At 37.9% G+C, this 144,179-nt stretch overlaps 1 protein-coding gene across 7 annotated transcripts; it reads left to right on the top strand.

Annotated features, from left to right (window-relative positions):
• Positions 1-33,606: 33,606 nt before the first annotated feature.
• SLC38A4 (solute carrier family 38 member 4) lies at positions 33,607-103,821 on the top strand. Of its 7 annotated transcripts, XM_082349422.1 has the most exons (17): positions 60,861-62,494; positions 62,702-62,749; positions 73,280-73,509; positions 77,656-77,746; positions 78,254-78,369; positions 81,199-81,272; positions 81,737-81,829; positions 86,181-86,262; positions 86,349-86,431; positions 86,532-86,590; positions 87,476-87,751; positions 87,883-87,962; positions 89,152-89,252; positions 91,011-91,135; positions 98,913-99,057; positions 99,958-100,055; positions 101,544-103,821. In XM_082349422.1, exons 3-17 carry the CDS (start codon positions 73,391-73,393, stop codon positions 101,643-101,645), a joined length of 1,644 nt encoding a protein of 547 aa, XP_082205548.1. In that variant the 5' UTR covers positions 60,861-62,494; positions 62,702-62,749; positions 73,280-73,390; the 3' UTR covers positions 101,646-103,821. The 7 variants fall into 7 exon arrangements, with proteins under 7 accessions (XP_082205547.1, XP_082205549.1, XP_082205551.1 ...); XM_082349421.1 differs by lacking the exons at positions 60,861-62,494; positions 62,702-62,749 and adding an exon at positions 33,607-33,816; XM_082349423.1 differs by lacking the exons at positions 60,861-62,494; positions 62,702-62,749 and adding an exon at positions 37,820-39,919.
• The last annotated feature ends 40,358 nt before the right edge of the window (positions 103,822-144,179 follow it).

The raw sequence follows: 144,179 nt of genomic DNA, 5'->3' as shown, positions 1-144,179 counted from the left end.
TTCAAATGGCATTTTTAATGAGGCACAATTTGATAGCTCTGTAAATTGTACTTACTGGCATCAAGATAATATAGCATTGCAACATCTTAGAAGTCATTATTAACCTGACATTAACAGGTTTATTTTTTTACTTTTAATTTTTTTAATTAACTTATTTATTTATTTTATTTTTGGGTGTGTTGGATCTTCATTTCTGTGCGAGGGCTTTCTCTAGTTGCGGCAAGCGGGGGCCACTCTTCATCACGGTTCGCGGGCCTCTCACCATCGTGGTGGCCTCTCTTGTTGCGGAGCACAGGCTCCAGATGCACAGGCTCAGTAGTTGTGGCTCACGGGCCCAGTTGCTCCGCGGCATGTGGGATCTTCCCAGACCAGGGCTCGAACCCGTGTCCCCTGCATTAGTAGGCAGATTCTCAACCACTGCGTCACCGGGGAAGCCCTAACAGGTTTATTGAACATTCTTCATTATATATTTACCTCTACACCAAAGGACTATAGCAAATGGATACAAATAAAGGTGGAATTTGTGTAGTACATACTTACAACACAGCACAGTTCCTTTTGAATTTAGCATACCTATATGAAAAGAAGACAAGGAGAGGAAAGTAAAATTACAAGGATTATAAAGAAAGAAACAAAACTGAAATCACTTGCAAATGATATGATCTTTTACATAAAGACTCCAAAAGACGTTTCAGAAAATTAGTAGAAATAACAAGAGAGTTTAGCAAAGTTGCTGGAAATAAAAATCAAATAAATGTTGATTTGCATTTCACATACCAGCAGCAGTTTAAAAATAAAATTAAAGAAATATGATTTGGGCTTCCCTGGTGGCGCAGTGGTTGGGAATCTGCCTGCCAATGCAGGGGACGCGGGTTCGAGCCCTGGTCTGGGAGGATCCCACATGCCGCGGAGCAACTAGGCCCGTGAGCCACAACTACTGAGCCTGCGCATCTGGAGCCTGTGCTCGGCAACGAGAGGCCGCGATAGTGAGAGGCCCGCGCACTGCGATGAAGAGTGGCACCCGCTTGCCACAACTAGAGAAAGCCCTCGCACAGAAACGAAGACCCAACACAGCCATACATACATACATACATACATAAATAAAAAAAAGAATGTAAGCAGACAAGAATAGCATTAAAAAAAAAAAAAAAAAAGATATGATTTAAAATAACATTAAAGAGGTACCTAATAATGAATATAACAGGAGATAGGCAAAACTTTTCTGGATAAATGTATAAAACTTTTCTGAATGATGTTTAAGGAGGCTTAAATAAGTGGAAAGATAGACCATGTTCATTGATTAGAAAATGCAATATTTTAAAAAGTTTGTCTCTCTAAATAAATTTAATAAAATATAATATATACCTAAAATGTTTCTTTGAAAACTGATAAACTAATTGAAAATTTTATATATGGAAAGGGCCAAGAATAATTAAGACATGTTTGAAGAAAAAAACAGGTGGGGATCACACCCAAGTAGACATCCTTTCCATAGGGTATTATCAAGCTAAAGTAATTAATACTATAAGGTATTGATGCAGGCATAGGGAAATAGACAAATAGAAAAAAATTAGAGACTCCCCAAATAAACCCATTAACATGTGGGCTGTTGAAATAAGACAGGGGTAGAACTGCAGATCAATAAGGAAACAATTTTTTTTCACTAAACCATTCTGTGCCTTACTTAGCTATACTTTCAGGAAAAAATAAAGTTGGATGCATTTCTCACACTGTAAATAAAAACAATCACAGATAGATTAAAAACTAAATGAGAAAACCAAAATTATTAAACATTAAAAATAGAAAATAGAACACTTTATGACTTCAGCGTATGGGAGAATGTTGTAAATATGATATAAAAGCATAAGGTATGAAAAGTTGATGAGTTTAATTACATTTAAGAACCCATGTTCATCAAAAGACACCACAAAGAGAGTGAAATGACAATCCACAAACTGAGAGTGGGTATTGAAACACATGTATAAAATTCGTAAATCTAGAGTTTCTTCTTAAGAGAAGAAGGACCTACATAAAAGGGAAGGCAAAGGACAGGGATGGGATAATTAAAAGATGGAGGTCTTTGGGAAGGCAGGAAAAGATCAGAACACTCAAGGAGACACTTGCTTTTGATAACTGTGGGAACACTTATCTCTTAGCAGAAAGGATGAAAAGAAGAAAGGAACAGATACAGGAATAGTTTTAGACTTGCTGGAGCAAAAGTGGGTGCTCATGAGTGATTCTTTATAATTTATGAGGTAGTCATAACATAGTCATGTAAGTTTAGGGAAGTCAGATGCAATGTTGAAGATGAGGGAAAAGCATATGAAACACTTGTAGAAGGAAGGATGAATTTACTTCTAGCAGTATTGAGGGCCAATTTGAGTTTGATGATCAAGAGTATCTACAGCTGTTATTTTTCACAATTACATTTAAAAAATTTCTGGTAATGTTCAGTCTTTGAACACATATTCTGAGAATGCCAGTGAACAGATTTATCCAGAGTGGGGTTTTTCCAGGAAGACATGACAGAATAACATTTAGTACTATTTAAGTTTCAGGTGAACTTCCAACTGTTTCACATACACTAAGATTTAATTCTCCTAACAACCCTATAAGTTGTAATAATACTACTAATATTATTCTCATTTTAAAGATGAAGCAACAGGATTTGAATTCTGACCAAGGGAATGAAGATTACCAAGGGAGAGAAGTTGTAGTGATGGACCAGGACATCAAGGCTAGATAAGGAGTTAATGAAGGTAGAAGGGGGGTTATGAGAGAAATGGGCATGGTCAATGAGTTAGAAGTCTTAATGAGGTTAAAACACTATTTCAGTGAGAGTTCTTGAGCAAAGAACCAGAAAGATACCGGGTTGTGATAGAAGAAGAATGTTAGAATCAGTGATTTCAGGGAAGGAGTGTTTCTGGTGATGACATGGCACAGGGAAAAAGCAAGGGGGTGTCTGAGGTGAAGAAGAGGAGGTCACTGGAGGTCAAGGAGCAAGAGACTGGGATGTTGGGTAGGACATCTTTGTGGGCATGGATGCCCAATAACCCTCTGGACTGGGGAGGAGAAAACTGTCAACAAGGAGCTGTCTCAGTCAATGAACAAGAGGGCTTAGGAAGTTGTGAGATGCAGGTGATTAGAAGGAAAAAGGTGTTGTACCAGGAGAGCATGAGCCTCAATGGCAAGAGTTTTACAAGAAGGAAGGGAACCATTAATCTCGATGCAGGCCTGGAAATTATGGAGAGCAACCCACGTGACTCTGGAGAGCACAAAAGGAAATAACCCCCATGTGCGAAGGCTGCAGGGGAAATAGTGCCATCTGGGGGTTATTTCAGTGAAGTCAAGGAGGTGGAACACATGTCCAGGAAAGAAGTTGCAGATCTAGGGAAGATTGGTGATTGCAGTGCCGGAAGTATAGAGGTCAGAGGTATGGGTGTGAGAGTGAGGAGAGGATCTGGGGTTCTGTGAACAGATAGGACACAGAAGGCAGCCTGGGGATGAGGACTCCACGGATGGTAGATGACCAGAGATGCCTGCATGCATTTTATGTGACCCACATAAACTCAATTAGAAGGTGCAATGGAGGAGGTGAGCGTCTGGATTTAGTGGAATTTGGCTGTGTCCTTGAAGTAAGTCCAGTGGCTATAGTGGGGACCTGGTGTGGCTTTCAGGATTGGTTTGTATAGTTGGAGAACATGTGCAGTAAATGTGAGCCTGTAGTCTCCCAGTGAGGAGGGAGTGGGGTCTCCAGGTGGCCCACTTTACTCCTCCCAGGAATGGGTTGGTGTTTTGCGTACTTTAAGGGGTTCTCCAAGTACAAGCTGATAATGATTGTCCTTTCCTCCTTTCCCAAGGCAGGATAAGCTCAGCTTTTAATGTATCTCATTTAAATACTAGAAGTTGAAACATTTAAGCCTGAGTATGAACACTTAAAAGTATACGTAAGCTAATTATTTACTCCGAGTTAGTAGATCAAGGCTAAACATTTGCTAGTTGTGTTATTTAGGGGGGGGTATAATAGTCTTGTGGAAATGCCAGATAATATGACCGTATTTTTAAAAATTCTTTTCCATTATAAGTTATCACAAGATATTGAATATAGTTCCCTGTGCTATACAGTAAAAACTTATTGCTTATCTATTTTATATATGGTAGTGTGCATCTGTTAATCCCATACTGCCAATTTATCCCTTACCCGCCTTCTCCTTTGGTAACCATAAGTTTGTTTTCTATGTCTGTGAGTCTGTTTCTGTTTTGTAAATAAGTTCATTTGTACTATTTTTTAGATTCCACATATAAGTGATATCATATATTTGTCTTTCTCTGTCTGACTTACTTACCTCACTTAGTATGATAATCTCTAGGTCCATCTACGTTGCTGCAAATGGCATTATTTCATTCTTTTTATGGCTGAGTAATATTCCATTATATATACATACCACACCTTCTTTATCCATTTATCTGTTGATGGACACTTAGGTTGATTCCATGTCTTGGCTATTGTAAATAGTGCTGCTGTGAACACAGGGGTGCATGTTATCTTTTTGAAACTAGGGTTTTCGTCTTTTCTGGATATATGCCCAGGAGTGGGATTGCTGGATCATATGGTAGCTCTAGTTTTAGTTTTTAAAGGAACCTCCATAATGTTCTCCATAGTGGCTGCACTAATTTACATTCCCACCAACAGTGTAGGAGGGTTCCCTTTTCTCCACACCCTCTTCAGCATTTATTATTTGTAGACTTTTGATGATAGACATTCTGTCCAGTGTGAGGTGATACCTCATTGTGGTTTTGATTTGCATTTCTCTAATAATTAGCGATGTTGAGCATCTTTTCATGTGCCTATTGGCCATCTGTATATCTTCTTTGGAGAAATGTCTATTTAGGAATATGACCTATGTTAAAAGGGGCATAACACTATGAAGAGGCTATGGATACAACTGGACAGTGTGGTAGTCTTATTATATTAGCAAGAGTTTTTAGCTGTAAGCAACAAGGCAAACTGGTTTAGATAGAAAAGAAATGAAAAGGAGCATGGATACCTCAGGGACCCATGGAATGGAGAGGCAAAGCCACAATATGCCGGCAGAGCCGTGCGCCTGCCAGGAGGGGCGCCTTTTTCTTCTTCACACAAAGGCCTCAGCTGGCTCCCAGAGGCCTTGGGTGAAGAATCTGATACAGGGTGACAGATTCAGACAATGCTACCACTCCAGAGGGCTGGTCTAGGGACACCATCACTGGCACCTCCCTGAGCACTGCAGCCTGTAGGGTGACAGAGCAAGCAGGGGCTCAGCTCACACTACTGGCACTCCTTTTGCTACTGGCAGAGACAGTGGTGCCAAGGTGTGGCGACTCCTGAGTTGCTTTTGGCCCTTGCTTCAAAGAAGGTGGGGAAAGCAAGTCCCTGACATATTCTGCTGTGATAACAGCAGTGTATGAGCCATCCACCAAGAGCCAGGAGGTGAGAAATTTCCCAAACATAGGAAGAGACTCCGCTGGGCAGCTGAGAATGCCAGCAGTAACTTCTTGCTGTTTCCTGTCCTTGTTTGTTTCTTTTACCCTGTATTTTGACTTTACCTGGCATTCTAAAGCACAGACAAATGAGATGGTGCCTACATGCAATGGAAGGTTACAGGAAGTCAGCACAAAGTTGAAATGGGGATCAGCCCATGGATAGCGAGAACTTTAACTTAAAGGAGAAAAGAGTTTTCTGCTAACTGTAGGGTCCTTTGGGCTACTGATATGCATTCCAACACAATGGATCACTGCGTGGTGTGAGGAGATGCGGAAACTGAGCTGTTGGTTTAAAATGAAAGCACTAGATATGATTAAGTTTAACTCCATTTCTTAGTGATTAAAGTTTGACCCTGTATTATTATCGCTACACACACACAAAGATGGAGATTGCTATCTGTATAAGCCTGTGTGTGTGTGTGTATATATATATGTAACAGTATATATAAAGTATATATGTAGCAATAATCATCATTGTAATCATTTTCTCTTCACTTTGTTTCTGTTTTCTCACTTTGCTTTGTATTTTGCCTCCTTCCTTTACCCTTTTTCCTCCAGTACTATTGATTCAACTTGATCCCACAGCAACATATATTTCAACCATCAGCTGCATGTCCTTGATCCTGGCTCAGTTTCATTCAAGTCAATAAATATTTATTATTTGCTTATTATTGGCAACTTATACAGATGTTATTAAAAATTCAGCAACACATCTTTTTTATCTTTGTCTCCCTCTCCACAGCTCACAGCAGACCAAGCTGCCGCAGATAGATATCCTGTAAAAACAGATGAGATGAATGGAAGGATATAGGCAAGATACACACAGAACAAATGAATCTATTACCCATAAAATATCAGTAAAATACTTCTCTTTGTTGAGAAGTATTCTTTTTTTGTCGTTATTCTTTAATATCTGAAACACCCTGATTTTAGTACACCACTCAACAGCAAAATTTAAATGCATTTAGAAATTCACTACATAGAAGATAAAACCTGTGGATAAATTAAATAAAGCACCCTTCATACAAGAGAAAAATGTTAGAGATGCCTGTTTTATTTTTGATTCTCTTTCCCAATATTCAGCAAATATATTATCATCAAATAGTGAAAGATATTAAGGAATGTGCATTTAAGATTTAAAAAAAAGTTCTAATGCACTTATAATTTACAAGAATTTAAGATGTTATTATTTCAGTATGCTAGATACAACTGGAATTATTAGTGATACGCTTTGAAGCTTAACCAGGATTATGATGCCTATGCCCTAGGAAAGTGGTGTTCCAAGCTTGCTAAAGCCCAGGGGAAGAGAGCTGGCCCACCAACCAAGACTCAAGAGGTTTGGAATTACAGGTGACTCTTCCGGGTATTGTGTTAAACTCTAGTTAAGAACTGAATAAGGACACGGTTGTGTTGCTTTTAATCTTACAATCTATCTTGTCACTTAACAGTCCTGAAGACATGGATGAGCTATTTATTACCAGTACAATTACTGTGAATTGAAGATATTCTTCAAAAAGAGATTGTTGTTGGCAGTGTTGTTAAAAAGAGAGCAATGACTAACAGATTCTGAAAGAAAAGGGATTTGCTTTTTTTGAGGCAAATATGTGGCACACGTGGGCAGTTGAAAATCAAGTTCCGGGACTTGAATTTGGAGACATTCAAGTAAAAAGTATGCATAGCTCTGCATTTGTTTACATATTCCTGGTCTGTCTGTTCCCCCTTTCCCTACAACTCCTCTTCCTAATTTTCATCATTTCTTTCAAGACCTCTGCTCAATTCCATCTCCTTTGTGAGCAAATGACCTTGCTTCTTACCTTTCAGCAAAAACAGAAGCTTTCAGAGTCGAACTCTCCCAGAGTCCCAACTTTTGTTCTGATATAAATAGGTGTCTTGTTATGGGCGTCTGTCCTGCTAGATAGAAAACTCTGTTAGATCAGGGACGGAGTGTGTTCACCAGTGTCCCCAGCACCCAGCACATGGTCTGGTGGGGGCTCAATAGGACGCTGTTGCCTAAATGAATGAACACAGTTCCTTCCTCTCATTTATAACTTTTTGTTTTAAAAACAAAGGTTTTGTTTTTAACATATATTACCATGGTTAAAAAAAAAAACAGAATAGTACAGAATCATATTAGAGGAAATGTTAAAATTACCCTCTCCAGTAAATTCCACTAGCTCTCTTCCTCACCTCCTCTCCAGCCTTAGGAGCTAACCTTCCCCCTCTGCCCCAGATTCCATCCTCTTGTTGTGATCTCCTCTAGGAAGCACTTCTCCTCCACATGGACAAGTCAGGGAGGGGGGCTTGGCGGGGCACTTACTCATAGTGGCCAGGAGTTGCAACAGCTGAGGGTGATGGCAATAGTGTAGTCAAGGAGAGCAGTGGCCAGGTGCCAGAGAAGCTAAATCAGTCATCAAATCTTAAGGCTGAATCCAGGCGACAGAAAATAAGAGGCAAAGTAAAAGGTCAGGGGGATGCAGCAGGAAGTCAAGAATGTAAATGCAAAGCAAGATGAAGTGAGAGGTCCAGGGCCACATAGATGAATGGAGAAGGGATACTGAGAATGCGTTTTTAAATTAATTTGGGGGAAGTTTGTTAAGCAGTAAACAAGTAGGTTAATGAGGGCTGAGCTGGCACCCTGACACCTCTTCAGAACTTCAACTCTATTGACTATCCTCTCTCTCCTGGACATTGGACATCTCCCTTTCCTCTAATTTTCTTTCTCAGATTATAAATATGCTAAGCTTCTTTCACCTAAAAATGAAACAAAACAAAACCAAAAGACCTTTCTCTCAACCCTGTCTCCCCCTCAGACTACTCTGCCCAATCTCTCTTCTGCTAATTCTAGACAAATTTCTTGAAAGAAATATAAGGTCACTGTCTATATTCATCACCCCACACCCCCAACTGCCTTACTCAATGGAGTTTGCCTTCTTCCCCACCGCTTTGCTGAAAACCGTCTTGTCAAATCATCAATTGCTATCATTAGCTATAAATGACATGCTTTCAAGTCTAGCTGAATTGACTCCTTGAGGTCTGCCGCTGTTGACTGCTGTCTCTTCATTTGGCATCTCTGACACTCCCCTCCTCTGATTCTGCTCTTCTATCTCTGGCTCATTTTTAAAATTTTCTTTGTGAGACCCTATTTCTCCACTCACTTCTATCTCTAGCTGCCTATGGACATCAGGTAACATTGTGTGGTAGGCACCTGGCTATATGTGTCTTCCCATTCTGGGGCAGCTAACAGAGCCAGCCCGCTTGGGCACCACGCCTTGAAACAAAACCTCCTCTGGGTGATTGTCCGGCTCTGTTCCCCATTTACTTTCAGTCTTCTCTTCCTACATCAGCTCAGTCTTCCTTTCTCTTACAGGAAAGTATTCTTACCTGTCACTTATCATATTTTTGTGGTTATGACTCATGGAGGACTTGTTATTTGCCAGAAACTTCACTGCGTGCTTACTTTTATTTATTTATTCATTAAGTTATTTCTTTAGTCAGCAAGTATTTACTGACTCTTACTATGGTGCAGGCACTATGGATATATAATTTCTAGTTATTAAAATTAACTTAGAAGATAGCATGTTGTAATTTTACAGATGATGAAACTGAGGCTGGGGGTTGTCCTTGGCTAAAGCTCTTGAGGCAGACCAGGCATTTGAATTCACAGCTCTTTCCATGTCACTAAAATATCTAAAAAATATTCTATCTTTCATTGCATATCTTATGTCAGGAGCTTTTCCCTCCTTTGTCTTACTATACCAGTAGTATCATTAGCCTATGGCCTGATGTTATTTTTGAAACATAGGAGGGAGAGATTCATACCAATGAAAATCCAGAATTCCATGACTGTTATCAGCACCATCTCACTTGTTTCCACATGATCCAGACAAGGCTACCTATAATCAGGTAGCTTGAGAGTCACTTATTTATTCATGTTCTCGCAGAGCTTACAATATATTAGAAGAGGACAGGGAGGTGGGGAGACAGAGCTTAATCAATTAAGTGAATAAGAGAATATATTATATCTGAGAAAAGTCCCAGGAAGGAAAAGGGTACAGTTAAATATAAGCTAATAACAAAGAAACTTGACCCAGATTGGGATGGGTGGGGGGATCAAAAAAGCTTTCCTAAAGAAGTGATATGTGAGTTGAGAGATGAATAGAAGTTAAGCCCATAGATGGGTGAAGAAGAGCACTTCAGGATGAGGGAACAGCATATGCAAAGTTTCTGGGGAGAGGAGGAGGTACAATGCTTTCAAAACCTAGAAGGCTGGGGTGTAGAGTGAGAGTAACAGAAAGAGGCCAAGAGGGGTAGCCTGTGTCAAACTATGCTGACCAGGCCATTCTTTTTAATCTTAAGAATCACAGTCTAACCTGATGGAATCTTATCATCAAATTTGTGTTCTAGAAGTTCACTCTGGCTACAGTGTAGAGAACCTTGCTGGAAGGGTCCATGGAGGATGCATGGACAATAGTTAGGAAGCTACTGCTGTCGTGTCAGCATAGATGATGATGGCTTGGACTAGTGTGGTGGTCATGAAGGAAGAGAGAAGTGAGGCAATTTGATACATATTTGAAGAGGTAGAATCAGTAGGACTTGCTGACAGATTAAGTAAGAATTGGGAATAAGGTGTCAATGTTACACCCTAGGCATCTGAGATGCCTAATTGTATGAATGATGGTGCCATCTGCTGAGACAGGGAAAGGAAGAAGTCCAGGTTTGGAGGAAGTCATGGGTTTGGTGGGTTATGTTAAGATTGAAGGGTTCATGGCATAATAAGATGGTTGCTGGATGTATGAGTCTGGAACTCCAAGGAGAGATCTGGGTTGAAGATATAAACTTAGGAGTCATCAGCAGAGTAGTAATCAAGCCACAGGCATGAATGAGGTCAAGGAGGGAAGAACTATAGAGTGAGAAGAGAAGAGGCCTAGGACTGAAGCAGCCAGGATGCTTTCATGTAAAGGATTCACTTTCCAGTCATTTAAAAGAAAAACATTCTCTGAAGAAATGTATGAACTTCTTAAAATAAATTTCTCTTAACCATATTTAAAAATATTAACATCAACAAGAAGTGTGGAAAAAACCCTGCATCTCTGTGGCCCCAAATGAATCTGTAAATTTTTACTTATTAAAAAAATTCCGAAGTATGTAAGATATCGGCACTTGTTTAAGTCTAGAGGTGTATACATGAGTGTTTGTTATATGTCTCTGTACTTTTTGAATGAATGACATATTTCATAATTAAACAACAAAAAGTAACAGCAAAAAGTTCCAGGAAATAAAGTCTAAGGCAATAAAAACTCAGGCCAGAAAATTAAACACCAGAAGCAGTTCAGGGAAAAATAAAGGATCATAGGTATTGCCAAGGAGCCTCTTGACCCCAAATGGAAAGGTTTTAGTCCCAACCTAATAAGATGTACCGTGAAAGATTCTGCTGGTATTTTTGTAGGAATTTCCAATATTATAGAAACCATAACAAATAAAATCTTGGCTCTATTTATATTTCTGAATAATGGGAAACAGGAAATTGGCCAACATTATTTGCTTTTGCTGCACATAAAAGTCACTAGTCTGGCTTAATGAATGGATGTTACTCCTGTGAGACTATATAAGCAGGAATATTATTTAAAATTTGGAAGCAAAGTATGTCTGAAATAAGAGTAGTGATCCACAGGTGATCTGTAATCACAAGTGGCTTTGTTAGTATAATGGAATAATGAAACCCCTGACTCCCTCCTCAGTACCATTTACTACTATAACCACCAACATCCCTTCCTATCCACTACCCCCAAGAGAGGGTAAGAGGTGATTTTAGAAAGGTGCTTTCTCTAAGAAATTACTCTGCCCCTATATTAAGGGATATATGGCTCAGTAATGGACCTGCTAAAACAATCTTGAGAAAGGAGAACAAAGCTGAGGTATCACACTCCATGATTTCAAACTATATACAAAGCTATAGTAATCAAAACAGCATGGTAGTGACACAAAAATAGGCACATAGATTAACAGAACAGAATAGCTCAGAAATAAATCCACACTCTATGACACAGGAGCAGAGAACATACGATGGATAAAGAACAGTCTTTTCAATAAATGGTGTTGGGAAAACTGGACAGTCACATGCAAAAGAATGAAACTAAACCACTATCTTGCAAAAATCAATTCTCATAAAAATTAACTCAAAATGGATTAAAGACTTGAATGTAAGACCCAAAACCATAAAATTCCTAGAAGAAGACAGGCAGTAACTTCATGGACATTAGTCTTAGCGATGTTTTTATGGCTATGACGCCAAAGGCAAGGGAAACAAAAGCAAAAATAAACAAATGGGACTACATCAAACTAAAAAGCTTCTGCATAGCAATGGCAACTATCATGAAAATGAAAAGGCAACATACTGAATGGGAGAAGACATTTGCAAATCATATATCCAATAAGGGTTTAATATGAAAAATATATAAAGAACTCATACACCTCAACAACAACAAAATAGACAACCTGATTAAATAATGGGCAGAGGACCTGAATAGACACTTTTTCAAAGAAGACACACGCATGGCCAACCGGCACATGAAAAGATGTTCATCACTAATTATTATGGAAATGTAAATCAAAACTGCAAAGAGATATCATCTCACACCTGTTAGAATGGCTATAATCAAAGAGACAAGAAATAACAAGTATTGAAGAAGATGTGGCAAAAAGGGGAAATTCGTACACTGTTGGTGGGAATGGAAATTGGTGCAACCACTATGGAAAACAGTATGGAGATTCTTCAAAAAAATTATGAATAGAACTACTATATGACACAGCTATTCCACTTCTCAGTATCTATCTGAAGAACATGAAAACACTAATTTGGAAAGATATATGCACCCCTATGTTCATTGCAGAATTATTTACAATAGCCTAGATATGGAAACAACCTAAGTGTTCATGGATGGATGAATGGATAAAGATGTGGTGTATATACACAATGAAATATTACTCATCCATAAAAAAGGATGGAATCCTACCATGTGGATTCATCCATCAATGGACAATTAAGTTGTTTCCATATCTTGACTACTGTAAATAATGCTGGTATAAACATGGGGGTGCATATGTCTTTTTGAATTAGTGTTTTTGAATATATTCCCAGAAATGGAATTGTTGAATTATATGTTAGTTCTATTTTTAATTTTTTGAGCATCCTCCACACTGTTTTCTATAGTAGCTGTACCAGTTTACAATCCCACTGACAGTGCACAAGTTTTCCCTTTTGTCCACATCTGCTCCAGGATTTGTTATCTCTTCTTTTTCTTGATGGCCATTCTAACAGGTGTGAGGTAATATCTCACTGAGGTTTTTATTTGCGCTCAATCAAATTTAGAACATTTTCATTACCCCCCAAAAGAAATTCCATACCCATTAACAGTCATTCATCATTTCCTCTCAATCTTAAGCCTCCATCCCCATCCATAGCCCTGGGCAACCACTGATCTATTTTCTCTCCACCAATTTGTCTATTTTTTGACATTTCATATAAATAGAAATGCAGTATATGTGTTTTTGTAGCTAGCTTCTTTTACTTAGTATAATGTTTTCAATGTTCATCCATGTTGTAGCATATATCAATACTTCCTTTTTTTGAGAAATAATATTCCATTGTATGGACAGACCACAGTTTATTTATCCGTTTGTCAATTAATGAACATTTGGGTGGTTTCCACTTTTGGGCTACTATGAATAATGCTGCTATGGACATCAGTGTACAAGTTTTGGGTGAATGTATATTTTCATAGGAGAGGAATTGCTAGGTCATATGGTAACATTTGTATAGCTTTTTGAGGAACTGATAGACTGTTTTCTGAAATGAAAAAGGTTTTATTTCTCTTGAAAAGTCTTTATTTCACCTTAAGTTTTGAAAATTGGTGTTGCTGAATATAAAATTCTTATTTGACATTTTTATTTTTTGAGCACTTTGAGTATGTCATCCCACTGCCTTCTGGGCCCCATTGTTTCTGAACAATGAAGTTGGCTGTTAATCTTTTTAGTTTTCTCATATATAATGAATAGTTTTTTTCTTGCTTTTTCAAAAGTTTCTCTTTGTCTTTTGCTTTCAGGAATTTTACTGATATGTCTGGGTGTAGATCTCTTTGTGTTTATCTTATTGGAGTTTCTTGAACTTCTTAGATGTGCAGATTAATTTTTTTTTAATCAAATTGGTAAGTGTTTAGCCATTAATTCTGTTTTTCTAAATTATTTATTTATTTATTATTTATTTTTGGGTCTGTTGGGTCTTCGTTGCTGCGCTCGGTCTTTCTCTAGTTGCGGCAAGCGAGGGCTACTCTTCATTGCGGTGTGCAGGCTTCTCATTGTGGTGGCTTCTTTTATTGCAGAGCATGGGCTCTAGGCACACAGGCTTCAGTAGTTGCAGCATGCAGGCCCAGTAGTTGTGGCTTGAGGGCTCTAGAGTGCAGGCTCAGTAGCTGTGGCACATCGGCTTAGTTGCTTCGCGGCATGTGGGATCTTCCCAGACCAGGGCTTGAACCCGTGTCCCCTGCACTGGCAGGCAGATTCTTAACCACTGCACCACCAGGGAAGTCCACAGCCATTATTTCTTTGAGTGTTTTCTTTTCTTTTCTTTCTCTGCTCCTTTCTCTCTCTCCTCTCCTCTCCCTCTGATTCTTCCACTACATATAAGTTGGTGCACTTTAGTAGTATCCCACATTTCTCTGCAGCTCTGTTCATTTTCTTCATTCTCTTTTTCTCTTTGTTATTCACATTTCATAATCTCTATGGATCTGTCTTCAAGTTCACTCATTCCTTCTGCCAGTGGAAATAAACTGAACACTTCTATTGAATTCTTCCTTTCAGGTCTTTTACCTTTTGCTGCCAGAATTTCTATTTGGTTCTTTTGAATAATTTATATCTCTTTATTAATATTCTCTATTTTATGAGACATTATCATCATAACTTTTTTTTCTTTAAACATGATTTTCTTTAGTTTTGTGAATACATTTATAATAGCTGCAGTGGAGTCTTTGTCTGTTAAATCCAACATCTGAACAGAAGTCACAAGTACCTTCTGTTGCCTACTTCTTTTCCTGTGTACGGGTCATACTTTCCTTCATCTTTTATGTCTCATTTTTTATATGTTAAAAGCTGGACATTTTAAGTAAAATTTGTAGTAATTTTGGATACTGTTCTCCCCTTTCCCTAGGGTTTATTTTTCTTATTGTTTGCTTTTTCATTTATTTAGTGACTTCACTGGAATATTTTAAGTGAAGTCTATTTCCCATGCAATGTAAAGTCTCTGATGTTATTCCTCAAAGGGTTCAGTCTTGGGCAAGTACATATTCACCCTGGGAGTATAGTGCTTTTAACAGGGTTCTCTTTGACTGTCTTTCCCTGATTTTACTATTAAGTTGCCTGCCTCTGCTGGTATCACATCCAGATATTAGGCTCCAATAATTGCTGGCTGGTTACTCTATTGTTTTGATGATGCCCTGGAGTATACATTGTCCCACAGTATGATCCAATTAAATTCAGGCTCCTTTGCAAGGGTAGTCTTTGAAGCCAGTCTCTGAGGTTTTCTGACTCCAGAAGAGATCTTCTCAGTTGCCTCTTTTCCTGGTTCTTTCATTAAACTAGCTAACCTACGGTTTAGCTTGTTACTTCATAAAGCTATTAGCCTCTACTTAATTGCTTACCACCAAAACCTCCATTATTTTTAAGAGTGTTTAGGCTTGAACTTCCCCAAAGTCTGTTTCAAATAAAATCAGTTCCTCTAGGAAGAGCTTTGAGCTGTTTTTATTGACTGCCTCTCTCTCTAGGCAAAATCTCTGAGTTCCTGCTCTAGAGCTACAGATGTCTACTTCTCTCTGATTGGCACCATTTCTTTATGATCAGGGTGCCGGGTGAAGGTGATAACCTCTCATGTCAGCTTGCCTCTTTCAGTGTGGAACTTCTGCTCTCAGTTCCCAGTATTCTTGGTGTAACTATCTCTCTTATAAATTCAAGCTAGATGAAGGAAGGAATCCCTCATTTCTTGACTGCACTCACCAGGAATTTAGCCTCTGCAACCAGGAGCTAAGAGTGATGAGAAATGCTGGCAACCTGCCCTACTGGTGAGAAATTATATCCCTTAACTGAGATCTGAGGAGAGCTCCGTTTTCTTAGCCACAGCCCCCAGAGTGGAGCTTCCATTACACTGAGCTGGGGAGTAGGGGAGAAGGTCATGGATCAAGAGCCACAGACTCTTGCTATTCTTACTTAAATTTAGTTGATTTTCTTGAGTAAGTAAGGTTTTCTTTACTTGCTGTATGCTTTTAGGACATTTTCCAGAGACTTTAAATTGTTGTTTTTTCCAGCATGTAATTGACATAAAGACAGACACATAGATCAATGGCAGAAAATATATAGCCCAGAAATAAATAGACCCACGCACCTATGATCAATTAATCTACAACAAAGGAGTCAAGAATATACAATGGAGAAAAGGCAGTCTCTTCAAGAAGTGATGTTGGGAAAACTGGACAGCTACATGTAAAAGAATGAAATTAGAACATTTCCTCACATCTATACAAAAATAAACTCAAGATGGGTTAAAGACCTAAATGAAGACATGACACCATAAAACTCCTAGAAGAGAACATACGTGAAGCATTCTTTTTTTAAAAATTTTATTGAAGTAGAGTTGACTTATGATGTTGTGTTGAAACATTCTTTGACATAAAGAGTAACAGTACTTTCTTAGGTCAGTTTCCCAAGGCAAAAGAAATAAAAGCAAAAATAAACAAATGAGACCTAATTAAACTAAAAACCTTTTGCACAGCAAAGGAAACCATCAACAAAACAGGAAGACAACCTACAGAATGGAGGGAAATATTTGCAAATGATGTGACTGATGAGGGGTTAAATGCCAAAAATATACAAACAGGTCATACAGCTCAATATCAAAAAAACCAAACAATCCAATAAAAAAAATGGGTAGAAGACTTGACTAGACATTTTTCCAGAGAAGACATACAGATGGCTAATAGACACATGAAAATATGTTCATAACTAATTATTAGGTAAATTCAAATCAAAAGAACAAAGAGATATCACCTCACACCTGTCAGAATTGCTATCATCAAAAAGTCTACAAATAACAAATGTTAGAGAGGATGTGGAGGAAAGGGGGACATTTATACACTGTTGGTGGGGATGTAAATTGGTTCAGCCTCTATGGAAAACAGTATAGAGAGTCCTTTAAAAACTAAAAATAGTACTTCCATATGATTCAGCAATTCCTTTCCTGGATATATATCCAGAAAAAACAAAAACACTAATTTGAAAAGATACATGCACCCCAATGTTCATAGCAGCACTATTTACAAGAGCCAAAACATGAAAGCTGAGTGCTTATCAACAGATGAATGGATAAAGAAGATGTGGTGTATACATGCAATGGAATATTAGCCATAAATTAAAGAATGAAATATTGCCATTTGCAGTAACGTGGATGGACCTAGGCAATATTATGCTTAGTGAAATAAGAAAGATGAATACTATATGGTGTCATTTATATGTGAAATCTAAAAAATAATACAAGTGAATCTACATACAAAACAGAAACAGACTCACAGACATAGAAAACAAATTTATGGTTACCAAAAGGAGAGAAATTAGAGGAGGGATAAGTTAGGAGCATGGGATTAACAGATACAAACTATTATACATAAATTAACCAATAAGGATTTACTGTATAGCACAGGGACTTATACCCAATATCTTGTAATAACCTATAATGGAATACAATCTGCAAAAAAACTAAATCACTTCTTTTTAGATTCCGTATATAAGCGATATCATACAATATTTCTCTTTCTCTGTCTGACTTACTTCACTCAGTATGACAATTTTTAGGTCGATCCATGTTGCTGCAAATAGCATTATTTCATTCTTTTTAATGGTGGAGTAATATTCCTTTGTATATATGTACCACATCTTCTTTATCCATTCCTCTGTCGATGGACATTTAGGTTGCTTCCATGTCTTGGCTATCGTAAACAGTGCTGCAATGAACATTGGTGTGCATGTATCCTTTCAGACTAAAAGAAACGATACAAATGAACTTATTTACAAAACAGTAAAATCAGTTCGGGGCCTAAGTCATTCCCTGACATTAAGTTAGGTTCTGGGAAAGGGTGAGAGCTGGCCTTCCAGATAGGCATTCTCTGAGCTGATATAATTTCAGGTTTTCAAGAGGTAGCACTGTGGTTTTTAAACACATTAGGATGACCTAGGGTATGTCATTAAAATATAGATTCAAGGGCCACAGTTCAATGTTACCAAATCAACTTCTCCAGAATGGAGTTTGGGAGTTTCTATATACCCCATGCTCCAGATGAATCTGGTACAAATCTGTGTGTGGACCTGTCAGTGATTAGAAGCTATAAGCATATAGCACATTTCTTCCTGCTGCCTGAAATCCCACAATTAGAGATTCATTCCTTTGGCCTAAAGGTTGTTCTGTTATTCTGTTAATAGCAAACATTCCTGGGAAAGAGGGTCCCTTCAAGTGCAGAATAGGAATAATTAATGTTAAGCACTACCACGTTGCTTTGGGGAGGGTATTGAGATATTTTCCAGCGATGTCTCAGATGTAACCATGAGGCTGGTTAGCTCTACATTCCTTCATACTTGCTTCTCAACACTGTCCTCCACCCACCCCAACAATTATTCTCATTTAGAATAATTATTTTAACCTGTATACCCCCCTCCATTAGACTGCAAATTCTTAAGAACAGAGAATGTCTAATTAGTCTCTGTATCTTAGACATTATCCAGCATGTTAATAAACAGAAGATAGTACCTTAAATACTCACACCTTAATGTCAGTGGGTTACAGGCCTTTTCCTCTGAGCAGGTTTTGACATGGAGAAGGATGAGAATGTGAGGACAAAGGGACCCCCAGACCAACACATGGGGCAAGAGAAAGCTGAAGACACATCAGACAGATGTCAAACAGTCATATTTTGTGCTGAGGTCAGTTCTAAAAGGGTGATACCTCCTCCACATCAGGATGCCTCTTAAGCTGCCATAAAATAGCTATTTTCTGGGCTTTCTCACAGAGTGGGTGATTCTGAGGATTTTGGTTTATTTGATGCCTAAAGGTCTGCTTGCCCTAAAGAAGAACAAGCTTCTGATAAAATGAGAGCAAGGTCATTAAGTTTTGATGGGGTGTCCAGAGATTGGGATACTACCTCAGGGAGTAAAATAGGGATTTTGACTTCCTAAATGGATAGAATGCTCTTTCTTGTTCTGCAAAAAATAAGAAATAGGACAGTGGACAGGCAGGGACCAGAAGACACTCAACGGGGGTAAGTAAGACAATGTGCCAGTCACATTCTATCCCATTTACTCCTCTGCCTAAGGCCAACCTAAAGAATGGGGACCCTGTGTGGTGAGCTGATTTTAGAGTGAGAGAAAAGGTAACAAAATACTAGTTTCATGAGCAGAAGACTCAATTTTATGAGGATACTTGAAATTTACATTTGGAAACTAACTGTAATGATCTCCTTGACACACTTGTGTACTAGCTCATACCTTTGAAGAAGGACAGCCAAGTTTTCTGGTGGGATTTTCCCTTTAAGTTATAAGTGAAACTGCTAACATGAAAACTGGCTACATTAAAAAAACCCAGAACCCAGAACCTGGGCTTGAGGTGTGACTTTGTCCTTTACACATTAAATATTGCAACAGGTCTTTCCTAACATACTACATGCTGCAATATGTCAACATAAGTTTAAGAAAAAACGCAGGCACTGACTGTAAATCTCAGTTTCAAATTGATTTCCCCACTTGGTTGTTTGTTTGTTTGTTTAAGGTTTAAAGGAAACTCTCTCTGTTTCACGTACCACACCCTCCTCAAAATGATGGTACTCAGTGTCCCCAAGTTTGAGGCTCATTCAATACTATCTCACTCAGATGCTCTCTCCAGTTTACAGTCTGGCTTATTATATATAAGAGCCAGAACCCTTTTTTACCTTGAACTCTACATGGTAGATTGAACTAGGTTCCTCCCTCCCCTACTAGAGGGTCAGCAGAGGATCTGGTATGAAAAAGATTCCATCAAGCTGGATCATTTCTTCCAGAAAGCGAAGGGAGTGGCCTCTGATAACTACTATGACATTTAATGTGATGTGCTTGGCTTAAAGCAGGACATAAAAAGAGCCAAAAGCACTGTGTTAGGGGTGGGATGGAATTCTCTACGATTCCTAAAGGATCAAGCAAAAAGAGGGGTAACTCTGGCTATCTCTAGTTGAGTAAATCATGTCTCTGAGAAGTGTGTGAATTTGCAGGGGACCTAGTAACACAGACTGGCCAGCCCGTGCCTCTCACTGGTGGGGAGACAGAACTAGAATCAGGTTCTTGCATTTATCCCATTTTGCAGAGAGGAGTTTTTCCGCCCCTGGAGAGACTGAGTGAAGAAAACTGAGCAGGGAAGGTGTCCCTCTTGCTACCGAAGGCGATCACTTCACATGAGATGGATCCACCCATCCTACCATCTCAGGAGCACAAGATCTGCCCTCTCTCCACCACAGGCATGGGCTTCTCACAAGCAATGGAATATGCTAAAGTCACTCACTTTCATCTTCATGACTCATTTCCTCAGGGAAATCTGTCCCTATGATCATTGTATCCATCCTTCACTGCAGTCTTTGTCATTTTATGTTTATTAGTGTCACACTTTGATTAAAATATTTTCTCCTACCAAATTAGAAACTCCACAAGGACAGGGAATGTGTCTGTTTTGACTCACCATTCAGTTCCTTGCACCTAGAACTTAGGAGGTACCCAATAAATGTCTGTTAAATCAGAGGATGAACAAATGCAGATAGGACTGGATTTTCTGAGGGAGGATATGGGGTCACCAGCTTTAAATAGGGGGCTACCTGTGGGCAGGCAAAGTCCAGAGGGGAGAGATGTCTCAAGTGAAGGCAACATTTATGAGGCTTCGTGTCAGAGCCTTCCTTTGTTCAGTCAAATTAGTCAGAATTTCAACCTTGAATCATCTACCTTGGAATGTCCTTTGGAGATGGACCTCACTCTTCAGAACGTGGCATGTTTACATAGTCCTGCATTAGTGGGCTATTGAAGGCTGTCCAAGAAGGATGACATGAAAGAGAAGGGCCTGGACCTTCCACTTTGCTGAGAGCCTCATCAGAGAAAGGGCTGGAAAAGCATTGTCCCCTTAGGTGGAATAGAAGGCAGGAAAAGCATTGGCTGCCTAGGTGGAATAGAGGCAGAATATCTCTTGGTCTGTGGCAGCTGCATGGATTGGCACAGAAAACCCCAGGAAGACTCAGCTCCTCCAATGTCCCACATAGGTTAGGAAGACCCCCCTTCCAGACTGAAGTAAGATAAGACCTCCAATAAAGCCAGGTTATAATTTTAAAAACAATGAGTTCGATCCCTGGGGGCAGAATAGAGATGACGAAGGCTGCATTGGGTAACAGTGAGCCTTGATGTCAGCAGTTACATGCAGGAATGGGCCAGCGTGTGAGAGTGAACAAATGTCTGAAGCAATAACATCAAGGGAGTTGTTGACAAGAAAATACTAATAAAAAGAAGTGATAACATCAGGAAACATAAGTCCACTTTCTATTACTTCAGCTGTGTGGCTGACAGGGTCTTTGTGCTCTGGCCAGGTATTAGGCTTGAGCCTCTGAGGTGAGAGAGCTGAGTTCAGGACATTGGTCCACCAGAGACCTCCTGGTCCCACATAATATTAATCGGCGAGAGCTCTCCCAGTGACCTCCATCTCAATGTTAAGACTCAGCTCCTCTCAATGGCCAGCAAGCTCCAGTGCTGGATATCCCATGCCAAACAACAAGCAAGACAGGAACACAACCCCACCCATTAGCAGAGAGGCTGCCTAAAATCATAATGAGTTCACAGACACCCAAAAAAACACCACTGGACATGGTACTGCCCACCAAAAAGACAAGATCCAGCCTTATCCACCCAGAACACAGGCACCAGTCCCCTCCACCAGGAAGCCTACACAACCCACAGAATAAAGCATAGCCACTGGGGGCAGACACCAAAAACAATGGGAACTACGAACCTGCAGACTGTGACACGGAGACCCCAAACACAGTAAGTTAAGCAAAATGAGAAGACAGAGAAACACACAGCAGATGAAGGAGCAAGGTAAAAACCCACCAGACCAAACAAACGAAGAGGAAATAGGCACTCCACCTGAAAAAGAATTCAGAGTAATGATAGTAAAGATGATCCAAAATCATGGAAAGAGAATGGAGAAAATACAAGAAACGTTTAACAAGGGCCTAGAAGAACAAAAGAACAAACAAACAATGATGAACAATACAAGAAATGAAATTAAAAATTCTCTAGAAAGAATCAATAGCAGAATAACTGAGGCAGAAGAACGGATAAGTGACCTGAAAAATAAAATAGTGGAAATGACTACCATAGAGTAGAATAAAGAAAAAGAATGAAAAGAATGGAGGACAATCTCAGAGACCTCTTGGACAACATTAAATGCACCAACATTTGAATTATAGGGGTCCCAGAAGAAGAAGAGACAAAGAAAGGGATTGAGAAAATATTTGAAGAGATTAAAGTTGAAAAATTCCCTAATATGGGAAAGGAAATAGTTAATCAAGTCCTGGAAGCACAGAGAGTCCATACAGGATAAACCCAAGGAGAAACACGCCAAGACACATATTAATCAAACAATCAAAAATTAAATACAAGAAAAAATATTAAAAGCAGCAATGGAAAAGCAACAAATAACATACAAGGGAATCCCCATAAGTTTAACAGCTGATCTTTCAGCAGAAACTTTGCACCCAGAAGGGGAGTGGCAGGACATATTTAAAGTGATGAAAGGGAAAAAGCTACAACCAAGATTACTCTGCCCAGCAAGGATCTCATTCAGATTTGATGGAGAAATTAAAACCTTCACAGACAAGCAAAAGCTAAGAGAATTCAGCACCACCAAACCAGCTCTACAACAAATACTAAAGGAACTTCTCTAGGCAGGAAACACAAGAGGAGGAAAAGACCTACAAAAGCAAACCCAAAACAATTAAGAAAACGGTAATAGGAACACACATATCGATAATTACCTTAAATGTAAATAGATTAAATGCACCAACCAAAAGACATAGACTGGCTAAATGGACACAAAAACAAGACCCATATATATGCTGTCTACAAGAGACCCACTTCAGACCTAGGGACACATACAGATTGAAAGTGAAGGGATGGAAAAAGATATTCCATGCAAATGATATCAAAAGAAAGCTGGAGTAACAATGCTCATATCAGAAAAAATGGACTTTAAAATAAAGACTATTACAAGAGACAAAGAAGGACACTACATAATGATCAAGGGATCAGTCCAAGAAGAATATATAACAATTGTAAATATTTATGCACCCAACCTAGGAGCACCTCAGCACATAAGGCAAATGCTAACAGCCATAAAAGGGGAAATCGAGAGTAACACAATAATAATAGGGAACTTTAACACCCCATTTTCTCCAATAGACTGATCATCCAAAATGAAAATAAATAAGGAAAACACAAGCTTTAAATGATACATTAAACAAGATGGACTTAATTGATATTTATAGGACATTCCATCCAAAAACAACAGAATACACTTTCTTCTCAAGTGTTCATGGAACATTCTCCAGGATAGATCATATCTTGGGTCACAAATCAAGCACTGGTAAATTTAAGAAAATTGAAATCATATCAAGTATCTTTTCTGACCACAATGCTATGAGACTAGATATCAATTACAGGAAAAAAAATCTGTACAAAATACAAACACATGGAGGCTAGACAATACACTACCAAATGACCAAGCGATCACTGAAGTAATCAAAGAGGAAATCAAAAAATACCTAGAAACAAATGACAATGAAAACACTATGAGCCAAAACCTATAGGATGCAGCAAAAGCAGTTCTAAGAGGGAAGTTTATAGCAATACTATCCTACCTCAAAAAACAAGAAACATCTCAATAAATAACCTAACTTTATGCCTAAAGCAATTAGAGAAGGAAAAACAAAAAAACCCCAAAGTGAGCAGAAGGAAAGATATCATAAACATCAGATCAGAAATAAATGAAAAAGAAATGAAGGAAACGATAGCAAAGATCAATAAAACTAAAAGGTGGTTCTTTGAGAAGATAAACAAAATTGATAAACCATTAGCCAGACTCATCAAGAAAAAAAGGGAGAAGACTCAATCAACAGAATTAGAAATGAAAAAGAAGTAACAACTGACACTGAAGAAATACAAAGGATCATGAGAGATTACTACAAGCAACTGTATGCTAATAAAATGGACAACCTAGAAGAAATGGACAAATTCTTAGAAAAGCACAACCTTCTGAGACTGAACCAGGAAGAAATAGAAAATATAAACAGAACAATCACAAGCACTAAAATTGAAAGTGTGATTAAAAATCTTTCAACAAAAAAAAGCCCATGACCAGATGGCTTCACAGACAAATTCTATCAAACATTTAGAGAAGAGCAAACAGCTATCCTTCTCAAACTCTTCCAAAATATAGCAGAGGATGAACACTCCAAAACTCATTCTATGAGACCACCATCACCCTGAAACCAAAAGCAGACAAAGATGTTACAAAAAAAAAAAACTACAGGCCAATGTCACTGATGAACATAGATGCAAAAATCCTCAACCAAATACTAGCAAACAGAATCCAACAGCACATTAAAAGGATCATACACCATGATGAAGTGAGGTTTATCCCAGGAATGCAAGGATATTTCAATATATGCAAATCAATCAACGTGCTACACCATATTAACAAATTGAAGGATAAAAACCATACGGTAATCTCAATAGATGCAGAAAAAGCTTTCAACAAAATTCAACACCCATTTACGAAAAAACTCTCCAGGAAGTAGGCATAGAGAAAACTTACCTCAACATCATAAAGACCATATATGACAAACCCACAGCCAACATCATTCTCAATGGTGAAAAACTGAAACCATTTCCAAGAAGATCAGGAACAAGACAAGGTTGCCCACTCTCACCACTATTATTCAACATGGTTTTGGAAGTTTTAGCCACAGGAATCAGAGAAGAAAAAGTAATAAAAGGAAGCCAAATCGGAAAAGAAGAAGTAAAACTGTCATTGTTTGCAGATGACATAATACTATACAAAGAGAATCCTAAAAATGCTACCAGAAAACTACTAGAGTAAATCAATGAATTTGGTAAAGTAGCAGGATACAAAATTAATGCACAGAAATCTCTTGCATTCCTATACACTAATGATGAAAAATCTGAAAGAGACATTACAGAAACACTCCCATTGACCATTGCAAAAAAAGAATAAAATACCTAGGAATAAACCTACCTAAGGAGACAAAAGAACTGTATGAATAAAACTATAAGACACTGATGGAAGAAATTAAAGATGATACAAACAGATGGAGAGATATACCCATGTTTTTGGATTGGAAGAATCAACATTGTGAAAACGACTACACTACTCAAAGCAATCCACAGATTCAATGCAATCCCTATCAAACTACCAATAGCATTTTTCACAGAACTAGAAGAAAAAATTTCACAATTTGTATGGAAACACAAAAGAACCCGAATAGCCAAAGCAATCTTGAGAAAGAAAAACAGAGCTGGAGGAATCAGGCTACTGGACTTCAGACTATACTACAAAGCTACAGTAATCAAGACAGTATGGTACTGGCACAAAAACAGAAATATAGATCAATGGAACAGGATAGACAGCCTAGAGATAAACCCTCGCACATATGGCCACGTTATCTTTGATAAAGGAGGCAAGAATATACAATGGTGAAAAGACAGTGTCTTCAATAAGTAGTGCTGGGAAAACTGGACAGCTACCTGTAAAAGAATGAAATTGGAACACTCCCTAACACCATCCACAAAAATAAACTCAAAATGGATTAAAGACCTAAATGTAAGGTCAGACACTATCAAACTCTTAGAGGAAAACATAGGCAGAACACTCTATGACATAAATCACAGCAAGATCCTTTTTGACCCACCTCCTAGAGAAATGGAAATAAAAACAAAAATGAACAAATGTGACCTAATGAAACTTAAAAGCTTTTGCACAGCAAAGGAAACCATAAACAAGGTGAAAAGACAACCCTCAGAATGTGAGAAAATATTTGCAAATGTAGTAACTGACAAAGGATTAATCTCCAAAATTTACAAGCAGCTCATGCAGCTCAAAATCAAGAAAACAAACAACCCAATCCAAAAATGGGCAGAAGACCTAAACAGACATTTCTCCAAAGAAGATATACAGATTGCCATAAACCCATGTAAGGATGCTCAACATCACTAATCATTAGAGAAATGCAAATCAAAACTACAGTGAGATATAATCTCACACCGGTCAGAATGGCCATCATCAAAAAATCTAGAAACAATAAATGCTGGAGAGGGTGTGGAGAAAAGGGAACCCTCTTGCACTGTTGGTGGGAAATTGATATAGCCACTATGGAGAACAGTATGGAGGGTCCTTAAAAAACTAAAAGTAGAACTACCATAAAACCCAGCAATCCCACTACTGGGCATATACCCTAAGAAAACCATAATTGAAAAAGAGTCATGTACCACAATGTTCATTACAGCACTATTTACAATAGCCAGGACATGGAAGGAACCTGAGTGTCCATCGACAGATGAATGGATAAAGAAGATGTGGCACATATATACAATGGAATATTAGTCATAAAGAGAAACGAAATTGAGTTATTTGTATTGAGGTGGATGGACCTAGAGTCTGTCATACAGAGTGAAGTAAGTGAGAAAGAGAAAAACAAATACTGTATGCTAACACATATATATGGAATATAGAAAAAAATGGTTATGAAGAATCTAGGGGCAGGACAGGAATAAAGACGTAAACATAGAGAATGGACTTGAGGACATGGAGAGGGGGAAGGATAAGCTGAGACGAAGTGAGAGAGTGGCATGTATATATATATAGTACCAAATGTAAAATAGATAGCTAGTGGGAAGCAGCCGCATAGCACAGGGAGATCATCTCGGTGCTTTGTGACCACCTAGAGGGGTGGGATACGGAGGGGGAGGGAGACGCAAGAAGGAGAGCATATGGGGTTATATATATGTATAGCTGATTCACTTTGTTATATAGCAGCAACTAATCCAACAATGTAGAGCAATTATACTCCAATAAAGTTGTTAAAAATAAATAAATGAATAAAAATGTAAAACCAGTGAGTTTGAAAATCATCTTCACAGTGGTATTTGAATCTGAAATGTTTTTTTTTGATAACATTCCATCCTTATCTTTAAGAAAATTATTACTCAGTTTTTCAACTCCTGAAAAACAGAGAAGCATCAATTGTTTGACCCATCCATCCATTTATTTATTTATTCAGAAAATATGTTTTGATATCACATCTACAGAACTTACAGTCTCAAGGGGAAACATGCAAACAAACTATTATATAATGAGAAAGAATGAAACCTACTGCAGCGTTGGAACAGGGCAATGGAGACATAAGCACACAATTCTGACCTCTTTCACACCATCTAGCTCTTATATTTGAAGACTAGAATTTAAATGTTTTCATCGTTTCAAAGTTAAAGTGCAAGTTTTGTTTAATTTTAGATTTAGTCTTGTGAAAATTAAGTAATAGGTTAATAATTTCCTGTTCTCCATCTCTTCAGAAAGTGAATTTTAGGAAACTGGGGTTTTGTTGTGGGAACAAGGGAATAAAAGTAATTCCCCGGAAGCTGTGCAATTGTAGAATGTTAAGATCGCACAGGTCACAAGGATCAAATAATCTGCCCTCTTGTACTAAGAATGAGGAAACAGGCCCACAAGAATAGAATAAAGTTTTAGGGTAATTATAAGAACTTTTCAGTAACAGATGATATAACTATAATCAGTATTTTCCATTTGAAAAATGATGGTTTAACTGCATCAAGAAATTTACTTAAATTTTAAAACAACTCTAGAATGGGTACAACTGTTATCCTCAAATTACAGATAAGGAAACTGCAGCATAGACAGGTTAACAATTTACCTAATTATTATATAACTAATAACTAGTTTTCAGCTAGTAAATCTCAGAGTTGGAACTCGAACCCAGGGAGTCTGATTCCAGAAATCAGAAACCAAGTGTTTAACTTTACATGTTCTATCTCTTATTTATTTGGAAAACATATATATATATATAATATTTATTTTAAATGTGGTCATTCTCATTAAACATGTCTAGTTTTTGGTGATAAGGTGTTTCATTTTATTTTTCCAAATAAAGGAAATATGAAGTTAAGTTTGACATGAATGAGTTTCTAGCTCTCAGAGGAATGTCACAAAGGGGAAAATTTGCTTTTAGAGTAATTTGATATTTTCTGAAAGCTGCCAGGCTATTGCGTTACCTGCCAATGTCAAATCAACGTCAGTCTCTGTTCAAACACCAGTTGTGCAAACCATGTCAGCGTAGCTGGTAGCCTGGCAGACTCAATCAGTGATTGTTTCTCTGGACACCAAAATTATAATTGGCCTCCTAATTATGGTACCTCTTAACTTCAGAGGAAAAATAGAGAGAAGATGGAAAACATCATTAGGGATAAATCACAAATAACTTTATTTAACAACTAGCTCAGGCATAGATAGTGTTTGTTACAATATGTAAATCATAGGGGTATTCTTCATTTGTTCATTCACTCATTCAATAAACAACTATGGAGTTATGCTATGGGAAATACCAGGAACACTGATGGAATGACACAGAGACTGGCTGCTCAGGAGTTTGAAGTCTAGTGGGGGCCAGACTAGTGTGTTATGATGTGCTTCTGGAGCCCAAATGAGGACAAGTGTAATGATGGGACAGAATGGCGAGAGCTTTGGAATCATGTACAGCTGAGTCCTACTTCTGATTCTACCTTTGGCAAGCCCCTCAACTCATTCACTCTCTGTTTTCTCATCTGAAAAGCGAAGGTAAAAACACTGACCTCACAGGATGGTTGTAAATACTAAATTCCATGTCCAAAACATGCTAGTTCTTTTCTTCCAACCCTCTTCAAACTTCCCCACTACTCCATGTCCCCAGCCTACCAAGAAAAAAAAAAAAAATAGCTGGATGAGTTGGACGGAGTTTCATTCACTTGAGATGACATGTGAGCTGGGGCTTGAAAGACTAGTAAAAAGTGAAATTGACAGGCAGAGCTGGTAGCAAGGGCTTCCAGGAAGAGGGGACAGTGTGTTCAAAAGCTCTAAGGCATGGAAGACTTCCGCATCGGGAGATGGGAGGCAGTGAGTGATTTAGAATATGGGTTGTACGGAGGGATGTAATTGACTGTCAGTGAGATGTCGTGAGCATCAGGCTGGAAAAGGAAGGTGGATCTGACTGGCCAGCTCTCTGTAAGCAGTGCTGTTTCCAGAACAGAGACAAAAGCTGACCTCCCTGGGGCTGGTATTGAATATTGACCACAGAATGCCCACTCTCCTCTCTGAGCTATTTCCCAATGGGACATGGGTTCTGCTCCCCTTTTCACCTCCCGGATGGGACTTCAGAGTCTGGAACCTGACATCCCAATCTTGGACGCTAGAGTTGGATCTTCTAAGATCCCAGATCTAGTTTGATAATACTTTTTGTTTTGAGATCCAGTATCTAGTTGTTTCATCATGTGTGAAACTGAGACAGTGAGTGATCAAGTGTCTTTTTCCTAGTGCCAGTAAGAGATAGTAGTCCTTTTAGAGAATATAATACTAAAGAAACTCAATCATAAGCATAATTCATGGTATGACTTGGTTTCTCACATAAATCAAATTCAAATTCATAGAAAAGAAAACCATGATACTGACATTAGAAGTTTGTAGAGGCTCTTGTAATTATAATAAAAAGATAATTACTTTTATAGTATTATAATTATTTTAAAAATCATTATTTTATGGCTAAGCATGCCATTCACGGCTGGTGACCTTGTAGGAAGAAAAACAGTAATCAGTTTCAGTAAAGAAAATGCTTAGAAAAAAGGGAAGTGAGCTGTGGAAGGTCAAACATTGAATTTGAAGCCAGAAAACCTGGTTCATGCTGCAGTCTGTCATTTATTGGCTCTGTGTCTTTGGAGAAGTCACTTAACAATCTCATTTTCCTCTCCCATGAAATGGAGAAAATAATATCTACACAGTGGGTTTATTTTAGTACCAAGTGGCATAATATATGTTAAGGTGTTTTGTAACCTCAAGTCATTTTACTAATTGCAATAATTATTCATTGAAAAAATAATCCATGTTAAAAATCTACTATCAAAGAAAGAATTTAAACAAAAGTGTCTTAAAGTCACTGCAACAAACTTCACAATAAATCAATAAATCCAGGAACTTCATACGTATGATGTCAGGATAATAATTGTGTTTTATTTCCTTCCTAAGACATTTATTTATACTAAAATTTAGTAATGACTGTTCTCTGGATGATTAAACCTTAGAAATGTTTCTCCAAAAAGGGTTCATGGTGATAGAGAGATACTACATGCTCCATCCACTTTCAAGAGATTGATTCAAACCCCAGAGGAATCCCACAATAATTTTTAGCACAATGTTTTCCAAACTTATAGCAGCATGGAACTCTGTTTTCAAGTATTAGCTTTAGTGCAAAGGAATATATTTTGGGAATATTTTTAATAGAGACTTAAAGCAGAAGCATCCAGAACAAAACCAATAATCATTCCTAGGACCAGTGTGTTAGTATAATTTTAGAGTGGAAAGCTTCAATCAATTCAGCTTTGTCAAAATGGTAGAAATTCTAACTCTTCTGTCACCCTTTTTTCTCAGTTGCAAACATTTTATTTTCCTCCAGCATTACTTGAGTTTGTAGTACTGTCTGAAAATAAGTAAGGAAAACAATGTATTAAGGAATGTTCTACATTTTTCTCATGGAGAAACTGAGTCACTTAGAACTTAAGCGCATTGGCAAAGGCCACACAGTTGGTATGTGGTAGCTCTGAAATCAGGACTCAAGTTGTCTGCTCCAGAGCCAGCAAATGATCTGATGGTAAATCAAAATGTGTTTCACAGTGTGGTTTTGCAGGGATATTCATGTTGCTGGTTTGGGTTGCTTCACATTCTTTCAAACACAAGTTTTAAAGAAACCCTTGAGGATTGTTGGGTAGATCCAGCGTAGTCATCAAAGGCTCAAGTTTTTGATTGTATCACGGAAGACAATGGCTTGCCAGTTATCTCATACCACCTGGACATTGCTTGGAGCTCTCCTAAAACTCTAAGGATATACAATAGCTACAAAAGATGACAAATTTGAATTTTGCTCAGCACTTTGTTGCTTTATAGATGAATGCAACTCATTTTGTTTCAATCCACACATGATTAAAGTAAGTAGCACATATGTAGATGAACAACTTATAGTTCTCTAGTAAATTAGGCAATGAACCACTGCTTCTGAGCTTTTCTGTACTAGCTAAGATATGGACACCAAGAACTGACTAAATAAATAAGCAATTCATTAAAAAGTTGAGTAGCTGCACAGTGAACTAGTATCTACTTTAGGATTGCATTGATCCCATCTTTATTTGTATTTTCTCTGGAATGGCTTTTGGTTTTAGAATCTTGGATTTTGCTTTTACTAAATCTCAGTTTAAGTAGAGAGAAATATATATCTATCGTGATCTCCCATTAATCCCCTCCCAATCTTACCAATTTTGACAATTTAGTAGTTTTATAAAAGATGCTTATATTTATTAAATAAGAATCAATGGAAAAGTGTGATAAAGATAATCTAGTTTCAACAAGTTTGAAGGGACCTCTAAATTATTCTGATGTATTCTAATTTCATAAAATGGAAACCTCTTATGACAAACTAAAGAGGTTTACCATATTTGGTTAGGCAGGGGATAATCAGCTTTAATAAAAAAATATTTGTTCAATACTCTGTTTAAATAATTAGTGTATTTGTTTTTAGGTTTCAAAATGATAACTCCAGGGAAGATATTCATCATAACATCCTTCTACTGGATTTGCATTGTTGGATGATTTTAGTACTATTTGATATGTGTGCACGTGTGTTAATGGAGTTTTTAATATTCCTGACTAATATACAACTGCATTATCCAGATGGATTTTTGTTCTTGTTGTTCTTGTCCTGTTTCTTAAGTGCTAAGGTTCTGCTGATGTATTAGTTAATGGGAACTGTAAAATGAGATGGTTCTAGATATTCATGGTCTGAACAGTGAGCCTTACCATTCTGAATAAAGTTAAATTGCATATGTGAGAATTTAGAAAGTAATTTGCACTGCCTGATGAGTTTGTTAAACTGTGGGGATTGGGTCTCCATAGGAGAACGTTTTTTCCCTTAAAGAATGACAAATGAGTAGTAGATAAACGGGATGGTGAATGTATTTGTTACATGGGCTTTTTGGAAACAAAAATTTTGGTTAATGTCAGAAAAAATGTTTTAACATCTTTATTGAAGTATAATTGCTTTACAATGGTGTGTTAGTTTCTGCTTTATAACAAAGTGAGTCAGCTATACATATACGTATATCCCCATATCTCCTCCCTCTTGCATCTCCCTCCCACCTTCCCTATCTCATCCCTCTAGGTGGTCACAAAGCACCGAGCTAATCTCCCTGTGCTATGCAGCTGCTTCCGACTAGCTATCTATTTGACATTTGGTAGTGTATATATGTCAGTGCTACTCTCTCACTTTATCCCAGCTTACCCTTCCCCCTCCCCGTGTCCTCAAGTCCATTCTCTACATCTGTGTCATTATTCCTGTCCTGCCCCTAGGTTCTTCATAACCTTTTTTTTTTTCTTAGCTTCCATATATATGTGTTAGCATATGGTATTTGTTTTTCTCTTTCTGACTTCTTCACTCTGTATGACAGACTCTAGGTCCATCCACCTCACTACAAATAACTCAATTTCATTTCTTTTTATGACTGAGTAATATTCCATTGTATATATGTGCCACATCTTCTTTATCCATTCATCTGTCGATGGACGACACTTAACGTTGCTTCCACGTCCTGGCTATTATAAATAGAGCTGCGATGAACATTGTGGTACATGTCTTTTTTTTAACTATGTTTTTCTCAGGGTATATGCCCAGTAGTGGGATTGCTGGGTCATATGGTAGTTCTATTTTTAGTTTTTTAAGGAACCTCCATACTGTTCTCCATAGTGGCTGTATCAATTTACATTCCCACCAACAGTGCAAGAGGGTTCCCTTTTCTCCACACCCTCTCCAGCATTTATTGTTTGTAGATTTTTTGATGATGGCCATTCTGACTGGTGTGAGGTGATACCTCATTGTAGTTTTGATTTGCATTTCTCTAATGATTAGTGATGTTGAGCATTCTTTCATGTGTTTGTTGGCAATCTGGAGAAATGTCTATTTAGGTCTTCTGCCCATTTTTGGATTGGGTTGTTTGTTTTTTTGATATTGAGCTGCTTGTAAATTTTTAAAATATTAACAGTTTTCCTTAAAATGGTAAGTGGTGCCTTAATAAGCAGAACTGAAATCATAGTGCTATTTATTATATCCTAATTCTTTCTTCATATATACTGAGGCTTATGCTTACAGTGGAATCCCAGGAAAAAAATGACCACAAAAGACCCCTAGCCATGGTTAAGTGCTAGCAAGCTATCCTCTGCTCTGCTCTTGCATTAAGTGATTTTTACTGTGAATGACAGGTTTTTCGATTGTACCCCTTCCCCAAATGTTTTTTTTTTTTTCCTTTATGTCAAGTTCAGGCTTGACATCCCCAAACCTGGAGGAAGTTTAGAGCCACCTATTGAAAGAAAGACTCTTCTACAGACTTCAAAGTGAGCACTGACAGGTATTTCTGCGTATAGGACAGATCCAATAAATGCAACCTTGACTAACGAAGAAACTTAATCGTTAAAAAAAAAAAAAAAGCCCACAGAAAAGCTCAACTCACACCAAGACCTTCTCTGTTATCGTGAACCCAAGAAAGCTGGAGCAGGGGCTGGCAGGTCCCAGGCTTCACTCTTGAGGGACAGCTGGACAGCTCAGCCCCACCTGGGAGGATGCTTCTGTTGACATCTCAGGTTGCCGCCTGACGATTGGTGGCTGCGCTGGAAGGGAGGGTCCACAGGAAACGCGACACTGGGGATGCTGCCCCCTATCACATGATGGAAATTTCCACTCTTTAGAAAGGCGAAAAGAAAAGAAAGAAGGGTCTCTCAATCCACCCTTTTCCCCTGGATCCCAGTCGGGAGAGGGAAGAAAAAGTGGGGTGAGTGAAGCTGTTTATATTTTCCGTTAGACTTAAAAGACTTGTCAGTGTGCAAACTTGTGGCTGGTATCCCAGCCGGAATGCGTGTGTGTGTGTGTGTGTGTGTGTGTGTGTGCGCGCGCGCGCCTGTGCGCATGGGGACACGCACACGTGTGCAGCTCGGTCTCTCAACCGTCTGGGGCTCTGGTCCGGCGCTGTGGCTCCTCATATCTTGTTGATGGCCCCAAATCCTTATCATTTTTCCAAAGGATCCCCTTTGGGTGCATTACTGCAGGCTAATGACCGGATTGACTAGAAATTAAGTAAGCCGGGGCAAGCAGAGGGAAAGGATAGAGGCTGGGAGAGCTCCTGTGACTCCCTTTTCCAGGACAGGTGACTACCAAGGCTGCCTGGTCCTGGGGGGCGGGCAAGGGGTGCCTGGCGCTGGGGCGCCCACGCCCCCGGGCCCGGGATTCCCTGGGCGCTTGAATCGCGAGCTGCTTGTACTGAGACCGCCATCCACCACCGTGGCCCGGCCGGCCTGGCCAGGGGCCCCGAGACCCCGCTGCGGGAGCTGGCTCTGCGTCAGCTCGGGATCGCGCTGGCAAGGTGTTACCCGAGTCGCGGGACCCGTGCCCGCGTCCTCAGGGCGGGGACACTGGGTGCAGAACCTAAAATAGACCCATCGTCGCTGACAGCTGGGCCGCCCAGGAGGCCAGCACGGTTCCCTAGGTCGGGGGCTCCGGCCCGGGGACCCCCGGGGAGGCTCCTTCAGGGGAGGAGGAAGGCGAGAGCAGCGCTGGGTCTGGGGGCCTTGGCTGCGGGCAGTGAGCGGGTCCCAAGACTGAGCCCGCGGTTCCGAGGGAGGCATCGCGCGCCGTCGGACTGAGAAGCCTGGGGGGGCGCTGGAAAGAAGGAAGGGGGCGCGGCAGAAAGTGCGGGCAGGAAAGACGAGTGGAGCGGAGGGAACGCAGAGAGGACGTCGGGGAGGAGCGGAGAAGGAGAGAACGATAAGGGTCCAGACCCTGAGAGGGGTAGGAGTAGGAGGGAAAATGGAGAAAAGAGGAGAGAATGAATGAAAGGAAGAGAAGATGGAGACGGGAGCGGGGACGCAGGGAGCCCCCTGGGAGGGTGAGCTGGGAGCACCTCCGAGTCCGGGAGAGGAGAGAGGTGAGCGCGGGGATCAGCCCCGGCTCAGGGCGCGGTGCAGGTAGGGGCTCTTCGCACAGGTGGGCGTGCGCCCTGGTGGGCGCGGGCTGGGGGTGGAGGTGCGGAGGGGGGGAACTCGCGCGCCCCCCAGCTCCCCTGAGTGATCCAGCAGGGAGAGGTGGAGAGTGTCCCCTTTCATGTGCCCCGGGACCAGCCCAGGAGGTGCGCACCGCGGTTGACTTGGTTAGAGGAACGGGGTGAACTAAGCCGGGGAACCAGAGCCAGGGAGACTGGGTCCCTGGTGTGCCGGGGCATGTACGGCGGAGTGAGGGGGCAAGATCTGGGGGCCTTGAGATACTTGGCGATGACCTGGAGATCCCCACCTGCAGTCCTCCGCAGAGCCTTTAAATACCTGGGTCTGGTTTCACCGGAGGAGGACGGGTTGGCTCTTGATGTGTATCTCTCAATGCAAAAGGTGTATCTCTACCTGTCTAAGAGGGATCTGAGACCCCGAGCAGAGAAGCGAAGCGAAGGGGTAGCCTCTGCCTTGGAGGTGTAAGCAGACCTGGCCAGGCACTTACCTCAGCGGCCTCCTGGTCAGGTGCCCCATCCCCCAAGCTGCTGGATCTGCTTACTTTGTTATCCGCTGAGTAGTGGTGCACCTTGTCACCCTTAAGGAAAGGAGGGAGTGACCAGCCTTTCACCAGGAATGGTCTGTTTCCCAGTTTCCTGGCTTCCTATATTCATCTTTATCTGCTTCCCGGCAGTGCAGACATAATCATTATGACTAAATTGTCTTATGTTGTAAAGAGAGCATCCTTCATCCAGATCACAATTTCCAGGGCCTGGTAGCTTGGGTTTGTTTCAACTTTGGTTATAACTTTTTGTAGACCTTATCTTTTGGGGGGAGGAGGTGTAAATTAGCCCAGGGGTATTTTTTTTTGTCCCCACTGCAAATAAGTCTCTAAGGATTGGGTGAGATTGGTGGACTCTCTCATATGGAACACAAGAAATCTGTGTGTGTGGGTGTGCGTGTGTGTGTGTGTGCGTGTGTGTGTGTGTGTGCGTGTGCGTGTGTGTGGTATAGTCTCTAAGATTCTAACAAATGAATCTACAGAAAATCTGTGTTCTGGGTAAAAAGTTGTAAGAACAGAGACAATGAAGAGAATATCTGATCTCCCAAAATTACAGATTACCATATGTGTTCAGAGACAGAAAGCTTCTATTGGTCTGATTTTATCACAAAACTTCAAAAAGCAGGAAGACTGGGGTAAAGGGATAAAAAACTTTCAAGCCTGCGGCGGGGATAGGAGGCGAGCTCTTCTGCCAGAGTATGCAGTACTAGGTGCTCCAAGAAGGATAGTCTCTACTAGATTCATGATAATAATGGCTCACACATAGCTATCAAGTATTATATTCTTTATATGTTACTAAGTGCTTCTTTTATGTTAACATTTGACCCTCATAACAGCCTTATGAGATAGATTCTATTATTCTACCCAGTTTATAGTTCAAGAAATGGAGATACACGGTGTGGGGAAGGAACATAGAACATCTTTGGAAGTTCTATTTGGACATTATTCTTAAGTGTAAAGAACAATTTTCTTTCACTTTGCACTTTATCATGGTCAGAACTGGACAGGTGACATCTAGGGGCCCAAAACTGACTTCTTAGTATATTAGAGACTAATCCTATCCTAAGAAAGCCAAAAGCATGACCATGTACCTTAAGAATTAATCTTTGCCAGCCCCAGGATTGGATTGTTTTATAAGTGACATTTGAGAAATGCATAATATAACTATGGTTACCTTGTGAACTTTTGAGCTAAAAGCTCCTGCTTCCAATAAAGGCAGAAGTAAGATAAAGACTACTAGGAGAGCAAAAGCTTAAAGCAACGAGAAGCTCAGAGAGGTGGTACACAACAGAGCAGACTGTGAGAGGTGGGAGAATGCAAAAACCAAATCACTTTCACGTGCCTGCTAATTTTCTGGTCTTCCTTCCACTCTGTTTGTAATGACCTAATCTATTCATTCATTCCACAAACAACCATTGAGTATCATTATCCCCCAGGAAGTATATTAGGAAGTTTCTTTTATCCTTGTCTCCCTAACACCTAGCACAGTCCCGGGCAAATACTAGGTGCTCAAGAAATGTTTGTTGAATAAAGGAATTAGTCTAGTGGGGGAAAGAATAAATAAACAAACAGTTGTGTTAACAGCATGTGAAGGGCCAGGGGAAAAAATCAGATTTGAGCACTCTGCCACCGAACCTGGCTTAGGAAAGGGGTCAGAGAACATTTCTAGACTGGATGATGCCTGAGCTGGGTTTTGAAGCAGAAATGAAAGTCAGCCAGGCAAACAAGTGAAGGAAATAGAGGAGGATTCTCAACAGAAAGACTGGCGTAAACAGAGAAAGAAGGAGCCATTGGGGAATTTAAGAATTCAGTGGAGATTGCTGGGAGGAGGCGAGGGGGGTGGGGGGGGGGGAGGTGTGGTCTGGAGGTCCTTGAATGGTTTCTCTGCAAATGTCCCATAGCTCTGCCCACCCCCCTTGAATGTCGGAAGTGAACCGTGCTAAGAGGTAACAAAATAACTGAATACAGGAGTCAGCAATACATTTTATTATTTTATCGTTTTATTATGGCCCTATATTAGAGAACTATAGTTTAACTTTTTATAATGTTAGTGTTTTAAAACCTAAGCTCAAATGCAAAGACCAGACTTTGTTGTCCTCTGTATGGGAAAACCAAATTATTTTTCTTATATTCAAGGGGATGTTTTATTTTAGCATAGGTACAATCTACGCAATCATGAAAATGACTTCCAAACAAATGCTTTTCTATGTTTTTCTTAGGAGGTCGCTTGGGTGGGGGGGGGGGGGTTTCTCTCCTTATTTTAGTTTTTAATGGTTTTATTTTTTATTTTAGTGTGCTAGAGAAGAATCAGGAAGTAAAAATGTATTTTTAAAAAATGAGGTGAGGAGACGGTAATGAATTTCACCCTCTTATCTGCAAAGTAGACGTTTATGCTAGTTCAGATTCTGGCTTTTGATAACAGACTTTGAAAAACTTAACTCCCAATGTCTCTTCTTTCTTTAGGGGTCTTTTATGCCAATTTTTCGTTGCAGGCTCAGAGGTCTGCATGCCACTTCACCATTTCCACACTTGGAAAGTACTCTCACTCCTACTGTCATTAGGAAGGGAATTCAAAGAGTAAATGAAACCTATAAATAATCCAAAACCTAACTTCAGTTAACAGATTAAAGCCTCCACTTTTTAGCATTATGTCCTTGGGCAAGTTCCTTAATCTTTCTGAGCTTCAATCTCTTCATCTATAAAATCAGGATCATAATAGTATCGGCCTCATGAGATTGTTATGAGGATTAAATGTGTTAACACATGTAAAATTCTTAGACTAATGCCTAGTATATAATAAACGTTCAACATGTGAAAGCTCTTATTTTTAATGTTACTCCTCCTGCCACCCAAAGCACTATTTGAAATGTTAACAAATGTCTATACTAAGTGTTCTTTGATAATGTGTTTTCCTCTAACTGCCGTAACTAAAATGAAGGAAACAGAAGGGAGGAAATGAAAAAAGGGCTAAATAATACTCATGCAGGGACAGTCCAGCCCAGATAATATCATTCCCTGTATAATAAGATTGAAATGTTCCCTTGTTTCCTGTTGGCGATTTGCACCTATTGCTCCTGATAAATCTAGCGTGTATCCATCATTAAAATGAACATCATTTCCGGTTCCCTTGTTTTCTCTCATATCTGTCTCTTTCGGTCACAGCTGTCACCCTGGTACCTCACATAAGTGCCTGGGGTAAACAGACACTCATGCATGTTTGTTGAATGAAGGAAGGAGGAAAACCTGTCCTCCCCCCCACCTTTTTTTTAAACAATATTTATTGTTCAACTAAACACTATTTCATCGCCATGTTAAAGGTCTTTACAAAGTAAATCTGCATTGTTAATAGTCAATATAAATATTTTAAAACTAAATTATTTATTCAGTGTGCGTTGTTGCACATAATTAAGCATGCAGGCTTGGGAGTCAGGGCGTGTGGATATGAATCCCAGTGCCATCATGGAGTGGGGCTTCCTGGATTCAGATCTTGGCTCCATCCTTCCGACTTTTTCCTGGGTTCAAATTCTGGCTTGCTCACTTTCTATCTGAACCACCTTGAGCAAGTCACTTAACCTGACTGCTTCATTCTCTTCATCTGTAAATTGAGTGAAACCATTCTTATTTCAGAAGGATTTTATGAGAACTAAATGAGTTAATATGTATAAAGCATTCAGAAGCATATTTGGCCCTTTGTAAGCATTAGAGGTGTTTGTTAAATTAAACAGTTAAAAGAAACCCTGGTTTTCCAGCTAGATATAATCACGAGTACTTACTTTATAGAATTAATTTGATGATACCGCATGGCACATAATAACCCCCCCAAAATGTTACCGTTACTATTGCTATTATTGCAAATCTTTTTTTCTGTTTTGTGCTGCAAAGGAGTTGGAGCCCTGCCTCAGCCTTTCCATTCTTGGTCCATTGGAAGTTTTATTGATTCTACCTTACGTTTTCCTCCCCACCCAGTGTTTGTCCTGTCATTTTGCCTTGCGTCATTCGCGCTTTTTACACCGCATGCTCCTCAGGACAAGGACTTCGCTCTTTGTTTTGGCATGATTTTATAACACTGGGTACACTCACACACTCACGGTACTATAAAAATGTTAAAGGGGAAAAGGAAAAAAGATGCAATTCACCAGGAGGCAACTTTGGCCGACAGCTGATCAGGCTGTTTGCTGTGCTGGCACTGCGTGCCGAGTGCCCAGCCGCGTCCCCGGGGCTGGCTGGTGGCTCGCGGGTGACGCGCGCGTCCTGCGGGGGCGTGGGGAGCACCAGCTGGGTCGCGGCGCGCAGGGAGGACCGCGGGAGGCCGCCGCCTGGGGCCGCTGCACCGCTCACAGGTTTGCCCGCCTACGCTACGGACGGCTTCGCTAGAAAGGCCAGGCTAGCGAGTGAGACGGACTCGGAGGGGGAAGTGGGAGGCATTCGTTAAAGAGAGAGGCTAAGGTGACTTTCTGTTTTGAGAAACGTTTCCTGCGTGCTACGTGGGGCTACACGCTATGGTCTTATCTTCCGGAATTTTTCCAAATGGGAGAGAGGAATGTGGTACCTGGATGCAGAATGTTCCTGTAAACTAAAAGACCAAACTGCCCTTGATTGTTAGTGAGATCGAACTACAGGGGTTCTTGTTTCCAGTCTCGCTTTGTGGATGCCTGAAAAGCAGTCAGATGGTTGAGGGCACTGCAGAAACGGATGCCTCTGTGATGGCCCCGAGAAAACATTTCAGCACGATTTTATTCCTTCTTGCCTTTGAAGCAATTCTTTAGTGACAGCACATCTTTAAAAAAAGATCTGACACTTTGGGGGCATTGTTTTGCTATACTGTATTTATACGTGCTGTATAGAGGAGTCCACACTTTTGCTTGACTTGTATATATTTAAACTTATTTTAAAGTAATTATAGGTTCATAGGAAGTTGCGAAGGTAACACAGAGAGGCCCTATATAGCTTTCACGCAGCTTCCTCCAATGGTTACATGAGACATAATTTTCTTCAGTAGCAAGACCAGGAAATTGACATTGGTGCAGTATGTGTATATAATTTCTGTGTCATTTTATCACATGCAGAGACTCATGCAACTACCACCACAACCAAGATACAGAGCTTCCATGTCACAGAGATACAGAACCTTTATAGTCACACCTCTTTCTCTCTACCAGTGGAAACCAGATATTTTCCTTCTTTATATTTTTATCATTTTGAGAATATTACATAGATGGAATCATAGTGTATGTGATCTTTTGGGGATTTTTTTTTTCATTCATTCAGTGTAATGTTCTTGAGATCCATTCAAATTGTTGTATCCGTAGTTGGGTCCTTTTTAACTGCCAAGTAGTATTCCAGTTGCTTGACTATATTTACTGGTATATTTTTTCCTCTCAATTGATATACTTATTTAGAACTTCAGTTGGATTAAAGAGGTGCTGAAGGCACTTGGTAAAGTGAAAAGTATGAGGACAAAATTTGACTGTTTTTCTCTTAAAAATGACATTTGTATGATAGGGCAAAAGGATGTATGAACTACATCTCCATTTAAAACGGAGGCCACTGGAGGGGTGGAAAGGAGGAAAGGAATAGGGCAGAGAAAGCATGTATTCAGACAATAAGGTATAAAATCTAGCACCTGTTAAAATTTCCACACCCATATAATAATGTATTTTGTGATTTTTACCTTTAGTTTAGACAACTCAGATTTCTTGAAACTAACAAAAACAAAACCTCTGCAGTAGGAAATTCCCTGCCACATAGCTGATAACTCAGGGACAGACGCATGGCTGGAAATGCCAGCAAATAGCCCTTCAGTTTGACAGGGGTCACCAAGAGTCAAAACAGCATCTTTAGCCCCAGGGCAACAGTCAAGGGTCCAGAGACAATCAGTGTTACCCTACTCTGGCCTTTCGTCCCACCTGCCGATGGGAAGAGCATCTCTGACTTAAGTCAGATTTTAAAAGAGGATGTTGTCCTTCACCTGAATGCCCACAAGCATGGGGAAACTGGACGCTGGTGGCTGTAACTGGCTAAGGGAAATGAATCACTTCTGAATAGTATGTAGAAGAGATAGGCTTGGTCCCTCTGTCAGCCAGCACCTATTAGAGAGCTCTCTACCCTGCAACGCCACCGTACCCCCGAGCAGAGGAGAAAACAAAATATCCACTCCTATCCGAAAGTGTACATACTCCTTTAAGTTTTTAGAATTTCACATTTTGGAATGTCTGAGACATAACAATTCACAAAATTACACAAACTATCAGTCTGGAACACTGACTAGACCCAAGTTTAACTGAAGGCACTGCCTTAAGTCTCCATGTTAATGATTTCTGTTACCAGAGAAATATTCCTTATCCGAAACAGTGCCTAAGGATGAAGAATAGATACGGGATGCTGGTTCCAAGCCTAAAACACAGAGAGGATCGTCATAGCTAAAATAACTTATGAGTCCTTTGACAGGCAAGTCTACTTTCCTGAATCTTTCAAAATGGAATATAATTGTGCTGTCTTTATGATTTATTTTATTTTGTGTAAATGTTAGATACCCTGTGTTGATTTACAGGCTCTTCTTCTGGGTCCTATCTCCTGTGCTTGGACCACATGGTCCCACAGCATGTGGTGGGGCAGATAACTCAGCCCTGTAATCTTGAAGGAGCCAACACTTCACTATAAATGGGGAGACTAAACAAAAGGCCCATTGAGTTTTGTTTACCTCTCTTATGCTATTTACTTATATGACTAATGATGACAGTCATTGGCTTAGGGGAGCAGTGACATAAAATATAAGCACATACATAGACTATGGGTCTCAACATTGCAGGAGTTGTTTTTTAAGGTGTGATGGGAAGGTGTGTTTGTTGTTTGAACTTTTTCTATAAAGAGAAGAAATAGAGCTTTTCTGAAAGATAAATAAAATAGAAATACCTCATGTATTGTATCAAGGTAGACAGAAATCAAGCATTAGCTGTACAATCACTTTCGAACCATTTTGTAACACTATAGCAGTATCAATACTTTGAAGAATGAAACCAAATCCAATGCTTTACATTACATTTTATACCAGAATTCCAGAAAGTTCAAACTCCTTAACCTGGCGGTCAAGGTCAACCTCAGCCAGACTGTACACAAACATTCCGTTTGAGCTAAAGTAGACTCTAGTTGTTTTGATATTTCTGGGCCCAAACTTCTGATCCCATTTCTCCTGCCTGGAACCCCCCCCCCCCCACCTCCTCTCTCAGAAGCCTCACCATTTTTCCTCCATGACACCTGCTCTATTCGCCCCAACTCTCATTCTGAACCCTCCAGTACAGTTCCATGACTTAAAGATGGGGAGCCTGTTAGGAATAGTGTCCAACACAGAGTCGGTACTCGATGGCCATGGAACTGGGCTCTAGACTTGGGGTTGTGTGTCCTGCTCAGCCAGCCCTTCACCAGCTTTGGTCTTTGGATAAATTACTCAATCGTTCTGAGCATAAGTTGCCTCACTTGGAAAATGGGGAGATAATACTACATACCCCAAAGGTTGGGATATTACTGATTTGATACATGTGAGGTGCCTGGCACCATGCAGGGCTATAACGAATCTGATTATTACTAATGAGAACTTAAAAAAAAAAGAGATTTCAGACTTTACAGAACTAATAGGATAATGGGGTGAGTGGAAGATGAAGACCACAAAACTTGATTGTTTAGGCCTCTCAGTGTCTTTCAAGCCTAATTGTTATCATAAGAAGGAACAGAGTCCTTCTATGCCTGTCAACCAGGAAGAGAGAGTCTCCAACTGCCCACCCACTGAGACTGGACACAAACAGATGGAAACAGAATGATTCTTCCCTTCTTAGATCTAACAGAAATATGTGTGGCTTGGCACAGATTTTATTTTTGGTAAGAGATAATCAAGTGATGGATGAATGTCTATAAAGAAGGGAACAAATGCTAGATTCAAAGAATAATTAAAATAGTCTCATGATGAATCATCTATCCTTGAAGCTATTTACAAATACAACCTGTAGCCTTAGAAAAGTGAAAATCTTGATGAATTAACTGGTTGTTTGAGCTACTTAATACCAAATTATTAGATTTTCTAATACTTCCCTACAAATAGGTTCATGTTTTACTGAAGCAGGGCTTCAGTCAAATCAAGTGCATAACCATTAGCACTTTTATTGGTTACAATGATGTCTAAACAAACCCCTTTTTGATTTGAATTACAGACCTAAAAAGGATGTGTTTAGAGCATAGCATGCAATTACAAACAGAACAGCCATACTTTAAATAAATAGCAAGGTAGATTGGGTTTGGGATAAGGGGGGCAGTCCCATACAGATTCTGACATTTTCCTGTTCCTGGGGCCACGCCTTAAATAATTAATCTTTCTTAAGTGATTTGTGTGCAAGTGTTTCAGAATAACAACCCCCTCCAAAGGTGTCCTCAAAATTAGGCGAGGTGCATATATGCACATGGATATATATAAATTTCACAGGCACAGAGGAGGGAAATTTTCTTAAAAGTCTCATTTGTCTAACTAAGGATATAGAAAAACTCTGTTAAATGATTGGGGAATGGAGTGCTCTTGTTAAGAGGAAATTATACCTGCCATGGATTGGCAATTTTCAAACAATTAGAACACAGCAAGATCCATTATCAAATCACAATTTTATAGAATATAATTTAATCTTTCTATGCTTCAGAGTGCCTTAGGCTCACCATTGTGAACTTCATCTGTAATGGAAAAACTCAAAAGTGCCAGTTAATAGAAATTTCTGGTTGGTTGAAGAAATTTATAGTATCGTCCTCTGCTTTCAGACTTTGGGGAGAAATATCAAGGAAAATACATGTAGTAGTTCTGAACTAGGCAATTTAACGATTTTTAAAATGGAAAATTTCTAACATATTTCAAAGTAGAGAACGGTATAATGTAACTCCATCTTCATCCAACTTCGACAATTATTAATACTTGTCTGTGGCATTTCATCTGTACCCAAGCCTTTCCTTCCTACTACCCCTACCATAATCATTACTAGATTATTTCTAAGCAATCCCAGTCATCATACAGTTTGATCCATACATGATTCAGGATGTATCTCAAAAAGATAAGTCTTTAAAAATAACTAAAATACCATCACACCTTAAGTAAACCAACGTTTCCTTAATATTATCAAATATCCAGGCAGTGTTCAAATATCTGATTCTCTCCTCTTTTTCATTTTACCCTTAGTTTGTCTGAATCAGAATTGAAACAGGTTCACACGATCATTGGTCGATCTGTCTCCTAAATCTGTTTTTTTTCTTATATTGTCTTCATTTATTTTTTTTCATAAATTTACTTATTTATTTATTTTTGGCTGTGTTGGGTCTTTGTTGCTGCGTGTGGGCTTTCTCTAGTTGTGGCGAGCGAGGGCTACTCTTCATTGTGGTGCGTGGGCTTCTCATTGCGGTGGCTTCTCTTGTTGTGGAGCACGGGCTCTAGGCACACGGGCTTCAGTAGTTGTGGCACAAGGGCTCGGTAGTTGTGGCGCACAGGTTTAGTTGCTCTGCGGCATGTGGGATCTTCCCGGACCAGGGCTCGCACCCATATCCCCTGCATTGGCAGGCGGATTCTTAACCACTGTGCCACCAGGGAAGTCCCCTCAATCTGTTTTAATACATAGGTTCAACCACCCTTCATCTCTTTTTTCTTTCCTCTTGCAATTTATTTGATGATGAAATCCAATCTTCTGTCCTATAGAATTTCCGACGTTCTTAATTTTGTTGATTTATACAACCTTAAAAATGTCATCCTCAAACTCTATAATTTTCTGCCCTCTTCAATCTAACCCTCATAAAATTGCTTCTGTTTTAAAGAAAAATTGCACCTTGTTGCCATTTCTTTGCCTGTTTCCTTGAGGATCCTCCAGCCTACATTTTGCCCAGTTTTGCACAAATATCCTTCCTCTTAGTATCCGTAATTTACCTAACATTTCTTCATGATAGAATCTGGCCAACCTAGAGTGCCCTTTCAGTTTGGTTTCAAAATGTGGACCGGTCTGCTAACCCCGGTGCTTACTCAACTTTCTCTAAGATTGCAAGACATCACCAGTAAACAGTAGGGGTTGTTTAGATTTTTAAACTGTGCCACATGACTACTTTTTTAAAAAGTACTTTTCTATTACTGATATGCAAAGATATATTTACTAGGAAATTACATATTTGGGATTTGCTTTAAAATAATAGAGGAGGGGAGTGGTGGTTTAGAGGTAATGAGATTGGCTGTGGTTGATAACTGTGGAAGCTTGATAATGCACATGTGAGGTTTGACTATATTATTCCATCTACATTTGTATAAATTTGAAATTTTCCCTAATAAGAAATAAAAATGAAATATACTACATAAGCGAAGTTATATAATGAAACATTTCACTTTGGGAACCTTTATTGTAATATTTTTGCCCAGGACAATCAAAAAATCATGTCTAAGCAACAATATCCTTGCTTTTTACATTTTGCAAGTCTGGTTTGCCTAAAAACAAGTCAGTTTTAAGGTTAAAAAAATCAGCATTAAATAATATATAAATAGAACGGGGAAATGGGTTGGAGTGATTGAAAATATGACTCCTGCAGAGGTGCTTCATAGGTTTTGTGATTTGTCTAAGCTGCCTTTTTTAAGACTCTAGGATGCAGAAGCCATTGACACACCCCTGTGGTCTGCCAATAGCTGACAAAAGACTCCCTGGAGAGAAATGGCCCAAACCATTTGACTATCCCATAAGAAAATATGCTGGGATGGATTTTGACAGTCATACTTACAAGCTTTCTCTGCTATTATGCCAGATGAACACACAGGTTTTATTTTCCAAGGTGAAAGTCAAAAGCAAAACTTTACAAAAACCTATTAGCTTTTAACTTTAGTTTGATTTCTCTTTATTCTGTTTAACTATTGACAAGATAAGAGAATTAACACCTTATGCTTACATTAGCTATATATACTAGAAAATACTTTTCAAAGGACATTTAGCTTCCATTAATAATAAATTTCTATTACTTCATTAGTACTACATTTAATTAATTTATTTAATAATAGTTAATTTTTAATTATAATCTGCTATGCAACAGCAAAATTTAAGATTCTAGAAACATTTTAGTGAGCAAAAGGTGAGAAGTTGAAATTTAATTGTATTTATCATTGTCAATTTAAAATATGTAATAATATCAATGGTGATATTTTTACTTTTATGAGTGTAAAAATATTTTACAGATTCACTCAGGATTGGCCCCAACCCCGGAAACCATATCTTCTCTTAAGCTATTTAATTACTCAACCTGGAATTCTCCCATCATGGACTTTTCAGGAATTTGATCCTTTCAACTGGTGAGAGGTTATTCTATACCCAGATCCCCCAATCCCTCTGAACTATTACTTCCTACACTGTCACTTTTTAAAAATTTTGATCAGAATTGAAAAAAAAGCCAGTTTGTACCCTTTGTAATTATGTGTATAAAGTCCGGAGTTTCTAGACTTGTAAATATTCTGTTTTGCAAAAAAATTAGAAAAACAGATCAATAGCCCGTAAGAATACATTTTTTTTTACTCCTTTATTCTGCATCAAAATTAAGTGAGAAAAACAGATGAAGACAGCCCACTTTTGAATTACGGAAAGTATGGAAATAGTCAAGTGTGTTGGGCTTCAAATTTCACGGAATTTGAGCAACCAAATATACCAAATATTGAAGCCGAAAGAAGGTCCAGTCACCTGCCCACCTGACAATAAAGCACCAATCATTTTCTCACCATAAAAATAGAAGAAATGTTTTATACGTGTTCTTTAGAAAGATGTAGAGTGATTTTTTCCAGGTTCTACAAGATTCGCTTTTAACAAATACACTTCAAACATGTATGTAAAGTATCGTGCAAAATAAAAATAAGGCGTTATAGTTACAGATCATGTTTTTTTTAATATTTATTTATTTATTTTTGGCTGTGTTGGGTCTTCATTGCTGCGCGCGGGCTTTCTCTAGTTGCTGAGAGCGGAGGCTACTCTTCGTTGCGGTGCGTGGGCTTCTCATTGCGGTGGCTTCTCTTGTTGCGGAGCACGGGCTCTAGGCACTTAGGGCTCAGTGGTTGTGGCACGCGGGCTCAGCAGTTGTGGCTCACAGGCTCTAGAGCGCAGGCTCAGTAGTTGTGGCACACGGGCTTAGTTGCTCCGCGGCATGTGGGATCTTCCCGGACCAGGGCTCGAACCCGTGTCCCCTGCATTGGCAAGCGGATTCTTAACCACTGCGCCACCAGGGAAGTCCCAAATCATGTTTTTTTTAAAATGGTAGTCATTAACCCAAATTCTTACATTGCTGTGGTTGTGTCTTCTTTGCCAGAGTCACTGTCATACATCCAAATATCCCACACCTTTCAGATTTCTTTTGTAAATAATAATAATAGTAGCAATAATAGGCACTTAGAAACAGTCTAAGTATAATATTTGGAAATGTTCTTATGGCCCCATATTAAAATGTTATTACTATACACATTTCCATTTTGCAAAATATCTAATCTGGACCTGGATAACTAACATATTTTTGTATGTTTCTTTAAAAATAGTTCTCCTTGTCTTAGAAACACATATAGGCTTTGTGTTGCAATGGTTGCTATGGCAATTCTGTATATTTTAATAAATACCAGACCAGAGTAAACAGATACCACAGCAGGCCGAGGTAGCTGGAAACATTAAGATCATGTCAGCATTTCTGTTATAAATTATATGTCTTCAGGATTTCCTACATGCGAAATGTTAACTCCAAAGCAAGTTAACACGAGGCAATGAATGCTAATGCTTAAGAGGCTGATTATTTTAAGGAGCCCACGAAAAGAAGCTATTTCTCCTGGGGATCTGTGAATATTGCAAATAATGAAAGTTTGGGGACCATTCCTGGAATGTTTGCCAGTAGGCTTAGGAACTAAATTTGCCACCTGGTTTTCAGCCAAGAATACGGAATGAAATGTGTAAATTGGGGTTTAGTTAATATATGATAACTATTCTTCTGAATCAAAAATAATCTACTGTTTAAGAAGGTTCTCATAAAAATATTAAGTTCCTAGGCTATTTTATGTGGTTCACCGATTTAAAAATATACAACCAACAACAACTATTAATATTTCTATATCTGTATCTCTATTACTATATCCCAAGCCCTGTTCTAAGCTCTGTACATGTATGATCCCACTTTCAGAAAAGTAAATGAAGAATACACATGCCTTCTTTAGTAAGTTACTGTGTTCTGTGCAAAAATAAGAAAAGAAGGAAAGAAGGAAAGAGAGAAGGAAGGAAAAAGTAATAGAATAAAAAATAAAAAGTCTTAATTTATCAGTCTACTCAAGATATAAAACAAAGGTCATCTCCATTTGATTCATAGAGCTATATATAGAGAGCAAGATAGGTGCTTTCTAACCCTTTAGAATCTTTGAAAAGTTATTTCCTCCCCGCCCTCACCAAATCTACTCAGTATAGGCATACTGTCTCATGTACATCTTGTGTCAATTACTCTCAAATAATTTCAGTGGTCACAGCATAGACTAACTAAGTATGATTAGATGAGATAATGCAAAACTTTGAAAGAAAATTGTTGCTTAAACATTTTTGGTGGAAACTCATGCGCCAGGAGGCCATGTGACCGCATCTGTTTCTACACACTGAAAATGCACTTGTACATACACCTAAACATTCCTCATGGGTAGATCTAAACTTGGTGATAATGCAAATAGAAGCTGAATACTTTTATTTGCTGAAATTCTAGGAAAAAAAGAATAAACAGAATCTCGCTGTTTTCACTCTAGCTGGAGTGAGAAGACATCTAAAAATGTGTTTCATCTCTTTGCCACATATTTCTAAATCCTTATATGAGTGCAATAAAAAACTAACTATACTGGATATTAAAGAAATATTTAAATAATATTTCTTGTGACTAAAACATGACCAGAAAACACTGAGTAAAATCCATAGGGGATTTTTCAACAACTCACTGCAGCCTCATTTTTTCTGTTTCATATCATAGTTCTTGCTCCTGTTGATGTTTTTCTTAATTGGGCATGGGACGGACAAAAATCTTGTTTACTTAATGATTGCCCCAGGAAAACCAGTCTACGTGACTGCACATTGGACAGTGAATAATGCAACAGATTATTTATTGTTATCCTACCAACAAATAGTGGGACCGATTTAAAAACAACAGCTAGGCTTCCCTGGTGGCACAGTGGTTGAGAATCTGCCTGCCAATGCAGGGGACACGGGTTCGAGCCCTGGTCTGGGAAGATCCCACATGCCGCGGAGCAACTAGGCCCGTGAGCCACAACTACTGAGCCTGCGCGTCTGGAGCCTGCGTTCTGCAACAAGAGAGGCCACGATGGTGAGAGGCCCGCGCACCACAATGAAGAGTGGCCCCCGCTTGCTGCAGCTAGAGGAAGCCCTCGCACAGAAATGAAGATCCAACGCAGCCAAAAAATAAATAAATAAATAATAATTAAAGGTGCTAATAATTAAAAAAAAAAACAACAGCTAAATTTATGTTATAAAAATTAAACAGGGTTGTTGAGACCATGAGTCTTAGTAGTCTGGATAAGTATGAAGCCTCAAGACATCCATATTGATGTAGTAAATATACTTAAACATTATTCTGTTTAGGAGAAAGACAGAGACTGATGTCAGTATATTTACACTCATGTGGGAGCAGCTCCATATGTCAGCAACTGGAAGACCATCTGTTTGAAAGAGGAAGAGATGGAAAGAAAGTAAAATATCAGAGTGGACATCACCAACTTCTACCAGTTTTATGTTTATTCCCGTTTCTACCCACAGCACCTGGGAAAAAAATGGTCTGTTCCCCAAAGAGCATAAGAATATTTGATAAGAACACTAAAGATTTTTACATAATGTTGTTTTTCATTTCTATAAAGCTTTCTGTTTGAAAACACCTGCATATATGTTTTCTCATTTCTAAATTTCTAAGGAAATTGACCTGAATGTACTAAAAAATTTGACACAACAGTGTTCTAGACTTCAACTCAAAATCTAACCAGTCTTATCTAGGTTAACCTCAAATGAATGAGAAGTAGCATACGCACATGCTTGTAAGACTTCCCTGTATTTAAGAGGTGCAAAGATGGAAGCTGTGGGTCCGGTTTGATCAAGAAGGTGCCTCAAAGAGAGCCAGTCATCCAGTCACGTTGCCAGCTTATCCAGACACTGATTCATAATGACTAAAAAGGTCTTACCATTGAATCAACTGATTCTGATTAGAGCAAAACTATGTGGCTGGACAATTTGAGAATTAGTATGAAAATGCCAGCCATCTCAAATCCCAGAGTGTAAGCAAAAGGTAGACCATTTACTGTGGCATCTGGAACATGCGTCTTGGTACGTTTGGGGGTCTTCGTGTTTTGTCAGTCTCACAGAAAAAAAAAAAAAAAATCCAAAGCAAAGCCAAATCAAACCTTCCGAAATCTACTAGCACGTTTGCATGTTTAAACACTGGCTCTGAGAGCAGGTTCAGGGGTAAATATGTACCATGGTGCCGTTCAGTTTCACAGGTTGGTTGGTTAATGTTAAACAAACACAGCTTGCAAACCATGTCTTATTACGAGGTTGTTTTCTGAGATTCCATGGGTCAGGGTCAAAACCTGCCATTTTCTAGCTTTTCAACAGCGCTAATCAATATTTTAACAGATGAAATAATAGTCTAATAAACAGTGACAATACACTTCCAAAGCAAAAGGTGTTGAAACCAATTTAATTCTATGAGCAATTTTGCTAATGTCGCATTACCCTTATAATCAAACAGCCATAAAAATACTTTTTATGTTTATAATGCTTAAATATCCATTGTCTCATTTTATCCTCACAGTCATAATGGTTCTTATTAGACCCAGTTTTAATGAGAAAACTGAGTTCTAGAATATTTACATGCCTTTATCTACTTTTCAACAAAGACTTATTCAGTAGGTACCATACTAGATTTTGAAGTTAGTGACAATTCCTTAAGTATACACATCTAACAAATATTTACATGTTTACGATGTGTCAGATACTCTTCTAAATGTTCTAGAAATAGGGACTTAGTTAATCCTCATGACAGCAGGGTGAGGTAGGCACTATTATTATCTCCTTTTTACAGAGGAGGAAACTGAGGCATGGAGATAGCAAACAACTTGCCCAAAGTCAGGTGGTCATTAAGTGGCAGGAATCAGATTTAAGTCTAGGTAGTCAAGGTCTAGAAGCTATAGTAGATTCAGTTCCACTGAATAAGACGAAATGTCTGCTCCTGAGGACTTCAAAATCTAGAAGGGCAGACACATAGACAAATATGCTAGTACAGCATGTAGGCCTAATAGCAAAGCTTGTAGGAAGCAGAGATAGCACAGAGGAGGGAGGGATTAATTCTACTTTGTAAAGTCTCTCAACTAGTAGATAGCAGAATGGGGATCACATCTGAATCCTTGAATTTGGACTCCAGAGTCAGTGTGCTCTCCATTTCATAGGGTAACTCCATGTTTAGTAAAAGAATTTGGAATTACCGTGAGAAAACAGCAATGCACTTACAGGACAATAGCATATGAACCAAAGGATAAAAGCTGAGTTTTTTAAATAGGGAAAAAAAGCACTGTGGATCCTAATAGATATAATTATAAACATAGATACAAATCTCTCTATATATGTAACATAGAATGTATAATGTAATATACATGTAGATAACCACAGAACTCTTGTGTATCTCAACTCAACTGTAAAGCTCTCCAGTTTTTCTAAAGCTTGTGGTCGGTCAGAAAAAACAGTGCCAGATGTTCAGAAGTAGAAGGAGAGCCTAAAGGGGAAAACCTGATGGCATCGTTCTGGGTGTATAATAGGTGTTCAGTGTTTACTCCCTAATTGAATGATTGATTGATTGACTGACAGAAAACAGGAAAGGGAAAGAAAAATAAAGATTAAAGGCAGTTCATTTCATTATTCACCTTTTAACTTGGTAAAAATTTTGATAAAGAGAATTAATTAACTCTAAATATTTAGAATTGGAATTTTATGTCAACATATCAGAATTTTATGTCCAATGTGCCTCTAGTGGACAACCACTTTGTTATTTCTTTGATAGCTATATAAGTGTGGCTACAATCTATTTACATTTCTAAGTTTTGTGGTCCAAACAGTGGCAAAAGGAACTCAATGGGAAGAAAGAAAGAACAGTTTTGCCAGTTTGAACTATAGTCACGTTTATAAGTGTATTTTCAGCACATATGAGATCCTCAATAAATGAATGAATGAATTCCATTTGCTTCTTCCAATGGTCTTGTTGTCACCCAGGAATTATATACTTTTTAGAAACGAGAAAACAAGGCCCAGAGAGCTTACTGAGTTGATAGTTCCACAGCTAGTAAGTGATGGAGTGAACCCAAATCTTCAGAATCAAGTGCAAGGCTAAATGTCAGCATAACGAAAGAGGAAGGCCTTGTTCAGCCATTCAGATTCTTTGGGTGTCAGAGGTTAGAGGGATGAATAGATACAGTTTCAACACAAAAAAGGTGAGCTCCTCTCAGACCTCCTCTGAAAAAGCTGTTAAAAGCCTTAGGCTTCAAAGGAAATGTCCTTTTAAACTTGAAAAAAGGCCACAAGCAAAATTATTTTCATCAATATGATTGTCTTATGCCCATGTAAAAATCAAATTACCCATCATTAAAAAGCAAGTATCAATCTTCCAATTGTTATTTATAATACTACACTAGATACTATAAAAAAAAGAATTAGAGACTATAGATGCTTGCAAATCAGGACATTAATATTACTGAATAAATTAGTCATATATAATTTACTTAGTTATCAATCTTTACTCAGATGTATTTTTAAAATAATTAAGAAAAGTTTAAATAGGTTGCAACTTAGATTCTAATTTAAAAAATAATCTTCAAATATCTAGGAATGTGGGAACTCCCTGGCGGTCCAGTGGTTAGGACTCTGCACTTCCACTGCAGGGGGCACAGGTTCGATCCCTGGCTGGGGAACTAAGACCCCACATGCCACGCAGTGTGGCCAAAAAAAAAAAAAAAAAAAAAAAAATCTAAGAATAACTAAAGAGTCAAGATTTCTATAGTTAAAAATTCAACTCCTGTAAGTCTTGTAATTAACTCCTTTTTCATATATTTTACATAATTTGAAGCAAAATACCTCATGAACCCGAATTTTTCTGTTCTTAGCCAAATTATAATACAACAAACCTGGTAGTCCGAACACAGAGCAGAGGCCCCAGCCCACTTAAACACGCCAAGGACGCAATGCACTCAAGAATCGCCTCGTGCTTCCCTGGTGGTTATGACTGTTTGCAGTAACCTTAATTATCACCATTCCTAACAAAGCACATTTTCTTCACATAGCTGAAACTGTGAGCTCTATGAGGCATTGCTGGGCTGGTCTTTTTTATGAACTCATTTGAACTGAACAGAACAAAGAAAAGACATGGCCCCCTGACCCCCTGTGTTCCCACCAGTGACCTCTGCAGTCGTGTTTCTCAGCGTTCCAGGAACAACAGGCAGCCAGGAGCAGCTTCTTACCTCCTTGCCCCTTCTCATGCTGTCCCTCTGTCTGCAGTCTGCTCCCAATGCCATTGCGCCTGGCCAGCTCCTGTTTATTCTTTCAGTCTGAGCCTAGCTGTCACCTTCTCCAGTAAGTCTTCTCTGTCCTTTTCAAGCTGAGTTGGGTGCCACACTTCTCCGACCCCTCAGTTCCCACGGGCGTTTCACCTGCCACGTTATAGCATCATGACCTACTTAAGCAATGGATTCCCTGGAGATAGCAGGGCTTCTTGAGAGCAGAGACTGGGTCTTATGTTTCTGTCTGTCTTGCCTGAGACCCTACCATGAAGCCTGACACATAGGTGTTCAATAATATTTATTGAATGCACAAATGAAGATGACTGCTTACTAAGCTATAATAGAAATTGACTATCTCACAGCATTATGAGAAAACACTGAGGCTCCAAATATATTTAAAACCCCATTTTTCTCAACAATATTTTGAGATCTCTTAGAGTACCTCTTGCTGATGGGGAAAAAACCAATCCATCCCTCCAGAACAGACTGGACATGTATAATTTCATCTAGACCCTAAATAACTCATAAGTGCCCATTCAGAGTTGAAGATTTTTTTAAAGAGAGTTGATTGTTCCTAGTCAAGCACCGAAAATATTCTCACTAAGAATAGAGGTTTAGCTAGTGGCTCATGTCTGGCATTGATTAACAATTGTTACAAAACCTAAGAGAGGAACTCTTTGTTTTTGTTGCTTTTGTTTTTAATAATGTTTATTGTTTTTCTCATAGTGAAAGTAATCCATACTTTTTAAAGGTTATTTGGAAAATATAGATGAGAAAAAAACCATTATCAACATTTTCACAATCTGGAAATATCCACTCTATATTTTGATATGTGTTCTTTCAGGCATTTTTCCCTTTGCCTGAAAAGGGAAATATTATATTATACATATAATATATAAAAAATATATGTTTTTATATATTATATGTATAATTTTAAAAACAACACAGGGAGCATATTACTGTTAGATTTTGTATCTTGCTTCTGAAAACTTATTATAATTATAATTTTCCGATATCCTTATTATTCTTTGAATATTCTTTGAACACATCATTGGTAATTACTGCTTAATATTCCGGGAATGCAGCACTCTATAAAAGGACTAATGGCTCCTTACATATAGCATGGACTTTCACTTTACCATCTCACAATTGGCTCTGAGAGTAAGAAGGAACTACTGCATTTTAATATATGGTAGGATCCTCAATTAGAATAATTATTAGACTATTTCTTGTTGCAACCCTTAAATAAATTCTAAAGAATTGTTTTGGATGCACAGATTGAATCAGTACATTTAATAAAGGCTTTCATTCAAAATTTATACAGTACCTACTATGAACCAGGCATAACCTAATATTAATAAGGTAAACAAACAAAACAGATTGCTTACAACTAATCTAAATTGTCTGTCTAGACATACTTGAATCCATCCCCAAACCTTGTAAATATACCATCTGCCCTTCTACTGCTGTCCTGAAGAATAAGGTCAAGACATTTACTTTTTCTGAATCAGCCTTTCTTATATTTAAAGAAAGATTTGTGCTACCAACTTTATATCCAGCCATCCAGGAAGTATAATTCCTAACTCATGCAACGCATAAAGAACAAAAAGTTCAGTGAATCTTGTCATGCTGGACACTGCTAACACCTGTAGCAAAGGACAGTACATCTGTACAAGCATGCTGCAAAGAGCTCTGACCGCAACATGGCTGGGCCCTGGGGTTGCTTACAGCTCAGCGAGAGAGAGCTCCCTGGGCAGAAACCTGCCCTCTCACTGAGGAGACCTGACTCAGGAAAACCTCTGCATTCCCTGAAAAGTCCATTAAGAAAGGTCAGCATCACTATTATATGTCTTATTCTGCTCAAAAATTCCTTTGAAGAACACTTTATGGTGGACTTGCATTCCTTATTTCAATATACTGGTGAGCCCACTTGAGCATATCTTTTGTTATTAGGGGCACTGATTCTTTTACAGGATGGTTTCATGTCATCACCTTTTCGGAGAGCCCCTTCCCTTTAAAAATTCTACTGTGTGCTCTTCTGTCTCCTTTGCCCTCTATCTCCTCCCAGTCCAGCCAGGCAGCCTATTGGGTCCCAGCTCTAGAAACTGTTGGTTTTCTGAATTGAAGCAAGATGACACCAGATTTACAAAGTCCAATCACTGATGAAATTACAAAAAACAAATGCATAGAAATTGTTCTGGAAGAGAATTTGCTTTGAAAGGAAAGGGATGGGAGAGACTACGAAAGAGAGCAGTGGAAATTAACGTGCTGCTGCCCGAATAGGATGTAATTTTTAAACCATCAATTGCTATTAGTTAGAAAGGCAGTCGACTCAATTTAGCACCATATTAATACTGTATTCTGTATGAAGAACTTAAATTAACAATGTGATTTAGTTATTTAGGAAGTGTTGTTGTAACTTAATCATTATAATCATACATCTCCTAGCAGGGCTATTTTCTCAAGCAGGCATTTTAAAGGATAAGAATCATTCTTTAAGGCCAGCTTTTAAGAGCTCTAATTTAACATTTAGAATTTCAGTACATTATTTAAGTTATAATCACCCATAAACCACACAGACCTTTTTATCCTTCTTCACCTTGGTGTATTTGCTTAAGCAGAAGCCTGGAATGAACTTGTGATACCCTTTTCTCTGCATCATTTCCATGTGGGATCAAGAAATGAAATGGACCAGAAAGATTTGAGTTGCTTGAAAGGCAAAATGGAGAGAACAAAATATCATGAACAACATGAGCTGTCTTCTAACTAGTTTTTTTTTTTTTTTCGTCAGCTAAGGCTAAAAGGAATTTTCTATTTAGGTCTGCGGCCAAGTCAGTAAGTTTGTCAACCTGCACCAAACTTGTTTGCTAATTTTGCAACACAGTGACTATTCAAACATTTCCAAAATGCTCCATTGTATAACTGTAAAGGTGGTTTAGTCTGGGCTCAAGAGAGGGGGATGCCGTCAACCGAGCAATTTCCTCAGCACACGTGGGTGTTGCCCTTCTCTTGGTCAGGGAGGTTTTTTCGAACAGAAAAGCAGGGCCTCTCCCAGGGGCCAGGGCTGGGCAGCCTTTTGAGGTCTCATATTTGAGAGGGTCCCAAATTTAGACTTTTTGAAGTTATCATCAAATAAGGCTATTCATTAAGTCACTTGTATTATATTTGTGTTGAGGTGTTATTTTGTGAAATAGGATCATTGAAAAATGTATGACAATTTAGAAACCCCGTTGAGGATTTTTAAAAAATTTAAAAAGTATATTTGGAGCCTCAAAAAATAGAAGTGGCCTAAGCTTCCATAGATATCTGAGAGCCTCTGCTGAAGGGGAATTAGAAAATTATTCATCTTTATTTCTATGTTTATAATTAATTTGGTATATAGCTTTTGGGGGTCATATTCATATTTTTTTTGTAGTCCTTATTTCTTTTTCTGTAAATTGAGATTAATAATTTCATAACCATGAAGAGAGAGACCTACAGCATGCCTATGCTTCCCTCACTCTGCAGGAAGGACCTACGTGCTCAGGTCACCTCTAGGATAACATGAATTCTGCTATTTGAATGATTTACGAAGATTTCTGCAATATTTCTGTATGGCTTTTCTTCGTTTTCTTTTTTGCATGTATTCATACTAAGAGAGATAAGATGAAGAATTTGGAGGGCCAAAGAGTGACATCAAAAAAGATCACAAATGTTCTTCATCACTCTAAGCCTGAAACCCAAAAGCCAGAGAGTAAATCCTATGTTAAAAAGAAGTAATCAAAATCTTGTTTCTAACTGCAGCTGTGCTAGTGTTTTCCATTTCTAGGAGTCATTTGGTCAGACAGACGTTTACCTATAATACTATAAAAAAAAAAAGAAAAGTTGGATTAATGCACATTTTGTCCGTATTTGGAAGCACTAATATTGGCTTTTGGATAAGAACAGACCTATAATCTTGGAAACTGACCTACTTTATCAGATTTTGAGTTTACAAATCTAAAGCCTGGAAATGATAAAATTCTCTTCTTGGAAATTAAGACATCATAAAGACACAGAAAACTTAAAAAGAAACAGAAGCAAGGAAAAAGGTAGGTGACCTAAAGGGAAATTGAAGTAAGAACAAAGAAAAGTAAGTGAGTACAGATAGAAAGGCAATACAAAATTATTAAAAATTAGGTCATTTTGTTTCTTAGTTGTTACTGTTTCTACCCATCTTCTTCCAATTTGACTATAACCACATTGTATTTCCAAGTATTATTTTGTCCCATGACTAAAATTAGAAATTTGGGTACAGTCCTGATGAGAACAAGAGGTTACCTTTCCCAGTGTCATTGGAAAATGCCATGATGATCTGGCTAAGGGATTGTTTTTTTAATTGTTGACCAATTTTAACTTTATCCAGCTGGAAATTTCCCTTCGAAGAAATCGATGAAGGTAGAAATTTGAAACAAGATGAGCAATGCTTTTAAGTATGGGCAAGAAAAAAAAACCTGATTCAATGCATGGATGTGATCTGAATCAGTTTATTTTGAGTCAGCAATTTTGTACTTTTAAGAGATAACATATTGGGATATACATTCTAGGACCTTCTCTGTACTATTTGAAAATAATAGCCACAGTTTAATGGGAGGGGTCCTGAAATGGGTGAGTTACCACCATATATTCTCCTTCTCTATGTAAAGAAATATGAAGATTTTATTGCAAGTTTCTTATTTCTCATAGAATGATCACATAAAATTCACAGCATGTGATAGTGAAAGTGATAAATGGAAACAGTAGTGCAAGAAAGAGTCAAACTACCACTGACCCCACTTTAAATCCTTTCCATCTGCCTTCTGTTCTGCCATGATTCTCAGACAGGCAAATATCACCAAAGCCCAGCCATCAGTCAACCTCCTCCGCATCCTCCTTGCCCCTATCTCTAGCTCCACCCTATCATCCCATCTTATTTCCTTCCCTGCTGATTCTATGATTTTCTTCAGAAGCCTTCAAGAGATTCTGATCACAAAAATCTGAGTCCCAAGATTTAACGCCTTTTACAGCCTGGACTATTCCGTTCTATTCCGTTTTGCTCTGAAAAGTCTCTGCTGCAGCCAGACTACTTTTCACTGTTGCCAGAATATGCTTTTATCATGTCTACAATCTGCATCCAGGATGCCACTTCCTTTCCTCTCTACCCGTTGGAATCTCACCTGGACTTTAAGGCCCTCTTCTAGGTCCTTAGGCTCCCTGAAGTCGTCTTGGATGGCCTCAGCCCCTGGGGACTTTTCATCTTCTGGAATCCTATGGCATATGGTGCAATTCTGCTAATATTAATCATGTTATAATTTGGGAAGCCAGGTATCCCTTTAAGTGGACATATTTTACCACCTGCAAACTACCCCCCTACCCTGACCAAGTTTCATATACCTGTTGTTGGTGGCACTTATATGAATTCCTTATGTGAAGGACTTGCTTCATTATTCACTACCCACATATTTTTCATTTTATTCATTTCATTTTCATTTTATTCATTTTTTAAAATTCTGTACATATTCTGGTCCATTACCTCTTTGTACAGCGATGCTTGAACCAAATCAGAACCTAACAGAATATATAGCATTTGCACTTTTTAAAAATCAAAAGAGAATAATCTATTACCAAATATATATATGAAATCACATTATGATATGATTTTAAGAAATGTTCAGGACATGAAACTATAATGTTTTAAGTCTGTATTTTCCTTTTGAAAGGAAAGTTACTGTGAGTTTTGTCAAGACCAGACCATACATTTCTTCATTAATTTTTGCATGTCTAAACATGCCAAATATCTAGGGGAAAAATAGTTAAATAACAAAAAAGTTCCTAAGTCATTTTAATTCAGCCAACTTTTGTCAAATTAGTTTTTGTATGTGTGTTTTTGATTTTTGAGTCAATGTTAGGAAAGTTCTGTGATAAGAATTTTGCAATTAGAGTAGGTGCTAAAGAAATAAGAAAAGAATGAGGTGGATGGAGTTAGAGTCTGTCATACAGAGTGAAGTAAGTCAGAAAGAGAAAAACAAATACAGTATGCTAACACATATATACGGAATCTAAGAAAAAAAAAAAAAAAAGGCCATGAAGAACCTAGTGGCAAGACGGGAATAAAGACACACACCTACTAGAGAATGGACTTGAGGATATGGGGAGGGGGTGGGGTGAGATGTGACAGGGTAAGAGAGTGTCATGGACATATATCCACTACCAAGTGTAAAATAGATAGCTAGTGGGAAGCAGCCGCATAGCACAGGGATATCAGCTCGGTGCTTTGTGACCGCCTAGAGGGGTGGGATGGGGAGGGTGGGAGGGAGGGAGATGCAAGAGGGAGGAGAAATGGGAACATATTGTATGTGTATAACTGATTCACTTTGTTGTAAGGCAGAAGCTAACACACCATTGTAAGGCAATTATACTTCAATAAAGATGTTTAAAAAAAAAAAAGTATGCATGAAGCACGGTATCTGGTACAAATGCTTTTACTGTTATTAGAAATATTATAAGTACATTATTTAACTATGCCTCCCAATAAATGTACAGATATGGTATAATATCTCCAAACCCACGTATAGAAAATTGTGTTTCAAATATAAAAAATACCTTTGTTCATCAGAAGACTATTTCCTCACAACCTCAGAATGTAGCAGTATTTTTTTAAATAACAATATGATACCAAATTTAAAAAAAAAAAAAAAAGAAATCTGAAAAGACCCTTCATAGAAGTCTCTTATGTGTACATTTAATTTTAATCCAACACGCTAATTTGCTATAATTATTTAGTGAACTTGAAGATCAGAATTATATGGAAGCCAAAGCTTAAAATTTTAAAAGAAATAAAGCTGTAGGTGTTTATACATTTTTCTCCACCCTATTTTATATGAAGATATAGTATGAAATGGATTTCCACTATTAAATGGACTTTTACTAGAATACAAGTATTTCATTTTCTAACAATTAGTGCAGGTTTTTGCTTTCTTAATTTTGTACTCATCTGGTAACTTTGCAAACAGAAGGAAATCTTAAGTTGGAAAGATTATAATTAAATGATGGAAGTAATTTGAAAAGGAATATTCTTTAAATTTATCTGAAATTAAAATTAGTGTATTTATTATCATTTTTCCCCTAGACCGTAATAATTTTTATCTGATAAGGGACAAAACTACAAGGTAACTCTGAAAAATAAAGAAGCAGCTAACTAAAAGACAGATGAATGTAAACATACCATGATAAAGTTAATAGACCAAATGGGCACATTTAAAATGGAAAAGAGAAATGGATAACTGGACGTTTTGTTTAATGTTTAATGTCTTGCATCAACTTAAGAATTTCCTACTCAAAGAACAATGTTTAGTCGGTTTTTTTTTTAGAAATAGGCAATTGACACAACTGTTGCAATCTAGCATTCCTTCTGATTGGTTATCAGATAGTTTATCCATGTTATAAATATTAAAAAGGCAAAGAGCCCTTAATTCTGGATTGATTTTTTAATCTGTTTTTCTCACCTCACTTTCAGAATGTCTGCTTTATATATTTTCATAACAGAATGAATTATTTGCCAACATATTTGAACTCTTCCTCTAATATGTGGAAAGCCAAGTAGATTTTTTTGAAAGGGAGAAAATATCTGTTTAGAAATTCTTTAAAAACTCCAAATAGTGTTTTGCCTACTCAGCACACTGCCTTTGAAATGGTAGCAGAGGCTGACAGGGCTTATGATTTCCAACCTCACAGCACCTTGAGTAACTTGGTGCTGTTGGGAGTGTCTGTTATTCTATAACATTTCCTCTGAATAATATCGACAATTCAAAAGAAAATAACTCTTTTGCTATTCAATTAATATTGTCTATGCATTCTGATTACAATATTCATTAAGCAGTCTGACTCAGTTATTCTGGTATTATTTTACTTTTACTTAAGTAAGTTCATAAACCTGTTGAAAAATTAACATTTTGAGATTTATCAGTCAACCAACCTATAGAATCTTGATACAGAATGACACCAATCAAGAAAAAACTTTCAGTTAGTGAGTATTTTGTTGCATAAAAGCCAAAATTCTAAAAGCAAATAGAAATTGGTGTAACTGATGTTTAATCCAAATGTACAACAGTAAACTGATTTAGCTTCTCTTTTTTTTAAGAGCTGACGCAAGTTGGACGGAGGGAGGTGTTGGGGTGAGGTGGTGGTGGTGATTGGCTTGTCTAGTTCACTCCCACTGGTCTTTAAATCATTGTCTAGATCCCCAAAGGTTCACATAAGTCACCTCTGCAACAGGGGTCTGCCATTCCAAACAATTCCGGAAAGATTGCACAGGACTGGATAAATAATTAAGGTAAAACTGTTTTTACATGAAAACTTGCAGTGTTAAAATAATGCTTCCTTTCTTCTTTTTATGGTATTGATTATTTATTACAAATTAAAATGTTTGAAAATACTACTTGGGTAACTTTTTTTTTCCTCATTAAAAAAAGATCAATTCAATATAATGTCAGACATTGAAATTATTTACCCAGATCCTGATTGCAGTTTTCTTTTGCAGATAATTTTAGGTGGATAATAGAAAAGGGAAACATTGCAAAACCAGCAGGTAACAAGTGTTTAGTTATTTACATTTCCTGGTTAATCACTCTGAGGAGCCAACTTAATTTGTCTTAGGAAGATGTATAATGTTTGAGAAGTGCATTCTCAGTGTTATAACATTAAAGAGTTTCTTTATCTTGAAAGCAAAAACACCCACGAAAACTTAGTCTAATCAAAGAAGGAACATCACATCACTGCAGCAGATGTGAAAGGCTAAATGTTAGGGCTGCATCATCGTCAAATGAAAAACAAAAGTTGTGTCTTACCTTGTCTTCTTATGTAACCATTTTAGTGAAGGAGTATTTTTGCAGCAAATTTACTAGAAGAAACTGGGAGATTGAATAGAATATAAGCAAAGCTTTGGATTTGGAAGGACTGGAATCATTAAAAATTTGAGCTCTATTCCTCAAATTTATTAATCAGATGGGGAGAATTCTCAATGGATTTAAGTATCCTTGTATTTTGAGCTTCTTACAGAATGCATGGTGATTATTTTAATTAAATGCACACGTGATAACAAAACTGAGTGTTTTATAACTCGGTGAAAAATATTTGAAATGATATATATCATATTCATGGGTAACTTGTTGGATGAAAGAATTTTTATTTTTGACGAACTAAAGAAATTTAGGTATGTTTCCTGTAAAAGATGGCCATTTATTTTACAGGCCAAGATCTTCTATTTGTTCAGATTTATATTTAGATAATGTTTTGCGATTTTCTGGAAAGTCTTTATGTTTATACTCCTAGGAAGTATATCAGTAACTTTTAAGTACTGAGAAATGTAGTTTTGAGAGCTAAACTGTTGAGTTTTCTTTAACCATGTTATACAGTGTGCTTTATGGGTTATTGAAGCTATTATTTTTAATACATGAGTTACTTTAAAGAAAGTAAAAAAAATTTATTTTCAGAAGAAAAAAAGTAACTCTGGGGGTGGTCCAGTATCTATTATATAGAATGTAGACATTTTGGAACTTAGTGTATGCATAATTTATGACAGATTATTAAACATCATGTATTAACATGGATAGCATAAACAGTTCACTACCTTAATTTCATATATGCTACATATTGCTGTTCATTTCTGGAAACAAACTATTGTTTGGGAAAATAGGAACTAAAATTTATGCAGGAATTTCAGATATTTCTTAACATTTAAGATGACTAGAGAATCTATGTCTTTTTCTAAGAGCAGAGCTAGAAAATTTGTAAGCAAAATAATGTATTCAGATTTTATGAATAATCCTTTATACCTCATCAAAGGGCTGCTTTAATTCTTATATTAGCAAGCATGTAATATTCTTAGCAAAGGGACAAGACCTCAGCATAAGGTTATTTCCTTTAACTTTTCTAGTTCTCCCTTGATATTATTTCTAAGCTATGTCTAAGTAGAGGAAGGGAATGAAAAATGCTAAAATATTATCACCAGCAATAGGAAGTAGTCAAGTGAATATGGTCCTGCTATTATTGGCAGTTTCTTTTCTAAGACGTACATCAGACTGAATGACAGTGGATGCTTTTATGGAAGCTAATTTCTGTGAGAAATCATGCCGTAGGCTAATAAGCCATCTGAATATCAGTTTGTGACTAGAATGGCATTGTTGGGGAAATTGTTTAAGAGAATTTCACATAAAGGTAATATTAGGTTTATTTCATTGTCAAACCTATGTTCATTTATCTAAGATATATTTTGGATGTGAATTTAAATCAGTTCCTCGGATGCAAGGTAATTTGGCTTTTAGAAGCTGCAGGACCAGCTACTTCCTGCACACTCAACCAAAGTGTAAAATCTGCCACCTAAACCTAGATTTCAGAGTAGATTCATCAGAACTGGGTTGGCATGAAAGACAAAACAAATAGCGATGGTGGGAAATGCTAGCTCCTTTTTCACTTTCACTTATCGGGTAAAATAAATGCTTATAAATAATGTTACAAAGAAATGTTATACATAATGTTTAATAACTAGAAATTGGATACAAGGAATCAGCTATTTAGGACATCTGGCTGGCTTAATAAATATGACGAAAAAAAGTCTTCCAAATGGTGATAGTGTGCCAAATACTTTTGTTTCAAGTTTTGATTTTGCACCTTCATGAATGAGTGAAGTTAAATGGCAATGCAGAAGACCACTGCACCGGAATATCCAGTCTGTTTCTGCAGAATCTCCTTTGCAGAGAAACTTAACTTCATTAGCTAGAAAGGCTAGACTACCAAAAGTTGTGTCAAACCAAATCTGATTTCTCTTTTAGAAGAATTTTGAACATTCTTTGTCTAACAAAGCTGTTCTTTCTCTTGGGAACCAGAAGGAAACATTTCTATTTCACTTTGAAATATTAACCTATAAAGCTATAACAAGAATGTGTACTTGTATCTATAAAGGAGATCATATAAAGTTGCCTTGGTCTTATGAGAATGTATCACCAGGCACTGTGCTAGATGATGGGACTATGTATATATAGTCTACAAACCTGGCCCTGTTCCCACCTTCGTGAAATTTTTTACCTATTGGAGGAGACAGTTATTTATCAAATAATCATACAACTAAAAGTGTAAGTGCAAAGTGTAATAATTATTGTGAGGGAGAGGAGACCACACTCCATGGAGACATCCATACTCTAGATGTCGGGCCTCTCTGACCATGCGGCATTTAAAGATTTTCAGGTTCTTTTAGTTAACTTTGGGAGACACTTGGGGTAAGAATGCAAGGAAGGGCATTCCAGGCAGAGGGAACAGCATGTTAAAAGGTCCTGAGGTGGCAGTGAAGAAATGAAAGAAGCCCAGTGTATCTAGTGAGTAAGGGAGGATGTGATTCAATACAGGACTAAAGAGCTCTGTCTGGATTAAACTATGTAGAGCCTTACAGCTTATTAGGAAATTTGACTTTATTCTGAGAAGTGTTGAGAAAAATCATTTTGGGCCCTTTAGTAGGTAGTCATTTGGAATACCATAATGGTCATGGAGAGAGAAGTAGATGAATTTTAAATAAATGTTGCAAGAAGGATTGATAGGACTTGGTGATCATTGAACAGGGGAGGGGGGGTTCAGGACAGAGAATTGGAGGTGTCAATAGTGACAGCCAGATTCCACTTATGAGCACCTCTTATGAGGTGCCATGTACTGAGATGGGGAGCAGCAGAAGAATCTATGGCTATGAAAACTATATTATATTATATTATACTATACTATATTATATTATATTATATTGTTATATTATATTATATTATATTTATTATTATATTGTACTATGTTATATTACTATATTTTTCAATCACAGCGTTTGCCAACATCATTCTTTTCTAGCCTCCCCAGGCAGTGATTCACTGATTTGTTCAAAACATATTTACTCAGAGAGAAAAGTAAAAGTTATAATATAATAGTTGTTCAAACATCTGTTTTCTATACTAAACAGAATTCATCAGGTGCAGGGATTCTGTCTTATCCATGCTCTGTCTTTCATAGTTTCTGGCTCATATTCAATTCTCAGTATTTGTTGAATAAATAAATACCATCTTTAAAATACCTCCATATTGATTAAACATGTGATTAAGTTTTAGCAATTATGCTGTCGTCTAAATGCTTCAAAGGATGTACTTTGTGTTGCAGGCAAATGACTCAGAGTATCTAGTTTCTCGTCATGTTCTAATTCTTTTAAAACTGTGCTTTTAGCTATTGTTCCCTTAAAATAGGTAATAGAATTTTCAGAGCTAAAGACACGAGCTATGAAAATGTGTTCCAACTTTTGTGAGATGTCCCTTGACTGGGACCAATATTAGGTTTGGGGGCCAAGGTCTTAAACTACTATTTCATACTTCATGGGATCTATCTTACCATCTTCAAAAGAGAATGAAATAAGTGTTTTATATATGGTGAAAATAGTATAAGATTAGGTTTCAATTTTCTTATTTGTGAAGGAGTACCTACCTTGCTTACAATGTTGGTGAGAGTTTGAGACCTGTAAGGTCCTCTAACTGCTTATGGTAAATTGTATGCGTGTGTGGATATTCATATGAAATACTATACACATTTGCATGCAGATGTAGGCAGTAATTAAATTCTGATGATTGGGAGAGGGAAGAGGGATTTAAATTTATTGAGGGCTTACTACAAACCAAACTTTGCCATGCATAATATCATTTAAACCCTCACAATGCTTTATTCTCATTTGGCACATGGGATGACAGAAAGTCAGCAGTTAGTTAATTTGGTCAGGACTTACAACCAGTTCTATTTCTCACCAAAGCCAGATTTTCTGTTCCCTGTCTGGGCTTTAGTTCTCTGTAGTAGAGACAGCAGCACAGAGGTGGTGTAGCATAGAGGATGCTTAACCCCTCTGGACTTTCATTACCTCATCTGTAAAATGGGAATAAGAACAAAAACAGTACTTACCTCAGTAGGATGCTGTGAGAATTAAATGAGTTGATAGATGTGAAGTCCTTGTAATAATGTCTGGCATGTAGTAAGTACCATAAGAGTGTTTGACATTTTCTCTTTTGTTTTTAACCCTGGGATTAACATTGCTTAATGTGAATGAAATTAATGAGGTTCCTATGAATAAGTACAGTGTGAAATAGACTTTAGCTGAAGTCCCCAGGACTGCTGACATATATACTCCTGTAATCCCCCAGAGGGATTGACTAAGCAAATCGTGGCATGCAGGAGGGGGAGATCATTCCGGGCACAGTGACCTGAATGTGCAAATGGCCTGAGGTGGTAGAGAACTTGGGAAGTCCCTGAAATGGAAAGGAGGCCAGAGTAGCTAGTACAGCGAGGTGGGGAGAGTGTGGAAGGAATGAAGCCAGAAGTGAAGGGACCATGTGGAACCTTGTGGGCATGCTGAGAATCTTAGACTTTATCCTAAGAGTAAAGTGAAGACAATAAAAGGTTTTATGCAAATAAATGACATGATCTAAGTTTTGTTTTTAAAAGATCACTCTGGATGTTGTGTGGAAAATGAATGAGGAGGGAGAAAGTAGGCAAGAAAGGACTCAAGGCATCAATTACAATTGTTGCAATTGACAATGTAAGAAATGATGGTCGCTTGGACAAGACTGATGGTGTAAGAAAGGGAAAGAAGTAGCCTAATTTGAGAAATAATTTCTTTGTAAAATAAACTAGACTTTGGAAAAGACTGGAAGTAAGGGATAAAAAAAATTATAATAGAAGACTAATATTTCTGATTTGAGGAGCTGGATAAATGGTGACAACATTCTTTGGAGACGAAATATTGGAAGAAAGGGAACTGTCACAAGTTAGATTTTTAGACACATTGAATTTAAACTGCCTTTGAGATATGCAAGTGTATATCTGGACACTTGGAACTGGAGATCACAGTAGAGGCCTGGGCCAAAGCTGTGACTTGAGGAGTCCTTGGTTTATGAAGCTTTGAGAGTAGATTAAAATAGGGGGGCTTATGACCTACCTTTGAGGGATTCAAAGAATGAAACTTCAAACAAAATGGTACTTCTTAAGAAAACAAAACCACAAAAGTTCTGTAAAATAATAGCAGTGTCAAAAACAAATGGAAGTTTTAAGAATTCCTAGAAGCCAGGAAGCAGATAGCACTGGAAAACCTGTGAAAGAGAAAAGGAACTGGGATAAACCAGGTAAATGGGTTTTTCCAGAAGGACCCCAGTAGCGGTTCCAAGTTAAGTCAATATATACAAAGAGGTGGCGTGAATCACCAACAACCAATGACCAGCTGTTCACCAGGGAACCTTGGTTTGGACTCTTGGTCTGTTTGGGCTGCCTCTTTTGCCCAAAGGATAAGGCTGTAATCTAGTCTGAAAGAGAGCCTGAGAATGGACTCTATAATAAATATCAGGGCCTCCACAGCAGGCAAAAAGGGATAACAAGCAGGAATGTAAGCTCCACCAAAAGGGGAAAATACATCACTGTGTTTTTCTTCCAGAGGCACCTCGGCTACAGTGCCAGCTGTGTCTGTGAGTAGGGTCCTGCAGGTGCTCTGCACACAGACCAGGTGCATAGACGCCACTTACCCAGGACCCACAAGGGAGCAACCCATCAGTGTAATGAGCCTGCAAGATTTCAGAGAAACCCCAAGGACCAGCTTTCTAAGTTAACCAATATATTCTTCATTCACAAATATGAACAGACAACCTAGGATCGCTAAGAGTTTAAGGAAAACCAGGCATATGGAAGAGAAGAGGCCAAGGTTAACCAACAGAATAACTCCAGAAAAAAAAGCGTAATTTAGGGGACAAAAAGAGCTTTTGGAAACTTCTAATCAATAGCCTTAGAAAGGATTGAGTAAATACTGCATCTGTAAAACAAACAAAAAAAGATGTTATGAAAAGAGAGGAAGAGACTGAACAGATTCTCAGACATTAAAAACATGAGTGTGAAAAATAATTAGTGGGCAGGTTGAAAAATAAAATGGGTACAGCTTAAAAGTAAACAATGTTTTTCTACTCTACTCTTAATACTTTCTTCTGATACCAAAAGTATGGGGTTTTCTCACACTGACAAATTCTCCCACACCAGCTGGGAGTCCTACAATTCAGTCAGTTCTGACACTATTTCCTGGAATCAGCATCAGATCCCACAGGTTAAGGGCTCAGTCCCACAAGATTGCCTCCACCTCAGATGCAATGGCAAGTCCAGACCTCCTGTACTTCTGGCCAGCTGGCTATAAATCAGATTTAATAATTTTCTAGAATTGCTCACAGAACTCAGGAAAACAGTTTACTTACTAGATTACTGGTTTATTGTAAAAGGATATAATTCAGGAACTGCCAGATGGCAGAGATGCATAGGACAAAGTATGAGGGGAAGGATCTCAGAGCTTTCATGCCCTTGCCTGGTACGCTACCCTCCTAGCACCTCCATATGGTAACCAATCCAGAAGCTCTCCAAACCCCTTTAGTTAGGATTTTTTATGGAGGCTTCATTAACTAGGCATGACTGATTAACTCACTGGCCATTAGTGAGTCCCCACCCACTCTCCTCTTCCAGGAGGTTGGAAGTGGGGCTGAAAGCTCCAACTCTCTAATCACTTGGTTGGTTCCCCTGGCAACCAGCCCCCCCATCCTTACGGGCTTTACAAAAGTCACTTCATTAACGTAAACTCAGGTGTGGTTGAAAGGGTCTTGTTATGAATAAAAACAACAACAAAAACCCCTTTATCATTCCAGAGCTATTTCAGGAACGGGGGACAAAACCCAAATATTAATTTATTGTATTACATTTGGAGCTCTGTGACAGGAATGAGGATGAAGATCAAATGTATATTTATTATTATATCACAATGTCACACAACTGAAGATCAAATTTGTTATTTTGGACATTGAGGAACTATCCCTGAACACTGAGTAATAAAGAGATGGGAAATAAAGAGAAAATCTTGGCAATAGAGATCAAGTGGTCCAATACATGACTAATACAAGTTTTAGAGGGAGGAAACAGATTTAAAATAGTAGAACATTTTCATGGTCAGAAGAAAGACACGAGTCTTTTCAATGAATGGGCTCTCCACGTGTGATGTAAGACGAATTTTTAAAACTACTCACATCTAGTTACATCCTGGAGAAATTTCAGATTGTGATAAGGATCCTAAAATCCTCCAGAAGAAAAAAAATCAAAGAAATGAGAATCTGACTCATCAGTGGAAGCTAGAAGTCAAGAGACAAATGTCTTCAACGTTATGAAGGAAAATGATTTTGAATCTAGAATTCAAACAATCAAAAAAGTTTGAGGGCAAAGTAAAGACATTTTCCAACATGACACAACTCAGAAATTCTGTTTGCAAACATGGACCTATTGTGTGAAAAAAAGTTATTCAAGGCAGTATTTCAGCACAATGCAAAATGAATTGAAGAAAGGAGATGGCATGGCATTCAAGAAACATTGGCAGCTGAACAAGACCCAGAGGATGGAGGAGGAAGCCATTCAGAAAGTAAAAGAGCATGGATAATTTGCATTTAAAGTTTTAGTAATATAGGATTATATTTCCTTTATTATGTAGTCAAATATACCATAGGTTCTTTGGGCATACTGTTTACACAATAATAATGTTGTAAATGCTGATTATTCATTTTTAGTGTTCAGAAACATCCTTTAGATAAATTATGATTTGTTTTACAGAATAGGATGAAATTATTATGCATCTCAACATTGTAGAAGTATTTCATGAACTGAAATAATTAAGAGGGTGGGGGAAGGAATTAGGAGTATAGAAAGAAGTATGCTAATTTCCTTATCCTTCCTAAGTGTCAGTCTAGAGTTGATAAACCAAGTCAGAGAGGTTTTAGTGAATAGTTTAAATTTAGAATGACTAACTTTAAATGAAGAACTAAAAACAGTAACTGTCGTTAGTGATTGCTACTGGGAAGTGAAACTGATACTGTGTGATGCTGAGAGAAGCCTTTGTACTCAGTTAATACAAGTTTCTCTTTTTTAACTGCATGTGTGTCTTACTTCTGTTCTCTCTAGTGCTTTTAAGATTTCTCTCTTCATCTTTGATGTTATACACTTACACTACCTCATATTAATGAATATATTCATTTTTCTTCCTCTTGCTTGAAGTACTGTGTGTTCTTTTAAATCCTGAGAACTACTACCTTTCTTTAGTTCCCAACAATTCTTTGCCATTATGTCCTTTTTGTCTCTCCCTAGTCTCATAATTTTCTCATATCAGAATAACTATTAGGGTATGTTTAACCTTCTTTTTCTCATTTTTCTTCCCCATGTGTCTTAACTTCTTTATATTTTTCTTTCTTTCTTTGTGATATAATTTGAGTGATTTCCACTGATCTATCTTCCAGTTTCATTACTCTCCCTTCAGCTGAGTTTTTTATATGACTATATATTTTATTTTTAGAATTCTTTTTTTGGCTGTGTCTCAAACTAGCCTGATTTTTTTTTTACCATGTTCTTAATCTGTGGATGTTATTTCTTATTTTGAATCTTTTATTACTTTTTATTATATTAATTTTAAAGCCCATTTTAAGTTACTTTGCAGTTTGTAGTCACTCGGGTATGAATCTTATTATTTCCTGTGCCTGCTGACACTCCTAATGAGTTTCCATGTGTGATTTGTAACTTTTGTGATTTGGGGTGTGAACTCATGTTGAGTGTGAGTTGTCTTTCACAGATGTGCTGCTGCAGCACTGGATTGTGGAGGCCTTCTCATGTGGCTGTTTCATATTTGTCAGGGGATTTGTGGATTCCATGAATTCTGGAGCAATTTTTATGTTAGTTTCTCTGCTCAGGATTTCCTTACCAAATGGGTAGTGCGTGTTCCAGAACCACACATTCCAAGAGTGATAGTGTTTCTACCGATATAATGATTCAACAAGAATTTCAATAGTAAAAATTTCAGAACGTTAACATTAATGGATTCATAGCATCTTTTTTTTTTTAATTAATTAATTTATTTTATTTATTTATTTTTGGCTGCGTTGGGTCTTCCTTGCTGCGTGCGTGCTTTCTCCAGTTGCGATGAGCAGGGGCTACTCTTCGTTGCGGTGCGTGGGCTTCTCATTGCGGTGGCTTCTCTTGTTGCGGGGCACGGGCTCTAGGCGTGGGGGCTTCAGTAGTTGGGGCACGAGGACTCAGTAGTTGTGGCTTTTGGGCTCTAGAGCGCAGGCTCAGTAGTTGTGGCGCACGGGCTTCATTGCTCCGCAGCGTGTGGGAACTTCCCGGACCAGGACTTGAACCCTTGTCCCCTGCGTTGGAAGGCATATTCTTAACCACTGTGCCACCAGGGAAGCCCTCATAGCATCTTTTAACACAGTGCCAGTCCACCCCTTTTCACTTTACAGTTGAGGAAAATGAGGTCAAAAAAAGTTAAATAACTTGTGCTGAAATCCAATGAATTAAAGGCAGAGCAGAGCCTAAAAGCTGGACCCCTTTCTTGTTAAAGTGCATTTCAACTTTATATAGATGGTGACTCAGGCTGATTCAAAGATAAATCTGTACTTGCTTTTGTTACTATTCTTAACTTTGGCTTCATGATCCAAGTGCCTGGAAAGTGGCTCCCTGAGGCTGATCCTACCCTGTGTTGCATGTTATCAAGCATTTTGGTGGTGTTAATTCTTTCATGCCCAATTAACAAATTAAAGCAGTAATTTTCTGTGTTACTGCTGGTAGAGACACTGGTAGATTCTGCCTTGGCAGATCTTCCTTTATCAGCAGTTTACTATGGTCGCCCTTTTAAGTCATGCAATCTGCTTACAAATAGCTAAAGCTTCTTGAAGACTGCTGCCATGTCTTAAGATTTTTTTTTTTCTTCCTACAGTGACTAACAAAGCACCTGCCACATATAGGCATTCTATAAATACCTGCTGATTTGGCAATTTATTAAGAATTTTCCTTTTTCTCTTCCATTTTCTTTTTTTCTTTTTCTTTTTTTTTTTTTTTGTATTGGGTAATGGAAACTTTGGGGACTTGTTTATGTGAAGTTTTCAGGAGTTTACTTCCTTTCCATGATTTTACAGAGAAAATACACAAATAGGTGACTAGTGTTTATTTATCTAATTTAAAATAAATTATAATGGTTTATTTTGTGTTCTGTTTGCAGAACAGAGTGTTCTGAACATAACTCCAAGTAAAAGAGCCTCAAGCTGAAGGTACAGTATCTTGTTTACACTGAAGGAGCTTGTGTGTGGACAAGAAAGCGCTGACAGCTCAAATGGATCCCATGGAACTGAGCAATGTCAACATCGAACCTGATGATGAGAGCATCAGTGGAGAAAGTATTCAAGATAGCTACACCGGGATGGGAAATTTAGAAAAGGCAGCAATGAGCAGGTATGGGGTTAAAATGACCCGGTTCCATGGAAAAATAAGAGACGTTTATGGACATGGAAAACAAGGTTTTTGTTGGGAAAAATTGGATTCAGTACCTATTTGAGAGATAACAATGACTTTGATGTTAACACATTAACTCTCTGGTCCTGAAGTACACATTATTATATTATTATTGTATGTCAATCCTTTGTGTGATTAATTTAGAATTGCAGTTACAGTGTTCTTGTCCCTATTAATAATATAGAATAATTTAAATGATATTAGCCTATCACTTCTGTTACCTTTTGGACTATTCTCTCAGACTCCTCTTCCTCTGACTGCCCGGTAATTGTTGCTACATCTCCAGAGTTCTGCAGGGATTCTTCTCTGGCTAAAAGTGTCCTATGAGCAAGCTTATTCACAGCCATCAGGCTTCACCCACTGAACATATGCCATATCTTCCGTGTGTTCCACTTCTATTTCAACTCACAGATGTGTTTACTACACATCTCTACTGGATGACTCATGTGTCTGAATTGCCTCATTGATAAAGTCAAACTTGTAATGTCTAATATTGAACTACTGCCATTCCCTTCAAAATCTGCCCCTCCTCGAGCAATCCCATCTTAGTGAAAGTCATCACTATCATTCAGGAACTCAATCAAAGGATGTTTGGTGTCAACTTTGACTCATCCTTTCCCCGAAACCACACATCCAATGTTCAACTATATCTGGTTGGTTCTACCTCATTAATATTTCAAATCTACCCACTTGTCTGTACCTATTCTATTGCCATCTTACTATAGGCCCTCATCATCTGTCACCTGTCTACTAGAACAGCCCTGATTTGTCTTCCTGTCTTATATTTTGCTCTCTTCCAACTAGCCCTTCACATCCCTTGCAAAAGTAATCTTTTACAATTGCAAATTGACTTATGTTCCATCCCTGGGTAAACCCTTTCAGTGGTTCCCCATTAGCTATAGGAGAAAGATTAGACTATACATACATTACTTGGCATATAAGGCCTTTCATGATCTGGCCCTCATCTTGCTCTCCTGTCCATCTCTTGCCCTGCTCCCTGTTGATACCCTCTTTTCTAGCTTTGTCGAGCCACTCAGAGCTCCTGTTCCTTCATTAGCTCTGCTCTTTGTGCCTGGGATGACCTTTTTTTTAGTATTACCCACTCACCTTCCCCTTTTTCTCTATTGACTGCACTCATCCTTCAAGACTCAGCTCAATGTTAGTTCTCCTGTGAAGCCTTCCCCCAGTTAGAAGTGACCACCCCCTGCTTTGTGTAACCTCTCCCTGTCCAGATGTTCACGATGCCACTACAACATGTTAATGGTACTGCCTGGTACATTGTAGCTGCACAACTGTTATTTGATAAGTTTATTAATTTCTCACAAAATATTATATAACACAAATTATACATGACTTAAGACATTCGGAAGTGAATATTTGACCAAATCTCAGTCTAAAGTAGAGAATATTATCCTCAAACCAAGACATCTTATTGCATTCACAACATCCAGGAAGGGTGTCGGGAGGAAGCACTGTTCTTCCTCCAAGAAGCCAGCGCAGTAAACGTTAGTGTTGTCAGATGAGAGAGGCTGTGGAGATGTAAACATGATGCTTTCTAGTTAGGTGACTCTTGAGGAAGCACAATGTGGTAGAACCAGGGCTTTGGAATCTGCAGAGGAGTTACCTGACCTTGGAGAAGTTATTTATCTTCTTTGAGCTTCAGTGGAAAATGCAGAATGGCAAACCAACACCTACTTTGCTGAGGATTAAGTGAGTGCCTTTGAGATAGATGATACTCAGTAAACTTTTGTTTTTCCTCCTCCACTTCATCACCCTCAGGAAATTGATCAAATCTGAGGGCTCTTTTGTTTCTGAGAAGGATGCACACAGACGTGAGCTCTATGGAGGTGGCAGAGCTGAAGGGGACATGGTCCTAAGAACAGTCCTACAGAGTCATTCCATTTGGTCCTCTGAAAGCCATCATGGAAAGAGCAAGAATGCTTTTGTTAGCTTCAGATAATGTGTTCCGGAGCACTTACAGTGACCTAGCTTGTAACTCCTGACTCAAGTGGGTCATCATTTTGCAATTGTATGATCACTTGAAAAAGATGGGTTTTGTTTATGTTCGGATAGATCTCTTGAATGTAAATTTAGAGGGAAGTTCAACATAATACATTTATTTGGAATCATTATACTTATGTTTTCAATATATGCTGGGTTTGGTATTAAATCATTGATGACACTGCAGACATTTCTCGTATATTTTATACAGTCTTGGCATGTTTTGTGACTACAACTCATCTCATGCCAAAATAAGAACATGCAAATGCCTCAAAGGAGAAAGTCTATTTACTTTCACATTTAAAAATTTTAAAATTATTCATGGACTAAAGGATTCTAACTTATTGATTAAGGTTAAAATAGAACGTTGGATGTTCCAGAGTTTAAATCTAGATGACACTTTTGTTTTTATAATCATTAGGCCCATTTTGGGCTCCAGTTCATCTTATTGTCTCCGTTTCCAACTATGAACATTATGTACCAGTCTCCACATAGCAAGTATATTAACTACGGACATTAAAATGAAGCACAAAAGGGAGGGGGAGTGCAGAAGTGCAGAGATGGAAGAAGACAGCATCTGAGGGCATTATACTTCCTTCCAGAAATAGGAGAAAAATGACAGGATATGTTCCTAAATTGTACACCATGAGGTTCAAGAAAATCCACTTCTTGAGTTTTAGAAAAGCACACAAAACATTGTGATTTTGTCTGCTCGTTCTATCTACACCTTATATTGTTCTCTATTCTCAAAAAGTAACCTTGTTATCCCTCTTTCTCATAAGATATATTCAGAATTAGCTTCTAATATAAGAGATCATTTGTACAGATCTATAATAATTATTTTCCCCTTTTATATTTCTAAGGCTTATTTTAATAAAATACTCTCCAATCATTTTATTTTACTTTCTCATGCAAGAAATGCCCTAAAATTGTGATCTACCTAATTATAAAGCACTTTTAAGAAGCATACATATTTGAGCATTTCCTGTAACAAAAAGAAAGCCTGTGTGATATCTTGCAGTGTCAAAATGCAATGGTGGCAGCTGAACTCATTAGTCAAGCCTTTCGGAAATGTGACTGGTACTAGATCCATATCCTCAAAACCTCTGGCATAGAGCTCCAGGAGCCGACCAGTACTGTCAGGGGATGTGCAGCTCCCAGCCTGTACCAAGTAGACCGCAGTCATAATGTTCCATGGATTGTGACATCTTAAAGTCCTGTTCTTTAATCCTGAATCTTAAAGTCCTCCCAACTCTTCTACTAATTCATTGGATTTCTTTAATGTTTTTCTTAGTTTCGTTCATTGTCTAACAATCCAAGTACATTTTCAGAGTAATTAAACTACACACACTCACACACAACCAAACACAACACAGAGCTACCATCCAACTCCTTTCCAGCAAGGGATATGTGTATAAAAAGACGGAGCCAAAAAAGAGGAAAATGCCAGCTACAGTGCCCTGCTCAGGGCTGCATGGTGCTGTGGGAGACGCTAGACCTGGGATCTGGTGGGGCTGGACACGCTACCTCACTCTTCTGAGCCATAGTCGCTGCATATTTAGAGCAGAGACATGGAAGTTTCTCTCACAGAGACATTTGAGCATCAAGTGAGATGGGATCACAGTGCCAAGGCACTTAATAAATATTTACTGAATTAATAAGATCCTCTGATCACGGTGTATTAGCAGTTGAGAAAACTCAGTCGCTACTCTGTTCACTTTCTTTGGGAGGGCTCGAAATGGCAACAAAATTAGCTCTAACTATTCTCTCTCTCTCTCTTTTTTTTTTTTTTTTTTTGCATAGTCAATGTGGGAAGAAGAAATGTGGCTTAAAAAAGATCCCAACTAAAAAAATATTTTCTTCCTTCATAACTTTCTCCCTCCCTCCCAAAGTATATTCATAAATGGGGCTCAGTCATTGGTCTGGAAGGAACACTAGTATGCGGAGGAGAAGAGAAAAAAAAGTCTTAAGTGTCTTGTTTTTCCTCTCCTAATTCAGTGACAGATCACCTGAAACATAAATATAATTCAGAGCATTTACTAGATGTTTTTACTGTCTTCTTTTCCTTTGTGTGTGTGTGTTCAGTCAATTTACTAATGAAGATGCTGAAAGTCAGAAATTTCTGACAAATGGATTTTTGGGGAAAAAGAAGCTGGCAGATTATGACGATGAACATGTAAGTGACTTTCTGCTTTCTGGCAGTAAACAGGACTTGAGGATGTCTGATCTACCTGGGTCTCTGTGCAAAAACAATGTGACTGAAATTTTCCAAGCCTTGATCAGCACATTCTCTGTTTATTCAGGCCCTTACTGGAATAAGGGCTTGTTTTTCCTGTTCGCCATATGGCTGCATAAATCATTTATGAAATTTATTTGTTTTTTGGAGAAATCATTCTAACCCAAATGCAATCTGCAATCCTACATGCTTTCCTTTCTTTATATTACTCAACCTGCATTTTTTATTTTTACTGAGACCCCTGCTTAAATCAAGTACTACATTCCACTGAAAAATACACACTTTTATTGAAGTTGAGTCAAGGCTTTTATTCACTGTGATTTTATCTTATTCTTCACTATTGGATGGTAGTCTCCTCCAGTAAAGATAATATAGGATAAGAATAATCCAAAAAAAGGTTCATCCTTTGGCAAATATTTGCTTATCACGCATCCTTTTTTCTTCAAGCATCCTGGAACCACCTCCTTTGGAATGTCTTCATTCAATCTGAGTAATGCTATCATGGGCAGTGGAATCCTGGGCCTGTCCTATGCCATGGCCAACACAGGGATCATCCTTTTTATGTAAGTGAATGGACATATCTACACTTGGTTCAAAGCCCGCGCATACCTGGTGCTCTTTCAATTAATCTGAAGTTTGATCTTTGTGAATAGGAATGATCTGAGAAAATATTAACATATTCTCTTCCTTTGAAATAAAACAGCAACGAAAAGTAATCAGAGCAGTCTAATCATCATACTTGTTCAACCAGCCATCCCTAACCAAATGGCAGAAAGTTTACGTGCTCAATCCCCCAAAGTGCTGGAACCCTAACAGTCCATAGGAACCATTTTACAAAGTAATTCATTATAAAACAATTTGGTGTTTAATAGTTAAAAAGATCTTTCCCGGCAGCAAATCTGACTTTATACACACTCTTAGGAAAAACATCCCTTCCCAAACCAGACCTACAGAGTCCTGCATGCCCTGGTCCCATCTCCTGTGCCCCTATATACAAGATATACTGGGCACAGTGACCTTCTCTCCATCCCACGAAGGTGCCATTCCCTCTCACCACAGGTCCTTTGCACATGATCTGGGAACCTTCTTTCCTTTCCTCTTCAACTAGTTAACTCCTCATAACTCAGCTCAGCCTCACCTCAGTTATGCCTTCCCCCAATCTCCGTGACTGGGACAAACCACCTTATTAGACACTCATCACAGTGTTAATATTTTAGTGCAGTCGTCTGATTCATTTGGTTAATGTCTCTCTCCCTTGCTGGACTATCATCTCCAAAGGGTTGAGCCCATGTCTGTTTTTACTCACTGCATGTCTGTATCCCCAAGACCTAGAAACAGCGCTTGGCGCGGGGATTTTTGCAGAGTGGCCCGAGTTTATACCTAAACCGGTGCACTTTATCCAAACTTGGTCGAATGCTGCCTAGTGATAGCAGCGTCACATAGCCAACCTGGAGGATGGACACCACGTTGTCTGTGACAGACAAGCCACAGACATCTCTGTGCATTACATACAGCCTGGTATTTTCAAAGACACAGTTGGTGGCAGTGAAATGCTCCACAAGAATAAAGTCTAATGTTAGTCAGGCATCAGTATGAATGCAGATCACAACCCCTAACGCAGGGCTGGAGTCTTAAATAACTGTCTAAGAATGCAACATTTATATTATAAATATATGCTATTTGTGTTCTGAATATCACTTATGATTAGGTAATCACACAGCTATTTGAGGGCTAAGGATCGGGCTGAACTATAAATATTTATATTGTGTCAGTGCTTTGATTGAATTGTTAGGTGTCGTATTTTTTAGCTGAATGGGTTTTGATCTCAGCTTTACTTTTCTAAGCCATGTTTGAAATAAAGTAGTTTTTAAAAATTTTCTGACTCTTAATGGCTAGAGGTCTATTCATATGCATAGTTGTACACTTTTATAATGTACACTATCTCTAAGACAAAAGACTGCCTTCTCCTCACTAATTACACATACCATTAGAATTAATTAGGAAATTTTCATAGATCACTGATGAATAGAAGTAAGAAACACTCCCCCCAATCCTAGAGTTCATTTTCATGGCAGGAGAATATTCCACTTTTAAAACTGAAAGCCTCATTTCAGGCCTGTAAACATTTAGCAGATTAATTTGGCCAGAACAATTACATAGCTAGATATCATGAGGTGTGTTTTGTGTATCCAAGTAGCCCAAACTGGATTCAGCAATCTCCCTTAATTCCCAACAAGTGACACAGGATTTCATCGGTGTTACTTTTAGTATTTTCTGCCAAAGCAGAAAATGTATTTAGAATACAGGGTACGCTCATTATTTTTCCAGGGAACAAAATTATATAATCTGAATTACATAATTCTTTAAAAACAGGTCAATTCATAACGTATATGGAAAAATGTATGAATAAGACATTGATTAGGCAGTTCTGGTGAACATGTTTTGTGAAAAAAAAAAAACCCAGTACAATAGAGCTAGAATAGTTATAACATTTGTAACTCGTGATCTAAATCTACATTTGTAACATTGACTTCCCAAGGAATTACCAAAGAATTAGATCAATTGACAGAAGACTGTTTGGTGTGCTCTCATCATATTAAACAAAGGATAAGATTTTTTTTTTTAATTTCAGGTAAAGTTTAGTATTGTGCCTTCATTTATGATATAGATGCTTCTATCTACACTCTTTATTTTTGCTGTCCAATTCTTGTTTTTTGGAGAAGCATTGATCACTGTATACATGAAGAAATCATATATGCCTGTGGACATGTGGAGGGTCCTGAACCAGAAATGATTTTTCTGAGTACAGCAAAGGTTTTCCTGCACCCTAGACTTAACCTTTCTCTGTTTTCTCTATTATACAGGCAATTGCCAGACCCTCTGGTTCACACATCTGATCACTGTCATCTAATATGCAGACTCAGTAGTAACGGAGCTCAGAATTTGCTTTGACTTCTGTATTTCTAGATTTTAGATTAATGTTTAGTCAGGTCATTGAATAGCCCTTCAATTATAAATGTTCATGGGAATATCACGCAAATATGGTGTACATATACCCATATGCTGAGTAAGTATTTGCTAATTTTGCTATACATTTAGCATCTAAGTTATAAACCAGATTCTACTATTGGGTAGAATCTAAGACTAAAAAAGGTGTGTTAGGAACTTCCAGTAGTACATTTTGGCCCATAAAATAAAGCCAATTCCAGTTCTGGGACATTTAAGGGCATTGGTGGAGCTCTGAAAAGAATTTTTCAGCTTCCCCCAAATCCACATACTCTTGGAAAGTTAATGATTGAAAAGACCAGTGTAATAATGTATTGTAACATCTAATATTATTGCATCTTATTTTTTATAGAAACATTATTGTCTCCTCTCTCTTCCCTTCACAGAATCATGCTGCTTGCCGTGGCAATCCTATCTCTCTATTCAGTTCATCTTTTATTAAAGACTGCAAAGGAAGGAGGTATGCTACTCCCTAGACCCAAGACATGCTATTTCGATTCTCATTAAAGGGTATTTCAGTCTTTAGCTCTATACTTATAGGATGGTGTTAGTCAATTTTACATTTCATTTTCTTCTAACCCCAATCACATGGTCTCTGCATGTTTTTAGTTATCTGGGCAAGTGAGACAAGTGAAAGGCAACCTGCTCAGGTTCAAGCCAAATAGAGAAAAAGATTTTTGGGGGATGATAGAAATAACAGTTCTGACTTGCTGCATGGATCCAAGACGAATGAAGGCATCGCTTCTTGTTTGGAGAACATTTACCATATTTTGTAATGGCTTTTGAGATTGCGTATTTGGGGTTTGTAATTTCTATATGGTGTTTATTTACATGCTTGAGGCTCCAGTGTAGAATTACGTAGAAATATTTTAGTCACTAAAACAGTTTTTTTTTAAACAAGTTTCTTTTCATTTTTGATTATAGGATCTTTAATTTATGAAAAACTAGGTGAAAAGGCATTCGGATGGCCTGGGAAAATCGGAGCTTTTATTTCCATTACAATGCAGAACATTGGAGGTAAGAGGATCTAGCTTTCAACAAACCATTTAAACTTTCTAAAAGATGTTCAAGAAATAAGAAAACTCAATGGCAATGAACAGGCCCTTTAAATACAGAAAAATAGCTGTTTTATCATTTTTAAATTTAAAAAGTAGAGTTTCCTAAATAGATTTGCTATCCCTCTTTAATTGAAAATAGCAATATCTAAGAAATGAAATACTATATAAAACCCTACCAAATAAATTCTAGAATTAAAATATAAAATAAAACCTTTCTTGATTTCAAATGGCTTTAATTATTACTTGAAAAAGTTAAAGCATTAGTGCTTATATCTCTCATTGACCGAACAGTTGATGTGTCACAGGTATGACTGAGTTTATTTCATAAAAGGGAAAATTTAGTATCTGAGGCACATAACCAAATTTCGGGGTCCTTGAGACACAGCTTGCACAGAGCCAGCCGATTGTACAGTGTCCCTAGAAACTGTGCTAAGGCAAAAATCTGGCTAGGCATCGGAAGCATTATAAAGCACAGATTTCTTGGTTCTACAGATTCTTTTAATTCCTACTGAATGATCACTTCCAGAGGAGAGCCTAGAAGTACATATTTTTAATAGTGTTCCAGGTGATATGTATGCCCACCAGCTTCACTGGTCCTATCGTGTCTTTGACCCTCAAAAGGCATCTTGACCCATATTTCAGATGTCCTACTGGCTAAGTCTCCTTGCATGACCTGGACTATATCACCACAGAGTGGTACTTATTTCCTCACCTCCTACCCAGTCCCCAAACCTGTTATTCTATCCTTCTGTTCTTTCATCTCAGTGAACAATACCAGCAGCATCCAGTTTCTTAAGCCAGCAATCTGGGTGTCAGCCTAAACTTTTCCCTCTCTCCCTAACCCTGACAATCCAATCAAATACCAGCTTTTATCCATTCTTCCTCTTATTTAGCCTTTGAATCTCTCCTCTCCTTCTAGTCTCACTACCACACTTCAGGTGATTACTATTTCTGCTCAGACTTTTGCAGTAGACATCTACCTGTTATTCCTGTATTTAGTTTCCCCTCTTCCATCTGTAATTCATCTTCCAAATTAACTGTCTCAAATTCAGATCTACTCTTGCTTCTCACATGCATAAACTTCTTCAGCATACCCTCATGATTTTCAAGATAAAATTTAAACTCTTTAGTCTGACATATAAGGGTTTTCATCATCTTTCCTTTGCCTATGTTTCTGATAACTTTCCTACAAACCCCAATCTCTCTCTCTCTCTCTCTCTATCTATCTATCTATCTATCTATCTATCTATCATCTGTTCCCTATGTGTCATGTGTCATACTATAACAAACCATATTTAGTTCTCCTACTTTTACAATCCTCCAGCCCTAACACATACACGTTTTCTGGCTCTCCCTTTCTGTCTGTTCCATGATCCATCGTTCTCTAGGCTATTAGGTACTAGCTCTTCTGGACTCCCTTAGCCTTGTTTGTATATATCCGGTATATCACTGTTTTTTAAAAGACATTTTAAAACCCATGAGTAGAGAATAGACTTTTGGCGCCTGATAACACCTGAATTTGAGTTTGTTTCTGTCACTATCTATGACCTTGGGAAAATCACTTTACACCTCTGAGTCCAATTTTTCCACCTATGCAATTGAGAGTAATAGTTCATCCTCACAGTGTCATAATAATACAGGTTCAGTACATGCACCCTTCCTCTCCAGTTCTTGGATTCAATATCCATGTCACTGGAGCCCTCCTGGATGTTTTTAAATGGCATTTTTATAATTATAAGACAAATACATGCTAATTGTGAAAAACAAAAATATTACATAAATATATAAATTACAAAGAAATGTTTATGTAAATCATCCTTAGAAAAACCCATGCCAGGTTTTCCTCTATGACAAATTTAACAAATACATTGTTACTGTTAAAACAGGATCATTTTCTAATACTGATTTACCGCTTGCTTTTTTTATTTAACAATATGCCTTGAATGTTTTTGCATATTACTCTTTTTAATGGCTTTTGAGCTTTCCATTGTATAAATACACCATGATTGGTTTACTGAATCCCTTGATGAACAGTTTTGGATCATTTCCAGTTTTTTACTATTGCAAACAATGCTGGAATAAATAAACTTGCACAGAGATCTTGCAAGGAGGTCATTCTTTTTGATTAATAAAATCACTGGAATTATCTAGCATTTCTAGAATGCAGCAATTTCTTTAGTAACCTTTATCCAACTATACCTGCTCCTGATAACGGATAGTTGGTAAGCAGATAAATAAAATCCAGTCATATCTTAATGATTTGTATTTATGTCTTTCATATTTTTTGTATAGTAAGACTACAGTCCTGGGTAGAATTTGGCAGTAACACTGGAATTGTTTCATTCATTTTACTGGCATTGGGCCCCAAGTATATAAGTCCCCCATTCCCCACCAAATAAACTGCTTTACATTTGGTTCAAATTCTCAGCCTTATCAAGATTTAAAATATCATGCTTTTCCTAGGATCTCTTCATAGGTGATCTAATATACTTGTTTGGACCACTGAACTAACTGGACATACACATGCTTAGCCCTGAGCCCAACAGGCTGAGTGGCAACAGCATTGTCTATTGTTCCAAGTATAGCTACTATTATGCTTCTAAACAATGGAATAAACTATAACATGGTCTCTCAGTCAAGCCCCTCACCCCACAGTGTGGCTTTAAGGGAGTGAGATGAAATTTCATACACCTTTCCTGAAAATCTCTCACTTCGGTTATGCTATGTGATTAGTGGTTATCGTGGCCTAAAAGAAATCACTTGTATTTCTGTACTTATCAACTCCACATTTAGAACGTTTAATTTTCTCAATCCCCTGAAAAATTAACACTGACCATTAGCAGAATAATGTTGACATTACCCAGACAGGTCTGGATCATTCTGAATTTTCGAAGACCAAACACATTAACAGTGGTGACATCACTGAGAGTCAGCAACTAATAGCTCTAAAATTGAATGGTACCTCACTGAACCAGTTAATCAGAAATATCTCCTCTGTTTACCCTCTGTAAGATTTAGCTTTAGCCAAGGTCTTTGTAAAGATTAACCAAATCATGTTTACAGAAGACACATCAGGTATTGTAAAAATCATTTCATTTCACAATAGAGAAGAAACACTGGCCTGAAATCAAGGATCTTATATTTTGGATGTGGTCTGTCATTTTCAAGCTGTGTGATCTTGGACATGTCAGTTAAGCTCTCAAAATTTTTATATCCTCAGCTGTGGAATGAAGATGATAAGATGCACCTTGTTCTTTCACGTGGATTTTCAGCTGATCACATGCAGAACTAAACAATGTGGGGAATTGTTATCACTGTTATTACTTTTGTTGGAGATTAAGGAAATATTTTTAAACTATTAATAGTTCAATCTGCAACTTAGATATCTGCTTTAAATGTCTGTTAGCAAAAATTCACCAGAAGGATATAGCACACACTTAAACCTTGCAATGCGAAACTTGTCAGTTTTATTTTCAATTGAGTCTTTTGATCACGTGTGAAATAGCAAGTTAGTATTATTCTTCACTGAGTGGATGGACTTGAGAAAGGGATGTTGCATAAATCCCTACAATTGTAAGCAAAATTGTATGTTATGCATATGTATGCATAAATATTTTTCCAGGGAGAGGGTTTATAGATTTTATAGATCAGGTATTCAGAAGAGTACATGATCACACATACATCACTTATCTAGATGTTCAAGAAATGTTGCCACTTTGTATGATTTCTTATTTGGACAAAGGATATAGAAAAAACTTCATTGACAAAGGTTAGAGAAGCTATCCTCTCTTTATCAATCCAGTATGACTCCAGTTTGGAGAATCAGTGGTCTGAGATTTTGTATGCCCCCTAGGGAGATTACAGAGGACTAAACTGGTGCCCACCTAGGGAGGGCAGAGCGACATGTATTCTACCCAGCTCCACCCTGCAATTCCCCCCCCTTCTTTTGTGGCCACCAGACCCCTGCCCGAGTTCTAGATACTAAAACAGGCACACTCAGTAAGGTCATGATGACTTATAACAACTGAGGAAAAAACTTTGAAACTGCAGCTTCACTGAAAACCTCAGAGCTGGATTTAACACAGAATCAGCATTGATACTGTTAGCAAAGGTCCATAGGCAAGAGCCAAAGGGCCGAATGTCTATTTATGAGAAGAACTTGGAAACAGTACAGAATACATAGTGGGTGGCTTTTCTTTTGGTTTGGGAATCACTGAGAAGGAGGGGTGTACCAATGCCTGGACTTCTCACAACTTGCCTGTGACTTTGGTGCCGTGCACACAACTGAGCTCTCACGTTTTCCATTTTAGCCATGTCAAGCTACCTCTTCATTATTAAATACGAACTACCTGAAGTAATCAGAGCGTTCATGGGACTTGAAGAAAATACTGGGTATGTCTTCTTCTCTCTTTGTAACATCAAGAGACTCATTCTCCTTGGTCTTTTCTGATCCTAATATTCTGGTCTCTCTTTTCTAGAGAATGGTATGTCAATGGCAACTACCTCGTCATATTTGTGTCAGTTGGAATCATTCTTCCACTTTCTCTTCTTAAAAATTTAGGTAAAGTCATTTTCCATTTTTATTTTCATTTTGTATTCCAAGAGGTAAGCTGATTGTGGATGCCATATTCACCTTCCGGAATTTCTCTGCTAACTCCTAGGTTACCTTGGTTATACCAGCGGATTTTCTCTTACCTGCATGGTGTTTTTTGTCAGTGTGGTAAGTGATTTTTGGCATGATCCTTGTAACTTGGTAGGCGTGTGATGCTTTCAGTGCCTGAATTGGTGTCCTCATTTTTGTTCAAGCACATCATTGGCATGAAATAGTTCTTGCATCACAAGCAATCTCCTTGTATTTTAATTTGGAATGAGAAAAGAAGAGTCATGAGTTTAAAAATAGTTGAGTTAGAATGTCAAGACCATTGCTAATAGTATGTTCTAGGCATACTGAATATATATTTGGATGAAAGGAACACTTCAAGCAGAAATGTGACAACAACCCAGTATTTAGACAGGCGGAGGAAAAAGAAGTGAAGAGTCCCAGAAGATAAATGAGTAGGCTGTAGAATTAGCCATATTTACATGAATCAGCCATTTTCTCTTACTCATTCTACCCATGAAGAGAAGGTGACCACAGTGGAATTAAAGAAAGAAATCCTCTCCCCACCCCACTCCCTCTCCCCTCCAAAAGGGGGAATTTCTGCTAATATCATGAATGCCAACATTTATATAGCATTTCCCCAAAGAGGCAAAGGAGGAGGGGGGAATTTCTTGATGACCCGTATTTTCATTAGTTTGAAGAAATGAAAGAGATGCGATGTAGCAAGAAAATGAACATCTTTCTCATGGAAGAGTATGCATGAAGTTTGGGATAGATTCATGCAAAATACTGTCCGGTTGACTCTAAGTGGGAGAGTTGCCAACCATAGTTCCAACTCCTTACATCAAACTGAGGCTAGAGGGAGTCTCCGTTATCCAATAGTCTAAAAGGAATCCTCAGCAGAGTTCCCTCACCTCTACCCCATAAACCACCCAAAGGGATTTTTGTTTCATTGTTTTCCTCAAAAGGCTGACTTGTTGTTGTTGTGTTAATGACCGGGTCTAGGTGATTTACAAGAAATTCCAAATACCCTGCCCTCTGCCTGTTCTGGATCACAATGTTGGGAATCTGACATTCAACAATACAGTTCCAATGCACGTGATGATGTTACCCAACAACTCTGAGAGTAGTGGTGTAAACTTCATGATGGATTACACCCACCAGAATCCTGCAGGGCTGGATGACAACCAGGCCAAGGGCTCAATTCATGGCAGTGGAGTAGAGTATGAAGCACACAGTGATGACAAGTGTCAGCCCAAATATTTTGTATTCAACTCCCGGGTAAGTGAGAGGTCTAGGCCTCTAAGAACCTAGCAACGTGGCCTCTGAGTTTCTATCTCACAAGCTGAGATGGCCTGGGGTAGCTCTCTGTGTTGGAATGCTAAACATGCGGTGTTGTCCTTGTTTTTCAGACGGCCTACGCAATTCCCATCCTAGCATTTGCTTTTGTATGCCACCCTGAGGTCCTTCCCATCTACAGTGAACTTAAAGAGTAAGGCAGTCATCATTTTAGCATTCTAATTTGCTTTGAAAATGTGCTCATATTTTCAAAGGTGCTTTATACAGAAGCATAGTTTACAGCTTTGTCTTCACAGGAGGTTTATGCTATAACCACTCAGCAGTAATGTGCTTTTACCACAAAGGTGTGAATCAGCCCCCTCACTGCTTCCTTTTCTCCTGTTCCTTCACCCTAATGATCCAGGGGAGGGGTTCAGGACAGGGGGTGGGTGAGCCAATGTCTGTAAGGATTTTGGCAAACATGGGGAATTTGAATTTGAATATTGGTGGCAAGAAGTGAGGTCACCTGACCTGGAAATGACCCACACCCATGAAGACCAAAAATTATGATTAGGGTGGCCTGGCTAAGCCACTGATGTCACCTGTGGTCAGTCTTTAACCCTTGCCTAGAAGACATTCCACCACTGGGATGTGCCCGTATCTGGCCTTCATCGTCTAATCTGTATAATGGAGACACTGGCTAGACAATCTTCTTTCTTCCAGCTGATATTCTATGATTCCTTAATACTCTTTTCCCTTTGAGGTTGTTAACATACCCTTGGGGATGAGTGGGTCTGAGCCCACTACAGCAGCTTCTTCCTTTACCCTGAGGGGAGGTGGTCCTATAATTCTCATCTTCTTTACCCAGACATCAATAACCTCAGTCTTTGTTCTCACTAAATAACAATAACTTGCCCCATATATTCAGATTTACCTCTTAAAAAACTCATAGAGCACTTTCAGTTAATTTGATGTCTTTGATTTACTTGGAAAATCCCATGTAGCAGTTACTCTTTGCTGTTTCTAGTGGATTCTGGTCCTCAAATCTATCTCACTATGAAATATGAAGTCTTTCTACATTAGGAGCCAGTTTGACCTTTGTGCTAATTACATTCTTAAATACTCAATAGACAAGCATACTTATCAACATAAAATAAACTGATCCTCATCTAGGAAAACAGTCCTTTCTAAGACTAAAGAAGTAGCATTTAAGAAATATGGAAACAAATCCTCCATAATTCCCTAAGGCAAATTTAAATAAGCTGTTTTTCTGCACTAGGAATGTGGTTTTATAATGAGTAACACAGGCACACATTCTTTTATTATTTTTTAAATTTTAATTGTAAGTGGTGATATTTTCATCTGTTCAGAAAACCAAAGCTCAGTGTTCTTTTTCTTTTCAGTCGGTCCCGGAGGAAAATGCAGACTGTGTCAAATGTTTCCATCACGGGGATGCTCGTCATGTACCTGCTTGCTGCCCTCTTTGGTTACCTAACTTTTTATGGTAGGTCACTCTGTCAAAGTCATTTTCTTTGTGCAAATCCTAGTTGGACTGACCATTAATCCGGGTAGGTATAATTCTTTTAATTACTCTCAATAAACAGCATGATCTGTAGATGCACATGCTCAATTAACATGCTATTTTAGTCTCATCATTTCACCTAAGAAAATGGAAACTGAACCAGGCTGCCTAACAGGTTATAATAATTTGTGAATTCACACATATTTTGTAAAAACCGTCCCTCTAATTTAATTATTTTCCTTAGGGGATAGAGGATATTTCTTTGGCTTGACTCTCTAAGCCATCTAAAGCTACATACATTCTGTGAGAGTGAAGCAGATTGCATGTTGTAAAGCTCTTTCAGTGGAATAACTAACTACCAAGCAAATGGCAGAAAAAGTACCAAGTCCTTGAGTTGGAACCTGCTTCCTGTTTACCAGTCAAGTCAAATCTGGGGGCTTGGAGCATTAGACAAATTTTCTGGGTTATCTCATTCTATTCTGTTATAGTGAATGGTTTCCTAAGAAAAAAGGACATGGCAGAATTCCTTTTGATCTGGGGACGTACTATCAAAAACCAAAGTGACTATGGCCACGTTTGATTATGCCGAAAACATATCCTCTCTGGCATCTTCACAGAACACTAAAGGAGCAGGATTGTTCTTCTCTTCAATGAAGCTTGGCCCTACAGACAAATTTCAGGGAATCAAACATTAACACAAATCAATGTTATCAACATAAATATGTTCTTAAAATAAGCCTCTCTAACATTTTGCATTTTTTTTTCCCGACTGACTTGGTAAATTCAATTGATTGCAAGACAAATTGGGTAGGAAGAGACTGGAGGGGGCACCATTTGCTTGTTTTTTTTTTTGTTTTTGTTTTTTTTGACTAATATTTGGCTTTTAACCAAGCACTGATTTAGATTGGGCATTAGCTCTTTGCTGGTTGTGAATTAATGAAAATTGGGTCAATGCCTTTGAAGGTATTTTTAACTCCCTTTGTCTGGTTTTGAGGCGAGTAGTGGGAAAATCAGAGTACATCTGATTCTGTAAGCATTTCCTTGTCATTTATGCCTGGAATTCAAAAGAAATGTGTTTTCCAGGAGGGCAGCATCTTAATCTTATAGCAGTATTCATCGGGAGACCCTATAGCAATCATACTAATTCATTGTTACTAATTCATCATTGTTACTTAATCTAATGAGTCTCAACTCAGTGAGACAAACAAAAACTTGAAAAAGCCCAGAAGTGTGTCTGTCAGTGTCATGATGGAGTCATAATTGTTGAGCTTGAAAGAGTGTTAAAGATCATTTGTCCTAGGGTTTCCATACTGGGTTTGGAGAAGCTGCTTCGGGGCTCATTGGGCAGGTGAGGGTGGAGGGAGGTGGCAAGACATGAGGGACAGGCTGAGGAGGCTTGGCTCTTTCATCCCTTTCAACCAAAGGACCTCAGCCTGTCCTCTGTTTTGTGATGCTTCTGTATAGCAGAGAAAGACTTGTCACGATGCAAATGACCTAGAGAAGAGCCTTAGCAATTTTATATTACCTCCTGCAACTTTACAAGCTTCAGGACCCCTTTGTTCATTTGAACAAAGGCCACATAGCTAATAAGCTAAGAGACAGGATAAAAACAGAGGTGTCTGGATTCCCAGACCTGGGTTCTTTCTACTATACTGTGTTCCTTCTGTAAAACGTTGTCTTAGGTAAGCAGTGCCGATTTGACTACACCTAGTGGACTCATTCTCCTCTTCCTCTTTGCAGGAGAAGTTGAAGATGAATTGCTTCACGCTTACAGCAAAGTGTACACATTTGACACCCCTCTCCTCATGGTACGCCTGGCCGTCCTGGTGGCAGTAACACTAACTGTGCCCATAGTGCTGTTCCCTGTAAGTACATGGCTTTGGTGAAAGAATCCTGCTTGACACCACAGATTAGTACATACGTTCTGACTTGATGTTGATTTAATTATAATGCAATGCCCAGGAACATTATTTTTTATTATTATTTTTTTTAATCTTTAAAGACTTGCTATTTTTTATTTTTTATTTTTATTTATTTATTTATTTATTTATGGCTGTGTTGGGTCTTCGTTTCTGTGCGGGGGCTTTCTCCAATTGCGGCAAGCGGGGACCACTCCTCATCGCGGTGCGCGGGCCTCTCACCATCGCGGCCTCTCTCGTTGGGGAGCACAGGCTCCAGACGCGCAGGCTCAGTAATTGTGGCTCACGGGCCTAGTCGCTCCGCGGCATGTGGGACCCTCCCAGACCAGGGCTCGAACCCGCGTCCCCTGCATTGGCAGGCAGATTCTCAACCACTGCGCCACCAGGGAAGCCCTATTTTTATTTTTATTTTTATTTTTTTAAAGAAATTCACGTTCTTTTATTTATTTATTTATTTATGACTGTGTTGAGTCTTCGTTTCTGTGCGAGGGCTTTCTCTAGTTGCGGCGAGCGGGGGCCACTCTTCATCGCGGTGCACAGGCCTCTCACTGTCGCGGCCTCTCTTGTTGCGGAGCACAGGTTCAAGACGCGCAGGCTCAGTAGTTGTGGCTCACGGGCCTAGTTGCTCCGCGGCATGTGGGATCTTCCCAGACCAGGGCTCGAACCCGTGTCCCCTGCATTGGCAGGCAGATTCTCAACCACTGTGCCACCAGGGAAGCCCCCTATTTTTTTATATAGCATTTTGAACCCACTTAAAATTGACTATGTAGACAGAGCAAGATTTTTTTTTTTTAATTTAAAAAAAATTTTTAAATTCTTTTTGGCTGCACTGCGTAGCTTGCAGGCTTATAGTTCCCCAACCAGGGATCCAATCCATGCCCTTGGCAGTGAAAGCACAGAGTCCTAACCACTGGACTGCCAGGGAATACTTGCTAGAGCAAGTATCTTTAAATGTTAAGTACTTTTTAAATGTAGGGGGAAAATCACAAAATTTATTTTTATGTATTTGTTTTACAGCTTTATTGAGGTTGAAATTAATTTTTTAAAACATCTTTATTAGAGTATAATTGCTTTACAATTGTGTGTCAGTTTCTGCTTTATAAAAAAGTGAATCAGTTATACATATACATATGTCCCCATATCTCTTCCGTCTTGCATCTCCCTCCCTCCCACCCTCCCTATCCCACCCCTCTAGGTGGTCACAAAGCACCGAGCTGATCTCCCTGTCCTCTGCGGCTGCTTCCCACTAACTATCTATTTTACATTTGGTAGTGTATATATGTCCATGCCACTCTCTCACTTTGTCCCAGCTTACCCTTCCCCCTCCCCGTGTCCTCAAGTCCATTCTCTAGTAGGTCTGCGTCTTTATTCCCGTCTTGCCCCTAGGTTCTTCATGACCTTTTTTTTTTTTCCCTTAGATTCCATATATATGTGTTAGCATACGGTATTTGTTTTTCTCTTTCTGACTTACTTCACTCTGTATGACAGACTGTAGGTCCATCCATCTCATTACAAATAACTCAATTTCATTTCTTTTTATGGCTGAGTAATATTCCATTGTATATAGGTGCCACATCTTCTTTATGCATTCATCTGATGATGGACACTTAGGTTGCTTCCATGTCCTGGCTATTGTAAATAGAGCTGCAATGAACATTTTGGTACATGACTCTTTTTGAATTTTGGTTTTCTCAGGGTATATGCCCAGTGGTGAGATTGCTGGGTCGTATGGTAGTTCTATTTTTAGTTTTTTAAGGAACCTCCATACTGTTCTCCACAGTGGCTCTATCAATTTACATTCCCACCAACAGTGCAAGAGGCTTCTCTTTTCTCCACACCCTCTCCAACATTTACTGTTTGTAGATTTTTTGATGATGGCCATTCTGACTGGTGTGAGATGATATCTCACTGTAGTTTTGATTTACATTTCTCTAATGATTAATGATGTTGAGCATTCTTTCATGTGTTTGTTGGCAATCTGTATATCTTCTTTGGAGAAATGTCTATTTAGGTCTTCTGCCCATTTTTGGATTGGGTTGTTTGTTTTTTTGATATTGAGCTGCATGAGTTGTTTGTATGTTTTGGAGATTAATCCTTTGTCAGTTGCTTCATTTGCAAATATTTTCTCCCATTCTGAGGGTTGTCTTTTCATCTTGTTTATGGTTTCCTTTGCTGTGCAAAATCACAGCAAGATCCTTTTTGACCCACCTCCTAGAGAAACAGAAATAAAAACAAAAATAAACAAATGGGACCTAATAAAACTGAAATTAATTTTTAAGCTCAAATTCAAAAAAGCAGATCTTGAGCTTCTCTCTTGTGGATTAGTAGAAATGAGTAGGAATTCATATAACTTCTGAAATTTGAAAGCCGAAACCACTTTCACCTTCAAATCATATTACATTTTCACCACAGTTCTGAAGGTATTTCATTTTCTCCCCCGAGTTTATTGTGCTACCTAAACATCCAAAAGTCACCCTATTTAATCTGATTTCTTGAAGGCTAATGAGAAGGAGATTCATGTTAAGTAAAGTACACACTAGAACCAAATTTCTTGAAAAATAGTCATGTTATCCATCACATGTCTCTTCTTCTACTGCCCCCAAGACTGACACACACCCTCTTGCCAGACTTGTACTAGGACGGTCCCTACATGGCATTTGCCATTGGTGCCAGTTGTTCTGGGATCACAGAGCAGGGCTGGTCATAGAGACTTGAGCTGCATGAGTTAAAATCACCACCTATGGATAAACACAAGTCTGCACTTTCCTGCCAACTCTTCTACTTTCATAAGCACTGAACTTACCGTTCATTTTAGGGGGAAAAATCAACGATACAGTAGCCAGCACTGTCCTGCACAGAATGTTCCATACAGGGCCAAGCAGATGAGGACTGCTCATATAATGACACTGCGGTCACTTTAAATGCAGCTTGTGTGCTGAATTATTTTTTGGCACATTCCTTTTTCATGAGTGCATGAAATCAGATCCTTATTACTATGGCGGCCAAGAGTTTACTTTTAAATAATGTCTTGCCTCTCATATATCTGAAAGTATTTCAAATGTTATGCACTCATCTTTAGCCTAAAATCAGCTCCATTGTGGGGACAAAGCAGAAGACAGCTGTAGACAGAAAGGGTACCATAGGGTAAAATTTCCAAGCAAACAGCATCGCCAAGAAAAGAATATCTGGAACCCTTCTTTTTGTGTGTAAAGATATTACTGATTAAATTCTGGCATACAGTGGGCACTCATATCATTGTTGAATCAAAGCATTTTGTAAAAGAAATCTGTTATGTGCTTCTGTATTGCTTTATTCATAAACCCTAAATACAGTGCTTTCAAGCCGTGGTCTCAAGAGATTAATGGACTTGGCTGTCGTTACTCAGCTAGTTGGTAATAGTTGAACTAATGCATTGCTCACAGCGTGACACTGATGGCTGCGGTCATGATAACGGGAAGTGAAAGTCAGCCTTTCATTTAGTGATGACCATTTCACTTTGACATTAAAAATCCAGATCGTCCACAGAAATTCTTCCCCTGTATAACAGATCAGGCAGTGGCATAAATCTGACCATCAGGAATGGCAACACATTTCCCATTAGTTGTATCTCCCATAGTAGTTTGGAAACATTTCCCATCTGATGCCCATTAAAACCAAAATTGACCATTAGAACCAAATTTCAGAAGACTAACTTAACTGCTATCCTTCATTATGTATTTAAACTCAACATTATCATTTATGAAACATTTTGCATGTAATTCTGCCTCACCCCTACAATGTTACATTGAGATGATCTGTTTAATTGTCCACATTTTCCCCTGGAGGTAAGTGGTGTGCATGGTGACTGGCACAAGATGAGCTCAACAAGGTTTGCTAAGAAAAATTGTCTCCAAATGAATCTTGCCCTTTCTTGAGGTGTATGAACTGCCTTTTTTAGCAAAAGCATAGGTTCGTCCCCTCGCTGACATTTGCCACGAACTTCAGTTTGGGTGAGGATCTTGGCTATTTGAACCAAGCCTCCATGGTTTTGATGGATGACATAAAAGTGGGTCCAGCCTCCCTGTCCCAGTCAAGTGCCACAAGGCTACATTCAGACACTTCTCTCCCAAAGTGACAGAAGTTGGTTGTGATGTATCTGTTTGTTTCTTACAGTTTAGAACGAAGATTTTCCACGTGTCAAATGCTGAGTCAAACAGCATGGTTCTCCTGATAAGTTTCTTTGAATTAAGAAAACTCTTGACTAATAAGTTTATTTACTTTGCTTTGATATCCCCGCATACAAATAATAAAACAAATAAAACCTAATATGTATTGGGTTTAATCTGGATTAAAATCTATCAGTTTTAGGTATTATTTTGTATTCTCCTATTTTCAACAAATATGTTGGTTCTTTTTCTTAGGAGCCCAAGAAGAGATGACAAGAGTTTTGTTGTTGTTGATGGTGGTGGTTGCTTTTTCCTTTTATCTCTCCATTTATTATCTTTCTTTTCTCCAGACAGGTTAGCTTTGTCCTTCTTAGAAAGTGCACAAAGTAAGTGCTTGAAGTGCTTATTGAACAATAAATAAATAAAGAGAATTAAGACTCTAGCTTTTTCACAAGCCACTCAATACTGTTTTTTCTTTCTTAGTAGTAGGAGGGGGTGATATGGAGTGGGATGTCTATTATGGGACTGCACCTCCTTCCCAAGGACGAATAATGCTATTTTCAGCTTGTGCTTCCCTTTATGCAGAAAATGCACACATTACCATGAAAAACAGAAAGCCCAATAACCCTAATGGGTTTATCAAGAACACACAGACTCAAATTCTACCTACCGCACCTTAAAAAAAGAAAGGAGATCGTGTCTCAGATTCTTTGGCTACTTCCTCTTCATTTTATTTTAGTAAAACCAATCTTTTCACTTATGTTGCCTTCAGACTTCCTGTTTTGAAGTGAATATAGATATAGGCCTAGAAATATGGCAGATGTTGCTATGAACTGGAATAGAATAGTGATGCATAGGTATTTCCTACACTCTTGTCCTACGCAATCCTACTGAAGTATGGTTCACTTCTCAACAACAGAATGGATTTTTTTTTCGAGTTCAGAACTAAGGCTCCCAATTTCTACTCAACCTCCACGTTTCTGACTTCACATTGAGTCCCCACTTTAGAACACAGCACCTCCTAACAGGCTCAGAACACTGTCTCTGGAAATAACAGATGTGTTCTCTAGAACTGCATGGAACTTTTCTAGAATTATTCACGGGGCTGTGGCTGGGGACTTCCCCACGCACAGCATCTGACCCACATTTCCAGGTTCTTATCAGTTTGTGTCAGAGAGAAAAGGGCACTGAGATAAGTGGGGCGGAAGGCAAGGCTCTCTGGGTAATAAGTCAGAGTCACCTCTATCTTGACACAGGTAAATAGAGCTGCTGGGGACCTCTCGATCCCAGGCTCACCCCTCAAGGCAGCGTTTTAACATGGAATGACTAGCAAGTTTCATTCTGTTCTTTTCCACCAACTACCACCATCAGCAGCCTTCCATCTCCCTATTTGTCCTGTTGCCCATTTTAGGAATGCATTGGCAACTCTATATGCCTTCAGTTCTGTTTGGGATTTTGTTATTCCTTATTCATTCTGAAGAGCAAGATTTCACCATTTACTTCAACCATTATTCCTGTAAACTTTCTATACTGTTACATCATTAGGCCAAATCTTCGTCTTTCTGGGAGCCATGAGACCTTAGGAAACTGTATTTATTTACATTCAGAGGCCCTGTACATATAAGTTTGCCTCTAACTCAGCTTATAGAATTAAAGGCATTATTTCAACAAAGGGCTGAAAAGCACATACCTGTGACCCCTGCCTGAAAATAACCTGTATTCTACTTGTTTATGCTATAAGTTTATCACTTTCAGACAAATAAATCCTTAAGCACTATGTATGAACCATAGAAAGCTTATTTTAAGCTTATTAAGTTAGGACAATATTGAATAAGCCCTAATTGTAGGACATAATGTAGAATTTCCAAGCTGCTGGGGAAAACAAAATCAAACCATTTGTTTTCCTCAGTCTACTTTTCAGAGTGAGTTTCATAATTTTCAGTCATCCAAATTTTAAAATCCATTACAAACAAACCGTTTCCAGAGACTATCTGGCTTTGCCATTCTGGAAGTGAAATTGCCTTTTAAACCTAAGCAGATGGCTTTAATTTTTGCTGGACTGGTATGAAGAGAATGTCACATTAGACACTGTAAACAATTCAGCTCAAAGTTTTTGTCATTCATATGTGTGTTTCAAAATATATTTTACATTTTCTCTCTTTTAAGTGAATTCCCATCTCCACACCATTAAGAGACTTCAGAAGCAAAATTTTAAAGTGAAAATCAATCCTAGCGTTTCTAAAAATGGGAAGTTCTAGCTTAACTCAAGTGCTCACTTATTGAAAAGCCAATAAACGAATTCCACTAAGTCCAAAAGTGTCCTCTAAAAGATTCCAAAGATAAGAGTATTTCCAACTTTGTTAAGCTGTTCAAACATAAATGGCACTCCCTCCCTCTACCCGCAAGGATCTTTTTATCCGGTTACATCAGGGTAACTTGAGCAGGTGCTACAACTGGAGCCTCTCTTGACCCTTCCCCTACTTATTTCAGCTGCTGAAATAGGGCTGAAATCTGTCAAGGATCTCAAAGGGAGGGAAAAGTTTTGCTCTGTTCAACTTAAGTCAACATTTATTGAGTGCCTCCTGCGTGCAAGACACTAAGGTAGAAATGAGGAGTGTTAAGATTATTAGGTCTTGTTCTTTGCCTTTTGTGCATTTATCATCTATACTTGTGGGGAGGTAAAAGGAGGAAAAAAGAAAGGAGTAAACACAAAATATATGATATTTTTAAAAATATTAGGTGGCAAAAATGGTAAATCAAATGTAAAACTAAGAAACACCAGGTTTGTAAAAATTCTGCTCACAATCACATGCAAATAAATTCAGTGCTTGCCCTTCATACTTAATCCAGGCTGATGAGACATGATTAGAAATCAACAAGGGTTTTACTGTGTCTCTGAATTATATATCTTATCTGTTCTTTTATCTCTTTCTGACTGAGATTATTTTCAAGAAAAAAATTCTGAAAGCCGAGAAAGTGAGCACAAGATAGATCACCAAGGAAAATGACACTTTCCCAAACATCAAAAATCAGCATCAAACTTGCACAACAATATGAATGTACTTAATACCACTGGACTGTACATTTAAAAATGGCTAAGATGGTACATTTTATGTTATTTTTACTTTACTAAAATTTTTAAAATTTGAAAAAAAATCAGCATCAAGATCTTTTCTGGGAGAAAAAGGAAAAACAAAGAAAATGCTTTAGAGGGATGAGAATATTTGAAATAGTCGATAAAGTTAAAAACAAAGCAGTGACAGAAAGGGGAAAGAAATAAATTAGGAGTTTGGGATTAAAATACACACATTACTGTATATAAAATAAGTAACCAACAGGGACCTATTATATAACACATGGAACCATACTCAGTATCTTGAAATAACCTACAATGGAAAAGAATCTGAAAGAGAAAAACTAAAAAAACATATATATATATATATATATGTGTGTGTGTGTGTGTATAACTGAGTCACTTTGCTATGCTCTTGAAACTAACACAACATTATAAATTAACTATACTTCAATTAAAAAAAAACAAAACAAAGCAGTGACCTTGCCTTTGCACTTTCTTGTAGATTCGTACATCAGTGACCACACTGTTATTTCCCAAAAGACCCTTCAGCTGGATAAGACATTTCCTGATTGCAGCCATACTTATCGCACTGGATAATGTTTTGGTCATCCTGGTGCCAACTATAAAATACATCTTTGGATTCATAGGTAAGTTTCAGAATGGTTTTTATTTAATCAACTCAAGCTGTCCATAAATGGAGGACAGGGAGCCAGTGATGGGAGGTCAAGCATCCCAGCCCATCTCAGGCTCACAGAATTCCTAGTAGTCCAGCTGGGCTCCAGCTGGTCACCGTCCCTCCCTCCCAGGTGACACTGGACGTTATTCATAGGATCAGAAAATGTTAGTGCTAAAACCTACTTTATAGGTCATCTAGTCTAGCTGCCTTTTCTGACAGACAAGACAACAGAGCCCCATAGAAGTCAAGTCATATACCTTGGAGTGAACCCAGGATTTGGACCTAGGTCTTAACTCTGCATCAGAAAGAGGAAGGAAGATAGATTTTATCTACAGGATGCCCTCTTAGGTCTGTGAGTATCAGCTGAGCCTTAAAGGATGTCTTTGGAGGAAGAGGAGGTTGACTTTGTAAAGCATATTATTTCCCTTAACTGGGTGGCCTTGTAATATATCTGATTTTCCATTCTGCTGATTTGAGGGTTTACTCACATTTTAAATACAATATAAAACTTTAAAAACTCAGGTGTAGGCAACTTGAAAAGTTAGAAGTGGATCGGAAGGGTGTGTGATGAGTTCAGCCTTCTTAGTATGTGTTTATATTACTAATTTCCTATAAATTTGTAACATTCAGCCTTTTTGTTGCTTATTTTATGTGATGTATACTTACTAGCCAGCTACGATGTTAGGTGCATTTAAATTTTATTTATAAACATACCTTCTTTGAATAAGCATCCATGAGCTTATAGAGCTTTTCATGCTTTGATTAGGGTCGCTTTAGATTTGGTTTCTTTCAAGTGTATGCCCTTGGGTCTCTGCCCTGCTGAGTCAGACCTGCTGAGTAAGACTTTGACCTGTCCGGTGTCTCTCCTCAGGGGCTTCTTCTGCCACTATGCTGATTTTCATTCTTCCAGCAGTTTTTTATCTTAAACTTGTCAAGAAAGAACCTCTTAGGTCACCCCAAAAGGTCGGGGTAAGTAAGGTTTGCAATGTTTCCCATTATAACTTGCTCTTTGACTACATAGAGTAAACCAGGAAATGCATGCACATGGTTCCAAAAAATGAATTGATGCACAAGAATCAAAAATCAAAGATGGGCTGGAACTCTCTGGTGGAGAGAAAGGGGGCATGGATTTCTGTCACTCAGATGATTCCAGGATTTCTTCTCTTCAAATATTAAATGTCTTGTGCTGAGTCCTTCCTAGCTGTCAAATGCTAATGGAGCTTGCCCACAGGTTTCCATATAGTCCAGTTTCCACCACCAAGCTATTGCTGCACTACCCACAGGAAATTATGCAGAAAGGAATTAGGCTCCCTAGCAGTGTGATGAAAAAATTTAAACATTTTGGTCATATTCGTTAGGTTTGTAAGGCCAAAAAAAAAAAAATGTTGCTTCTGTTTTCCCCTCCTTAGTACCTTGTTGTCCCCTGATGTGGACTAAGAAACAGAACCATTCGTTTTCCAGTTAATCTCTTACAGTATCATTTACAGTCTTATTAACCTGGGGAGTATATATTTCTTTCCCATGATAGTACTACAAAAATATATACTAGAAATAATTGTTTTTCCAATATTAACTATTATCAATGACTGCTTGATAAAGTCTTATATTAAGGCTTGAGTCTGACTGACTGACCCTGAATTTTGCCTGGGAATCATTCTCCTCTCCGGATGGTTCAGGGACTTTGGTATCAAAAGCTCCCCCCATCATCTTGCCCCATAATTTCCACTCTATGTAGTCCATTCTGCTTGGACTTTTACAGCAGTGTGACCTTGGCAAATTACTTGTCTTTTTATTTTCAGTTTGACCAGATATAAAAGTGAGTAAAATTATCTCCTAGATCCTTTCTAGTGAAATAAAAACTTTAGCTGCTCTTTCCTCATATGTAGAATTAGGAGGTTGATCTGTGTGGTAATATATAAGGCTCCTTCTAGCATTAAAATTATGAAATATTTGTATGTAATTATATGTACCTGTATATATATGTGTATATATGTAATTACATACACACACATACACTTCGAAGTTTTGTTCAAGGAATATGAAACATGCATTATATTAGGCTTTTGTTTTTGTTTGCTTTAAAAAATTTAATCATATCATACATACTACTCTTTTATAACCTGACCCTTTTCACCTAAAAGATTGTGAGCACTCCCTAGGTCATTAAATCTTTTTCTATTGCTTGGTTTGTAATGATTACGGGGTATTCCAGCATTTTGATGTACCAAATCAATTAACCATTTTTCTATTTTGAACATTTGGGTTAAATCTCTCTACTACTGTATTCACCCTCTTTCCCCAGCTAGGGTTCTAAATTGATTGAACTGCTAGGCATGGACATCTAAGCTATAAGCATAATACAATTCAATATGCAAATCAGATGGCTGCCTTAAGTAAGCAACTGTACTAAGGAAGTATAGTTTCTGTGTTCCCTGACAAGTTCTCTTTGACTTACAGGCTTTAATTTTCCTTGTGGTTGGAATCATCTTTATGATTGGAAGCATGGCACTCATTATAATTGACTGGATTTACAATCCCCCAAATTCCAAGCATCACTAACCCAAGGAAAAATACTATATTTTCCTGTTGGAGACAGTTGCAAATTATGCTCCCAAAGACTTCTGAGTTATCTCGATTGGAATGTTATTCACAGGAAATAACAGGAAGAGTCCAAAGATGTTTACCAGCAATATCACCAGGCACCTGCAGAAGAGGAAGTCATCATTTTCGTCACAAATGGCTGTTTATGTGTTTAAAATCTGTGGTGCACATTTCTACCCAGGTTTTACTAGAGCAGTGTGAGATGATGTATTTTTGCTTCTGCACAAGCAGAATAAGGGTAGCTGCATGATAATACCCTCTTCCCTCTCCTCCCACCTTCTCCCCCCACAAAAGTACCAAATTCCTGTATTCTCAGAACATCAAACAAAAATGCCCTGGTGGCAAAGCTATTACCATTTAATGCCTTCCCTCAATCTTGCACCAAATACTCTGGGTGTATTTAATAACAGAGGCAAAAGGCATGTTTTATGAACTGTCTCTGTACGGTACATGAGACACCAGGCTAGAACATCTTATGGTCAACAATAAAGGAATATTTTGCCCATCCTGTTGGTGACATTGAATTAGTGACTTCTTCATTCAGTAGATCTTTTGTAAATGTTAAAACATCTTACGAAACATAGAGAGGGGCTTTATTTAAATTATAGAGCAACAGCAAAACAATGCTTATAGCTAAACTGCGTGTTCTGGAAGCATTTATCAATGTTATTCCCAATCCTCTTGTCATAGTTTTGTCACTGAACAATGCCCTCCCTCTCGTCTTCCATTCTCATTCAGAATTTTTAGAAGACCACGATTCACGTGGAGCTACACTACCCAGTATTGTTTGATACATTTTTATTTGATAAACATTCAGTGCAGGAAACTGTGATTGCTATATGTTTATGTATATAATCTTATTCTGTAGTCATCAGAATTTTAATGTATGGTACATTTGATTTTTATTTTTTACATGTGTAGTTTTCTCTCTTCACAGTCAAACATTTATCTTATTGGGGGTGGGAGTAGGGAATTAATTTGATGGGCTCAAAAATCCATGTGTATGTATCTGTTTATTGGGGATATTTTAAATTTGAAATCTGAGTTATATAGTTCAGTAATGCTCTTCTTCAATGTTTACAATATTATCGTAATCATCTAGAAGAAAATAAGTTCCCTATTTGCAAATAATTATCAATACTAAGGTTGTTCTTTTAATTTAGCAGGTCTAAAATAGGATTTCATTCATTTTAGCTTGCACAGGTATTTGCTGACATTCATTTGCTATTTAATACAATGTTGAGCCATTTTCTATAAAAATAAAAATGCCAACACTACAAAGAGATGCAAATGATTATTCTTGCTCACTTCTACAACATAGTTTCATGAAATGGATTTAAAATTTAGTATTCATTGCCTAGAATTTCTGGAGTTTGCTCCTTTTTTTTTTTTTTCTCAATCAGTATCAAGCACATTTATTGTATATTTTAGTGCAGCCAAGTATGAAATATAGGTATATATAAGTATGATAAAATTAAATCATATTTCAATAGTTTTTGCTGGAATGTGCCTTAAGTAAATATATATTTGTTTTCTGTATTATTTTCTAGAGTCATAATACTGTAAAATGGTGCACTTTGTTAAGGAAATTGAGCATTACTAGAAACTATCATAACTTCTGACTTCCTATTATTGGAAAAAATTTGCCAAGTAGCATTTTTAAGATATATTTCTATTTTCATTCATCTAAAGAGTGTATCAAAATAGAAAGTGAAAAAAGGTACCTTCTGAGTGTTAAAAAAATGTTTGGTCTGAATGTATTTAAATGTAAATAACAAAGATTGATCCAAAAAATTGAAAACTGTAAAATCTGTATATATTTTGAATGCTTTACATGTGAAATGACTGACTTGAAAATATCAACATGTGTAATTATATAAATATTCAAGAGCAATACTACAGTGCCAAATAATAAAGCACCATTTTTTTCTCATGGCCTTTTTCAGGATCATAGATCTCATAGACTGCAGGGCAGACATACATATGGCATCTTGTACTGGTTAATTTAGCCCCATTTATAAACAGATGAAAACTTTATTTTCTTATTTCATTTATAAGATGGTTCAATGTATTGGGAGGCTTTTTTATTACAGAAAGTGTATATTGGTATATAATAAATGAACTTTTCAAATGACTGTGACGTAATTTTCTTTCTATTGTTGAAGGCTGTGAATTATTTATACATGAAAAAACATTTTTAATATAAATATTGTCTCTTTTATTTTGGTATATGTTCCATTTTTATTGTTACTCTTGACATATACATTTATAGCTTTCAAAAATATAGTTGCCATCTTATTTTGGCAAAATACACAGCTAATTCTAAATCATTCTTATTTTATATCATCCTAGAATGAGTGTGGAAGAAATGACTCTTTATGGTGAATTAGGGAGAATTCATTTGGGATGGAAAAAGAGGGACTAGAAGGAAAATAAGAATAGTAAAATAAAGACATGGAAGATTTGGGAGAAGGGAAAACAACATGGGAGTGATGAGGATTGGGTAGAAATGGACTAGTAGTGGGATTGAGAGGTCATATGCTAAGTTTATGCTTAACTTTCTAAGAAACTTCCAAGTAGGTCTCCAAGGTGGTTCCACCATTTTCATTTTCACCAGTAATACGTACAAGTTCCAGTTGCTCCACATCCCTGCCAACATTTGACATTGTCTTTTGTACTGCAGAGCCTTTCAAGTAAGTGTGAAATATTATCTCATTGTGATTTTCATTTCCATTTCCCTGATGACTAGTGTTGGACACTTTTCATGTATTTAATAGCCATTCATCTATCCTTCTGTAAAGGGTCTGTTCAAATCTCTTGCTTATTTTTAAAATTAAGTTGTTTGTCTTTTTATTGTGTATTTGTCAGAGTTCTTTATGTATTCTGAATACATATCGTCTGTCAGATTGCAAATATATTTTCCCAGTCTATGGCATGTTTACTCATTTTCCTAAAGGTGTTCTGCAATTCCTCTCTTACTGGGATAAGATTAATTGGAATGGTATTGTCATAATTAATTTTTAGATTTTCAAATTTGGAGGGTAAGAGTCTTCTTTCCTTTCTCTCTCTCTTTTTTTTTTTATGTTGGTGTATTTTTGCCTTGTAGTTAGCTTTATTTAATGTATGCTAATTTAATTCTTGTTTTATACAGCTTTGATTAAAAATAACTTTTTCTAAGTCACTTTAAATCTTCATTAGGAGGCCCAGAACTATCTAGATAAGCCCAGAACATCAAAAATCCTTTCTGGCTACTTGTAATCAACTTTATTAGTTCTCTCAGCCCTTGTTACAGGCACATATAGAGGGAATGAGAAATTATTTCATTTGGTTCTTATTTACCAGTTTGGAAGTTCTGCCATTTTCTCTGCATTTTCCTTCATGTGCAGAACCAGTTTGCATAGCCTTTGCTTCTGTAGCATGCATCTTCATGACTGTCTTTTCCCAATAAAAAAAATTTGTACTAATTATTACTGTTGAAGAAACTGATTTTTTTTTAAAAGTTTAAGAAAAACTTTACACCACACACCAAAATGAAAAAATTCAATATGAAATCCAAAACATAACCAGGAGACATTTTAGGAAAAACTATTTGATAGCTGCATGTGAAAGTAAAACACAATGGAAGAAATCACAAAGGCAATGGTGAATACACATAACTACACAACAGTAAAAAATACTTCTGTACATTAAAGAATAAACAATTAAAAATAATAGCTACTACAAAATACAGACCAATATATCCTTAATGTATGAAGATAATACAAATTAATAAGGGAAATACCAAGAATCTAATAGAAGAACGGGCAACGGGCATGAAATCACTGACAAGAAATGGATGGTGAATGAGTATTTACAAATAGTATGACCTCGCCATGAGTCAAAGACAGGCAAGTAAAAACATAATTAAATAAAATTGTTTTGTCCGTCAGAGTACTAGGATAAAGAAAAAGTAATATTCTGCCCTGGTGAGTGTGGGGAGTGGTTCAGTCTCATTCTGGTGACAGAAATCTTTGTTTTGCTAATCTTATCTGGAAAGCATTCTGACCATACTTATAAAGATCCTCACAAATATTTGTAGTAGTCAGAATGGTCCCCCAAAGTTATCCACACGCTAATCCCTGGCACCTGAAAATATGTAGGGAAATGGGACTTGGCAGATATAACTGAAATACAGATCTTAAAACAGGGAGATTATCCTGAATAATCTAGTAACATAAACACTTAAAATCAAAGAACTTTCTTCAGCTAAAGTCAAAAATGTTCAAAGTGTAAGAGGGACTCAACTTGCCATTGATGGCTTGAAGATGGAGGAGACCACATGGAAACTGTGAAAAAGAAATGAATTCTTCCAACAACTTAAATGAGCCAATGAGATGATTCTTCTCTGAGCCTCCAAATAGGAGCCTAGGGCAGCAACACCTAGATTTGAGGCTTGAGAGACCCTTGAGAGCCAGCCAGATTTGTGACCCTCCAAATCTGTGAGATAATAAATGTGTCATTTTAATCTGCTAAATTTGTGATAATTTGCTATGGCAGCAACATAAAACTACGAAATTCAATGTTCTTGTCTTTTGATCCACCAATTTCTTTTATAAGAATCTATTCTCAGGAAATAATCAGAGAAGTGAATTGACTAATATGTACTCATGTATTCTTTCAACATATAATGGGTTACAATTTTGAAATACTCCAAATATCCAAAATTGTGGAATGATTTAATAAATTCTAGGACCTTCATAGGCTGGAATATGACACAGTCATTAAAAACGTTTTTGAATAATCACCAATGAAACAAAAAACTATGGTATAATATTAAGTGAAAAAAAATCAAGAATAAATGCTTTCTTATCCCAAGTTTACATATTAAAAATACATGGAATAGAAAAAATAAGAATAGAAAAAAATGAAAGAGACCTAAAATGTTAAAAGTAGATATTTGTAAGTAGTAAAATAATTAGCAATGTTAGTTTTCAACTTCATATGTTTCTGTTATTTTCTAAATTTTCTACAAAGACTATATATTCCTTTTATCATTAGGAAGAACTTTTCAGAAGAAAAAAATTTTCTGCCTATTTATATTTTCTGGAAAAAGAATGAAAGCATACTGCCAATTTCTATATTTTCAGCTGAGTCTAAAGGCAGAATTAAATGAAAGTGCAATTCACAATTAGGGAATAGTCATTATGACTGAAGCAGAACCTAAAAGGATGGGGCAGACCATGGCCAGAGGTGGGGCTGGGACAAGATAGGGATGACATGAAGAAAAGGGTGTAGCATAGTCAGTAGACCAGGATTTGAGTCCCATATACATGTTTTGGTCAAGTCATTTAATTTTATTGAGCTTTAGTTTCTTCATTTTTGCTAGAATAATTTCTGTGTAATGCAATTCCCAAGATCATTTAGCTTGGAATTGTTGGAAATGTCAGAAGATTCTTTCTTGTAACATAGTCACAACTCTAGTTCAGACGTTTGGCAATAATCACGAATAAGGGATGGAAGAACTCTCTCCAGTGGGAGAATTCCAAAGCATACCATGCAGCAATGATTTCTGCAGCTTGTTCCTGGAAATGAGTAGATAAGTCAAATACTTCTGAAGAACACTCTGCCTTGCCATTCAGCCTGAATAATTTAACAGGTAAACATCTACTCAGTGAGGAACATGTGCCAGATTCCACACTAGGTACAAGGATACAGAGTAGTCCTCATCTTTAAGGAGCTTATAGTCTAGAGGAGGGAGCTCATGTATACAGATAGTTACAATATAAAATGGAAAATTCCTTAGTATATACCCAGGATTCCCTGGAACTACTAAGGGGAATGTCCACGTCAGCCTTGGGGAAGAGAAGAAGTCAGGGATTGCTAGCAACAGATACTCCATAAGCTAAATCCTAAAGTACACATTGGAGTTATCAGGTAAAGAGATGGAGTACAAGAGCAAGCAATATGCACAAGAACATGATTCCTCTCTTTGACCACTCACCCCCACACACACATATATGCACACACCTTCCATATACCCTGTAGTAGATTTCTTTTGCTGCTATAAAAAATTACCACACACTTAGTGACTTAAAAGAATATATTTTATTTTCTTACCACAGAAAAAGCAGGGATCAGCAGAAGCCCCAGCAGAATCATATAAACCAAGCAGATTAAATAAAACAACAAAGATTCTTAACATTAAACTGTGCTTAGTACTACAGCCACAAAGTAGGCCAGGACCTTTGTGTCAAATCTAAACAGAATGACTGCCTGCTACAGTAAAAGATTTAAATAGACAGAATGTCTGACACAATTGAAAGTCATCTGTCATACCAAGAATGAAGAAAATTAAAATTTGACTGAAAAAGATAATCAACTGATGCTAACACTGAGACGAATCAGATATTGGAATTATCTGACAAAGCTTTTAAAGCAGCAATCATAAAAATGCTTCAATGATCAATTATAAATTCTCTTGAAATGAGTGAAAAAAATAGAACATCTCAACAAAGAAACTGAAGTTCAAAAAAGAACCAAATGGAAATTATAAACTGAAAAATGCAATAACAGAAATTTAAAGAAAAATACATTGGTTGTTCTCAGTAGTAGAATGGAGATGATGGAAGATAGAATCAGTGAACTTGAGTAAATATCAATAGAATTCACCTAATCTGAACAACAGAAAGGAAGGAAAGAGGCTGAGGAAAGAAAGAAAGGAAGGAAGGAAGGAAGAGAGAAAGAAAGAAAGAAAGAAAGAAAGAAAGAAAGAAAGAAAGAAAGAAAGAAAGAGAGGAAGGAAGGAAGAAAGAAAGAAAGAAAAAAAGAAAGAAAGAAAGAAAGGAGAGAGAGAGGGAGGGAGGGAGGGGGGAAGGAAGGAAGGAAGAAGGAAAGAAGGAAGGAGGAGAGAGAGAAGGAAGGAGAGAGGAAGGAAGGAAGGAAGGAAAGAAGGGAGGGAGGGAGAGAGAAAGAGAGAAGGAAATAAGAGAACTGAGCTGTGACCATATGTGGCAAAAACAAACAAAAAAGTCAACATTTGTATTATCAGAATCCTAGAAGGAAATGAGAAAGAAATTGGTGCTAAAAGACTATTTGAAGAAATAATGACTAAATACTTCCCAAATTTGGTGAAAGATACAGAGCTACATATTTTAAAAATCTCAGTGATACCCAAAGGATAAATCAAAAAAAGTCCACACCAAATAATAGTCAAACTTCTAAAAACTAAAGATAAGGAAAAAGTCTTGAAAGCATCTCAAGAGAAATAAAATGTTATCTATAGAGGAACACTAATTCAAATGTTTGAGGATTTCTTATCAAAACATGTGGAGATCAGAAAGAAGCAGCACAGCATTTTTCAAGTGCTGAGAGGAAAAGAACTGTCAATTGCAAATTCTATATCCAGCAAAACTATCCTTTAGGAATGAAGGGAAATAACCACACTCCCAGAAAAAGGAAAACTGAAAGAATTGTTGCAGACCTACTCTTAACGATTGACTAAAGAACATCCTTCAAAAAGAAAGTAAATGATAAAAGAACAGATGTTAGAGCAACAGTAAAGAAGAAACAAAGGAAAGACCAGAATATGGATATATACAATAGACTATTCTTCTCTTCATGAGTTTTATAAATACATTTTGTGATTGAAACAAGAATCATAATACCATCTCATACTCAAGGAAATAATTTTTTAAATAGTGAAGGTAACAGAGACCTAAATAGAAGTGAGGTCTTCACAATTTGCTCAAGGTGATTAAATGTTGATACCAGTTGACTGTGATAAGTAACGTATGTATACTGCAATACCCAGAGCAACCACTACAAAACTATCCAGAGAAATACATTCAAAAACACTATAAATAAACCAAGATGAATTCCTCAAAAATGGTTAACCCACTGGAAGCCAAGAAAAGAGAAACAGAATAATGAGAACGAGAAGAAACAAAAAGAAAAGAAATAATAAAATGGCAGACTTAAGCAATTACATGCCAGTAATTAATTTAAATGTAAATAGTTAAGTACACCAATCAAAAAAAAAAGATAAGAAGAATGAATAAAAATTATGACCCAACTCTATGCTGATAACAAGAAACTTGCTTCACATTCAATGACATAGATAGGTTGAAAGTAAAAGGGTGAGAAAATATATACAGGCAAAAAATTAATAATAATAGAAAAGCAGGAGTGGTTATATTAATATCCGATAAAGTAGACTTCAGAGGAAAGAAAAGTATTAGGGACAAAAAGGTGAGCCTTTGTCCCTATCATGTAAATAAAGATAAAAGGATCAATCCAGCAGAAGTGTGCACACACCAAACAGCAGAGCCTCAAAATACGTGAAGCAAAAACTGACGGAGCTGAACTAGAAAGATGGATCCACAATTATAGTTTCAGATCTCCACATTAATCTCTCAGAAACTGATAGAACTACTAGACAGAAAATCTGCAAAGATAGAGATCTGAACAACACAATCAACCAAAATATTCTAAATGATACACATGGAACACTACATCTCCAGCAGCAGAATACACAGAATTTTTTCAAGCACCCATGGAACATTGACCAAGATAGACTATATCATGGACCATAAAACAAACCTCAACAAATTTAAGAGAATTAAAATCATGCAAAGTGTGTTTTCTGACCTTTATGGAATCAACTAAAAATCAATAACAGAAAATCATGGAAATTAAACAACACACTTCTATATAACCCATGGGTCAAAGAAAAAGTATCAAAGGAAATTTTAAATACATAAACTGACTAAAAATTTTTTAAAAAACAACATATCAAAATATGTAGGATGCATCTAATGCAGTGTTGAGAGGAAAATTTATAGCACTAAAATGCTTACATTAGAAATGAGGAAAGGTCTCAAATCAATAATTTAAGTTCCTATGTTAAGAAACTAGGAAAAAAAGAACAAAATAAACCAAAAGAAAGCAGAAGGAAGAAAAGTAACAAAGGTAAGAGCATATATCAATGAAACTGAAAATAAGAATAGAGAAAATCAACAAAACAAAAGCTGATTCTTTGGAAAATTCAAAATTGATAAACTTCTAGCGAGACTGACAAAATAAAAAGAGAAAAGAAAGCATTGTGTTTTAGTTTAATTGGCAGCAATTTTCCTTTTCTAGTGGTTCATAAAATAATGGTGCATATTAAAATTTAAAAACATCTTAAGTTTAATAAAATATACTTTTGTAAAAAAAAAAAAACACCTACCTTATTAACATTCTTTGGTCAAAAGTATATGGGGTCTATTTTTTCTAGAGTTCCTGTGTATGGTAGTACAAAACAGTATGGTTACTATCACCATGGGCTACTCTAATTCTAGAACGGTATTGTATGTGTGTGTGTGTGTGTGTGTGTGTGTGTGTGTGTGTGTGTGTGTGTGTGTGTTTATGTGTGTCTATGCTTTGGAGGTGGGATGGAGGGGGCCAGGCCAACCAAAGGAGGGTTACAGAAGGTGACCAAATAAAACATGAACTCACTGCAATCTGAATTTTTTCCAAATCAGCCTAATTTTGGTCTAACTGGTTAACTTAGTAGACTCCTAGGAAGAAAATATTATATTCATTTTATTAAAGGGAAATTGAAGTTCCAGGAATGAAGGAATAATAGTGAAATGGTCTCCACACTGCACTTGGCCTTCCTGGTCTCCATAAGTCCTAAGCCTGGCTCACGCAGTGTGTAGCTCCAGCAATAAGCCTCTTAGACAAGAATCTTTACTCTTAGTTTGACATTAAGTGTAACTGTCACTAAGCTGGAGTATTTCCACCAGCCCTGTGCGTGCAGAGAGAAAACCAGAACCCCAGTTCTCCCCTGTTCCTAGCTCAGCCTCCCTGCCACAGGGTCATGGAGCATTTTTATCAGGGTCATTTGTGAATAAGCTACATGATATTGATTATTTTATGGTCAGATTCCTGGTATTGTTATCTCAAAGGAAGACTTGACTGTTCTCCATAAAGTGATGGGCTTATTTTTTCTGTCATTGACAGGTTTTTAACTTAAAATTTTGGAATCAACAAGTTTTACTTGGTGAGTAAAACATTGTCTAAACGTGGTCTGCAGCCCAAACTTCTGTTCCTAGATGGGTAATCAGCATTTCTTTTAGCCTATGCTAACTCAGCAACTTAAAGAGAACCAAAAACTGTTGTCATTTTGCATTTATCTCTTCCTAAAGGTACAAATCTCAGCCAGCTGCTGATGGGTTGCTGGATGAGTATCGCTCCTGCTGAAATGACAGTAGTCTTCATCTTGCTGTGCAGGAAAAGGAAAAGAAGAAGATAGACTATTTCATAAAATAACTATTTACCTATGAAGGATACTCATCACATAGATAATTTTCTATTTGATAATGTTATGAAATGAAGTACTATTTAGTAGAACTTTATGTAATTATTTTCACTACTTGTTTAGAATAAGCGTTAACTAAATTAAATTATTTTACTTCCAACTCCAATTCTGCTGATGGGAAAGTAGAAAAATTGAGAAGTGAGGCTTTGGAGGCTTGAGCGGTAGTTACCACCCCCTGCCAGGGGATCCTGGGAAAGCCCCCCTGCATCAAAGCCCTACCCTCAGAAACACAAATGACCTGAAGCAGATCCTCCCTGGGGACCCCCTGAGTCTACAAAGGCGCCTTCAGCTAGAGGAAAATTTAGAGGAAAACTTACCAAGTGAAAGTTGCAAAATTGCTGTATTCCTGTGATACTTTCAAAATCTCCCTGAAAGACAGATTGCCCAACAGTTTGGGCAGAATCTCGCATTAAAGTAGAGGGCCAGGACATAGCTTCCTGGTTTATGCAACCCTTCACATGCCAGCCCCATGTATCATTCATCAGTAACACACACACACTGTGGTGGACTGAATGTTTGTACCCCTGCCAGTGTCATATGTTGAAGCTCTAACTCCCAATTTGATGGTATTTGGAGGTAAAATTGTTGGAAGGTAATTAGGTTTAGATGAGGTCCTGAGGGTGGGGCCCCCATGACGGGACTGGTGTTTTCATAAGAAGAAGAAGAGACCAGAGTGTTCTCTCTCTCTCTCTCTCTCTCTCTCTCTCTCTCTCTCTCTGCCATGAACAGGCAGAGCCATCTGCAAACCAGGAAGAGGGCTCTCACCAGATACCAAATCTGCAGGTACCCTGATCTTGATTGCATCGGAGAATATATTTATAAAGCAAATATTCACAATAATGAGAAGATAGGAGGATAGAAAACCACTTAAGCAAGATCCTTCTGAAATAAAAAGTTGCTTTTGGATTAGTTTGTCCTGAGGTGTTTAAAACCATTAACTTTATGTAAAGAAATTTCTCCTGCTCCAAATAAGGTTACAGCTTAGAAATCTGAGTGTTCCACTTTTGTTTTCATGATCTTTCATCAAAAGATAACATTAGTATTTCTTAATTTTCATATATTAGTTCATTTGGAATTCTGATATTTTGTAACGTCTCCTTAATGCTCAGTGTGGTGTCACTGCCATGAAATTGGAAGCATGCACTTAGAACAGCAGGGTGAAGAGTTATCCTGTAACACGGAGGCTTTTTAAATTTAGCTTTTAGCAAGTTAGATGACTAAGGACTTAAAATGGAAAAGCAGGTCAAAACAATTTCTTGTTGCTGATTTTGTCACCATGAATACCCACCTTGTATATTTTTAGCTTTTCAGAGCACACTCACATACACAACATAATCTTCAAAAGAAGCTCATAACCTCATGAACTACATAGAGGATTCCATAGGATTCGTTTTCCAAACATCCTTTGACTCCTTGAAGGAATTTTGTAGGAAACTGAACTACCAACCAAATCTGTATTGCTCAATTCCTAAAAGTCAGCATCAGAATACCATTGACTTTCCTGTGTAAGAGTCAGCATTTGTTTAACCCTTTGGCGTCATCCTGTGCCCACCCTGCCCCTTCAGAAGCCCCACAGAGTCAAACTCTCAGCCACCCTTCTTGTTCTGCAAACCTGCTGTTAGAATAGGGTCTGATACTGGTCAGTTACAGCTATGGCTAAATTTAAGCCAGTTGTTTTCCTCTTCCTGGAGTATTTACATATAAAGCTTCTCTCAAACTGAGATTTAAAGCTCTGGTATTTTTTGTTGCAGTTAAAAACACACCTTAACCATTTTTCATCTTGCAAAATTAAAACTCAGTACCCATTGAACAATCCCCCCCCACCCCACCGAACACACCCAGCCCCTGGCAACCACCATTCTAGTCTCTGTTTTTAAGAGTTTGTCTACTTTAGATACGTCATATAAGTGAAATCATGCACTATTTGTCTTTTTGTGACTGGCTTATTTAACTTAGCATAATGTCGTCGTAATATTATTGTAGCATATAATAGGATTTCCTTCAACATTAATGAGTTAGAAATTTAAAAAACCATAAAATTAGAGACATAATTAGAAAGCAGTAAATAGAAGGACATAGTAAGAGGTGTTTTATGGGCAACTTTATCAACCATAAAATCCATACTGTTCAGATTGGGCAAACCTTCCTTGAGATGAGAATAGTTGGAGAATTGGTGTGCCTTAAAGTTCAAAATGGATGAACTACTTATTGTTCGCTCCTAAATATCATAGAAGGGATAAAAACCAAATCTTTAGAAGCACTAGTAAACCAAAAAGCTGACATTAGCAGACCAGAATATTAAGGAATTTCTGTATGATATAAAGCAGATGGACTGAACTTTGATGTTGGCAAAACCTAACAGAGTTTGGGAATCTGCTTTCCAGGCCATTGCCTATAGCATTCGCCCCAGTTAAAGTCCTAAGAACACCTCTCTAGACAATAGGTTTACTCGTAGAGAGTGCCCAACATGAGCCCAGGGGCTGGAGAGAGAGGTAGTGTAATGTCCCAGGTCACTTCTGGCTTCTCTGTGGACATACAGCCTCACACTCAAAAGAGAAGCCTCTCTGGACTTCAAAAGAAGCCCACCTGTCACATCGGACAACTCACTATAGAGCCAGACCCCAGCATTTGATAAAACAGAAACAAAGCCAATAAATGGAAGAGGCAGAAGAATTATCATCAAGGGAAGCAAAATTAACGCAAGCTATTAAATGAATCCTAAAAAAATCTTTACAGAAATGTTTTCTGAGAATTCAAGAAAATTATATCCACTAAATGAGAAGTGTTTAGTGTGAAACTTAAGCATGAGAACACTAAATAATTCTTGGAAGTTAGAAATCTGGTTGCTAAAATGAAAACTCAGTAGAAGGACTGAATATAGGAACGGGGAGGACTAGAGACACGCTTAGCATCCTGGAAGCTTAGGCTAAGGACTTTTCCAAGAACACAGCTCAAAAAGAAAGAAAAATGAAAACCATGAAAAGTTAATAAACTTGGAGCTGTATCCAGATAAATATACATCCAGATATTTTACCCAAGAAAATGAGAACAGAGAGCATGGAGGGAAAAATAAAATCAAAGAAATAGTGGAAGAAATTTATCTATGCTAAAGAAAGACAAGTGTGTTCAAATCAAAAGGGCTCACTGTGAGCTTTATGCAAATATTAACCAACAACACATTTTGGTGATTTTCATGAACTCCAAGGATGAAAAGAAAATTCTACAAACTTTCAAAAAGAGAGAGAGAGGATGGAAGGAAAGGAACATTGCAAAGGAGTTAGAATGAATCTGGCACCAGACTTCTGATTGGCAAGTGAAGAAGTTAGAAAACCATGGAGAAATAGCCAAAATATTCTGAGGGAAAAGGATTTGGAAACTTTTCCCAGCTGAATTACCATTCAAGTATGAAGGCAAAATGAAGATAATTTTGAACACGCAGGCAATTTAGAAATTTTGCCACCCACAGACCCCTCTGAAAACTATTACTCAAAATAAAAATGTAATCCAAGAAGGGGAATGACAAGGGATACAAGAAATACAAGAATAGGAGAAATAGAACAAGTAACCAGGAAAGCATATAATCAAGACAAATAATTTCTTAGAGTGCAGCTGTAATATGTATTCCAACTGTTGAGCAAAGATTCCTAAAATAGAAAAATGTAATTTTAAAATAATTTGTAATGATAGTAGTAGTAGTAGTAGTAGTAGTAGTAGTAGTAGTAGTAGTAGTAGTAGTAGAAGAAGGAGGAGGAAGAGGAGGAGGAGGAGGAGGGGGAGGAGGAGGGGGGGAAGGATGGTGATGGGGAGGGGGAGGAGGGAGGAGGGGGAAGAAGAGAGGGAGAAGGAGAAGGGGGGGAAGCAGCAGCAGCAAAGGATGAAGGAGAGGAGTGGGGAGGTGGGAAATGAGCAAAATGATATCAATGGTCCTGTCTTGTATAGTTTTAAGGGCAGGCTGGAGGGAGGATACAGTGCTCTGGAGGGTACAGGTTAGTGGGAAGCACCCCTCCCCCAATCTGTCACTGAAGATTCCATTAAGCTCCCAATTCAATTAGCAGAAATCACAGTTTATGAAGGAACCCTGTAGGGCAAGAGCAGATGTCGCCTATCCCGGTGCAACTTGTTCCTGACCACTTGTTTGTTTATTAAAGAAGCTGTCCATAAGGTTATCATGCGAATCTGTACATGCGTGAGAGTGAATGGGGCTACTAACTGGAGGGATGCAAGGGCTACACGCATAAACCAGGACTTTCCTGGAAAATGAGGGTAAATTGTCATCTTGTCTATAAGGTAGCCATCTGTCAGTCACACTGACTACACTGGATACAGCCCTGTCATGTTGGAGAAAACAGCTGGATCTTTGCTTGGCCACAAATCATTGATGGGTTTTCCTCAGCATTACTGAAGAGCTTACGTTCTGATGAATGTATGTAATTCCACATAAGGAACGGTTTGCAAACATCAGGTTCTGTTAGTTGTTTTTTTTTTGTTTGTTTCTGTTTTTGTTTTATTGGAGTATAGTTGATTTACAATGTTGTTTTAGTTTCAGGTGTAGAATCCGTTTGTTCTTGAATCAGGCTCCGCTAATGACTATTCTTGTCAAGAACTTCCACCTCTGCCATCTTGTTTACTCCTGAAATGATTAAATCTAACAAAGAAGGTGCCAAATGGGAGGTCTATTGCAGCCCTTGTTTAAAATGATCATTTCCTCACCTTAAAAAGCTGAGACAGGGGTTGTAAAATGTTCCTTTGAAGGGACTTAAAAGATAAAATTGCTATCTCAGAGGCTGAAAGCTCGGCACCCAGTGTCCACTTGGCTTGGTCACAGCTGAGGAAAACATAAGGAAGGATGTATAGACGAAAAGACCATCCAACAGCCTTATTAAACTCAACTGTGCTTGAAGTGCAGGAAAACAAAGCAGCTAATAGCTATAAGGGCCCCAGGTGAGCCAGACTCAGGGTTTCCCACTCACAACCCCTGTCTCTGCCTCCTGCAAATCTAAAGGACATCTTTACAGGCAAGGCTTTCCCTGACATGAGGTTCCCAGGACATGGGCCCTGAATGCAGGTTCTGCTACATCCTCTCAGACTTGAAAGTGTTTATTCTCTATCAATGTACTTCTACTTTCTTGCTTTCATCAGGGTCCTTTTCCAAAAATTACATTTAGGTTATAATTAAAATAGTCCAATATACATATATGTATGTGATGAATAGGTGTGTAGTTCCCTTTCAATTATTCCTGAGTTTTTCTGGAAAGCCAGTATCCAATCTTGTTAAGCAGATGTGCAGGTGAGTGTGAAACCAGGGGTTAAAGAAATGCAAAATTGAGCATCTAAAGCAGCTGGTTATATTTATTTATAAAATGCAGGTTTAATCACATGAAATTAGACCTAATGTTCAGCATCAATTTATTCCCCCTACAATATATTAGATACAGCATTAATGAGGTTTAGGATCTTTGTCTTGGTAATGTTGAAATCACCCTCTTATGTTTTTCACTCAAGGGCAGGACTTAGTATAAAATAATTAGAACAACATGGATGTAGGTTGAGGGCATTATGCTAAGTGAAATAAGTTAGACAGAGAAAGACAAATACTGTATAATCTCACTTATATGTGGAATCTAAAAAAGCTGAAGTCAAAGATATGGAGACTAGACCAGTGAATGCCGGGACAGGGGGCAAAATGGGTAAAGGTGGTCAAAGGGTACAAACTTCCATTTATAAGATAAATAAGTCCTGGGGATGTAATGTACAGCATGGTGATTACAGTTAACAATGCAGTGTTGTATATTTGAAAGTTGCTAAGAGAGTAAATCTTAAAAGTTCTCATCACAAGAAAAAAATTGTAACTATGTGAGGTGATGGATAACTAACTTTATTACGGTAATCATTTTGCAAAATATACATGTATCAAATCATTATGTTGTATACCTTAAACTAATATAATGTTATGTTTCAATTATATCTACAGTTATTATTTATAACTGTAAAAAAATAGGATCCTATCCAAAGTGGTTTAATTCCTAAAGATTTAAAAGAAAAATCCCTATGATGCAAGATGGGCCCCAGAGTATTCCTAAATTATGTCTTTTTTTTAAACCAGTAAATAAATAAAAGTGAACATTCAAACAATGCTCACTATGTGCCTGAAACTATTTTAAATGCTTTACAAATATTAATTCATTATAATGAAGTGAAAAGGGCTTTACTCTAGAAAAGGGCTTTACTTTAGAAAAACAATAATATAAAATGTTTCTAATAATGTAAAAACCCTATTTTTAAGTCAGGAAAAAGAGAGAAGGAGGGAGCAGAAGGAAAGGAAAGAGGGGAGGGAGAGCAGGGAACCAAGAAACAGAAACAGAAAGACCAGGTAAGGAGAGATAGAAAGTGGAATTTTTTTCAAGAGGGGAGTTAATTGATGAAGAGACTTAATGATGAGAGAGAAACAGTATGAAAAGTTTCTCATCAAAAACTAGCCCCCTTCCAGCATTAGTATTTTGGGAAAGACTTTTGTAAGAGCATGACACTCACAGCAAAAAGAAAACAACATAAAGGTTTGTTTCTACTCTGGCCTGAAGAAGCTTCAGGCTCCCCTACCCTGGAGTCTGCCTTTTCCCATTGATGAGCAATGCCAGACCAATAACAATAAAAACAGATAATATGAATTGAGCATCACACATATCACTGACACTGGTATTAACTATTCTAGCCCTTGGGTCAGGTTCTGCAATGGGCTTGCTCACCTCTGTTCCCTTACTAACGTTGCTGATGCCGTTGGGCTACCGATATACTTTGTGCAGTCAGAAAATAGGAGATGAAAAGTGAAAGACCACATTTCTGTGATTCCTTAAGAGTTCAGTTAGTCATACAGCTTAGGCCAACAGATATACCTGTATGAGATTTGGAAGAGTCAAATTCTAGGGTATCTAGAAAGGGAGAAGTTGTGCTCTATTAGTTCTTCTGGAAAATGGTGCCATGGGGGTACTTCTGTGTCAGATATAGAAGAGGCTGGTCTTTTAGGGACCACTCCTAGCTTTATGAGTATTGGGAGCAAGGGGATACATTTACTTGCCCACATCATGGCAGAGGTCAGGGGTAGGAGACATTCTAGAACCAGTAGCTGTGGTGGCGGTTTCCTATCTTCCCAGATTCCTGACTGTTGTCGAGGCACAAACTCACTTAGTGGGCCAGTTCTTCAGGACCACTTTAGGAGTCATTCTTAGAAGCTGAGCCTAGAGCCTGTTACTCCAGCCTCCAGTTTTAAAAGCATCTAATTCTCTACACTAAATCTCTTTCTGCTTAAACTGGCTTGAATGGATTCAGTTAACTATGCTGACCTCTCACTGGGGTACCTCGATTGACTGGGACTGGTTATCTGACTTGGTAGATTGGAAGGTAGTGACGATCCAGTTGCCATTAAAGAATAGAATACTTATTTTTCACAACATGCAATGGCAAAATAGCTGCTTAAGCCATCTTTAAAGCCATATGGAGCAAGTGCCTGTTGGTACTTTTGGCAGATGGGGACTACTTCCGTAGCACAGTATGAGAGGCACAAGAAATACAAGACAGTACTGAGGGCTAGATGCTTCTAATGCACTTTGGAGCTTAAAGACAGGAAATTCAAGACTCAATGTTGTAAGTTTTTAGATCAAGGCATGATCAGAGAACCAGGGAATTTCTCAGATTACCCTAATATAATCTCTTATCTCAAGAAAAATGTATGAAAAATCTGATGCAGAGTGTCATCATGTGGTTTGGGAAATTAAGTCTTACAATTTTATGTGAAAGAAGAGCATTGACTGAGAAAGAGTGGAACCATGAAAATTAGAATGGTGACATTTGGGAGAATAAGATGATTCTGAATCCCCCCAACTCTATTGATCATTCTTTGACAGGAAAATCACCCTCTCATTCTCTATCTGAAATAGTTCTTGCTTGAAGTCTCCTCACATTCCATCTATACCACCTCTCATTTCTTTCAGATGTTTAACTGCATCCCAACATGCCCCAGGAGACCAATTAGAAAATCAAATCCAGGAAGGAAATGCTTACATGGCCCCCAAATTACAAAACTTTGCTAATTAATTTACCTATTGCTACATAACATATCAACCAAAACCTTAGAGGCTTAAAGCAACAAAGTCTTTACCTAGCTCATGAGTCTGTCTTTATCAATTTGGGCTAAGAACAGATGGGTGATCATCCTAGTCTGGACCAGGATCAACTATTTATGCCTGGGTTCACTCACATGTCTGAGATCTTAGCTGGAATGACTGGGGTGGTGGCGGAATATTCATATGGTTTCTCATCCTCCAATAGGATAGCCTGGGTTTATTCATGTGGTAGTGGAAAAAAACTTACAGAATTGAAAGGAGAAATAGATAAGTCCGCAAACATAATGGAAGATTTTAGCTGCTATCTCTTAGTAACTGATATAATCAGATTAACAATCAGAAAGGACATAGACAATTTGAACAACACAATTAACAAACTTTTCCTAAAATACATATACAGAGCTCTGAACCAACAATTATAGAATATACTTTCTTTATAATTGTTTATGGAATAGTTACCCTAATTACTCATAGGCCTCAAAGACTTTTCAAATATCAAAATCATACAAAGTATGTTCTTAACAAAGTGAAATTAAGCTCAAAATTAATCACAAAAGATAAGTTAAAATCTCCCAATGCTTAGAAATTAAATAAAGATCAAGAAGGTATCACAGTAGAAATTGGAAAATATTTTTAACTAAAGGTTAGGAAAGATATTACAGATCAAAACACGTGGGATGATGCTAATGCTGTGCTTATAAGAAAATTTATTGTGTTAAATGCACATATTTAAATAGGCATAAGTACCCATAAAGAGAAGTTAAAAAATACAGCAAATTATACCTAAAGGAAGTAGATAAAAAGGAATAATAAATAACCAAAATTATTGAAATAGAAAACTGGTGTACTATAGAAATAGTCAGTAAATCCAAAGGTGGCTCTTTAAAGACTAATGAAAAGAATAAACTCCTCAGAAGACTGATCAAGAAAAAGGAGAAATAATTACAAATTACAGTATCAGGGATGGAAAAGAGACTACTATTATGGATCCTACTGACATTAAAATCACAATGAGACGTTATATATAACTTTATGTCAATACATTTGAAAATCAAGATGAACTAGACTGATTCCTTGAAAAATACAGTTTCCCCAAAATAACATTGAAAAAAATTTTTATATTTATTGAAGATGTTGAATCTGTAGTTTAAAAACATCCCAGAAGGAGAATTCCAGATCCAGCTGGATTCACCCATGAATTCTTCCAGACTTTTTAGGAAGCAACAATAATCAACCTTACATAATTTTTTTCCAGAGAAGAGAAAAAGAGAGAATTTTTACTGGCTTTGTTGTATGAGGACATTAATCCTGGGCATGGACATAAAAAGAAAAGAAAATTATGGACCAGTCTTTCTCAGTAGATGCAAAAACCTTAAACAAAATATTAGAAAATAAGATTCTGAAGTGTAAAGAAAAGGAAAATGTATGTAGACTAAGTTGAGTTTGTTTCAAGAGCTTGAAATTGGTTTATCATTTCAAATGCAATGTATCTCACCTACATTAATAGAATAAAGGAGAAAAAAGCATATGGTTAACTTGAAAGATGCAAGAAGGCACTTAATAAAATGCAACATTCTTTATGATAAACTTTTAGCAAATTAGAACTGAAAAGCAAATTAGAACTAAAAAAGGAAATTTGTGTTCTCATAGAGTATTTATTAAAACTTACAATATATGTCAGACTTTTAATTGTTTAATAATTTTCAAGTGGGAGAATATATTTGAAATACATGTATCTGACAAAGAACTCACATCCAGACTCTATAAAGAACTTCACAACTATAAGAAAAAGGTTGGTAACCCAATTTTTCTAAATGGTATTTCACAAAAGGGAATCTCCAAATGGCCAATACAGTGAAAAGATGCTCAAGTTCATTAGACATCAAGAAAATCCAAATTAAATCCATGCTATGTTACCAGCAGACATCCACCAGAAAGAAGGTCTAAAGAAGAAGGAAGAAGAGGATGGGGAGTGATAGGAGGAGGGAGAGGAGGAGAGGGAGAGGAGAAAGAGGAGAAGGAGGAAGAGAAAGAGAAGAGAAGGGGAAGGGGGAAAGGAAGGGAAACAAGAAGGAAGAGGGAATAGAAGGAGGAGGAGGAGGGGGAGAAGACAGAGAAGACTGAGAAAAGGAAGAAATGGGAGAAGAAAGGCAAATGTTAATAAGGATGCACTCAGCACCTGAGGCTTTACCGGTACAGCACATGGGCATGTAAATTCGTACTACTGCTTTGGCAAGGTGTTCAGCAGCATCTTCTAAAGCTGAATATACGTATACTATATGATCCAGCAATTCCACTCATAGGAATAGACCCAACAGAAAAGTGTATATCAAAAGATATACAAGAGGGCTTCCCTGGTGGCGCAGTGGTTAAGAATCTGCCTGCCAATGCAGGGGACACAGGTTCGAGCCCTGGTCTGGGAAGATCCCACATGCCGCGGAGCAACTAAGCCCGTGTGCCACAACTACTGAGCCTGCGCATCTGGAGCCTGTGCTCCGCAACAAGAGAGGCCGCGATGGTGAGAGGCCCGCGCACCGCGATGAAGAGTGGCCCCCGCTCACCGCAACTAGAGAAAGCCCTCGCGCAGAAACGAAGACCCAACACAGCCAAAAATAAATAAATAAATTAATTAATTAAAAAAAAAAGAATTTGCTTCCTTTAAAAAAAAAAAAAGATATACAAGAATACACTCATTTACAGCACTCCTCATAAAAACCTCCCACTGAAAACACCACAATGTCCATCAACAGTAGAATAAAAAGAAATCGTAGTGTATTTATACAATAGAGGAACAAAGCAACGGGAATACACAAAATACAGCTACACACAAAATCACAGATGAATCTCATAAATGTAACGCTGAGCATAAGAAGACAGACACAAAAGAAAGCATAAATAGAATTCAAGACCAGGCAAAACTAATCTATGGTGATAGAAGCCAGGAGAGTGGTTACTTTGAGAGAGGTAGGCGGGAACTGCAGGAGGGCTTCTGGGGTTCCGTGGAGGGGAACGGTCCTGGGTGTGTCCTGTTTTTACCAGCTGGCTGCTGGTTTCAGTTTATGAAAATTCAATAAACTCTACACTTATGATTTTGCTCATGTCTATATTTATGTTATTCCCAAGTAAAATTTTAAATTAAATCTCTTCCTTGCAAAAATATGTAAAAAGTATTCATTTTCTATTTATTCACGAACTTTAATCCCTTTCTTAGCATTATTATCTTTAGAATCATGTCTTGCTATCATTTGAAGAATTTATCTTTCTGAATAAGGTGCTTACAAAATTTTATGCCTAAAATTTTCCTCAAATTTGCATTTTATGGTTTATAAGTTTGAAATGATTAATACTTTTAAATGATTTGGTTCTGTAAACTTTGTCTACCTGAGAAAATCTCTCTCTACAGGCATTGAGGTACCTGGTAAGCTCCAAGCAAATGCTGCTGAATGGAAGCTATTCTTAATTCAATATTTTTATATTGAAGTGTGAAGAATTTTGAAGCCCAGATATTTTCTCAGATAGCGTCTTTTTGCCTGCCTTCAGGATATATTTCTTTGATCAATATTTTTACGGAAGAGAACTTACCAATTCAATTTATGATTCTTTTGAATTTTTGCCATATTTAGAGACTGAAAAATAGTAAAAAAAAAAAAGTGATTAGTCAACTCCAGATAAATTTAGTCTTCGTGTCAGTCATTGGGGATTGTCCCCGCCCTCCTTCTCCTGAGGTGGCATCTATGTTGAGGCTCAGGTACCATCATGGCATCAAGGGAGGCATCTAGATGTTAGTCACCTGTCCACATTGACATTCATCACCATGGTCATTGCCCCACCTGGTTATGGCATCACCCCTTTATGCCGGCATCTTCTAAGAGGTCACATTCTCCCTGATTTTTAGACATACTGTCCTTCGAGGTCCTTTGAAGACATCCGCTTACAACTGATATAACAACTTCAGGTCTGTCAGTTTGCTCGTACCTAGTTTTTGTGCTTTTCTTGGGGTATGGAAAAATCCTGCTTTCCTTGCAACTCCTTCTGACTCCTTCCTATTTTTAAATAGGTTGTGGGAAAGTCTCTGGGGTTACCTCAGACCCTCCAGCCCTACTCCCCATACAGCTATCTCTTTTTATTTTTAATTTATTTTATGGAAGTAGAGTTGATTTACAATGTTGTGTTACTTTCTGCTGTAGAGCAAACTGATTCAGTTATGCATATATACATTCTTTTTCATATTCTTTTCCATTATGGTTTATCACAGGACATTGAATAGAGTTCCCTGTGCTACCCAGCAGGACCTTGTTGTGTATCCATCCTATATACAATAGTTTGCATCTGCTAATCCCAAACTCCCACTCCATCCCTCCCCACCTCCTTCCCTCTTGGCAACCACAAGTCTGTCAGCCATCTCAGATTTTCATCGCTTGCTGCTGCTGAGTGAGCACTCCCCAGGGTTCTGGAGAGAAAAAAGAGCACCTGGCCCATTTGCTCAGGGTTTCCCACCGTTGGGAGAATTATTCTCTTAGCCAGCCACCCACCATGTTAACCACAAGGCAGGGAAGCAGGGCACAGCACACCTGTTCAGTGTGTATCACCATCAGCTTGCTCTCTGCTTGTCCTCTAAATTTACTCTCTGTCTAAGACCCCTCCCCTGCCAGGGGCAGAAGGGCTGGGGAACCACTCAGTAGTTTCAATAGGAGAGGCTTTTTAACACATAAAAAGCAAGGATTTAATGCATTTATTCTCTGTTCTCTTGTGCTGATTTCTTTGGGGGACAATAAAATCCTCCATCCCCAAGAGGAGAAGGTTACAGGGTAAACAAATAACATAAACAACAAAAACCACATGGACGAATGTGATCCTGCCCTATAGCTGGTAGCTATTCCTTTACAGCACTTGTTACAGGACAGCCAAGGCGTCTTAGCTCAACACTCGGAGTCGACTTTGCATGTGCAGATGCAAAGCCTAAAATCTCTGTGCCCAATAACAAGGGCCCTGTTAAAAGTAAACATTGGCTCTGGGACACGACAGCAGAGCACACAGAGGAAAGGACGACAGAACTGGATGATGAATGAACAGGTCACCAGACAGTACCAGAATTTGTAAAACTTGATTCCTTTATATGGAAGAGTGTTTCTCAACTGGGGATCTTAGACTCACGGGGTTCTTTAAGTGCACTTTCTTCTTTTTTTCATTTAATCATTTATTGTCAAAAATATAGTCACTGTATAGTATATATGCTTTCTTGCACAGTTTCTGGTTACAGAAACAAACTCATGATATTGGCTATTATAGAACAATAGAACTGAGTTATACATATTAGCATTTGCTACTGTGATCTACTGTTTATACTTTAAATGCATTTTCAATGATCTACATGTTCCCTACAGAAATTCTTTAAATCTATATTTTCTGTTTGATGATAATCTTAAACATGACTACAAACATATTAGTAATCATCTAGACAACCACTTTATCCTCAAATACCATCGTGCGGTTTTAGTTTCTACTCCATTTGTGTTTACAGTAGCCACAAGGAGTCATTTTAAGTGACCGCACTTAAGTTCCAGCGCATTGGAAGCATGTTTGCCTGATACTAGATCAGCAGCCAGACCTTAGGCGGCCTAATATCAAAACAGAAATGCCTGTCCCTTATTCTCAGTTACACTCAAATTGAATTATTTGGCCAGTTATGAACATGCAGGCTCTCTTTGGAATGACTGTTTTCAATTAAAAATTTTTCCATAGTGTGCTATTTCAATTTTTTAATATTAGTTAATAAATGAGATTGATTTGACAATATGAAACAACCTCCTACCACCACGTAATATAATGAACTAGTCTCACAGTTCCAGGCTAGTGTAAAAAAAGAGCAGCTGAGGGTTTTAATCCGGGTTTTAATTTCTGCTAAATGAAGATCAGATGATGTCATTGTGTATCTTATGAGAGAAATTTCTTATATTTGAATGAAGAAAGGGGTGGGAGACTTGAGTCATCGCTTGGCACAAGAAAGCTTAGGGAGGGCAAACTTGGAAGCCCCAAACAACACGCATTTAGGTTTCAAATTGCAACTTAGCCAAGGAAAACAATTACCCATCACACTGAAATAATATTGTTAATTTTGAATACTGCAGGTTTTACAGCTTTGTTTTACAGCTTTGTTGATTTTTAGCATATGATTTGGTTTTGTTCTTGCATCTGTATAGGAATGATGGGCCATACTGAGTTTATAACTAATTTTTCTTTTTTTACATAGATAAGAAAAATTAAAATAAAAACAGTTTGAGTTCTCATCAATAAACCTTCACACATACACACACACTCACGCACACACAATCCAGGTCCAGTGTTTCTAACTGTGAACTCTTCCAAACATTAAAGAAGAAATAACAATACTTTTATACAAATTCTTCCAGAGAAGAAAAATGTATAAGTGTTCCCAGCTCATTTTCTGAGGCCAGTGTAACCTTGACCCCAACAACTGTGAAGAATATTGCAATAAAAGAAAATTGCAAATCAATCTCATGAACAAAGATGCAAAAATGCTCCACAAATTGAATAAAAGTAGACTTTTCACTAGCGTTTGTGACTCACTGATATACAGAGGAGTTAAACATTTATATTAGAACAACACTATGTAGCACCTACTTGTTGTTTACATAAGTACATTTAATGAGGAAACATTTATTTGAAAAGTCAACAGCAGCATTTTCCTAGTGAGACAATTTTTTTTTTTGGTTTATTAGTCCTTTAATTGTTTTTCCCACCTTGTTTAAGAAAAAAAATGGTTCTTTAGTTAGTATAGGATATGCAATATTAACATATTTTATTAGTATTAATATATGGGTTTTTAAAAATATTGTTCTTAAGTGGATATGCATTTCTTCTTTTTCTTATATAATGTCAAAATAAAGACCTTTTACTAAAATTATTTGGACATTACAATATCCCAAAGAGAAAGCAGTAGGAATAATATGGTATTTATTCCCATTATATATATGGAGAAAGTGTCATAGTTAGATTAAATTGCAAAGTAAGGCAGTATTTGTGTAAAGCCTTGAAATCAAGGCTAATAATTCTTATATTGTTTATATTCTATCAATGGGGTTATATTTGCCTTTACTTACAGCTACAAATTTTAACTCAGTTTTGCAGTGGCGTGAACAAAGGCTAATGGTGGTGTCCTCACTGGTGAAAAACATTTAAATAATTCTAATTTTTAACCATTTCAGTTAATATCAATTGCATTTGGCTGTCAATCATCGTTTAGAAATGATTAACCAGGATCACTTTGATGAATGGAGTCATATTCTGCTAATATATTATTTTAAAAACGTGACTTCATTTTTTATCTGACAAAACACTCAGATAGGCCTTGTTTCTGGAAGATGGGGGTGTGAAACAAAGAGAACGCTAACTGCCATGAATAATAAAGGAAAAAAGATGGAGTTCCTCTGGTTGCCCAGGAAAGAGGACCTGAGGAGACTGGGCTAAAAAAGGAAGAGAGATGAGAAATTGAAACTGAACGAGAGAGGAAGAGGCTTAGGAACTTGTCCTGTGAGACAAAGCAGTGGCCAGGCACACCTTCCTGGAAAGGGGACTATGTCCCATGGAGTTTCCAAAACAGGGGTGTCTGAGAGTCCACGGTAAATTGCAGCCACTGTGGTATACCGCCCTGTTACCCTCTAAGCCTTGGAAGAAATTCTTCTAACTGGCCTTGTGATGGAGATACTTCAGGGAAATCTAGGACAAGAAACTGTGTCTCTTGGTAGAACAAAGAACAGCCACAGGACGCAAGAAGTAAGTGGCAGTTTCGTGAGCAAGAGCTGCTGTAATATGCAGGAAAGCACACAGATCTGGGGGAGGGCACCATAGATAGGCCCTTTAGCCATTTTAATTTTAATATCAAGAACAAAAGGACTCTTCGAGATGATGACTCTTGAATTAAATATATACAAGAATAATACCAATATTTATTGAGTTCTTCACATGTACAGTTGTTCCAAGCTCTTTCAACGTATTAACATCTTTAAGTTTTACAACAATCATATAATTAAGTAAAGTCATTATTCCCACTTTACAGATGAAGTTGAGATAACTTGTCGAAGATCACACGACTCTTACATGGTAGAGCTGGGATTTGAACCCAGGGAGCTGATGTACCAGAGCATCTGTTCTTACCTGCCAAATCATCCTGTCTCTTAAAAATAAAAATTAAACATCCATCTGCATTTGTTTCTCTTTTAAGGATTCAGTCATGCATTAATGCAGACAATCAGATAAACAAAAAAAATCCACCTTTCTACTGACTTCATAGGCCCAAAGTTATAGCTCAGCTAATATTGCCTCAGGTCAGAACCATTTCTCTTTCACGCAGACCGCTTTCCAGGCTAGTCTCCCTTCCTCCAGGCCTAGCTCCCTCAACTCTTTCTCTAAGTGCATTAGTTTATACAGTGATTGATTGACTTAAAACACAAATCATGTGGGTTACGTGTCTGGCCTGGGTAGAAACTACCTGACTATCTCAGTCAAGACTTCAGTAATCAGAGTACGCTAAAACAAGTCATCATCATGCCTTCCAGAGTGGCTCCTTTTTGAAGCTCATTTCTGGTCAATTGATGCCACTCTCTGCTCTCCTTCCTCCAACAGCTGGACAGTTGACACAGATGGAGAAAACCATACTACTCTGCCAATCTGTGTTCTCCACGCTCCGCTGAGTCCTCAGTTCTGCCCTTCAATCTCTGTGCTCCCTTTGTTTACCATCTTCTCTATATTCAGTTACCACCGTAAACCTTGACCATCCTCAAGGCCCTAACACACGCCAATCTTCTCATTATTATCTGATGGCGTTGCTTCTCACTGGAGCAAGCGGCTTTAAGCTGCTACAACTTCCGCATGGTCCTCTCCTCACCCCTTCTGCTGCTCCTATATTCTGTTGATATGTTTCATGTGGCAACAGCACTTCCTACCCTGTCACTCAAGCCTGCAGAAAGGGAGTCAGCCTTCACCCCTCACCAATCCTCAATCTAACACTGACCTAGGATATCCTTATCATCTTTTAGAAAGTAATTGCCATTGTTTTCTTTTGGTTTCCCTGCATCTGTTTTTTTCCCCCTAGAAATGTATCACTCACATGTACAGCCTTTTTGATCAAGTTCAAATCCAATTTCCACCACACCATGCTCCCTTGAGCTCCCTGTGTTCTGATGTGTAGATAAAAGGTAAGCTAAGTTCCCTTTTTGGTTGTCCTTCAGTATTTTATGAGTGATGGTTTCATCAGGTTTATGTATTTTAAAGCCACTTGTGTTTTTCAGCTCTATGGCATCAGGACAAGATAAAGAGTCTTGGCATCTTGAAACTTTTTTTGCCAGTCCCGAATGGCTGGATTATCTTTATGTCTCTCAGCCCTCTGCTTCAGAATGAGAGAGGAAAAGGCAGCAGGAATTGAAGAGGAACATATATTTTTGTTGTTGTTGTTTTCTATTTTCTGGAACTTAGGATCCAGCAATGGTGGAATAGGCAAGTGCCTTGGGCTCTTTATATAATTACTTACACAGCTGGCACACAAGAAACACAGGCTCATTAGACACATTTAAGTAAAAGCATGGCATATGATAAAAGAAAGTTCCCAAACAAATTTTTTCCTTTGCAGGAGCCATGTAATATTCAAGTGAAACTGCTTTTGTGGTGCTTTAATGTACTCTGGCACCTTTGGGTGAGGATGTCTCTTTGTTCCCGAGCTGGTTCCCACATGTTCGTGCAGTCACAAGTTGTGCTAAATGCACGCTATTGGAACTAAAACCACATATTTTGGGAACTTGTCATGTCTGAGAACAGGATCTTCCTCTTTTGGTGGACTGAGGCATGTACTTGCTTGTTTCAGTTCACTGCTTCCTTCCCCAAAGGCTTATCAACTCAAGGAAACTGACAGCTCATTTTTTCAGAACTTGGAAGAAGCATCGGAGTTGGCAAGTGTGAGCCTGTCTTCCCCACCAAGGCTGCCTCCCTGATCCTCAATTCAGTTTTACTCAATTTCACAAATATTTATTAATTGACTTAGGTTCAGAGAACTAGGTGGGGTGCCTCAGGGAGGAAAGGGAGCATAGACACAACTTCTGCTATCAGAAGTCTTATGATAGAGGCATTACACAACCCCCTGTACTATAAGGTATAGTAACGCATCCTGAGATGGACTGAGTGCTCTGTGGGAGGAAAAAGGAAAAGAAAGGACACCCCTAGTGCCCTTGGCCACACTCTACACAAGGGTCTGTGCAGCTCTGCCCTTTCCTAGCTGAGCAGAAAACTCATCTCAGAGCCTTTCCTTGTCTCTCCTACCACAAAGAGTTGGACTGAGAATTAAACAAAATATTTCATGTGAATTTCCTTAGTATAGTACCCAAAGATAGTGGGAAATTAGCAAACGTTAGTTTCTTTTGCTTTGATGGTATCTTTGAGATGGATTCACCCCAAAATGAGTGTGAGGCTTTCAGGCAGAGAAGGGGCCTGGAGACAGGCATTTTGGGCAGAAAGAAGATCATGAGAGGACACAGAGGTGGGGAATGGATTTTGTCAAGGAAAGAGCGAATGCTCCAGTTTTGCTACTTGGAAGTAAAGAGATGGACTTGGAAAGGTAAGTAGGGGCCAGACTGAAGGGGCAGCAATATCTGGGTAGGCAGGGTGGTGCAGTGGTCAGGCCTGGGCTTTGGAGCCAGATTGTTTAGGTTCCACTGTGGAACCTGGCTCTGCCCTGCCTATTCACTGTGTGACCCAGAGCAGACGTCTAACTCTGTGTCTCAGTTCCTTCACCTATAAAATGGAGTTAAGATGAATGTCTTTGCCGTATTCCTTTTCTGTGGATTAAAAGGGTTAAAATTTGTAAAGCAATTGGAGCTGTGCCTGGCACATAGTAAATGCCCAATAAAAGCTGGCCAGCTCCTATGAGCAGGCTGAAATATTCATTCTGAAGTGACATAGCCAGAAGGCATGCTACAAATGCATGCCACTCAGAGGACATTTTATCTGCCTTTACCAAGTAAATGGGCCTTTCCGATATGAGAAACGGCTCTGCCATTTACCTGATTGAGATAACATGGAGGTTTCTTAAAAGAACAGATGTGAACTGTTCCTCAGACTTTCTATTCTTTGGATGATAGCTGTAGGCACCCCCCCACCACCAACCTCCATGAGGCTCCCTAGTTCCACCCCCAAAGGAGGACTGTCAGCTGCCGACCGGAACCTCCTGCCAATAGCAGACGTCACCTCTTCCTTCTTGCTGGTGGTTAGAGGACCAAGGGTATTGATCTTGGAGAGGCAGCAGTGAGCATTGGTGTGAAGCGAGATCTTAATTCCCTGGCCAGGAATTGAACCTAGGTAGCCTGGGTGAAAACCAGGAATCCTAGTCACCACACCCCCTGGCTCTTGCCCCCAGCGAAAAATGCATTTCTCACAGAAGCAAAAACTATAAAAACAGGCACAAAGTTTATTATTAGAGACATAGCACAACACCAAGTGGGAGAGCACACAGAGAAACAGTTTGTTTAGTGAAGATAGAAACAAGGCAGAGATGCACACCTGGAGTGAAAGGGTGTGGGCGTCCTCCCTAATGAGGAGGAGTGCAGTAAAGGGGCAATTAAGTCACTTATATAGGGCAGTTCTTCCGGGTCTTTGTTTACCTCTGGCCAATTATCTGGTTTCTTTCTCCACACCTGACCTGCCCTAGGACCCTTCCCAACATGCGTGCGCAACTTTTTTCCAAGATGGATTCCAGCCCAGAGGCCTATGGGACAGCCTTAACATCATATATTTTGGGGTGGTGCCCCCTCCTTTTTGACCCCCAAGGAGACTTTCTGCACATGTGCAATGTCTCCCTTTCCCGAGGGTTGGGAAATATATGACCTCTCGATCCTTTACTCAAACAAGGGTTAGCCCCTCCCTGTTCCTGCCATGACTGTTATCTTAAGGTGTCCACAGGAGACAAAGCCTGGCTATTTACCATGTTTCTGTTGTTACTTCCATTTCAGAGAGCAAACATGAGGCTGATTGTAAGTGCCTAACCTGGAGCCCACCTATCTCCTGTCTCAGGAAATGCAAACAGGAGGCTAGATGTAAATGTCCAGCCTGAAGCCCACTTTTTTCCTGCCTCGGTATCGTGCTGGACAGAATGAAGACTAAGTGGCCAGAGACCAGCTTGAATAATAATATAATAGTTCAGATTTTCAGGAACTAAAATCCTCACTTTCACAAAGAAACTACCGGAGCCCTCTGAAACTGCTCTTCAGAGATTAGAGACCTGCCCAGGCAAGCTCCAGTTCCTGATACCTGCGTGACTGCTCTCCAGAGGCTGGATGTATGGAGAAGCCGCCCATAGAGGGATGTTCTGGGGGCCCCGAGCCTACTTCCCCCAGACCTTATCTCTAGCTGGTTCATATATTTGTGGGATAACTCTGTGTTCTTTGGGTTAAGGACATGGATCGCCTCTGAGTAAGAGACAGGTGGTTGGGATTAAATCTTTTGCTTTCAGAAAACCCATTAAGTGAAAAATTCAATCCACAGATGGTGTGGAGAAGAGAAATTATATCCAATGCTAAAACTGGGACCTAATCTCTCCGCAAAAAGAAATTAGGAGGGGAACTGTGTGTGTGTGTACTATAACTCTATGGTGAAGTGGATGAGGGTGAATTCCATACCTTCAGACTAGTCATAGAGGTACAAGATTTACTGGGGAAACATGAAACCCGAGGACATTTGGAGGGCCCTGTCCTTCTTATTGTACGGTCTTGAAAGTGGACTTATAAGTCAATGGGGGGACAAACTCTTTTGGACTCAGGTGCTGAGCTGACTGGACTTAAGTGCTTGCTGATGACAGGAGAACTGAGAAATGGTACCCGCCCAGGGCCCATGGGAATTCACAGCTGCTCCTGCTGTGGGAAAGAAGCTACCTAGTCCTGAGGCCACCATGTCCTTGGCAAGTTGGGCTCAGGTGCAGCCCCTCCCACTGGGCGAGAGGGACCTTGAGCCCCAGCCCACTTGTTAACAATCCACAGAGAGGTCCTGGATCATTGCTCAAGCCTCATCCCTGGAGCCTGCACACTGGAGAGCCACAAGTTTTGATTGGGAAGGGAGCTCTGCTCTCGCTCCAACAGCAATGGAAGGTTGAGGAGGAGGAGCCAGACGCTGTCACTGCAGCATTCTGATGATCATGGAAACTACATCCATGTCACCCTGGATATTCAAGGTGGTGAAGGGTCCCAAACCACACCCTCAGAAAACAGTTAAAAATACTTCAGAATGTTTAGCTGAGATGGTCTAGGCTCAAGTTTAATGGTCACACAGAAGAAAAAAAAACGGACTTATTCAGTGTAACTCCAGACCTAATAATAATGAGCAAATTTCACCTCAACATACAAGCAAATGAAAACACAATTAGGGCCGCCCAGCAATGGATGAAATGGTACCCTTCAGAGTTCTCCATCACTGGAGGTACTGAAGCAGAGCCCGGGGGCCATCTGCCAACCAGTACGTAGGTGATATTTCTGCATTGGGAGAGGGTTAAAGTCATAAAGGAAGTTTATCCTTGACCAACACTTATCGAGGCTGTTTTTGCTCTTTCAATGACCCAAACTCTTACATTGCTTTAATTTTGCTTCCTAGAACCCCAGAGAATTAAAGAGTTTTGTGTTGCTTTTCTAGGTTCTATAAAGGATCTTAGGGATCATATAGATCAATCTCACCCAATTTCGCTAATGGAGAGCTGAGGTGCAACTCTTAGGTGGCTTCTAAGGTTACATATTTGTTAAGTGGTAGAACAGCAATATGAACTCACGACCTGGAGTACCATGATGGTTTCCCAACTGGTTTACTTCCCTCCATTATCTCCCCAACGCTATTCATCCTACACATTCTACACATATACCAGATTGATATTCCTAAAACACAGATCTAATTATGTCATTGCTGTATTTAAACCATTTCAAAAGCTCCCTGTGCTCTTTAAAAATATACTTAGGGTTCTTTATTATGGCATTTAAGGGTCAACCTTCCTGGTTTTATCTCCAATTCCAACCCCTAAACCCAGTCCTTTTCATACACTAAGATGTTAAGCGAGTATTGAATACAATTGGTTTGGGGAGTATCAATTTTATTTCTTAGACTATTTCTTGCCATATTCCTCCTTGTAGGGTTTGCTGATCATCTGGTTGTTGACCAGCATGTGACAAACCTCAGAATTTTTAAAATGTGCTGTTCTTCAGGAAAATCAGCACAAGATACCATGGACCATGTTTTGACCAGTGTTGTATTAAGGGAGCTTCAAATGAAATCCTGTAAATGTTGGAGGAAAAAAATCTTACTCATAGCCCACTTCCAAGAATTTCTTAATAATTCCTCTTTCTTTCACCATAAAAATAAATCAGAGCTTTTAAAACATGCCTTCCAGATACCGACTTCTCAGAAATCACTCTGCAGTTGTGTGAGAGTATGTGCCTTCACAAGATCAACACTAGCCTTTTTAGTATTTTAAGAGAAAAGATCAAATCCCTGAATGCATTTAAAAGCCAAATTGAAAGGACTCCTCCAGAAACACTGAAGACATCTGTAATTCTGGACTGTAACAGGAGTGAGAAAATAAAATGTATTAAATCACAAATTAATCTGAATTCATGACACTGATTACTTTGACACTGCTTTTACAGCCATCATTTCCATTAGTGATTTGCAATCTATACTCTCCAACTTCCATGTCAAATGAGCCAGGATCCTACTCTTTTTAGGATGAAAAACGGAATGACTTGTGATGGACCTGTTATTTGCCAGAGTGTATGAGTTAGCTTTTGCATCCCAACAACTTACTACCCAAACTTAGTAGTAAGCTTAAAACATTATGTATTGGATTGTCAGAGGGTGATAGACCTGCACTCAATACCTCAAACAAACAAAAACATAAAACTGAATTTATTGCTGACATAGTAGGGAAGAGCTATGTTGATCAGGAACAGTCTTTCCAAGCAGAGCAGACTACTGATCTTACAGAGGGTTTGGGGAAATCAGTGAAGTTCAAAGATTGGTGGATTTTCATGGTCATCATCTGTTTAATCATGGTTACTTGAATGAGACTTTTGCTCAGAGGTGTGCTAACTGGAGTGAATTTATTCCAGATTGATTGAGTTACAAAAGTGAGATGTTAATAATACGCATTGGCTGGGCTTGCAAAAGCGTGTTTAATGAGGCAAGTTGTTCATCTATTAAATGGGTTTAAAATTGGTATGGTGGTTATTTGTTTCCATGGCTACAGAAAGTTTGGTCTTTTTATAAGAGTGTGTAAATTAGGCAACCCCAAAGATGATTTCCAATGATCTCTGCTTCATGCTATCGTGACTTGTGCAATTCCCTCCCCTTGAATGTGGGCTGGATTTAGTGACTTGCTTCTAACAGATAGAATGCGGTAGAAGTAGTAAGATGTCACTTCCAAGATTAGGTTAAAAAAAGACCATGGCTTCGGCCTTGGGGGGAGTCATCTTTCACTTGCTTTCACTTGGATTTCTCACTTGGGGGAAGTAAGCTGCCATGTTGTGAGCAGTTCTGCTCAGAGACCCATGTGACAAGAAACTGGTATCTTTAGGTTTTCCCTCAGGTGATTATATAACTTTAGTGATGCTGTAATTGCACAAGGAACACTGCCTAGGGATCCAGATGCATACACAGCATTGTAAATTATAATCTGAGTTGTATCTAATTTCTTAAGTTGCCATTGAAGCTCTTGCTTCCTTTAGGGACTGGTTTATCTGTTTCATTTTCTGGGTTCTTGTCTACACATACGCTCATACTAGCTTTTAACAAACCATATCCATTGACCATGCCAGCTTCCACTCTAACACAATGGTTTTCCCATATGTATTGTACTCATTGTTGCAAAGAAAATTGATTCCAACTCCTTCAATAACAGAAAAACTGATCTTGAAATTCACTGTAACAAAAAGAGCAAACTAGACAATATTCAATCCACTTCTCCAACCTTATAAAGGCAATTCTTTGTCTTCACGTTTGTTGCACTAAACAGTTGTTCAAAATTAAGAATCTTATATGGTTTACTATGAAGCTGACTCATTAAGTGTAATTTATATAACTGGTTATTGTAATGCTTCCTTCATCAAACTTTCTAAAGAAATATCCATTGATCATTATGTAGCATAAAGAAATATTATTTATAGGGAAAAAAAGGAGTTTGTGGTTAAAAAGCCAGTAACCAGTTCCTTTTCAGAAAAATAACCTAAGTCCAATCCTATCTCTAGGGAGACAAATATCATATTAAACTGCTGCTGAGATTATTTTTTCCAGAAATATAGCATATTGTTAGTGTGAATAAGAGTATTTTATACTTTGTAAGTTAGTATTTATCTTGTCTATGGATATAGGGAGAGTTTTATAAGTAAAGAAGGAAGAGATACACTGACTATTAGAAATTTTAGTTTTTTTTAAATGCTCTTTTTATATCTGTATTATAGTGAAATCATTCTTAGAGGATGTCCCATACTATAAGATCAAGAATATAAAAACATCGATTTAGATAAGGTCCACCATAGACTAAATAGCATTGAATTCCACGTGATAATAGTTATCTTCTTGTATACAGTATATTATATATTTTTTGTGGTATATTATATTTTCATGTGCTTTTTAATGCAAAAAGGGGTCAAAGAAGCTGGTAGATACTTAAGTAATCAGAATTTTCTGATGGTTTCTTGTTCATAAATGCAGCATATACTTCAAATATCTATCAAAGCCTCAAACCTAGTATTTTTATAGCAAATTAGAAATACAAGAGATTTGGTCATTTTTTTCTTCACAACAGCCATATAATATTTTACCCCTAAAAAGACATTATATGAAGAAATTTTATAGAGGAAAGGTCTGATTATCAGAGGGTTATGCCTTGCCCAGAATCACTCAGCCAGTGAAAGGAATAATTAGAACCACACTCAGGTCTTCTGGCTCCAAACACGTTCTTTCCATTTCGTCACATATCTTTATTGTATCTTTACCCTCCAGCCTCCCATAACCATTCTATTTCTCACGTCCGAAGGCACTGACTCCATCCTTTGAGAACAGCACATGGGAAACACAATATGTACGAGTGTTCTCTGTCCCTCAGCAATTACAGAGCCCACTGGGCCTTCACAGTTTAATTACTTGTTAATTATATTAGCAGGCATTCTGAGGGTATGGCAAATCACAAATACTTACATAATGCATCATATTGATTAAACTCAAGACCAAACAATAAGCAGAAAAGTTCCTTGGTGTGGGGCATACTTCTCTTGTCTTGAATTCGGTATAAACATGTACATACATTTGTTGTTTATATTCTCTTGAATATTCTTAGTAAAAATTCAAGTTTTTACAACTCTTATAATAATATGAATAAGAGAAAGACACTTGTATTTGTAAAGTGGTTTATAGTTTATAAAGCACTTTCAAATGCATTATTTATTTAGTCCTCCCACCAAGTTGTGAAGTAAACAGATAGCAATTGTCCTCATTTTATAGACTTAAAACCAAAACTCAAAGAGGTTTATATTCCCTTGAGTTTAGACAACTCTTAGGTGCAGGAGACAGCTCACCTAACATAGGAGTTGGAAGGAGCTTCCTTAGATATTAGGAAGGGCAGGATTTCCCAGTGTGTGTCTGTGCCACACTGGTTTTGTGAGACGGTCTATAGAAAGTGGTGCAGTGCTCCAATAAATCTAAGAAACACTGCATAGTATATTCCCTACTTGAGAATCACAATGCATATTGGCATAAAAAGGCTCTGAGAAGTATTCCTTTTTTTTTTAAGTTGATTTTGTTCAACTCAGAGTTTCCAACAATTGACTTAATCAAGGAAAACTGTTTTGCAAAACCCTCACATTAAGGAGATGAGAGAGCTGATGCCCAAAAATATAAAATATTTATTTAAGACAACACAATTACTTACATTAGAGTTAAGGATGGAACTTAAATCTCCAAATTCAGCTTCAACGTTCTTTCTAATATCCTACACGGTTTCTCTGTACTTAAATGCTTCTCTATTCTAGAAAAAAATAATTTGGCTGGTCTTTATATTCAAAATTAGAGGCATATTTTGAATAAAAATCTTGTAAAAAGGAAAAGAGACCATCCTTAGTACTTAATTCATTTTTGTGCTAATCAAAAAAATCTCGATGATAATATTTGCCATTCTTCTGTGCCAAGATTATAAATAATTTTTAAAGCTTTTAACAGACTTGCAAGTTAAATGTTTTTACAGATGAAGTCACTGAGGCTCTGAGAAATAAAATAACTTGAGGAAGACCATCCATTTATTAAAAGGAGGAGCCATGATTTAAAGTTGAGTCTATCTGACTTCAAACCTGTTCAGCAGTAACATTCTGGGGGTCCCATTTTTGTTTTTTTTTTAAATTTTTATTGGAGTATAGTTGATTTACAATGTTGTGTTAGCTTCAGGTGTACAGCAAAGTGAATCAGTTATACATATACATATATCCACTCTCTTTTTTTTCCCCCATATAGGCCATTACAGAGTATTGAGTAGAGTTCCCTGTGTTACACAGCAGGTTCTTATTAGTTATCTATTTTATATACAGTAGTGTATATATGTCAATCCCAATCTCCCAATTTATCCCTTCCCCCCTTATCCCCTGGTAACCATAAGTTTGTTTTCTACATCTGTGACTCTACTTTTGTTTTGTAAATAAGTTAATTTGTACCCTTTTTTAAGATTCCACATATAAGTGATATGTGATATTTGTCCTTCTGTGCCTGACTTACTTCATTCCGTATGACAATCTCTAGGTCCATCCATGTTGCTGCAAATGGCATTGTTCTTTTTATGGCTGAGTAATATTCCATTGTATATATGTACCGCATCTTCTTTATCCATTCCTCTGTTGATGGACATTTAGTTTGCTTCCATGTCCACTCCTGGGCATATACCCAGAGAAAACCATAATTTGAAAAGATACATGTATCCCAATGTTCATTGCAGCGCTATTTACAATAGCCAGGACATGGAAACAATCTGAGGGCCCCATTTCTTTTCGAAGAGATCCTTGAAGGCTGCTACTCTCCTTTTCATATGATGACTACTGCAATAAATTTTAAAGAGCAGGCAAATCATACAGGCAGAAACAAAACAATAAAACCTCTACATAGATTAAGCAGAGTGGGAACAAACAGAATACATAAGTAAGGGAAAAGTAGGTAGTTATAACTGCAGTAGACACCACATGCATTCTCTTCTTAGTGCCTCCAATTCTGCAATAAGTATTTTTTAAATATAAGACCAAAATCCTGCAGCACTTTTTAATTTTCTTTATCCTATAAACCAAGCTAGCAATCACTGGCACAGTAATGAGGCTTGTCAGAGGATCAGTATTTCAGGTCTAATGGAGCCTTAAACGTCTTGGACGTTTAACCAGGACTTGAATTCCATCTGTAACATCCCCAAAGGTGGTCATCTGTAATGAAAGGACATCTTAACACCTCTGGAGGGAGGCCATTTTATTATTGGACAACTCCAACTGCAGGAAATTCACTGACTAGACTGTATACCACTTAAAAGCAGGATGCATTCCTGTCTTGCTCAAACTACATCCCTAGTGTCTAGCAAGAGAGAATCCATCACTAAGCCTTTATTTATTTTTGGGGGGTGCTGCATTGGGTCTTTGCTGCTCGCGGGCTTTCTCTAGTTGCGGCGAGCGGGGGGCTACTCTTCGTTGCAGTGCACAGGCTTCTCATTGCAGTGGCTTCTCTTGTTGCAGAGCACGGGCTCTAGGCGCGCAGATTTCAGTAGTTGTGACACGCGGGCTCAGTTGTTGTGGCTCGTGGGCTCCAGAGCACGGGCTCAGTGGTTGTGGCGCCCACTCCTAGCTGCTCTGCAGCACGTGGGATCTTCCCACACCAGGGCTTGAACCCGTGTCCCCTGCGCTGGCAGGCAGATTCTTAACCACTGTGCCACGAGCGAAGCCTTTTCTTTTACTTTTTTGAATGATCAAATGGTGCTGACATGAAATATTTCTTCTTGTAATGTTTATCCCATTATTCTAACTCTGTTTTCTGGGCAGGAGTTAAGTGATTTTCCCAGAAGGTATACCTGTGCAAGGTACCTAGGAAACAAAATAAAATCTAGGTATCTTTTTAAAAATTGATATATAATTCAAATACTATAAAATTCACCCTTTTAAAGTATAAAATTCAGTGGTTTTGAGTATATTCAGAAAATTGTAAAAGCATCACAACTATCTAATTCCAGAACATATATATCACCCCTCCCAAAAAATAACCCTACCCATTACCAGTTATTCCTCATTCCCCCTTCACCAGAATCCCTGGTAACCACTTTCTGCTCTATGATTTTGCCTGTTCTGGACATTCCATATGAATGCAATCATATCATATGTGGCCTTCTGTGTCTGGCTTCTTTAGCATAATAGTTTCAGGATCAACAATGTTACAGGATATATCAATACTTCATTCCACTTATGGCCAAATCACATGGATATACCACATTTTGTTATCCACTCATCAGTTGATGGGTATTTGAATTGTCTCCACTTTTTGTCTATTATGAATAATGCTGATATGAACATTCATGTACAAATTTTGTGTGAACATATGTTTTCAGTTCTCTCGGGAATGTAACTGGCATTGGAATTGCAAGGATATATGGTAACTCAATGTTGAACATTCTGAGGAACTACCCAACTCTTTAACAAAGCAGCCACATCATTTTATAATCCTACCAGCAATGTCTGAGAGTCACAACTTCTCCACAACCTCATCAACACTTGTTGCTTTCTATTTTATTCTGTTTGTTTTTTTAAATTATAGCCATCGTAGTGGGCATGAAGTGGTATCTCATAGGGTTTTGATATGCGTTTCCCTGAAGACTAATAATGTTGACCATCTTTTCATGTGCTTATTGGCCATTTGTATATCTTCTTTGGGGAAATGTCTATTTAGATTCTTTGCCTATTTTTTAATCGGGTTGTCTATTTATTGTTAAGTTGTAAGTGTTCTTTATATATTCTGGTTAAAAGTCCCTTATCAGATATACAATTTGAAAATATCACATTCTTTGACTTGTCTTTTTATTTTCTTGACAATATTCTTTGAAGCACAAGTGTTTTTAACCATGAAGAAGTCCAACTTGTCAACTTTCTCTTTCATTGCTCCTGCTTTGGGTGTCACATGTAAGAAACCATTGCCTAATAGAAGGCATGAAAATTTACTCATGTTTTCTTTTAAAAGTTTTATAATACTGTATCATATTTAGGTATGATCTAGTTTGAGTTAATTTTGTATATGGTAGAGGTAGGGTCCAGCTTCATTCTTTTGCATGTGGATATTCAATGGTCCCAGCACCACTTGTTGACAAAACCACCCTTTCCCCACTGAATTGTCTTGACGTTCTTGTCAAAAATCAATTGACCATAAATGTAAGAGTTTATTTATGGCCTCACAATTCTATATTATTAATCTATATGTCTATTCTTATGCAAATACCACACTATCTTTATAATTGTAGCTTTGTAGTAGTTTTGAAATTGGGAATTTTCAAGACTTTTTTCATCTTTCTGAAGATTGTTTTGACTATTCTTGGTTTTGTGCATTTCCATATGAATTTTACAAACAAATTCTCAATTTCTACCAAACAAAAGACAGATGGGATTTGATGGAGATTACAGTAATCTGTATATCAGTTTGGGATGCATTGCCATCTTAATAATGCTAAGTATTCTGACACATGAATATGAGATGTCTTTCCATTTATCTTAGGTCTTCTTTAATTGTTTACAATTCTTTAATTGTTTACAACACTGTTTTCAGTATGCAAGTCTTACACTTTTTTGTTAAATTTGTTTTATATATTTTATTCTCTTTGATGTTATTGTAAATGAAATTGTTTTCTTAATTTTATTTCCAGATTGCTCATTGTTGCTGTACAGAAATATAATTGATTTTTGTATATTGATCTTTTATTCTGCAATCTTACTAAATTTGTTTATTAGTTTTAATAATTTTCTTGTGGGTATTTTACATTTTCCATATACAAGATAATGTCATTTGTGAATAAAAATAGTTTTATTTCTTCCTTCCCAATCTGGATGACTTTGTTTCTTTTCCTTGAATAATTGCCCTGGTGAGAACATCAGTACAATGTAGAATAGAAGTGGGGAGAGCAGACATGCTTGTCTTGTTTGTGATCTTAGGGGGAAGGCTTTCAGTCTTTCACCTTAAAATATGATGTTAGCTGTGGCTTTTTGTTCATGCCTTTTATCATGTTAAGAAAATTTCTTTCTATGCTTAGTTGGCTGACTGATTTGAAATGAATGATTATTGGATTTTGTTGAATGCTTTTTCGGCATTTATTATGATAGTCATTTGTTTTCTGCCCTTTTTTCTATTAATATAGTATATTACACTGATTTTCATATGTTGAACCAACCATCCATTCCTGAGATCAATTTCACTTGGGAATGGTGTATACATTACTTTTTATACATTGTTAAATTTGGTTTGCTAGTATATTGTTGAGGATTTTTGTGACTATATTCAAAAGAGATATTGGTCTATTGTTTTCTTTTCCTGGGATTTCTTTGTCAGGTTTTGGTATGAGAATAATACTGGCCTCATAGAATGAGTTGGGAAGTTTTCTTTCTTCATCTTGTTTTTGGAAGAGTTTGTGGAAGTTTGCTGTTAATTTTCTTTAAACATTTGGTTGAATTCACTGGTGAAGTCATCTGGGCCTGAGCACTTCTTTGTGGGAAGGTTTTTGATTACTAATTCAATCTCTTTAATAGAAATCTATCCAGATTTTCTGTTTCTCTTGAGTCAGTTGTTTGTGTTCTAGGAATTTATCAGTTTTATCTGTTAACGAATTTATAGGCATACAATTATTCCCTTCTAATCACTTTTATTTCCATAAGGTCAGAATGTTCCCTGTTTTGCTATTGATTTTATTAATTTGAGTTTTATCTCTTTTTGTCTTGGTAAATTCAGCCAAAGGTTTGTAAATTTTGTTCATTTTTTCAAAGAACAAACTTTTGGGTTTGTTGGTTTTGTTGACTTTCTCTATTGTTTTTTGTTTCATTTATTTCTGCTCTTATCTTTATTATTTTCTTCCTTCTGCTTGTTTTGGGTTTAGTTTACACTTCTCTTTCTAGTTTCTTAAGGTTGTAAGTTAAGGTATTGATTTGTTTTTCTTCTTTTATAATACAGACATCTACAGTTATACTTTTCCCCTGCTTACTGTTTTAACTATATCCATGAGCTTTGGTATATTGTATTTTCATTTTCATTCATGTCATAGTATGTTCTAATTTTTCTTGTGATATCTTTTTTGACTCAGTTGTTTAGTAGTGTGTTGTTTAATTTACACATTATTTGTGAGTTTCCTGTGTTTCTTTCTGTTATTCATTTCTCTTTTCTTAATGTTTATTTTTAATAATATGGATTTTTTTGCATTTAAGGTAAGATTTGTTTTTGAATTTTATTGTTATTCATTTCTAATTTCATTGAACTGTGGTCAGAGAACTGTGGTCAGAGAACATACTTTGTATTTTCATCTAATTTAAATGTATTTAGATTTTTTCTCCCTTCAGTGAATGCCATTATATTGAATATCATGACATCTTACATTAAACTTCCTAGCAGAGTAGATATTTAATGTTTGTTGAATTAAAGTCATAAATTTTCCCCCAGATATCAAGTCTAACATAGTATCTTATATAAATGTAGCACCCAAAAATATTTTGAAAACTCTGAAGATTTATACTATACAACTGTGTTACCCAAACTTAACTGAAAATCAAAATCTCCTGGGGAATATTTTAAAACTGGTGCTCATGCTAGTTAGACAACACTAACAGGGACCACTCTATGAGGCTCTGTCTTCAGATCTGTTGAGCAGGAGCCCACCTCTACATATGCCACCAACAAATCTGGCAACTGGCCATTTCCAAGAAGAGCACTGTGCTTTCCTTTTCTTAAATATTGCCCTTAAAAGAT

This window comes from Balaenoptera borealis, assembly GCF_965194805.1.
Source record: "Balaenoptera borealis genome assembly, chromosome: 13".
Taxonomy (NCBI): Eukaryota; Metazoa; Chordata; class Mammalia; order Artiodactyla; family Balaenopteridae; genus Balaenoptera; species Balaenoptera borealis.
Note: the sequence above shows the minus strand (reverse complement) of the source record. Positions and strands in the feature narration are given on the sequence as shown.

Bases quoted from the DNA above. Each gene is read 5' to 3' on its own strand.
- SLC38A4 (XM_082349421.1), top strand. From the start codon at position 73,391: ATGGATCCCATGGAACTGAGCAATGTCAACATCGAACCTGATGATGAG. The intron at 86,432-86,531 runs GTAAAGTCATTT...GCTAACTCCTAG, and splicing joins TTCTCTTCTTAAAAATTTAG to GTTACCTTGGTTATACCAGC. The intron at 87,752-87,882 runs GTAAGTGAGAGG...CTTGTTTTTCAG, and splicing joins ATTTTGTATTCAACTCCCGG to ACGGCCTACGCAATTCCCAT.